Genomic DNA, 144,179 nt, shown 5'->3' with positions numbered 1-144,179 from the left:
GATATTAACTAACCAGGCAGTTTTCATATACTTACGAGTATGAATCAGGATTACTGAAAGTGCATATAGACAGGTACCTACCTACCTACTGGACTTTGGAAATTTATACCTAAACATATACCAGAACAACAACATAGAGGTGATTTGGCGTTTGTCAATGTACGATTGTCATCTTGGCTAGGCCCGGCCGCCGGAGGGCCTACCGCCAACATCTAAAAATCGAAACTGCCCTTCTATCGCTCAAATATACTTTTTTGGCGGTGGTAGGCCCTCTGTTTTAACACGTAGTATGTCTAGTATGAACACTGGTTAAGTATGGTGGTGACTGAGGGCCTACCGCGAAGCACGTTCGTCGTGTTGCCTCCCTGTCACACTTACGTACGAATTTACAAGTGGAACAGAGAGGCAACACGTCGAACGTGGTTCGCGGTAGGCCCTCTGGTGACATGCGCACCCACAGCTCACAGCCTACGTGTTGTTGTCGAGTATCGATAGTATCGCATGATCGATGCGACACGACTTTAATGTCGATACTCTTATACGATTAGCTTATAGATTCGGCAGTTTTTTCGATATTGGCGGTAGGCCCTCTGTTTAACATGTAGTGAAAATACTGGTTGAGTATGATTATTTATGTGTGGTGGCTGGTGACATGCGCACCCGCAGCCTACGTGTCGTTGTCGAGTGTCGATGGTATCGCGGGATCGATGCGACACGACTTTATGTCCATTACTCTTATAGAATATGTTATAGATTCGGCAGTTCATTTTGGGAATAACCACACTAACCCTTACGCATGTAACCTTGACGCGTTTTTGTAAATGGCGCTACGCATATATAAAATGTAAGAGCATATGTAGTACTTACCAATGGTAAATAAGTATGTAAATAATGTCATTTTACTGCGATTTTAACTTCGTAGCGTATAATTTATCAAATTTCGTATTTTCGTATTGCTGGCCTGGGCAAAGGCCTTACCTGTCTTCCGCGACTCGTCACCGCTTTATCCTGCCGGTGTATCATGGATGGTTTTATTCACGTAATAAAATAACTGTCACTTTTTAACACCGCGGGATAGCAAGTGACGGACATCGTTTTGTCACGCTGTCACATAGACAAGAACGACCATCATATCCGTACAGATCTTTTCGCCATCTCCATTTTAGTCTACCTCTGCCTCGGTCGATCTGGGGTGCCCATTCGATCGTTATGTACATACCTAGGTCCATCTTTCCGAATGCATCTTCTTCTTCTAAGTCGGTCCTTCACTGCTGAGGATCGTGACTCCGCTTGCTAATTTTTCCTATGGCAGCTCTCCACTTCTCCCTGTCGGTTGTTTGTGGAAGGCGTTGCTTAGTGTGATGTCCATCTGGGCGGATATTTGGTCACACCATCTCATTGGACTTGGTCTTCTAGGCCGTCTGCCGTCCACCTTTCCCATCACCACAAGTCTCTCCAAGTTGTCACGGTCTCTGCGAGCTATGTGATCGAAGTATCTTAGTACTCGTTGAAAACAGATGGTGAATAGTCTAGGTTCTGAATGCATAGCAGACGTGTGAAATAAATATCCTAAAAATGTATTAGTTGATAAAAAAAGTTTCCTATCCATAATTTTTAATTAATCTACGTTTATTGCTTCATTTTTCGTTCACATCGCCTTCATACGTCCATCAACGATGGCAAGTACGGCAACTCATCCAAACATCTGTCCAATACTTGTCACCTATACAACGGTTCAAACACAAGTTTATTAAAGCAGCAATGCATTCCAAATTCAACATAAACCCGAAATCGTTACGATTTTGATACACGGTGATCAGTTTTTTGGTAAAGTCTCAATTTCACACTTAATTTCAAAATTGAACTTTATTTATCAATCCAAAAGCTTGATTATCAAGTGCAGTGACTGTCGAAGCCACTTATTCCCATTAGTTGCATCAGCGCGGACGAGTCTGCTTCTCGAAAGAAACATTTTAATTTGACCTCAAGACCCTTAGCGCCACTTGCACCATCCCACTAACCCGGGGTTATCCGGTTAACCCTTTACCAGGCTGACAGTTCAGAAATGACAATCGAATGTCAGTCTTACTGATCGAAAATAGAATACATGTTTGAAGTGCCACATGTGGGAAATATATATCCTACAGCCTGGTAAAGGGTTAACCCAGTGTCGAATTGTAACTGGTAACCATGGTAACCCCGTTAGTTGGATGGCCCTTAGAGGCTAACCGTAATCGGAATGAGTATAAATACTACCTACTGTACTACACTGTATTATACTGGTTCTCAATAGTCTCCAAGTTGCTCTTGCTCTTTAGGCAGTTGGAACGAAGCAAGGAGTCATGTATGGGAACATTTGTCTGCGGCCCGTAGCCATATATCAGCCGATAGCATCTGTGACAGTCTGTTTGTTTATTAATATTTTTATGGTGGCCCAATGACAGTCTGTGGAATGTCGTTAAGGATGTTTTTATTGATTGTGCTCGGTTACCAATTTTTAATTTTTGTCGTAAATTGATACTACAGGTGCTTAATTAAGTATCTTATACGGATGCGACTTTTTTATGTGGCAAGTGAGCACATAATATTACGGTGACTGCAGGTTCTACATAGTTAGGTAAAGTACCTTATATATTTCTTAAGTATTGAAACAAAGATCGAACACAATGTATATTTTTTAAACCTGAATATTTGTCCGTGGTCTACCCCGACAATAAACTTACTATTTTGGTTCAGGTCCTAATCCTAATATATTTGTTTACCAGTTAATTGGTAAAAAGTTATAATGGTTAATTAGGGACGGGTTGAGGGTCTGGCTGCGTGCCACTGATTTGTATTCGATTAAGTGACATAAAATTAAATACTTCACCTAGATTCAGTTTTCACTTAAAATAAATATTCAATGTATGTACTAGAAAACTACTAAAGCTTAAATTACTAAAAATAAAGTCTTAAAAATCCAAAAGCTTAACTTGAACAAATACTTTGTAATAATAGGAGTACGGAGCGATGCTCGACTGGCTAAGTAGTCCTACTCAGCCTAGGATGGCTAGAATATTTAAAACCACTTCAGAAAAGTTGGGCCGATTGGAAACCTTTCTATTTAATTTGCAATGTTATCCGAAAGTAATAAGTTCGAGGTACTAGTTTCAGAGGTACGTTTTAGTACCTAATTTACTAGCTTTTCTCAAGGATTTCTGTTTTTTCTAGTCGAATTGCAGTAATCTTGGAAGTTTAAATGGATAGTTGCATTATATGCATTACAGAGTGACAAACAAAGCCACATAATTTGCATTAAAAAGTCTCAATTACCAATTACAGTATACATAGTTTTTGGCAAACCCTAGAGAAAACTGGTCGTGTATAAGTTGGAAATTAATTAGATTCAGACTCACCTATTACCGTCCTCTCCTCAGGCAAGATCGTAACGAGCATATCTAGGAAAAGGCTTTCTCTTACCAAAAATTAGAGCACTTATGACTTTTAAAACCAAGCTTAAAATAGGCTACCTTATATAAAAAGGCCTATGTCTTAGAGAACATCTCGAGACTTATGACCTTTTATACCGAGGAACAGGCCAGACGTCTAATTAAGGCATACTCAAGTAAATTAGATCGTCGAATAAGCCCGCCTTAAACTCCTTAAGCTTAGAATTTTATGAAAATGTAGAAAATTGCATGCTTATATGTTTATTTCAAAATGCGAGTACGGTCTGTGAGGACTTCATAAGCTCGGTTCATGTTTTTTTTTGTGGCAGCCAAATATAATAAGATTTATAAGCAATGTATATTCTGCTTATAGGGTTTTAGTTAGGGCTTGATGTTATGATTTATGATTAAGGTATGCCTGATGCCTAAGGCCTAACTAATACTATAAACTTACATTTAATCAAATAACGGCGACATAACGGATAATCAGCGGAGCTTATAAAGTAATTAAAAAGTTAAATTGAAAGAGGTCCGACGAGTTTCGCTTAATTTTGTACATACGAGTATCTCAGTATTTATCAACAATAGAGCAAAGTCATCTTCAATTAGGTACTTATATTAAATCCTTATCAAATAATATCTAGTCATTGTTAGTTCATAATCATTAGGACGGAATACTGAGCAAAGCGAGGGAACTAATATTTATTCTTTAAAATATAGTTTATATAAGTAAGAACAGTAAATTTAAATGCCCATTCCCTTCAATCTAAATAACAAGTTGCCACTTGTTATTTATTTATGAATATTGTAAATATTGCCTATTTACAATATGCGGTAATAACGATAAACTATGCTGAGCTTATCAGTCGCTTTGATCTACAATAAAATAACTATTTACAAATCTCGTGGACTACCACATAAAATACAATCAAAATCAAGGAGCTATTAAAATAATCTCCCTTTCACTTAGTATTCCAGATCGTATCGGAGTCGTATCGTGCCTTAATCTGTACCCTACGTCTAGGCTAGGTGTCAACACCCTGTATATAATTACTTCAACATTTTGTCAAACTGGAATCAACCTTAACTTAATACATACACAGTTCAAATTTGCCTGAGATGTATGAAAGCAGAGACAGGAAATTAATAAGAGATTTTGAGCTTTATAAGCATAGCTTTAGTGTTTGTTTTAGAATGGATGTGTTTATAAAATACGCCTACGGTAAGGTAATGTGTGGTTCGTCGACAAGATTAGTTCCGATCAGTTGATTTAAGGGGCTACCCCACGCCAATGACCTTCGATCTGAATCCCTTAGTTTTCTAATGTTTTTTGTAGCTTATTATATTAACAGCAACGGCTTTAAGCAATATAGTATCCCATATTTACTTCAAAGTTCATTGTCTTCGAGATATTTGGCATCAAAGTTGAACAATTTTAGGCTAAAAAACTGGTTTTCTGGCCATAACTTTTGTGTTAATTAGTTTAAAATTAAAACCCTGGACACGTTTTTTGAGACGTCAAAGACGAACCCAATTATGTAGAATTCGTACATGTAAGATCCTTCACTGCAAACTAGATACGAAAAAAGTGGTTTTTTAGACAATGTTTAAAAAAATCATAAAAAAATAAGTATTCATTTTTTTCACAATCCGGTGGACAAAACCGGAGTTCAAAGATTGAAAAACCGATATCCGTTTGTCTTATAATTCTATCTGTAGTGCAAAAAAAGGAGATACGATTCAAAACTTGTCAAAAATCGATGAAAACCTCGGGTAGCCCCTTAATCGCGAGCTAGATCCTTATTCATATCGCTTACCTGGCCTATGTGAAACCAGTACGAGCGTGGTCTTTGACAACACACAGCTGTTACAGGTCTCGAGGTAATTATTTCCTTGAAGCGAATGCTCGCTTTAAGCAGACTTGATGATGGCAAATCCTGGTCGTTTACTCGTGGCTAAGGGTTTATAATAAGGACGATAAACTGAGCGACCTTCCGATAACGGTATAGTTAATTTATTAACCTTCTCAATATTGGAGTAATAAGGAGAAGATAATACTAGGTACACATTATAATAATGTCACCACAGACCAAGTGCATTCTTGTACAAGTATTCTAGTACATATTATTCGAACGATAGCAACGCATGCATATGTAAGTAGTTAATAAGTACGATGTTCATTTCAATATTCGCCTTGGCCCCGCAGATAGGTACTAACTGCCCGATTCGAACTTTAAGATACGTCAATTAATAGATCAAGAGACGATATGGATTAGATGTGTCAGTGTCAAAAGTGACGCTTTTGTTTGAAGAAACGTCACATTTTACACTGACATATCTCATCCATATAATTTCTAGATCTATTAACTGACGGATCTTAAAGTTCGAATCGGGCCGTAGGGCAAAGCACGAACTCTCGTGCCTTTAAATCCAAACTTCATTTTTGAGGCGCGGCAGCTCAACTCAAATGTGGGTTGTCTTGAATAAAACTCCACTGACATGTCCATAGGTATAACATTCCCTTAAAATAAAGGTTCTTGGCTTGCTGGTTTTCTCCGCGAAATTGCATTAAGCGTGAATTATAAACTATAATCTTCTTCTTCTTTCCATCCTGTTACCCCCTGCTGGGGTGTAGAGCTCGAATTTTTTAATCTTTTAAATTATTTTTTTTTGAACTATAATAAGCTAGAAAAATATCTCATTTGAAAACTACGCAGGAGATATCTTGTAACTTATGTCAGTAACCTCCTTTCAACAGTAGGTTATAAAAACAACGCTATCAACTCGACCTGACCTGCGATAACTCAGAACGAATCGCCTGTGCGGACCTAGACTACCTAAACTTGAACACAACCTTTAATAAACCTTATCTATAAGATATAAGGTTTGAAATTGAGCCGCCGTTGCTGGTACGAGCTGCAGTGCGATAAAGTAGCGTACTATTTACGAGTTACGATTACTGGTTTACTAGAACCAGAGACGTCTGAAGGCGGCTTTTAGATAAGACTTGGTTATTCTTGTACATTTTTGCATTTACAATATCCTGGCTGATAAGCAAAAATCTAATACGCGATAAGTATGGAAAGATGAAATATAGACCGGTACATATGTTAAATACCGATGAAATTAGGTAATTAAAAACAAAATTCCCTTCTCCATCAGTCGGGTAAAAACACGGTAAAAAGTAGCAATAAAGTTTTAACTCGTTGAAACAAAATGAATTGAATCTTCTGTCTCAATCGTGCCCAAGACAACTGCAATCAAAGTGCCCACGAAATGGCTAAAACCGCCCAATACGTTCATTACTCGAACTGCGAAGTGTCGCAGTCTACCATCTCGCCCATTCAAACTTAACCGTTTAACAGTTAAACTTGGACAATTAAGTCATTAATCTGGAAATTCTGTAAAGCTTCGGTCACGCCGGCCATTTCGCCGGGACGCCATTTTATGTACCTACGCCAAGATGGCGGCACGTGCAATTTAAACGTTCCTGGGCCGTATTTAGATGGGCCATGCTTTAATACATATTCAATATGAATATCGTTACGTAGCGCTTGTAATAGAGCGCACCACTTCATTTGGTGATTTGGATAAGTCCAATGCGCTTGACGTTATCTTAGTGGTTGGCTTATCCTAACATTATGCTTTTACAATAAAATTATATATGATAAGATGCAAAGCGATCGCCCGCTCGTTTTCTAAAATGTCGTTAGATATATATTATGAGGGAGACGGACAAATATATAAATCAAATTGATATCGTATTCGGGTTCTGAATATGCCTCCTGAAGCCGTGTTTACTAATAATTTACGCTTTGAATCGACGCACACAAACAGCATTAAGTTAACGTAATTTGCGGCTTGTTTGATTCGTTTTGCATTTCATTTCGCTTACACGTTTACGTCTTCTATTTCGTCTTATTTTAGGCTCGGCTTTACATTTCCGATCGCGAAGGTTCACATTCGTTCAAGTTTTACATAAACCGTATAATTTATTGTCCATTTTGCAGCAGTGACACGAACTCGCGAACCGAGAGGTTTTAAATTTAACTGCATTTACATAATAAATCACGCATTTAATTCTCGTATTTTATTTGAGTCGTTAACGTTAGTAATAAGTATAATAATAGAAATTTGCGCAGGAAGTTTAAGTGTCCCTGGCGTCCCTTCCGAGCTAAATAAGTACAAATGTGTTTCGTTGGTTTGCGTGAATTGATATTTATGATCGAAAAAAACGGCGTCCCGCGGCGTCAGCTGCTGCACAAAAACGTATTTATTTTGTAGTCCTTTTCGATGCAATGCTCTGAAGACCAAATTGAAATAAAGGTACCTCAAAATATACGTCCATTATCATTTATCTGAGATAGTATGTATTATTCTGGTGTAACAGTGCGCAGTGCTTATAGGATTTAAACTTAAGGCTTGTTGTTTTATAAGTGACCAAACAGCTTTAGTGACTTAGGTACTGTTATATTATTGGCCATTGATTCGCTTAACTGAGTTTTGAGATGCATAAGTATAATATTTGCGAATCTAAATAACTAGATATACTTATTATGTTGTTTCAGATAGCGCTGTTGCTCCAAGTTTATTGTTCACGCGATACTAAAAACGTAAGTTTGGTCTTAATTTGCCTTGTAATATACCTAAATATACCCTTACCCTTTATACCTAAATATAGCCTTATATTATACCTAAGAACTGATGTAAAAAGTAATGAAATAAATGCATTTGTATTTGTAATAAGTAAATGTTATGATTAGTGATGTACCGACTATTGATTTGGCCGACTAGCCGACTAGCCGACTAATCGGCGCTCGGATGGCCGATTAGTCGGCCGACTAGTCGGCTAGTCGGCCAGGTCATTAGTTTCGTATAAGTTCGGTTCAAATGCACTTAAAAAAATCGTTTTACCCCTATCGTCGCGTTATTCATCTACCTAAAGGCAAAAAAGGTGGTAAAGCTAAAAAATTAAAAAAACCTAAGGCTATATTTCATACGACAACCGGATAATCGGACATAAGAAAGCGACCTCACTGTCAATAATTCGAACAAAAGTTTTCGTAGGCACCCTAAATAGGAATTTGGGTAAAATAGGTGAAAAGCTTAGGTAAATATTTGCTGTTTATTTCTTTTTGCCCTGTTTTTCTGTCACTTATAAAGTGCCGACTAATCGGCCATTTTTGCCGACTAGTCGCCGACTAATCGCCGACTACAAATGAGGCCGGATAGTCGGCTTTCCCGACTAGTCGGCGACTAGTCGGTACATCCCTAGTTATGATATAACTGTTGGTCTGACTCTACAGTCGGATAGAGATGTGAGATATTATATGTACTATATGAGAAGGTAGATCGAAAACAAACAAAGATATTTAATTTGTATGTAGCTACCTATTCTTATTCTTTGTGGATTTAATATCGCTATCATTCTTAATGCTAAGTACATTATATTAATGATTAAAATAACCTCCAGACGCCATTAGGCGTTACGGTGATTGGTATTTCAACCATTAATAACTTTATGCAGGTTGAGACGGTTCTGGGAATGGATTGGTACAAATACAAATTAATATCTCCAGCAATTTGTATGCAAATGAATTTTTGGCAAAACTACATAATATATAGGTGGGAATGCTACCGGAGGTTTTCGAATAGAACTCGATTTTAGAATAAAGAAGTGTAAAGCATTTTTTAAGCAAAATATGTTAATAGACCTTTTGACTCTTTTAAGGTCAACAAACTATTTAAGATCGACAATGATGCAACATTTATACGAAGTGCCGTGTCTCCGTGGATTACCACGGAGACACGTTGACACTAATGATAGTGGTAGCTAAATCAAATCAGTCCAGAGTCATTCTATTCACTAAGTAATTAACATTTACTACGCGGAATAAAATTTCAAAACATGACTTTAACATTATCATATCTAAATTGATCATTTTGGTTAAAGCTTCCGCGATCAGTGATCTGTTTATTAGGTATTTTAGGTAATATTTTTACATCAGGCTATACTTGTTTTTGCAGGCACTCAGAGAAGCATTAGTCAGTTATTCAAGCACTAGAAATATCCCATCGATACATTAGCTAGAAATTATACAACAACTTCCAACCGTCAGCCCGAAGTACCGGCCACTTTACGACACCCATAATGATTCTATTAGAGCCCCTTTGCAACGAGCCGAAATTTACGACCCGTCGTTTTTGCACCGACTAATTATAATAACAATTTATTACCGATACGCTTATCGAGATTGTAAACGTATAAATGACACATTTTGGTTTCTTGTTTTGTCAAAATACCTTTACTAATAGCTAATTTAATCGACAAAGTGATCCTCGTATTTTAAGATGTTTTAACATAAAAGATATAAAAATTAGAGGCGATTGTTGTCAAAATTGACGTTAAAAATGCTTTTAATTCGGTTAGTAGAGACACCTTGCTGACAGAAGTTAAGGACAAAATTCCGGAACTATACAATTACCTTTTCTTTTGCTATTCAGACTCATCTAAATTAATGTACAAGTCACATGAATTATCTTCCGAGGTTGGCTGTCAGCAGGGTGACCCTCTCGGGCCAGCAATTTTTAGTTTGGCTATAAATCCAATTATCAAAAATTTAAAATCAAAATTCAATGTGTGGTACTTAGATGACGGAACCCTAGGAGGTGACGTGAATACTGTACTCTCTGATTTGTCTTTTATTAAGAGTAGTTTCGAAAATATTGGTTTAGAACTGAATTTCAGTAAATGCGAACTCTTTATTCAAAAATCTTCTTGTACTTTGACCAACTTACAACCCAAATTTGACGATCTGACTCCCAATATCAAATCAGTAGACAAGTATTCTCTTTGCCTCCTGGGTTCTCCTATATTCGAAGAATCTTTTCCCGATTATATTTCTAACTCCATAACTAAATTCAAAAGTCACACGGATCGCTTACTCGAAATTAGCCCTCATTATGCTCTTGTGATTCTTAAATTCTGCCTTTTTGTCCCTAAATTTACGTATGTGCTCCGCTGTTGTCCTTTCTGGAAACATCAAAATTTATTGTCGCCCATAGATGATTTGATCAAAATTAGTTTAGAGACGATTCTAAACATTCAGCTAAGTGAGCCTTCCTGGTCTCAAGCGTCCCTCCCCATTCGGTTTGGAGGTTTAGGAATTCGCAAAATTTCCAGTGTGGCTTCCCCAGCCTTTTTGGCGTCCACTCATAGCACGTCTGGTCTCATAGGAAATATCTTAAGGGCTTTGCCCACAAACTGTGAGATTGCGGGCTTTGAGGACGCCAAAAATGCTTTTAAAATTGCTTGCCCAGGCAAACAATTTCCAGACAACCCAAATTCACAAAGGAGTTGGGATAATGTTTACTGTGATTTAACTTACAATACTCTCCTAAACAACTGTACAGGTCCAGACCGCGCGAGGCTTTTGGCGGTCGGAGCCCGGGAAGCCGGTTACTGGCTACATGCCCATCCTTCGCCCAATACTGGTACTTTCTTGGATCCGGCCTCCCTTAGACTGGCGACTGGTTTGCGACTCGGGGTTTCGGTGTGTACGCCACACATATGCTCTTGTGGCACGGACGTGGACCGACTGGGACACCACGGATTATCTTGTCAAAAAAGTGCAGGCCGTTTTTCGAGACATGCGTCGCTTAATGACATAGTCCGTCGGTCTCTTGCCACCATCAATGTGCCTGCTCTTCTTGAGCCGACTGGCATTATCAGAGATGATGGCAAGAGGCCCGATGGAGTGTCCTTAGTTCCTTGGAGCTTGGGACGGATGTTGGTGTGGGATGCTACCTGCGTAGACACACTGGCACTGTCCCACCTCCAACGGACTACTGTAAAAGCGGGCGGAGCGGCGGAAAGCGCCGAAATTCTAAAACGTAACAAATATAAGAGCCTCGGTAGAGAGTACCATTTTGTACCATTTGGTGTTGAAACTCTAGGTCCATGGGGTCCCAGCGCGCATAAGTTGTTCGCAGAAATCGCGAAGCGTCTGGTTGACGTAACTGGTGACCGAAGAGCTGGCGGCTACCTCGCACAACGTATCAGCATTGCGATACAGCGAGGAAATGCCGCCAGCATCCTTGGTACAATGCCTCAAGGGCCTATTTTAGATTTAAGCTAGTTATTAATTTCGTTTAGTAGTACCACTGTATATATATTGTATGTAAATAAATGTTTTTTTTTAAATTAGAGTAGGTACCCTACCTACATGTTTTCTTACGCTATTTTGTTCATTTAATGGTAAGTACATCCCTTTGCTTGTGGCGATAACAACGCAAATTATTTATAACACAAATTCTTACTATTAAATATTTATTTTTTATAATTTTAGAGTAGGTAGGTACTTAAATAGTAGTACATATTAGTAGTTATTTAAAATGAATAATAGGTAGGTACTTACACTTATTTAATAGGTAATATTTTTGTTAGAGGTAAAATATTTCAGAATTTTGCTTATCGGGAATTCCCATAAAACAATGGTTTCCGCGTTATAGATAAAATAAACCCATATACTACATATTATATTTAGATTACCGCAAGAGTTAGGAAGTTTATATTTTTTTAAGCAAACCTTCTATTTCGAGCGTACACGGACAATATGCCACCCGCGGCAAAACAAACATGTGGCTGGGTGTTTGACTAATAGTTAGTTTAGTTAGGATGTGGGCGACAGCGGACGGTAAAAAACGCCAGATCAGGGATACCAGTGGTATTCGATGGGCACTCACTCGATCATGAGCACTATTGATTTTTTAAATTGATTAAAATTGATAGATAAATTAGGATTTTTTGTAGCCATCTTTATTCTGGAATCATCCGCATCCCTTGTTTGCTGATTTATTGTTTAGCATCCAAAAACGATAATACATAATCTATAGAGTCTGTGCGGAGAGAGAACAGTCGTGGAATGTATGGGGCCCAATACATTAATTCTTTTTACCAACAGACTCTATCTTATTTCCCTACCTAAGGTATTAAATAAATTATACGTAGAGTCGAACTAAGCTATTAACTCTGAATGGCATTTGCAATGACATTGTGTGATAATGGCATTATTAATGTCAATTTTCTATGAAAATATGACGGTTATAATGACAATCCCTCACTTCTGTTCAAGCCAGCGCAAAGTTAGCATATACGGACTCTACGTATATTTCTAAAAGTGAAGATAAGAAATCATTAAAATATGTAATTTATAAATATGTAATTTTACTTAGGTATACTGAATAAATAAAGTGTGAATTAAGAAACCCTAAACTAAATAAAAATGTTTTAAGTGGGTCCAGTCGTCTTAGATCTCGACGAATTAAGAACCTCCTCCTTCGAAATCATGAAGTCGCTTAAAAATAGTCCGCACTTCGGAAGCACATGTTCAGTACTTCAATAGGTATGTATAAAAACGTAACCAATGCACATCCTTTGTCACATAAATTGCATGTAAATTCAGTTAATAAAACAGCACGCCATGGAGAACAATGGAACGACCAAAAAGTTGATGCGGAAATTTTTGCAGCACATTTTTCAACAAAAACTTCAGTGGAGGTGAGATCATTTTTCACGGTGCATTTACGTCACACTCGTGCGAGATACTTGTACAATTTATTATTTGCGGGGTATTTTTACGGTTTTAGCGTTTGCATGCAGTTGCAAACTAACATTTGTAGTTTAAATAGTTAAAATAGTTAATATTTGTAGTATCAGTTGTGGTTGGAAAGTTGGTCAAATAAAGAAATGTTCATTATGGTAACATTCCATTTCTGACCGCAGCAGCACTACTGGTACTGAACGCGTCGGTGTTATTGTCAATTTCCATAGTAAAATGAACGGTAGTGCAGCTGTCGTTGGAAATGGACTGTCACCTTAATTTTCTTGATATTTATGGTAATATTGGAGCCAAAAATAGGTAATGCTTTTGTAGTGCCCTGGCCTAGAAGAAAGGTGTCACTACTAGTCGCTGGCCCAAATATTACAGGGTTCTATGTTTCACTTTTATCGAACAGAAATTTGAACATTGTCATAGTGACATTAAGTCGAATTTTAACTATCTTGAAAATGTAACATAGAACCCTGTAATATTGGGCCAGCGTAGTGTCATCGATTTTATCAGCCCGAAAATGTCGCACCAATGCAAGTGACAAGTATGCTAAAGTTAGACCAAGAAAAGTCTGCAACGGTTTTGATGATAGCTAATACAGAGCAACTGTTATTTTAAACGTCAAAATTCTATGAAATTATAACGTATCAAATAACTCTAGCTAGGGGTCTTGCAAGCCTAACTCCGTACGAAGCACAGGGTCCTCGTGGATTCTCCGCAGACTCTTATTTTATTTTCGGAATTCGGTGTTGGTCCCATAGGAAAAGTTGCTTAGTATAATCCCAAAACCTCCCTGGAAACGCGAATGCAGTTATTTTTTAGCCACCGTGTATAATATTAATATACCTACATAACGTAGCTTAGTCTGATTTGATATTATTTACATACATATTTGGATTTGACATGGATTTCAAATTACTTTGTACACTATCAAACTGCACAACGGGACTTAATCGCGTATTTAAGTTTTAAGTTTGATAATGTTTAATAATCGTGAAAGTTTAAATCAGTACTTTGTACACAACTACAGCTAGAGATACATAAATAGCATATCGTGTGTTTTTCACTTTTTCCCCTATAATAAATGACGACAAACCCGAATTCTGGAAACAATAAACATATTGCGCTGTGCTTGATACAAAGGCCCATACAGACAACAACTCGAACGCACAAATAACTCGACTTAACCCACAAGTGACGACTTCGTAGTTGCCCACCGCAAGCTCAAGAATGACAATCACATTTCAACTGCTTATTTTATTAACCTCACTTCTGTATAATACTTGCTCTGAAATTTATGCCATAAATTAAGAACACTAAGGTTGATTTTACATTAGATTTTTTAAATAAGATGCGATGTTACAAAAAATACTAAATGTCGAGGAGGAGTGCGACAGCGTTTTCTCAAGATGTTTAAATTTCAGGAATAACTGATTGCCACCCACAAGCCTTTTTTGACAAGATCTACCTCTCATTCGCCTTTAGTACATTGGACAAGGACAGGTGTAGGTATAATTTTTGAGGTTTTGGATGACTCTACTGCCGGCGTGACTGGACGAATGTAAAACAAATGTCATTGTATCGCTGAGGCTTGTCAATATCATAAGTTGTTACATTAGAGAGACTTCTAGAGATATTGCCATATTAAAATACATATGTAGAAATCGTTTTGTATAGGTATTTGTACAGTCAACGTTAATAGTAACACATGACACAACGCTCTAAAAGTATCTGACACCGTGGAATACTTTTCCAAATAGAGGTATATTATTACAGTTCACGTTCAAAAGTATCTGTAACGATGTAAATCTTCTACTTCTACTATGTTAGGGTATAAGAAAATAGTATTTAATTTTGAAAATGAGTAGTCTGATCCTCTTGATGGCTGTACTACGTAGAGGCCCCCCCTCTCTCCCTCTTTTAATGTGCCCCTACACTTATAAAACTTTTATGAACTTCAAATTTAACATACGACACAATTCTACATACGTCTTTCAAATAAAATCTTAATCTTAATCAACTCCGTCTCCAATATTTACAGCTGCAATCGAAATTAGAATCGCTACAACCTCCATAGTCCATAGCCACCAAATAGTCAAAACTTTGTTGAAGATCCATAATAAAATACATCCTTTTGTATTCGAATGGCAAAAACGCCATAAAACGGCGAGCAAGGTGGCTGCGCATCGCACGCATGCACCCGATGCCTACGCGCATCCATTGTCGCACCACCCACTCCGGCAAACTTAACCATAAAATCTTTGCTAAAACATATTCAACCTTACTTACAACAACTTAAGGCTATCATGTCCACACGCTTATCTTTGTCAAGTTGGGAATTGACAGTTTTGTAAAATATGCTAGTTTGAATCTTACTGCTTACAAGATGAGGTTGAAAGTGTAAGCGCGTTAAATTGTGTACTTGGTCCTGTGGGAGTCGAAATATAAACATTGTGTAAAATAAATCATTGGAGACGCTCTGGTATCATTACTGACACATACCGAGAGCATAGCCTCAAAGGAGACTGGTAAAAGTATTGAGCTCTGTGTGGGAACTGTCTAGAATAGAGATGGAGATAATACCCATGCAGATCCTCATCCTCAACATTGTCTTTACCTAATACACAGCTCTGATCTGAGCCACAAATATCATATTACTTATTTCCGGACAAAGTTTTCTTCAAAATAGGCCTGAAGCTCTTTGAAGTCTCGGGACTAGACCATTTTGTGGAGGTGGCGGTCACAATAGGTCAGCAATAATCGCAGTCCACTGACACGGAGTGATACAACAGCATCAATTGATACGTCTTTGTTGCCATATAAACAAGGATTTGTGTAAACGATATAAAATTTGGCCACTTTCCATTTGGCCGTGACTATCTATATGATGCTGACTGTATAAATAATACTGGCCTAAAATAAACCTTAACTAAGAAATAAATATAAGCTTGAGAATCGTTATAATTTTCGAATTTAAACTGTTGTGAGACATACTAACATTGAATTATTTTACGGTTTAGACTCACTTGTTTTTAGTCGGCGAGTGACTAAAAACAAGTGAGTCTAAACCGTAAAATTATTCAATCGTTATAATTTATTCAGGGATCAAAATCATACTGGTTTCGAAGAGGTATAGCAATGTGAACAACAGTTCAGTTATGAAGTATTGTTGTTATCGCGAGAGTTATGCGTGGTGCCCTCTCGAAGGGACTTTAACTTTAAAGTCCTTTGAAAAAGGAAGATTCGTGAACTTTGATAAGACAAGTGAATAATATATGTCATGCGTGGATATTTTTACGACGGTTTGTTTTTATGGAACCTAAATAATAATGTACCTAACCATGTAACCATAAGGTTGTTAACAAAATTAATTTAGCGTTGAGTTTGATGTTAGGTGTAAGTATGCTTTTTAAGCACCGCTTTTATTAAAAATATTAATGTAGTTCCATTTGTCTCAATTTAATTAAGAAAATTCCTTTACTTTTGCACAAGGACGAAATGGTCGCTTAAAACTCATTTAAGCATTACAATTCCACGTTTATTACGTAAAAATGTATCTTTTCCGAGCTTATCCACAAAACCAGTCGTGAAAAAGAAAACCACGATAGTAGAGTACCTACGTGTTAAAAATGTAAACTTTTTATACATAGCGTTTTGAAAAAAAACAATAATTTTACGAGTAACTGCGTTTTGGCTATCATTGTGGCTAGTCCACCAATATTAGATATGTATAAAAAAGGACCTTACTACAGAGCAAAAAAAAATATATAATAAGTTACCAACTGAAATAAAAAATACAGAAATCATTTCTTTATAAACAAACTGAAGTCCATTCTATTAAAAAAACCGGTCAAGTGCGAGTCGAACTCGCGTCCCAAGGGTTCCGTACTGCACACATTTTTGAACGAGCGAGCAAAGCGAAGTTCTTAAGTACATACATTCAATTGTTCCACATACGGCTGGCTAGGGGCACGCCCCAGCTTTTTCGTGTTTTTTACGCAATATTTTTTTTTTAATTTTGTTCAAGTATTGTGTTAAGCATAGTGCCTACATTTTTTGCATTGGTTAGGCGTATCGCTGTTATTTCAAGATAACAGGGCTACAACCGCGAAAATCGAAGTTCGCAAATTGCTAGCATTTCTCTCTGTCACTCTAATTACGGTTTCATTGGAGTAAAAGAGAAATCTCCGCAATTTGCGAACTTCGGTGTTTGCGGTAGACCCTCTGAATCTCTGATATACGGCAGTTCAGCCTTCGCATTTAGCTACTCGTACTTAAACCAATTATTTGTTATTATTATTTGTTCTGTTTGAGCACTAACCTCCTACAGCTCATCCTTCGACCTTACGTGGAGGCGCACCTCTCTCGGATGCTTCAGGCCTTCGGCCCAACGCAGAGCTTGGCCTTGGACCTTCGCACTAGCTGTCCACACCACGTTTCACGTAAACAATTGCGGTTGTGGCCCTGATAGAGCTTATCCGTAATTCTTATTCTTAAGTCCGGCTCACGCTTAATTGCAGACTTCTTATACGTTTTTCCAGTAATCTATAGGTATCGGGCCCAATCGCTTAGCAAAAGATAGAACAAAATCGACGATCTCCTTTGCAGGAAGCATGCACATGGCTTCGGGGCTTCAGGGCCTTCGATCTTCGCATTCAGACACTTGTACTATAATTGTTCTGTGTTTGAGCACTAGCCTTCGGCCGTGCGTTTCAGAAAGTCTCTGGGGGACGCTTCGGGCCTTCGGCCCCACGTGTAGCTCAGCCTTCGGCCTTCGCAAAAGCTGTCCACACCACGTTTCACGTAAACCATTACGGCTGTGTCCCTAAAACAGCCCAACCGCGTTTTTTTTCTTAAGTCCGACTCACGCTTGACTGCAGATTTCTAGTAGGTTTTCCTATCATCTAGAGGTGAAGAACTATTATGTGTATTTTTTTCAAAATTTTAGACCCAGTAGTATCGGAGTTAAGGGGGGGGGGGGGTCATTTTTTGCCTATTTTCTTAAATAACTTCTAAAGTATTTCATACAAAATTATAAAAAAAAATATATTTGAGATCCTCAAAGTAAGCCCTTTCATTTAATATGTAACACGATATGGTTTGCAAAACTTTGTTTTTTAATTCTCTCATACTCTCCCTAAAAGTGCCCCTATGCTTAAAATTCACTTGTTTTTATTACATGTCCGTCTTTGGGTCACAGACTTCCATATGTGTACCAAATTTCAACTTCATTGGTCCAGTAGTTTTTGAGCAAATAGGCTGTGACAGACGGACAGACGGACAGACAGACGCACGAGTGATCCTATAAGGGTTCCGTTTTTTCCTTTTGAGTTACGGAACCCTAAAAATCATACTATACCATCGAAGAATTTATGCAGGATGATCCTATTATAATTGAAACAAAGTTCCTATACTTACTTAGAAAGTAATATAGTAAATATGTAGTAATAAATAAGTCTATTTATCTGTACTAAATATTATATTTAGTAAATGTATTTAGTTTTAAGGATAATTGCCATACCCTACCAGGGTGCCATGCGACCCTTTTCCATTGTAACATATATTGTATTATACCATGGTTTGCAATAAACGATACTATACTATAGTCTATGCACTTTTTGGTTATTCTTCTGTCATGATCGATTATTCAAACCATCTACGTAATTGTAAAGCATAGTACCTACATTCCCTAAAAACAAGCGATCATATATCGACAGGATTAACCATCAAACCTCGCTAGATAGGTATTCAAAATACATTCGAAGTCCAAGCGGATGGCTTTCGAGTTGTCACACGCTGCAAAAAACAAACTAGAACCACTCCAGGGTAACGAAGAGATGAGCACAAAAGCGTAAGCTACAACATTACCGTACGAAGATACGTCCTATTTTGTATAAAATGAGAAAGTCGCAAGTTAAACAGCCGCAGACCGGCTGCCATACGGCACTGATTTTTTTGTCTAGACGACCCTTTGCGTTTTTATGTTTCAAGTGTCTTTTTAGCTGCTGGCGCCCGATGGGGCCGTGGATAGGACGAGACTCCGTTTTTGACCCATCTTTTCTACCCATGAAACCTGTCTATATACTTTTATGCTTAATATGCCTAGACTACTTTTGAATCTATTTACTTCTGTTTTCTACCTAGGTATTTATTACTAGTATCATGTCAATAAACTACCTATATACTTTAAATAATTCTGACACTGAAAGAAAGCGAAAGTAACTTCTGTCTGTCATTCTCTTATATACCCTTTTGCGCTTACAGCTGGAATGATTTACTTATTATCTAGATGAAGTAGGGTAAGGAGATTGTTTGGGGTCCGGGGAAGCACATAGGGACGTTTTTTTTATTATCAATCATCATCATCGCACGCAGACGACATCGCATTCAGAAACTAGTTAACATAACTTGAAAGTTTATCCAATTTTTATTATAGTTATAACAAAATTAACCACAGTAAGTACCTATTGGTCAACGGTCAATGTCCTTACGAAAACGGAAGTAAATATTTGTCCACAGGAAATATTGGTTGAAACTGGAAAACTACGATATGCAAACGATTGATATTGCTGGGACATTTATAGCTCAGAGTTATGGCCGTCGGGAAAGTCTGCCTTAAAACTATTTTATTGGCACCCCTCCAGGCCTGCCACGGAGGCTTTAACTCATTCATTGCTCAGCTGAAAAACATCATATTTCTTCGGTAATGGCATATGTTGGTGCCAGGACGCGTCTATTGCCCGCATGCATAAGTTTAGTACGTAACGCAAATTCAACGAGTTTGAAACTTTAACGTTATTTTTAAATCATTGATACCCGTTGTTTTAAAGAATTAAAAGTTTTTAATAATGTTATCTAATAGTGCTGACAGCCTAGCGGTAAGAGCAAACGACTTTCAGCCCAAAAAGTCGCGGGTTTTGACACCGTTACTGACTCATGGTACGGATACTATAACGATCTATCAATAAACATCATGAATACGACCCTTTAAAAATCCGTTTGCGCAATAAAGCAAAACTGTCACATTTAGAAAAACATCTTTCACTACGCAGAATTGATATTTCAAAGGCCACGATGTGAGCGATTCATCACAATTGGCAGGTAAATTGTTTACTTAAAGCCTATTTGAGTTAAAAGCCCATGCCAAATTCCATCATAAGGCGTTCGCATGCCGGGCGACCCAAGCCGTGAAATTGACTTTGTCACTACCAATCATAGATTACATACAATCTAGATAGAGCATTTCATTATTAGAACGCAATTCAAAAGTAGGTAGAGTTAGACCAAGAAAACTCTGCAACGATTTTGATAGCACACGCAGTGCAAGCGTCATTTATACGTCATAATTAGGGTTCCGTACCCAAAGGGTAAAACGGGACCCTATTACTAAGACTCCGCTGTCCGTCCGTCCGTCCGTCCGTCCGTCCGTCAGCTGAAATTTTCACAGATGATGTATTTCTGTTGCCGCTATAACAACAACTAAAAACAGAATAAAATAAAGATTTAAGTGGGGCTCCCATACATCAAACGTGATTTTTGACCGAAGTTTAGCAAAGTCGGGCGGGGTCAGTACTTGGATGGGTGACGGTTTTTATAGATAATGGTACGGAACCCTTCGTGTGCGAGTCCGACTCGCACTTGGCCGGTTTTTTCATTGAACTTTGACGTATAAAATAACACTTGCACTGCGTATGCTATCAAAATCGTTGCAGACTTTTCTTGGTCTAACTCTAGATAGAGAATATCAATACTTCGAGGTTTGTGGGTGTATTTAAAGCGAACACCGCGTTTTAATATCATCGTATAGGTACTGATTTTGATTTAATACTCTAACTTATTCTGTTTACAGTTGCGTCCAACTTTACGATTAGTACTGTGCAAATAGAAAAAAAATTAGCTCCAGGCCCATTGAAATTCTTGTAGTATACAATTTATAAACTGGTGGGAATGTAGGTACCCACTGTACATTTTTGGAGAAAGAAATTTACAAGTATTATGTACCTCTAACTAGTCGTCACATACGTTTCATGATGCGAAATCTAGAAAAGGTAGTCAATGCTTCGTCACGACCAATAAATCTCCCGCCAACGCAAAAAACAACAATATGGCGTCCGGGCGTTCGGATTCCACTCGGATGTTTACACACGGCCCTCACAATAATGGATAGACTTTTTTGTGATTTCCTAAGAAACGCAACGGTTATCGAATTGGCTACGTTTCCGTTATTGTTTTCGTTTGTTTTGTTTACGCGTTCGATGAAGCTGTCAAATTGCGTGAAACGAAACAACGTTCCATTATAAAAAATGGTTTAATTTGCAAATTAGGCCGGTAACTTGAAAAAAGAAGCTTAAGAAGTAAGCTTTTTTAAATTACCTGTGTAGCTTTTTTAATTCTCGATGCCTACTTTATGCTATCTATGGTAACCTATGTAGGTCATCGAGAATAGTATATATTAATAGAGTGTGCAGTCTTTCTCTACATGAGTCAAACACATTTTAGAAAAAAAAATCAACAAAATACATACACCCCGAGTACAAATACACCAAATATACGTTTTTCTTATTTGAGTCTAAAATACAATTAAAAAAATGTATCCCGTCTGTAAGCTGTAGCTTTTGATCCTCTTAACTTTGCGATGTCGACAGAAAAGACGTGAACAAGCTAACCATACTACTATAAAATGTGTATGACCCATATACGTAACTATAACAAACAGTTGAATCCCTGTGAGCATCCCCGCCAGTAGAAACTATTCCCCGATTCTGGCCCCACCTCTCAGTGGTCACCGATCCTGACCCCAGGGCCGATCCACCGCCCCCGCTGAACCTAAAAAAAAAAAAAAAAAAAAAAAAAAAAAAAAAGCCCCCCATTTGAATTGATTGCGCTAGGTCTCAGCAGTGCCCGGCGCCTCCTTCAGGTACTTACGAAATACGCTAATTAAACAATACACCTTGCTCACCACGGTAACAATAGGCTTATCGACCCTTTTCTATTGTTCGATCTCGACTCGGGCGCGTTATTGTGTTACCGAGTATACTACCTGGATGGACCCTTCACCCACCGACGTCTTCATTCATGCCTTCTTTATGTGTGTATTATACTGTAGGTGTTTGTGATAGGTATTAGCGATAGGTATTTGCAATAGGTATTACCGATAGGTATTTGCAAAAGGTACTTATTTGCGATTCATTATCTTATTATCTTACAACCTCTTGGAACTATTTCGATTTATAAGGAATACAGTTCTAACCTAACCTAACCTAATTAGAATTTACACAAGTAATCCGTCGGTAGCCTAAACTAACCTAAACCTTCTTTTACCAAACCTAACTTGACCAAACCTAACTAAAATCAACCTAACTTCTCATTTCAAACTAACCTGCTTTCACCTAGTCTTCGTTCAAGTTATGTTTTAACCTAAATACCTAAACTTCTTACCTATCCAAACTAAAGCATCCTACATATCGTATACATACTTACCTATATTGTGCATATTGTATTGTGTTATTTTATTTAGTTTTACCTATTTCTAACTCATTATTTTTGTCTGCGATAAATGCAATTCTACCTAATGTAGCCTTTTTTATTCTTAAACTTAGTATGTAAGTATGTCTCATTATCTAATACTATATGTTTATTTTCACATACATTTTTATGTTCTTTGTAACACGATAGAAAGTAAACTCGTAGCTACTTGTTTCTTTGTATTATTAAAATAATAACTAGGCGTGTGAGGCATTTCTTGTGCACTTGTTTTCATTGTTATAACAGCTTAATTGCTTTATTGATAGACGTCTATTATATTTTATGCTGACAATGGATTATTATGTGGATATAATTTGGGTTTGAGTACAGGGAGCGTCTGTTTAGATGAACTTGTTGAGACATGTTACTTTGTATGATTTTAAAAAAATAACGAGACGTGTCAACTGGTTTCAACATGATTTAGTCTAATACGTCGGCATTTCTTGTGTGTTGGTATTCATTGTTATAACAGCATAATTGCTTTATTGGTAGACATCTATTATATTTTATACTGACAATGGATTTATTGTTTCCTATTATGCTTTTGAATTTGGGTTTTAGTAAAGAGAGCGTCTGTATTAGATGAACCTGTTGAGACATGATTTGAACGATACTGTATCCTGCTCACTATCACAGTATAAAAGCCGAAGAGAAATGGCTTTGAGTAAGTATTACTGTCGTGGCAGTCCTCTGTATCAGAGCTCCTTGTATCTACTGCAGTATATAGAAATATAGTGTTAATTCAACAGTGAAGTGTTTAAGTGTTTATAGAAAGACCCAACAATGGATGTAAGTATGTCTTTTATTACCGTAACTTACTTTGTTTTGTTTTCACTTGTGTTCTTTGTGTTTTAATTATCAAGATTGTAGACAGTGTGTAAATTATTGTTTTATATTGTTTCAGTTCACTGAAAATACTTTCAAGAACTATTACTACCCGGATGATAATAAAGACGAATCAAGCGATGAAGAGGGTACGCTTGGTCTCAAAGTTAAACAAGCCATCGCAAAGAAACGTTCAGGAAACAATATCGATAGCTTCTTTGAACGACCTAAAAAGCAGTCTAAAGTTGTGAAACGGTCTTCAAATGTGAGCAAAAGTTCACCAGACGGTGTTGCAAACTTGTCATCCGGACAAGACGACGGGGCCTATGCATCACATTTGATTAAAATCGAGATATATGATATGCATAAAATCAAAAACGTCCCACCCATGGAACACTGGAAGCATGCGGACTTCAGATTGAAATATTTTGCGTTGGAAGACGATTTGGAGCTACAAAATACGCGAAATATTATTTATAACATAACAAAGCAATTAGCTTCTAAGGACAGTAGTGTGAAATATTTTATAGATAATAAGAAACAGTGATAGTTATAATTATTAATGATAGTAGTAGCTTAATGATTGTGTTAACGTATTTCTCATTTTTTACCTCTCCTTAAGTACATTTTCCATGTAACAGATTTTTTTGTGTCGTCTCGTTTTTTAAGTAACAAAGAATGTCAAGAAATATTTTGTAAATAATAAAATTAAAAAAAAAATGTGTGGTTTAAAAGGTCTTTGTATTATATGAAAAAATAAAAAATCTTATTCAAGTACACGTATTATTTTATTTCACAAAAAATGTTTTAAACATATTCCTTAATATAAGGTCATTACATACAGAATTATCAGAAAACAAACTTAGCATATCTGTCATAGTTTTTCCATGATATTTAAAATACAAATAAACTAGACAATATTCACCACAAACTGAAGTAAAATGGTTTTGAAGAGGTTTATTGTTATAAAACCACTGTCTGGTGTTTCTTTTTAAAAATAAGTTATGGTAACCTGAAGGTTTCCGTCCGAAGGAATCAAAATATTCTCCTATACCAGTAACATCAATGTGTATGGCAACCCAGTGAGAGCCTGGTTTCGTGTCAGGGTCCAAATTACTAACAATAAAGACAGGTAGATCGACCCAAATAGGTATTTTGTTAGCAGCAAAAACATTTGATTCAAAAAGTGGGTTTAATTTCTTCATACAAAATTGAATCTCATTAGTATCCATAATTACTTAATTAATAACAATTTATGTCTTGATGATGCTGCAAACAATGACTACAACAAAATAAAGTAAACGAAAGAAAACATTGTATTTATATAATTATGTTATTCAACTATTATAATCTACAGACACATCACGGTTTTTGTTTATTTCAATAATGTTGTCAAATTCTGCATACACGATACAATTAATGGTGCTAGTTAGAGCCGAATCAAAGCGTACTTCTATCCGAACACTTCCATGTCTAACAAGATTCCAGTGTGAAGTTGAACTAGCAGATAAATCAGGGGTTAAATCAAAACATAACAAACAATATCCTCCACCATAATCTGTTCTACTTATTCCATTACCTTCGTTGTGAAAATGAATACCAGTTCCAGAAAATAAGGTGTGATATGCCGCCGCTATTAAACCAGAACTAAATGACGGTTGTAATGTTTTAGAAGGAATTTCATGACCATCTACAAACAAACTAAATGAATTCATATTATAATTTTGAAAATTAAATGGATTCAAAGCTAAATTTCCATTAAAACCTGAATTTGATACAAATCCAATAATACAGCGTTTAGGAATTTGCCCGAGAAATATATTATCCAATGTTTTACCCTGGACCCCTGTTGGTATTGTGAGAACCTTAACTTCTGCTCTCGTAATGGGGTACTTCGCAGTCGTTGTTGCCAATACTTTTTGATGGGCTAACAAAACGCTAGGATTGATTTTTGTTCTTCTAACAATGAGACTAGCATCTGTTATTTGTACTTTAAGTTTTTTATCTTGATGACAAATTAAATTAAATGATTCTTTTGATCGGACTAACTTAATACGCAATTCAACACCATTTATCAAGAATTTCTCTTGGTTAAATATATCGCCATGCAAATGTCCAATCATTTCCACTTCCTTACTCTCTTTGATAAATTCTAGTCTTTTCTGAAATCCTTTGTTGTTGGCGTCAACGGTATCCATAAAACCTGGGGTATCCTCATACCATAACCCACAAGTAAGATGGGTTTTTTTGGCTGCCGGTCCATAGTTGAGAAGATTTTCCATATAAGCACGGTAAGCATATGTATTGTTTGGGGGTGATATGAGTTTTTGATTTAAATATACATCAAGTTGGTTGAAAAGGGAATGTAGCCAGTTATTGGTGGGTCCAACTCCGGCATCTGCTTTTAATTTTGTCCCATCTTGATTCAATACTTTAGCAGTAATATGTAACATTGTGTGTGATAGATCAATGTAGTCATCTCCTGATCCAGGTACTTGAAATTCAATGGGGCCATCATCACTTAAAGATGAAATTGGTTTGTAATGAATCCAATGTCCGCTTTCAATACTTGTTTGAGTTGATGGAAGGGCAAATATATCTAATTCAGATTTTGCACATTCACATGAATGACTGTGTAGAAATGACATTATTTAACTTGAAAATATATCGTTATTTTTATTATTATTTCTACTTCCTCTTCGTCGCGATGCTTTTCGAGTAATGAGTGGTTCTCTTCTTTTATTCGACATTTTATACCCAGATCCTGACATGAGAGAATCAATTTTTTCATCAGCCTTTCTTTTTAGGTTAGCGCTCGCTTCCTTAAATCGTGATCGAATGGAACTATCCATAGGACGAGAATTTACCATATCAGTTAACAAACCAACCCCTGCCCCTAAGGTTTCTTTTCCAATGGTTTTTAAACCGCTAGATAACAAAGGGAGCACTGATCTAAATAGTCCACCCAAAAAACTGCCTATACCATGTCCTCGTTGATATGGAACTCCCTTATAGACAATACCTATCCCAGAGCCGGCTTGGTGTGAATAATAATGTTCGTAAGGACAAGAGACTGACGATCTGTTGTAAATCATTTTACTCGTTGAAAGTGTAGCTTCACGCAAGAAGATCCAAATTGAAATGGTACTCTGACACCAGTCGTTGTTCTTATATCTATTTCAATGGTATCGAACTCTCTTCGTAAAACTGGTACATAATGAGCGGGTGAGAAGATGTGAGTTTTATAAGCTCCATAAATGAACTTAGTTGGATCTAAAGGTATTATTCTGAGTAATGAAGTAATAACATCTCCGACTACTTGTGGGTGTATTATATCAGTATAAACAAATATTTGAGATGGTAAACCTAAATATAAATTTGCAGGGCTTTTTCCTAATGTATTTTGTTTTAAATTTGTTTTCGGTTTAAAACCCAATTGCAGACTTAGTATCGGAGTTGTAATGATAGATGTTATTTCTTTATTTGTTGTTGCTATTCCAACCAGTTTTGTTAATCCATCATATCGAAATTTCACGTTATTTTTTAACTGTGGGTTTTCATTAAACGCTTGAAGAAAATGATCTATATTATCATATGTAGTGGCTGGTATATGAGTTTTTATATCTACTATTTTTGTAGTTTTGTCGGTGGGTGATAACACCTTTTTCTTTAAATAAATGATGTTTTCGTGCTCTTGAACATTATACATGGAACAAGGATATTGAAATTCCACCAACCCAACTACCCATTCTCCATCCAATTTAATGGTCTTTGGTAATTTAGTTAAGAAATGTGCAGTCGTGTTATCCGTGTAGTAATCTGATGAACTATTACTTAACAAAGTTAGATAAAAACTATTTTCACTCATATTTTCTTTAAGTTTGATTCAGGTATCCAAGAATTAAATTTATTAGGATAACCTTGCCACTTAACTAGTATTTCCTTTCTGCCAGCAACTCGACGCGAGCGTATTATTTTATCAATTTTATACTCGTTGGAGGGGAGGTAAGTTACCTTTTGTAATTCTTTAGAATAAAATGTACCAATGATGGGTTCACCTTCTAAATCCTTTATTGTATAAACAACTCGTGGCGATCTGTTAATAATCGAATCAATAATAAATATTTCATCACTCCAATTACTTTCATAACCTTTTTGAAACACATGCTTATATTTAGTGATTCTAACATGATCACCTACATTTAGTTTTTTAGTTTCTAATGAAATTTGCCTATCTTTTTTGCGATCATATAAATTACACCAAACAGTCATAATATTATTAGAGCTAACATCAACTGGGCGCATTTTAATGCTAGAATGATAGCTATGGTTGTAAGAATGTAGAAGATCTTGTAATATATTTGTGTAGTTATATGTATTCTTATGAGTGAAGTAACGCCACATTTTCATTTTAAGTGTTCTTTGAAACCTTTCTACTATACTTGCTTTAATGTCGGGGTTATTAGTGGTATAATAATTAATATTTTTGCTCTTAAAGTAATCTCTAACCGCCTTTGAAACAAATTCTGTACCTTTATCAGATTGGATGTGACGGGGAACAGAGCTGGCTTCAGTAAATATGCTTTCAAAACATTGTTTAACAGTTGCTGAATCCTTCTTCTTCATGGCTCTTGCAAAAGCATATTTACTGAACACATCAATAACACAAAGAATATATTTATACCCATCATTATATTGACTATAAGTACTCATATCACTTAAATCAGCTTGCCAAAGTTCATTAAAGTTCGAGAGAATGTATTTATTTCTAGTAAATCGTCTATGAATAGGTTTATGCAGCGTGTGCGTATCTTGAGATTGTAACCATTTTTTCACTTCCTCTTTGTTCATTTGACCTTTCATTTCCTTTGATAAATTATTTAAACTGCTATAGCCAGCTGGATTAGAGACGTCATAATAGATTCTGTTAATATCTAATAAGGAGTCCATCTTTCCCACTCTATTTTCTTTCCGGATCGCTTTTGCTCCCGTGTAGCAAGAGGCGTAGAAGTATTATTATCTTTATCTGTTGAGGCTCTCGTCTTCACAGATGTGGAGGGGGTAAAGGGTTCAATCAAAGGAGTACCATTAATAAATGCTAAATTTGTAGGATTACCTATGCATGACCTAGGAACTTCGATATCTTTTAAAAGTAAAGCAAACACTTCCCATCCAATTGGCTTAGGACGTTTAAGACATCTAACGGTGTCGCTTACCAAATCAGTAATATTACTATTTTGAATGGTTTGGTTATTTATAACAACTTCACCAGTCTGTTTCCACCAAATTTTCGGTTTACTTGAAACAATGTAATCTAACAACGTTCGAGCTTTTTTTTCATAAGATTTAGGTAATATGTTTATAATTTTTGACGGACTAATTGGCATTAGTTCTTGATTTATTTCGCCAGGTGGTGTATTAAACGATGACGGTGTGGCTGCTTCAGTTACATTATCTGTAACTGACTCATTATTTTCAATCTCCTCCTTTTTGTTCACTTTTGTTTTTATAATATCATTACTTTCGTTGATGACTTGATCTACCCCCTCCATCACGATGGGTATTCTAAACGGTTTTCGATCTGTTTCAATAAAATGTAGAAATCTTTGTAATGCTTGAGAATATAACGTCCACTTTTCGCGATCATTCATTTTACTTTTAAGGATTTTTTGCATTTCTCCATCTAGCCGAGATGAGGAATTTTCGGGTGGACTCTCATTCCTTTTCAGCCTTTCAATAAAATCTGATTCAACTAATAACATTTTTTTTGTGTTTTCCATTTTGTTTATGATAAAGAGTTCACTAAAGCACTTAAAACTGCACCTAAAATAATAGGTAGAAATGCACCTCCTTTTTGAACTATAACAGTTTTTCTTATTTTATGTTTCCCTTTCGAAACTAATTTTCTTAAAATATCTTTATATTTTTTTAGTTTCGTCTTTTCTTTTTTTTCTAATGGAATTTTCCCATTTAGGACGTTATAAATGCACTCACAAATAATGTTGATCTCTTCATCGTCACAAGATTTAAGTAATGCAGTACGATATTTGGGTTTAAGCAACTGCAATGCTTCAAGTAAATGTTTATATGTGTTTACTCTTGCATGCATCATGTAGAACTGACTAAAATATGGTGATTTTTATCATATTTAAACCCCTTTTTAGGTACATACACTGTGCAATGCCCATCAAACGGAAATATTTTTGTTTTAAAACGGCATATGTCATTTGTATTTTGTTTCAGGTCAATCATGAGGTAACCATGAGCCTCCTTTGTAGCATCTTTGTAGGCTTCGTCCACAAACTTTGAGTTTTCTGGGTAAACTTGTCGTGACAGGTAGCGTATTTGAGTTTTATCCCTGGGATTTTTAAAAAATACAATGTAGCTTGTATTCAATGAAATATCACGTTGACCTCTACCTTGATGAAATACGTTTTGTGTAATATAAAAAACACTTAAGTTTCTATGATGACTACCTTTCGTAAAAATGTCAACGATTCGTCCATCTGATTCTCTCATCAAATCATCTATAATAAGAAGTTTAGGTTTCTTCCCATCAAACATTGAAAAATCTGGTATTCCTTGACTATAATTTACATTTTCCAGATTGTAGAGAGGTTGCATTTCATCATAACACCAAATAATTTCATCAAATTCAACATTACATATCTCTTTGGAGTTATTCAAAAAGTTTGTAACAAATTGCGTTTTACCACACCCACTAGGACCTGCGACAATGGTGGTGAAAGGATGATAAAAGTGAATCATTATTAAATATCGTAATCTATGTGTATGTGTGTATGTGTGTGGGTGAGTGTTGATATGTTAACGGATGGACTTTAAATGGTAATATTCAGAAAGATGATTACTATTTAAACAACTCAGATATAGTAGACAAAAAAACAAAACAAAATGATTACGTAATTTTTTTTTATTATTTATGATCACACTTTTAACATTATTTTTTTTGTTTCGTATTTACAAAAATACCTTAAAAGATACAATAAAATAAAATTCATACATTTTTTTACATGTTTACAAGTAATACCTTAAAAAATATACAATGTACAAACAATAATTTGGAATTCGAATGTTCTGTGTGATTATATTACAACTTTGAAACTTTTTCATTATTGCGGTATTTTATAATGACCCCACGCTAGAGTGTCAGAAGAGTTTTCTAATAAGTACCGTTTTGTATCTTCATGCGATAATGATATTTTATTTATTTTTTGAGTGAATATTATATGTTTTATAGACTTAAATCTTAGCATTTGAGCGCGTTGCAAATTTTTATTAAATAAACACGTTTTGTAATTGTCAAGAGTAAATTTTTTTGTAACACATTTATTGACTCCTTTGGCTTTTGATAAAACACCGTATTTTTCGGTTTTCTCATCATTCTCGTCATATTTTTCAACATCTAAGGTATACATTTTAGATCTCAGACCTACAAACTCTTTTAAAATTCTACCATTATTTTCATCTTTGAAAAACCCTAATCGCTTTTTATTTATTAACGGCAAATCATATTTATTGTTAGGAGGATAGTCAGATGTATCAAAATATAAATTAAGATCTGATTTTATATCTGCGTAATAATTTTCCGTGAAAATTTGATATACTAAGCTATCAGTATCTGTATAAAGAAGCTTAAGATTGTCTGGATATTTGGTTTTCATGTAGCTGTAGTGAAAGTCATACATCAAAGTTTTCGATATATCTAATACGCAAAATCCCAGATAAATCGGTTTATTATAAAATATTTTAGTTTTATTCAATTGAACGACCACTAAATTTTCAGAGAATATGGATAAACTATGGAACTCAGGTTTCGCTATCAAAGATTGAACCCCCTGCGTTTTTCCTCGATTTTCCCAGTGATTTAATAATTTGACATTTACGCGTTTTGCAACATTTTCCATGGTTTTACCGAACACTGAATTATTCATTAGTTTAAAGAAATCTTTTTCAAAATCGGATGATGCCTGTGATCGCATGTGGGTGTTCAAATCTATGTAACTTTTTAACCACATAGACTGCTGAAATTTAAGAATGCGATGGATTTTACTCAATTTCAAACCATTCTTCAAACACTGTTTTAGATTTCTATAATGAATGACATAATTCGTTTTTTTATTTAAATTAGGAATTAATTTTTTTTCTTTGGAATTACCCAAACAAACGTTTTCAGGACAAAATGGCAAATCTGAATGAGAGTCATGCAACTCGTTAGGGTATTCGAGATCAACTTCTAAAATTAAACCATGATCAGCGTCATCAGATATATTAAAGTCAGTATCTGTATTAACCCATTCAAATTTACCGGTAGGAAGACATTGAGACATAGCCCACCCGTAAAGGTTATTTGCATCAAAGTACATAAGAAATGACGATGGGATATTTTGATTATAATCTTCCAAAAAAATATTATTAGCCTTCGCGTATCTATTACTACATTGTGATATGCCACCTCGAATATTTTTTGATATAAAAGCTATTTTATCGATATCAGTTTGGAGTTCTAGTTTTATTTTTGTAGTTCTTAACATTGCATCCCAACTTAATCCCGGAGCAGTATAATAATGAGCGGGGTCTAATCCATACGTCTTAAGACAAAGGTTTCTAAAATTTTCAAATATATCAGTTAGTAATAAAACATCAGTTTTTAAATATAAATCAGAATAATCACCCATATTTTTGCATTGAAAATGAGACCAAACATCTTTTGCGTGATCATAATCCTCTTCTGAGATGTGACTATCAGACAAGGAACTAAAGAAATCATCTTTAGAGGGAAGAGCTGTTAAGTTTAAAGAATCGTATGATGACATGTGTTCATAGGGATAGACACCCTTTCGTAATAAGCGTTTAAAATCCTCCTCGCATGAAAAATTCAATTTTAATTCATGAAATTGTTCAGGCAACAAGTTTTTTGCCAATTTGTCAAGACTACTGGACATAAATTTAAGTGAATCGACAAATCTCAATTTAATTGTGCGATTATTTATTTGTAAGCTCTTAGAAAATGAAATGTATTTCTCTTTGTTCTCTGGAATCAGTTCAATGTCGCCTTCCGCCAAACCAAGCCCATGCACTATAAAATGACTATCATAGTTACACAAATTATGGAAAAATACAGGTACAAAATTAGGTGCCCTGTATTTTTCAGAACAAAATGTATGTGCCACTCCTTCATAAAGACCAGTATGGTAATTATAGGAAATGACTGAATCCTCGTTTAAATTTTTATCACAAATATAACATGTACTACTCTGAGCAATATGCACATTATTTGCATTAGATAAAGGCAATGGAGTTTTTACAAAAGTATTTCTCCTACAAATGGCCTTTAAGTCTTGTTCCATATGCTTCATAAATTCCTGGGTGCAATTTTTGCCTTTATATGTTCTGTACACTGACAATTTATCATTATAAGAACATTTAATGTAGTATCCAAAACTATATACCTCATGTTTTTGTACATTTGTTGTTGAGGATGTAGTAGGATTAATTGTACCTGTTTGAATCGGGTTTAGAAAGGCCTCGAAATCAGCATAAATAACAAAAGGTACCCTTAATTTACGTTCATAATTATCGAAAGTAAGTATATTGGAGGAAACGTTTTCATTGAACCAGTTTTTCTTTTTATCCTGTTCTGAAGGTAAATGTGTACAAACATGGAAACAATCGTTTCTTTGATGATTCATTAAATTGTTGCGAGTTGTAAAGTTCGACAAACAACCATCACAAATATGTGCAGCATGCTGTGTATTTGATAATTGTTTAGATACTAACCTAGATAAATTTTTGATATAGCAATAATGCCCCTTACTGTCTTTGGATATGTACAATAAATTCAAGTGGGTAGCTTTTTTGCACTTTGTTAAGTGTAATGGGCCTACTACGTCATGTTTTTTACTTTTCGAATTGTATTCAAGACCAAAAACGTTTATACTTATATCATTCATTTTTTCAAATTTTTGAATATCTCCAACCTTAAGTGGGAAAGTTAAATTTCTAAAATTTAATTTATTTTTATGCGCTATATACGATTTCGCAGTGTTTGAACGATGACTTGTAGGTGGATACAAGCCTGACAATACAGCCCATCTAAAACATTCATGATCATTATTTTTTACATTAATAACTGCTTTTCTGTTCTGAATATCACGTGGTAATTCGATATAGGAAGAACCACGCAATGGATTAAATTTGTTTACATTGACATCTAGATAGTTAAATTTTACTAAACTCCATCCACTGTCTTTTCTCTCAAAGTTAAATAATTTTGTTAATATATCTTTAACAACTGACTCGAAAATATCATCTTTGTCGCTGCTAACATCAACTACATTGTTACATAATTGGAAATCAAATGTATTATTTACTTGTTTGCTCTCTTGAGTAAAATCCGCATTCAAAATAAAGTTTACTTTTAAAGCATGGTGATCAGTGAGGGAACGATCCAATAATGCAAAGATTTTCTCTTTATTTCCTAGTAAAATGGATTCGGGAGTAAATGGTTGGTGAACATTTTCATTTAATAGTATTCTGTAAGTGGCCACCCTATTCTTAAAAGCATTTTCAATTAACTGAACATTAACCCATTCAATGTCAGCCCTTAAAACATTATTTTTGTGAAGATTACTATTTAAATGATTTTTAAAATATCTTTTAGAAACAAACTTATTACACACAGAACATTCAATTTCATGATTATTATTTGTACTCACAATGACATCGGGAACTGGTTCGGATGATGTTGATGCTACAGGTTCAGCAGCTGCTGAACGGTTTTTCTTCACCAAGAATTCTTCGGTCTCCAAAACTGCAGCTGTCCTTTTTACTCCCCGTCCTATTTGAGAAGATCTATAACAATACATAATAAACATAAATATCTTAATGTCAGATAAAATAAAAATAATTACTAAAACGGTTGGTTGTATATACTAACGTAAGTCTTTTCGACACTGCTGGCAATAGGCCCGCATCATCGAAACTCCATCAATCACATCTGATGACTGAGTATTCCCCTTGGAATTTTTGATATGCCCATCACATGGTGTATAATACGGTATAATATCAGAATCTTCCAGTAACGAGTGAGGTAATTTGTTTGATATATACCACATTCTTATATTTCTATGAAAATATGCTAAAATAAATTCTTTACTTAATTCCTCAATCTTATTACGAGGCAAAGTGAGACCAATATGATAGTAAGTAAACACCATTATGGAAAAGGATATCACAGTACAAGCACGGCACCAAAACACTGAATGATATGAACTCGAGATACCCCGCTTATATAACCAGCACTCTCCCACCCCACGTTTATCCTAACAATAAGTTCTGGTCACAACAAGTTAGGAGGAACCCATCCTTTGTTAAACAGGTACTGGTTAAGAGTTATAAACATGTATGAACAGGAATACTTTTACTTACGCCTCTCGATGTAGTTGGCTCACAAGACGGGCAGCCTCGCATAGATCTTCATTTTCTTCTATTTCTTCACAGAGTCTGATAAGTTCAAGATCGTAGACATCACAACTCAAAGAGTCCATTATGAAATGAGAAATCATACAGTGCTTTCTTTCATTTAAATAGTTGACTACAGGTATAAGATTTCTAAGAGTGGGGACTGTAATCTTTACAAATGAGAAGTATTAAATTAAAACTTGTTGTAATGTGATACAATAAAAATAATCTGTTACATGGAAAATGTACTTAAGGAGAGGTAAAAAATGAGAAATACGTTAACACAATCATTAAGCTACTACTATCATTAATAATTATAACTATCACTGTTTCTTATTATCTATAAAATATTTCACACTACTGTCCTTAGAAGCTAATTGCTTTGTTATGTTATAAATAATATTTCGCGTATTTTGTAGCTCCAAATCGTCTTCCAACGCAAAATATTTCAATCTGAAGTCCGCATGCTTCCAGTGTTCCATGGGTGGGACGTTTTTGATTTTATGCATATCATATATCTCGATTTTAATCAAATGTGATGCATAGGCCCCGTCGTCTTGTCCGGATGACAAGTTTGCAACACCGTCTGGTGAACTTTTGCTCACATTTGAAGACCGTTTCACAACTTTAGACTGCTTTTTAGGTCGTTCAAAGAAGCTATCGATATTGTTTCCTGAACGTTTCTTTGCGATGGCTTGTTTAACTTTGAGACCAAGCGTACCCTCTTCATCGCTTGATTCGTCTTTATTATCATCCGGGTAGTAATAGTTCTTGAAAGTATTTTCAGTGAACTGAAACAATATAAAACAATAATTTACACACTGTCTACAATCTTGATAATTAAAACACAAAGAACACAAGTGAAAACAAAACAAAGTAAGTTACGGTAATAAAAGACATACTTACATCCATTGTTGGGTCTTTCTATAAACACTTAAACACTTCACTGTTGAATTAACACTATATTTCTATATACTGCAGTAGATACAAGGAGCTCTGATACAGAGGACTGCCACGACAGTAATACTTACTCAAAGCCATTTCTCTTCGGCTTTTATACTGTGATAGTGAGCAGGATACAGTATCGTTCAAATCATGTCTCAACAGGTTCATCTAATACAGACGCTCTCTTTACTAAAACCCAAATTCAAAAGCATAATAGGAAACAATAAATCCATTGTCAGTATAAAATATAATAGATGTCTACCAATAAAGCAATTATGCTGTTATAACAATGAATACCAACACACAAGAAATGCCGACGTATTAGACTAAATCATGTTGAAACCAGTTGACACGTCTCGTTATTTTTTTAAAATCATACAAAGTAACATGTCTCAACAAGTTCATCTAAACAGACGCTCCCTGTACTCAAACCCAAATTATATCCACATAATAATCCATTGTCAGCATAAAATATAATAGACGTCTATCAATAAAGCAATTAAGCTGTTATAACAATGAAAACAAGTGCACAAGAAATGCCTCACACGCCTAGTTATTATTTTAATAATACAAAGAAACAAGTAGCTACGAGTTTACTTTCTATCGTGTTACAAAGAACATAAAAATGTATGTGAAAATAAACATATAGTATTAGATAATGAGACATACTTACATACTAAGTTTAAGAATAAAAAAGGCTACATTAGGTAGAATTGCATTTATCGCAGACAAAAATAATGAGTTAGAAATAGGTAAAACTAAATAAAATAACACAATACAATATGCACAATATAGGTAAGTATGTATACGATATGTAGGATGCTTTAGTTTGGATAGGTAAGAAGTTTAGGTATTTAGGTTAAAACATAACTTGAACGAAGACTAGGTGAAAGCAGGTTAGTTTGAAATGAGAAGTTAGGTTGATTTTAGTTAGGTTTGGTCAAGTTAGGTTTGGTAAAAGAAGGTTTAGGTTAGTTTAGGCTACCGACGGATTACTTGTGTAAATTCTAATTAGGTTAGGTTAGGTTAGAACTGTATTCCTTATAAATCGAAATAGTTCCAAGAGGTTGTAAGATAATAAGATAATGAATCGCAAATAAGTACCTTTTGCAAATACCTATCGGTAATACCTATTGCAAATACCTATCGCTAATACCTATCACAAACACCTACAGTATAATACACACATAAAGAAGGCATGAATGAAGACGTCGGTGGGTGAAGGGTCCATCCAGGTAGTATACTCGGTAACACAATAACGCGCCCGAGTCGAGATCGAACAATAGAAAAGGGTCGATAAGCCTATTGTTACCGTGGTGAGCAAGGTGTATTGTTTAATTAGCGTATTTCGTAAGTACCTGAAGGAGGCGCCGGGCACTGCTGAGACCTAGCGCAATCAATTCAAATGGGGGGCTATTTGTTTTTTTTTTTTTTTTTTTTTTTTTTTTTTTTTTTTTTTTTTTTTTTTTTTTTTTTAGGTTCAGCGGGGGCGGTGGATCGGCCCTGGGGTCAGGATCGGTGACCACTGAGAGGTGGGGCCAGAATCGGGGAATAGTTTCTACTCCCGCCACATCCTGTTTTCCCCCAGACGCGCTGAGTTTGCGTCAATACTTTTGACAGTATCTGAGTTACAACTTACTACATACACGGATATAAATACATATGTAGTAAGCACATATAAGTAAGTGTAACACGTATTTACACTTGCGTTATACTAAAGTAAAGCAAATAACATTTCAGCACCCGTTAAACCGCATTATAGAGCTTAGGACAGCTTAAAAGTTTTAACAGTCAAGTTGTCTACTTAATTCACAAAGCGTAATACCAATAAAGTCTCCCAGTTGACCCTCTGAAGCTTAAGGTCGTATGGAATTTACCTACAAGTCATTTACAAATAAATAGGTAGTAATAGGCTAGTAAAAAATAGATATAATCTGACAAAAAAGAGTAGAAATTAATAAGTGGCAATACTGTAGTGTCATCCCGTTTTCTTATATAAATTGATTTGAAAAGGACGACGCTACAATATTGCCACTTTTTATACTCATTTTTGTCAGACTGTAATCTACTTCCATACATTAACCCTCAAAGAGAAGTGATTTGCGTACGTATGTAACTTACATACGATGTAATTAAGTACCTATATTTTGCTTGTGATTTTGGTTCCTTCTCGCATTTTGCTTCCGTTGTTTGGTTTTAAACACGCTTTATCGCTTAACAGGAATGAGATTTGTGGCAATGTACGTTTATAATTCTTCAACATTCAAGCCCTCTTGCTGAATATGTACGCATTTGAGCACGATTCAGTAAGTAGGTACTTTAACAATTTTAACTCGTGTACTTACTATAGCTACCTATTTTTAACCATAGAAATTTGAGTTTCTATTTATACATAGACAGCATAGCATTTATAAACCCATTTACTTAATAACCTATAGGTACAGTCATATTGTTATACCTAGTTTAGTGCTCTGACAGGAACAGTTTGTTGTAAACCATGTGATTACGGACTGATTCTTAAATTGTCTGCTTAGGAAAATCAAAAGACAATCGCTTTGGAAAATAATTTGACTTTAATTATCGCTGTTATTCCTTCGTCCCCTAAAATACATACTCAACCTAAATCAGCACCCTCCCATCCTTTTTTCCTCTCGAAATCCGTGAGTCAAATACAGACGCCGCTCCGAGAAACTCGAAGAGAGACACCTCCGCTTATTAGCGATTAATATGTCAGCGACACGTTTCCGAGAAGCGACGCACTAATATTATCACTACAAATAGGATAAATATCACGTCTCCTAGCCACCGTTTCGAGGAACTTATTTTTTTGTGGCAACCCTGTCCCGTCGCTTCAATAAACATTCGCCTCAAAAAAAGCAGCAAAATATGATCTCCGATCACAAACGTTCTTTACGAATCTCGTGGTAATCTTATACTGGTTCGATTGAACAGCTATGGGAGTAACAAACCTGTCATTTCAAGTTTCCACAGCATTTTTCACTTTTAAGTCCCTGACGCGGTGTTCGGTTACATCGAGCACCTGCTGGTGATAGGAATGAATATGTTTATTTTACGGCGCGAACGTGGCTATACAAATGTGACTTTATATTAATTCCAGTCAGATGCCAGAAAACGGATAATCGTAGGAATAGTGACACTTTTCCCATTAACTTCGACGCGACAACCTTACCATTAAGTGTTTAGATAGGTGGCTAATTGTAAACTTTATTGAGAGTGAGCAACAAAGTAAGCGCCAGCCAGCGAAATTAACCTTGCATTATTTGCTTTGTAGGTACCTATGTTAAGTACTTTCGCTGCTATCTTTCTATGTACTTTACCTTAGCACCTCTTCTTCTTAAACCCTTCAGTGTTACTTGTCTAATGTCTATGTATATAGAACAAGTGACAAAGATGCTGCCGCATCGCGTAACTTATCGGGAAATGTATGAACACGACAAGCAAAGGCACATCTGATTCCATTCGGGCGTCCCGAGACCATAACAGGCCATTATGGATACATACCATCGCCCACACTGTTAACTGTACATCGGTGGACCTTATGCCCTTTGTAATAAGGTCCACCGATGTACAGTTAGGAGTGTTGCTGTAGTTACCTAAAATCCAACATCGCGTCCATATAAAATACATAGAAAACTCAGACGAGAAACGCTGACGCGCACTGATTCGTGTTTGCAGTACGAAATTCAAAAGAAATAAAGATCCCGTCGGAATCACACTGTCGCCAACTTACTTAATAATGGCTCCTGAACATCGGTGCAATAAAACGAGAGTTGAGTCGTGTCGTGGTAACGAGGATCCTGATAGTGACACTACTAACGAAGGTATCTGACAAAGTATATTAACTATAAGTAAAGTGTATACTTGAGAAAGGTGGTTGAGTTGTTACAAAGTTTATTTCATTTTTCCGAAGTATGAATATGCTGTTTTCGCCCACCCTAGTAGCAATGAACTCGTAAAAGGATCTCTTTATTCTTCAAAATATGTAGACAAAGTTGCATTTTATCCACTTTATGATAACATTCTTTTATATGTTTATGGATCCTACTAGGTACTTGACATGTAAATTTGATTTAATAGTAAATTATTAACGAGACTTATTACTTAGAGACTTCACTAATTTCACTAACAGACTAGAAAAGTACCTACTGCACTTGTTCCTCAAAGTTGTAAGCAAATGCGGCTAATATGCAGTGTCAGATAAGTTTAAAGGATGCCTTATCCAAGCCAGTGAACTGATAAAAATGGTAGACAGCCGAAGCCACAAGCAAAGGTAGACGCAGCAAACCAGTCAAAACATATGAATATCGGGCATGTCACTTTTTTATCAGCTACCTACCTATTTTTAATACGCTGACGTTCGTACACGTTTTTATTTGACAAAAAATTTCACGACAGAGAGGCGTGGAAGAAAAATCATGCTGATTGCCCAAGTAAATGAGGTAAGGGTAAGAGACGATTTGAGAAATTTACTGGAAGTCCGTATAAAATGAGACATCGACTCGGTAACGAGAAGCTGATAGTGACGCGGCTTAACGAGCCAGTATTTGCGGTCACTGCGTTGAAAAAGGTTTACGCGGATTCCATATAGGGTGAAAAGTAGGTAAAGTAGCTGAAAATATGCGTTTATTTTGAATTACCGAACCCCTGTCCCTTACATTACAATGACTGCCTCTTGTACCATTTTTTCCCTTTCATTCTTGTTCATTCACTTGGAAATTTGTATGAACTAATATAGAGTCATATACCCCTTATTTGATTGCTTAGTACTATTTAACTAAGCCTTTGCTGTCACGTAGTAAGTTAGTATTTTCTTTTTAATTGGTTCATCGACCGAGATACTTTGGTAATAAGACGGCGATGGTGCAGAATTTACTGAATGGAAACTCCATACTTCACACAGAAAATAATACTTATTGCCCCTTTTTTAAACAAATAAAACAACATTGCATTTATACATTTGGCAAGTACAATGGATGTGTGTGGCAACAGCGCATTGAATAAATACATCAGAACGAACAGATTTCTGACTCCCTGGAGTGTCTGGATGCAGTACATTTTATAGTTTTTGTACTATACTGTGGCCTTAATAATACACGCAAAGGTACTCGCTGTACTATCAATTCCAAAATCTCCTTTTTGTTATCCTGTTCACAGCGTTGGTAGGCATATTACAAGATAGGCTGAATAGGTATTATAAGACTGGTGAAGGTTGCAGAAATTTTCAAGATACTTATATCCAGCATTAAGCCTCGTTTAGCTGATGAAAATGATGAGTACGGTGCTCAAATGTCCAAATTTCACTGCCCAGGGAACTCTACACAATAAACCACAAAGTTAAGCTGGTGAATATTTGTTTTAATCCAATTATAGCGTGCGCCAGCCCAGGCAATCGGACCAATCTGTCACGACTCGCCGCCGCGGAAAAACGACAAACGCACGACATTCGCAAATCTTTTATTTACTATTTTGAGACTGGACCTACTGTGAGCCACATTCCCCAATCAATTATTTTCTTGATTAACGAATAACAGAAAGCGAAAACTAATACCTACTTAGCGTTTTTGAAGACATGACATTGACGCACTGTAAATAAACTGCAGGTAAACAGCATTATTGACATCAAATAATTTGGTGAGAACGGTGAGAAGGTTCTCACACAAGATTCTATCTCTTAAAACCAGCTTAGAATATCGCCAACGTGGTGACATCTCTAAAATTACGTGTATACTCGTACCAAAGTCTCTTTTATCTCCAATTGGCATCAACAAATTCGCTGGTCACCAATTTTTCACAGTATTATCAATTTATCACTTCTTTCTTGTCACATGATGTGTTCACTGGCGAACCCCTGGAGAGCACTCAGCTTTACAGGACTACCTACCTCCTAGTACTTAATTTGAAAACTGATGACTGTGTTTGTTTATGTAGTAAGTTTAGGGCTCAGGAAACTATTCCTAGGCTGTCTAACAATAGAATAGTTACTCCTAAAAATGTAACACCCTTCTACTATGTAATAAGCTGCATTTTTGATACCTAAATTAATCATTTTTCATTTTCATTTTCAAGTACCTACTTCAGCTTAGCACCTACATTTAAAAATTTAAATAACCGAACATTTTGAGAGAATAAAAAGCAAACATTCATTGCAACAATGAGGCCCGTTTGTTCAAGTATTTGCCTTTTACGTTTAACTGTCACTTAAACATTCCAAAAGCAGGCCAACAATGACTAACTTTCCGCCCCGGTGGCCGCATTTTTACACAATAAGTTAATATTTAGTGTAGGTACCTAAGGCCTTGCTATTTAGTCATTTAAAATTGAAGTGTACTAGCTATTATATATCATGAACCGATCTATTTAATCAACGGGGAAGCTCAAAGGGTGTCACTGCCAGACAACGTTAATATATTCCCTGTACAAAACAGGACAAGTTCGGGTCCCACAAACTAAAGAGCTTGAGCAAATTAAGGTAAAGAAAGACACAACTGTAAAGGTACCATTCGTGTCCAGACTGCACCAACGTTACTGCATCAGTATTACCTTATGGGCCAGTTGCACCAAACCATCGGTTACCGTTAAAACGCTCGCTAAATAATGGATGCTGTTAAGCAATAATGTGTCAACCCACATTAATTTTTTTTTGCTTAACACCATCCAATTCTAGTCTACCTATGAAAAGTTTCATAGTTCTCTACTGAGTGACGTTGATCAGTCCGCTAATTGTGGTTGGTGCAACTGGCCCTATGAATGGTACCTACCTATTGACATCCCTAGGTGACATTCGGATGGCATCTGTAGCAGCATTACTTTTGCTACTTTATTGCTGCGGAGTTGTGTCACTTTAAATTTCCTTAATAAAATAAGTGAATGCGGTAAACCTAACTCATTTTATCAAGGAGATTGACAGTGGCAGCTACAAAATTAACGCCGCAGCAGTAACATTGCAACAGTAATATTGCCGCAGTCGTCATTACGTACTGACGTACGAATAAATAGGTCAACCTCCTTAGTGCAGTATCCGAAGCAACACTGCTGTATAAACACTGTGTGTACCTAGTACGTACCCGTTGACGCCAATCAACGCATTTTTAACGTTAATCGGCTCGTTAACGAAGGCGCCATCCGTAATTTACTGTTTTATTGACCGACAAAACGTCTAGCAAGCAACTTTTAACTACTTAGGACGCTCGGCCATAAAACTACTCCATCTCATTCACAGATAGTCGATCTAAGAGGCCTATTCTAACATGATAATTTGTTATAGTTTTGTTTTTGTTATGACACGACCTTGACACGTACGGCTCGCAGTGCATCTCACGCAGTCGCACACCAATCAATGCGAGCGAAATATCAAATAATGACTCGATTCTATAGTTTGTATCTTTAGGTAGGTATTTAAAAATCATCTTCTTCTTCTTATGCCAGTTGAGGGTAGATTTCACATTACATGATCAAATAATGTAGGTTAAAGTCGGGTCGTTCAGTGACAGATCCAAGTGGTCGTGTATTTGGTTGATTAATCAATAAATGTTATAACTACCCGAAAATGTACAAATTATTTGTTTACTTTTATTTAAGTACCCAAAGATACAGAGCATGGTATAATAATATACTCCGCCTGGTACTCTCTTCCCGTCTTTTCGTGGTCACGTGACTGACACAAGCCTACGTCATCATGCGACAGCGCTATATGATAATATGCGATAGCGCTATATAAAGTGGCAATGTTATTGTGACGTAGGCTTGTGTCACTCTGGGAAGAGAAGACCATGTTCTATTAGACTATGATACAGAATATAGGACGCGCGCGCGCGGGGACCAATCACCGTGAGCGATTGTCAATGTATTAATATAAAATATCAAAACCTAAACAAATTGTTGATTCAGAATCGGCATCCGGTATGATTTTTTTTTTTATGGCCTTATTGGCTGGCGCGCCAAATCTAAGTCTATTATTCACTCTTAGTCTAAGTTACGAAGGAGCTCAATAAATAATTCCTTTCAAGAAATATTACCGAATGATAAAGTAGATTATATTATTATTCTAAAAGCTGATATCTCGACAGGCACTGAAATACATTTGAATCTCACGCAATCTGTACTAAAGATAATGTTTTATTCACTTCGCCAGGTATCGGGACACGGGAGAATAACTTTTGTTAAATGTATAATTTCATTTACTAGTATTTATCATACCAATAAGACTGACAAATGTAGGTAGGTACATGTCATGAAATGTTACCCGTCTGGGATTTTAGGCACTCTTCGTTTCAATAAAGTTGTGCATTCGAAAATCACATGACTCTTCGTATAGTGGCAGGATATAGTAGATAATATGGATAACATTATTGTTTACGTCTCAATCAAAATAGACACCCCGTCGATTAGTCCCCTTCCCAGTAGGTGCTTCACCCGGGTGGTCTAGTGTGGCCATCGCTCCCGATTCTCCCGAACTCTCTAATGTCAACATTTCGCTTTGTTGTCACAACACTATTGTCCCCAAGAACTAGACCTCCACCAACGTTTGTAAAAAAAAACGCCAATAAAATTCCGTTTTGGCAAAGATTGGTACAACATTTATTTTACGACTGCATTACCATACGTTACACATAAAATAAATATCACACGTATCTGCATGGAATGAAACGTAATTTTTAAAAATGCTCGTTTAGTGTCACTGGCCGGTCGTAACAAAACGCCCGTTTTCACTTGTTTTAAAACGATTTTATTCGTGTTATTAAATCCGGCATGTTGAGCCGCGCCATTATGCGATTATTTTTATTCATGAGAGTTGTTTGCTTTGGATTTTGAGACTGGAAATTCGGAGAACAATAACTGTTTCAATAAAAATGTGCGCGATTGTTCATTCTACATCACTTTTCCTGTATTATACGATATTCCCATTCGGAATTAATAAAAGAAAAGGAAACATTTTCCAGTTTTTTATAACAACTGGATTCTATATAAAATAGGTACTTAATACTTATGAATTACATTATAATATCTCGCCTAGGTTTCCAAATTGTTTCATTATTTATGTTAATATTTGAAATGAAATAAAAGCCAGATAAGTAAACAATGTGACACTGCAACTTTATATTAAAAGCGTTTTTTATTCGGAAACTGAAGACGCTACCTACGCGTCATTTCGAGGTTTTGTTTGAAAGGGTTTACGATGACATAAACATTTTACTCTCGGATACTTGTTACTTAACGGCGTGGCGCCGCATGGTTTTGACATGTCTGTTAGGTAATGTGGGATTATTTAGTGTCATGATGTTCCAGACGATACTTAATATCATATAGTCTAAAACTTGACTATAGGCAAATATCTAAATATCAAACGGGTAAGTGTGGCTGTGGGATAAGTGTGTCTGGCCTTCCAAAACCTTAACAAACTTCTTGCTAATTCCTCTACTTGCTAATTCTAACTCTACACTCGCACTAAACACTAATCAATGTGTAAACAGGCCCCGATGTTACGGCCAGCCACACTTACCCGCATTGTCGACCTTACTATAAGCTCCTTACGTTAAGTATACGAGTATGTTGATGATCAATGATTGTATTCACAACGAAGATATTATTATTTGTAGGTGTTTTCATTAACTTGCACAGAGCATATCGAACAGTAAAGGATTTTGTTGGCACACAATTGTACCTTTATAAATTATAATAATATATGTTCTGTGAATATACGTTTATAGTACCATGGTATAAACCAATATCATAATAATAAATGCGTATAAAATTGCGTAATATACCTATCAATTCATTTATTTAATAAGTCTCAGTCCCTAAGCAAACATGCTAAGATTGAATTTAAATGGTAATTGTAAGCGTTTTGAATTACGACAAACGTCAGTTCAAGCGAAATTTACGATTCAATAAATTAATACAAGCTTTCAAAAAGGTGTCTCAAACGGTTATCTACTGCGTTAGATAAGTAATAGATCATAAATTAACATTGATTTTATAAGCGACAAATAGCAACTCTGAACTTATGAAATATTTATAAGACTGGTTTATTGACTTGCATCAACTTATATGTAAAATTCATAGACATATTATCTCCGCATATGCCGGATTGCTTATCATATGTTATGTTTTTTATGTTCTGCTCTACGTGCGTAGGCAGCTTATTTCATAGATTCAAAAACATTAGAATTTAATCAATAATTTAATTAGAATTTCGCTGTTTGGCCCTATGGTTGACTGGTAGAGAATGCCATTTGGCATTAAGTCCGCAATTTGTACATTGTTGTATATATTTTGTGCAATAAAGTTTAAATAAATAAATTTAACTCAACTGCCTTCAAGCTAAGCTCAATTAATGTGGATACTTGTATTTTGGCGTTATATGAAGATTTAAGTATCATATTCCCAATAATAGCGGTTTGATTGAATTAATCTTTCCGTTTCCGGTCTAAATTTGAAATTAAATAATATCACAGTACAGAAAATATCACATCGATAAAAACGCCCAAAAACTATCATCGATTTACACGTCTTAATAGGAACTTAGTAAATGTACTAGTAATGACATCACAGCCTAAGCCCACATAATCACTCATAACATAATACATACATAAAGATTTATCTGTCAAGTAAGTATACTTAATAGTTATCAATTGGCGTGCTTGATTTTGAATTCAAATCACGGTAGGTAGGCACTTGCAAATTCTATTTCGATATGTCTGTGGAAAATGCCGTTAATCCCTGTTATTAAATTATTCAAAATCGCTCGAATCGTAAATAATTCAACGACATGTGCCATTCACTTTCGCGTCAAGAAACTTCGTGTAAGTATTTAATAAGTAGATAAATAATAGATAATACCACAGTATTAACAACTTTTGAAACCTTTTGCTACAAGTCTAGGAGAATCTATTTGAAGACATATCTATAAAATTTATAATGATAGTCTGCGACAATCTACGTATAGTACCTGTACATATATCTTTGAACGCTTTTTATTATATTTGTACCCACTTATATTTCGTTGCACCAAATAAAATAAAACAGCTGTTAATGATATTGATCAATTTTGATTAGGCGCATCTCGTTTCAAGACAGTTCAAATTATGAAATGAATTACCTACATAATTATAAACCAAAAAAGTAAAAAACTTATCTTACCTATTACACTTATCAAATACGTGCTTAAGTATTGTATTATTGTGTCATGTAGATAGGTATTGAGTTTTTTTTTTGGACTTCGTGAGTATCATTAGATGATAAAGAGCTTTTCAGTATCGCCAGTCTATGATTAAGGTACGTAGCAATCCAATGAATTATTCAATCGATCGCGACTATTAGTATTCTTTGCGTGCGGTGTACCTACGTGTGCTGTTTGCAATTTTTCCACATTTTAAACGCTGGAGGATTTATGGGAATCGATGATATTTTTCCTTGTGCAAACTTTTAATTCTAACTCCCTTTGTCATAAAACTTAACAAATCTCTGTTAATTTGATCTGTTAGGGCGTCTGCTAGCTGGCGCTGATGCACGGAACGGGCGCACGCATGCGGGTGCCATTTAGCGATAGCGGTACACCCTGAAATTCGGGAATCAGCTGCAAATGGTGTTAAAGGTATGAAAATCGGCACGATTAATCTTTAGGCCATTTGAATCAATTTGACCCGTAGCACCAAAAAAAAACAAACGGTCAAGGAGTTATGACGTCACCTTTTTTTTTGTATGGAAAAAAAATAATTTTGGTTCAGAAACCTATCGTGTGTGGTATTAAATGAAAGGTAATTTTGAGCCGGTTCTAAAAATATATCACATTATTATATTTCCGTCACTTGCATTGAATTAAAATAAAAATAATTTTCAAAATATACCAAGTTTGGGCTCCTCCAGATACGAAACCGTTGCATTATTTTTTGTAAAATATACCTCAAGTAATACCCAATATCCTCATATCTAACCCTAAGAAATTAATTTCGAAAATATTTAGTTTTAGTATTTTTTTTTATTATTTCCTTTATTTATTTTTCGTCTTAAGTTAGGTTTGTTATAATATGAATATAAAAGTAAAATATAAAAACACTTACAAAACAATAAAAAATACATATAAACACATTATAAAAAACCTAACCTAGGGTGCCGCCGGCAGCGGGGCTTGGCCCAAGCTGCCGGTGGTCAGGGCCGCAGAGTGAGGAACCGACGTACTATACGCGCCGTGTCCAATATTACCGCCTTCTGCATCTGACCCTTGATCCAACCACCCAGCGAGAGTCTCTCTAGGTGTTGGTCGAGACTCTTCGCTATGAGACCGTTCGCTGACACAACTATCGGAACAATGATCGTCGAGTCAACATCCCACATGGCGGTAATCTCGTGAGCTAAGTCTAGGTACTTGCTGGACTTGTCCTTCTCGGCCTTCACGAGATTCTCATCATGGGGGATGGTGACGTCGGCGAGCACGGCCCGGCGCTGCGATCGGTCTATCAGCACGATGTCAGGCTTATTGGCGACAATAGTCCTGTCAGTGATGATAGATCGATCCCAATAGAGCGTGGCACGACCATTCTCGAGAACAGGCGCAGGTAAGTACTTGTAGTACGGTACTTCGCGGTCCACAAGGCCGTATAGAAGAGCAAGTTGCTGGTGAATAATCCTGGCTACGAGATTATGTCTGTGCAAGTACTCACCGTTAGCAAGATGAGAACAACCGGAAATGATATGCCTGAGTGACTCTCCGGGACGGCGGCATGCCCGACAAATGTCGACCGTACCGTCCTTCAGGATATATTTCCGATAGTTGTTCGTCATCATCACTTCGTCCGCAATTGCACAGGCAAAACCCTCGGTTTCTCCGAAGAGGTCCCCGAATCGTAACCAGTTCACCGACGCGAGCAGGTCCACATCGGGTCCCGTGAGGGCCTTGTAGAACCGCCCGTGTAGCGCCTTACTCTCCCATGCCGCCTTGCGATCCGCAGTACTTAGTACCACAGGTTTGCGCCAGTTCTCGTTTGCCAAGGAGAGCGGCGTGAGGTTCCTGTCTACTGCCACCATATCACGATGCATCCCACACTCGTTGTTAAGGAAATAATTCCTGAGATTGTACACCTCGCGGTTGTGGAGATCCTTGGCGTTTAGGAAGCCTCGGCCTCCACACTTCCGTGGGATGTACAATCTCATAACTGACGAGCGTGGGTGTAGCATGCGATGTGTGGTGAGCAGTGACCGGACCCTCCGATCCAGGGCGTCCAGCTCGGTCTGAGTCCACCTTAGTATGCCAAAGGAGTATGTGAGAAGAGGCATTACCCAGGCGTTGAAGGCGCGCACTTTGTTGCCTCCTGACAAAAGACTGTTAAGGACTTTTGTGAGCCGACTGAAAAAGCGCTCCTTCACCGACCGTCTAATACCCTCGTCCTCAATACCCAACGACTGTGACATACCAAGGTATTTATAGGTCTCTGATTCAGAGATAGACCTGAAAGACATTGTCTCAGAAAGTTGTAAATTTGTTGAATTTACAACCTTCCCCCGCTGTACATGCATAACCGCACATTTATCGACACCAAACTCCATGTTGATGGCACTACTGAAGACTTCGGTGGTTTTCAGTAGCTCCAACAAGCCTTGGGTATTTGGTGCAAATAATTTGAGGTCATCCATGTACAGAAGGTGAGAAATAACTTCACCCTCTCTCCGAAGCCGGCAACCTAGTCCCAAATCCTTCAGCAAGGTGCTGAGGGGATTCAGAGCTAGGCAGAACCATAGCGGACTCAGACTGTCGCCCTGAAATATTCCTCGCTCAATCCTTATAAAATCCTGTGGGCCAGGTCGGTCATCCCCGCCTCCTGGTTGACGAAGGACTGTGGTCCACTGCCCCATACACGCGCTTAGGAAGGCTCTCAAAGCTGCATCAACTTTGTACAGCTCTAAGACCCTCCCCAGCCATGAATGAGGCACCGAATCATAGGCCTTCTTGTAGTCAATCCAAGCGGCTGAGAGGGCCCCCTTGGTCCGCCGGATTTGTTGGCAGATGGTCATGTCTATGAGGAGGAGCTCTTTAGTACCACGGGACCCAACCCTACATCCATTTTGAGCAGAGGCCAAAATATTGTTTGCGACAATGTGCGCGTTGATTTTTGCTCTCAAAATGGATGTAAGGAGCTTGTAGAGTGTAGGCAAGCATGTGATGGGTCTGTAGTTCTTCGCTTCCGTGGTACTACCGGACTATTATTATTATTATTACAAATTGTGATCTATCAATCTATCAATGAAACGGCCTCCTAGCCTAGTCGATAGTGAAGCCTATGAAGGAGGAGGCAGGTTCGAATCCTGGTAAGGGCATTTATTTGTGCGTTCATCATCATCATGGTTCCCATATACCCATATAACGACGATATATATAATATACATATATATACAAGCCCTGGTAAGGGCATTTATTTGTGTGATGATGATGATGAACACACAAATAAATGCCCTTACCAGGATTCGAACCTGGGACCTCCTGCTTCATAGGCAGGGTCACTATCGACTAGGCTAGGAGGCCGTTTCATTGATAAATTGATAGATCACAATTTGTAATAATAAAAAAATACTAAAACTAAATATTTTCGAAATTAATTTCTTGGGGTTAGATATGAGGATATTGGGTATTACTTGAGGTATATTTTACAAAAAATAATTCAACGGTTTCGTATCTGGAGGAGCCCAAACTTGGTATGTTTTGAAAATTATTTTAATTTTAATTGAATGCAAGTGACGGAAATATAATAATGTGATATATTTTTAAAACCGGCTCAAAATGCCTTTAAATTTAAACCCACACAATATAGATTTCTAAACAAAATTTTTTATCCCATACAAAAAATAGATGACGTCATAACTCCTTTCCGTTTGTTTTTTTTTTGGTGCTTCGGGTCAAATTGATTCAAATGGCCTAAAGATTAATCGTGCCGATTTTCATACCTTTAACACCATTTGCATCAGATTTTGGTCAACCGCTAGTACCTACTAATTGTATTGTAGCCATTGTAGGTAAAGTCCGCAGTCGCACGCGCCACTTAGCGTTGCTCATACATTTTTTCGTTACCCGCTCACCTGCTCCGAGCGCCAGCTAGCGGACGTCCCTTAATATTCAAAATGTAATAAAATCTGGTAACACTCGCCAATATACAATCAAAAATATGACCATTTCTTTGTCGAAAACTCTTCATTTGTGCTTACCTGCAGGGAAACGAACCTGAATGCATGGTGTGCTAGATATATCCGGATTTTATTGTAAGGTGTAATACAAGGCATTTTCTCTAAAAACGACATGTATGTACCCTCAGTACAGTCGTTTTGTTTGTTTAATCAGTTGATGCGGACGCGCTTGCGCAAACAGAACAAACACGAACTAACCTATTCACTAAGCATTTTCTACTCGACTACTTAAACACTTTTACCCGGTGAATCCTGGGTCTGAAATCAAAAACTGTGCGTATAATGTTATGTTATACTATTAGCCTCGAAGCGAGTAAGAGCATGTAACGTTTCAAATGTACCTGCATGTTGTCATCCAAAAGCTACTTATTCTCCCAACTGAACTATCGAGTCAAGCCATAAAGTTACCCCATATTTTATTGACTTTTTTACTACCTACTTACTCCTACAAAGCGCGTAGTTCCAACTCTCAACCAGTTAATTTGTCAAATAAAGGCAGACTTCTTAAATGGCCCCCTGTATCTCCTAGAGAAGAACGCGCTCAGTGCTCATGATGTGGGAGGGATACCTTTATCCACATATCCAGCAGTGAACTGAAATGTGCTAATAATGTAAGTCGGTGCCCTAAGTATCCACTTTACTATACAGCTAGTATGGCGAAGTTGGTAATTAAGTTGTGGCACTTACTGGACTACGCCTTCAGGACTTTTAGAACTCGGAGCTCAATCTTACACCGGTTGCATGATTGTGTCGTGAGCTTTGTGAACAGCGGACGGTAACTGGCCTGTCGAGTTACGTTTGTTCAGCACATACTGGTTACTGGTTACAACAGTTTTGGATAATCGAGGTGGTCTCATGTGAAATATTCGGATGGTAAACTGTATTGGGTAAACAAATAGTGACCGCAATTTTTAGTAGGTTCTTTCTTTATAGGCGCACTTACGAATGGTACATAAAAAGTTATAGTTCTCTTTCTTATATCAGGTGTTTAGCAATATTTTGACCCTAAATTAGAACAAAGAGGTGTAATATTTAAATATAGATAGTTTAAGATGTTAGCTCTACCACACAACTGAGACGGTTTGTGATTTCGGTAAGATATGTATACTTCCGTAGTGGTTACTTAATAAAGCTAAGTCTAGTTTTTAGGTCCCTTCATTTCAGTCGCAAACGACCTAACCTTCAACATACCCTTATGGTGACATTCCATTTCTAACCGCAGCTGCACTACCGGTACTGAACGCGTCGCTGTCATTGTCAATTTCCATAGTAAAATCGACAGTATTGCAGCTGCAGTTGGAAATGGAATGTCACCATTAGCCAACACCATAACTTGTAGATAGATAGACCAGTAGATATTTTGATCAGCTGACACAATATGTGTCATGTAGGTATGTCATGAACATCTTTTACATAATACGTTTGTCATAGCCGAACGTCTGTTAAAGTTAAACTATGGGACACAAAAGCAGTCGAACATTTGTTAGGTAATACGACACGGCTATTATTTAGTTCGAATGCAGATAAATCAATGAATTCCAAACAGACGGCTGCATTCTTGTTGCGTATGCGACGTTACAGGCATGTGGGACGATACACTGGGACATTTGTCTTGGCATACAAATTGGGTATAACTTTACGCTTTATGAAAATATTCATTACTTTGTCGTTATAATGTAATGAAGAATGAAGACGAAAAGGGTGCAAAAAAAGTTTTCTTTTTTATATTGAGACAAGTACTGTGTAGTCATTATCAAACTGCACAACGGGACTTAATCGCGTATTTAAGTTTTAAGATTTACCTCCGACGTTTCGAGGACGGCGTTGTCCCCGTGGTCTCGGAGAAGACTGGCTCAAGTTGACATCAACATCTTCTAGCCGCGCGAGTTTTTCGAACTACCCGCACTTGGTCTTGTTTATCAGTTTGAACGTTTTGCGCACTAGGGATGTCACTCTGTCGACACACAACACTAACGATATTCGATTTATCGACTGTCGATATTCGTTTCCGCTTACATTTACTAATGACTGGATTCCATGTGGATGAGATCTTAAAACCCTCGTCCCGATTAAAATTGCAATGTTTTTTGATTTCAATGGCTTCCCGCACTTTTCTACTGTAGAAATGGCGATCCGTGGAGAGGATTTTAGGGTTATGCAGCTCAATCCAGTGGTTTGGTCCTGACTCCAGCAAATGCTCAGCCACCGCAGACTTGTTGACCTGACCATATCGCAGCTGTCAAAAATCGTCAGGTCAACAAGTCTGCGGTGGCTGAGCATTTGCTGGAGTCAGGACCAAACCACTGGATTGAGCTGCATAACCCTAAAATCCTCTCCACGGATCGCCATTTCTACAGTAGAAAAGTGCGGGAAGCCATTGAAATCAAAAAACATTGCAATTTTAATCGGGACGAGGGTTTTAAGATCTCATCCACATGGAATCCAGTCATTAGTAAATGTAAGCGGAAACGAATATCGACAGTCGATAAATCGAATATCGTTAGTGTTGTGTGTCGACAGAGTGACATCCCTAGTGCGCAAAACGTTCAAACTGATAAACAAGACCAAGTGCGGGTAGTTCGAAAAACTCGCGCGGCTAGAAGATGTTGATGTCAACTTGAGCCAGTCTTCTCCGAGACCACGGGGACAACGCCGTCCTCGAAACGTCGGAGGTAAATCTTAAAACTTAAATACGCGATTAAGTCCCGTTGTGCAGTTTGATAATGTTTAATAATCGTGAAAGTTTAAATCAGTGTACTGTGTAGTCGTTTTATCACTAAATCTTTGCAACTCTGGATATGAACTGGGGACAAATCGAATTGTCAGAGAGACAGGCCGTGGTTATTAATAACCGGTATATAATAATTTACCGTGATTTATACACAAAAGTAGATATATAAATATGGTGTTACGTCACAGTAAAATTATTTAAGTTGGCTAGTGATTCTACCTTAAGAGTCATAGTCATATTGCGAAGGCGTCATGTTAAAAAGTTTAGTATGTATGTAGTTAGAATTAGATGCCTATGCGAATATGACATTAAATAGTCAGAGCATTCGATAATTATGCGACCATGTTTAAATAGACTCATAAAAATAATTCTGCACATAATCGTTATCGTCTTCGGAGCATACATTTTATTTATTTCAATACATTGGATACTTTTTTTCCCTTATCAGACTGTTAAATTCAATAAACTGCACTAATGGTGTAGATAGGACCGACCGTTCATTAGTATTTATCACAACTCATTTTACCATTTCAATTTAATTAACTTCTCGCCTGACTATTTTGTAATAAAATTATGAATATTGATGAATACTTAAGAGCCAACGGGAGTGGTAATTTCTCCATACAAACGTACTCCTCGTTTTCCTCCGTGGTTTTTGAAGCTAGAGCAATGATTTTTTCAACACAGTTTAATATTGTCAATATCTGTGTCGGACCGTTTTGCTTTTTTTGATATTTTTGTTTTTTAAGGCGCTAGAGCCCTTCAAAAATGGCCAAAATGGCCTAATTGACTATGCCGCAATGAGAGGCGTGGCATTCAAAACTGATATCAATTAGCCAAAAAAGCAAAACGGTCCGACACAGATAATTTCATAATCATTTAGATTTTCAAATTTGGTTACTATTGGTTAAGTTTTGGAGGAGGAAACAGAGGAGTACGATACCTCGATTTTTGAGATTTTTACGCAGGATTTTTCGCCTTGTCCTTATCGCACTACTTTTAGGTGCCGCTTACGTTAGCGAGACGGGTATATTTACCTAAAATATTTAAAACTCAGCTCCTGAATGTGCTCTTCTTTTACTTCTTTCACACGGGCTTGCAGGAACGTTTTAATTTTTTTTTATCACATCAGTGTCTCCCGTCTCAAACACGTTAAAATGCATAAAGTGTTATTCATAATAACACCAAGACAAAATATATTCGTTGGAAGACATAAGAGAAGGGATGGAGTATGAGTATCAAATCAGTTATCTTTTTTTAATAAAAATACTGTAATTATGAAAAAAAAAATATGTTTATGTCATAATAATGAATGATACCAATTACATTAAATACACGCCCGATAAAATCATCGTCCTGTATGTAATTATAGTTTTGAATATAGTTTGATACTAAATAACTAACTTAGTGCGCTGGCTCACTGACCTAACTTGACCTCTTGACACATGTTGGCGCCAATGTATCCTTTACAACTCTGACCCTATATTACACATTAGTTGTTATCGCCCTTGTTCATCTTCTAGATCACCTTGTTCCCACTATCGAACACAAACTTTTTAATTGGCAAACTTTTTTTTTGCAATGACAAGAAGAGTGTTATTACTGTTAAACGGGTATTTCCAATATCAGCTTAGTTTAATACTGCAAAATGTACTGTGTTCCACTGTCATCGAAATTTAAATATAATTGTCAGTAGAGTCTGTTCAGAATGAGAAGAGTCGTGGAATGTATTGGGCCCCATACATTCCACGACTCTTCTCTTTCCGCACAGACTCTAATAAAAGTTTTTCTCGAAAAATTTAAAGTGCACAAACATATTTTTTTTTGTGTTGTTTCAGATAGCGCAGCTGCTCCTTTTCACGCAGTTAATTAGAATGTAAGTAATTTTATACCAAATACATATAGACTTTTTTAGTGCTTCGTACAAAACTTTGTTCACGAAGCACTGGGTTCGCTTCGGTTATCGGTCGGATCGGTTAAATGCGTTTTTCTTTGTACAACTAGGAGCGTCAGGTCATCTATTAGGCCATCCATAAACAGTTTAGCTATTTCATTAAATTGTGCGTGCATATTAGACAATCCAAGAACTTTGTAGTCCCCACACCACCATGGCATGTGACAGAGTGAGGAACTGGCACCATAAACGTCAAATTCTTATGAAAACGTGCTTATAGTGACCACAATTGGCCGCTTCAAAGTCGGTGCAGAACTAACTCAGATGGACTTTGTTTCTTCAATGGTGTTAAGTTTTTACATCATCCATAAAACACAAATTAAATAACATATTTCAATATCCGACCTAATAAAACCCCGAGGACATATGCAAAACCGCAATGAAACACCGCCAATTCGCCAACGAGCCGGTAACCGGTAATTACCGATGATTTACCGGTATCCGGTTACAATTACCGATTAATGGGATCAGCGTTACCGGTGAATTATCAGCCAATTGTGAATTGGGACGTAAATTTGCGAGCATGTATTTAAATGTTCATGATTGTAATTGATGGCGAATTTAATTTGATTTATTCGGTAATAAAATTATTGACATTATGTTAAAATATCATACCAATATTTAACTTAATGTAAAATTGGTATCATAATCTACGCAGATTATTAAATATACCCTGAAGTTAAAATGTATAATAATAACTTAGCCTCTCCGCGTTATTGTTTTGTGAATAAAATACTAAATGATCATATATTTTATTTTTTGTCCGGGCCGGATATTTAATGACCCAGTCGGTGTCACAACGGTGTCATTAGGATAAAAAACCCTAGATTACTATATAAAGTGCCCTCTAAACTATCTTACTTTTTATTTTACATCCGGCCGGATATTTAATGAGGCCAGCCGGTGTCACAACCGGCTTAATTGCCGCGTAAATTATCCCGGCCCGGGCGTAATTTGTGGCCCGGTGCTGCAGTTATCGAAATTAAAATTACCATCGTTAATTAGATTTATTAATGAGGGGATTGTCTAGCCTGTTTAAGATGGTGTAATTGCGAGAACGACAACTGTAAACAATAATTTTAAGGCTTATGTTAGAGAAAATTCAGGGCTTTTGTTATGAGATGTTCTTCTTTGGGTTTATTTGCGTAAGTGGATAGACGTGTAAAAGTATATATATTTAAGTACTTAAGCAAAAATGGCAGTATAACACTTAGAAATGAAAATAAACACATAAATACACAAATTTAAAAAATATTGACAAGCCAGACATTCAATAAAAATACACTGTTTTTTTGAAGTGAAAACTTCTTTAGCGGCGCTGGGCACTTTTTGAGGTGGGGAAAAAATGATAAACTCGCGACAGCGTAAGGCGATCACGTGACCGTAAGGTTTAGATGGCCACTCATTTAGATGGCATTTAATTCAATAAAGAAAAACTCAATGAAATTACATGAAAAAGGTTCTAATCTTGTACGGGTTCGAGTGATATAAAGTTAGAATGTAACGAGGCTCTCACAGTTACATTCTAACTTTATATCACTCAAATATAATTCAATAAAGCTACATCTTGATGAAATCGCTAATAAAAGTGAACTCTAGTACTGGTGGATAAAACCCAAAATATAATGACCAAATAAATCTGTGACCAATTATCCTGCTAATAATCCCGAGATGACTCCGAAACCGGCGCGTGCGTCGGTCTCGCCCGATTACACGCGTAACCATGCGTTGAATACCGTGAAATCATCAATCATCGCCCTACTATACTCGCAAGTAGGTACGGTCAAGGAATGTGATTTTTATGCAACTTAAGGCCACTTGCACCATCTCACTAACCCGGGGTTAAGCGGTTAAACCGTTAACCCAGTGTCAAATTGTACTGGTAACCATGGTAACTCCCGGTTTAACCTGTTAACCCCGGGTTAGTGAATGGTGCAAGTGGCCCTTAGTAATAAATAAATAAATATTAAGGACATTTTTACACAAATTGACTAAGCCCCACGGTAAGCTCAAGAAAGCTTGTGTTGGTGGTACTCAGACAACGATATAATATATAATACATATATAAATATACTTACTTAAATACATAGAAAACAACCATGATTCAGGAACAAATATCTGTATCATCATACAAATAAATGCCCTTACCAGGATTCGAACCCGGGACCATCGGCTTCATAGGCAGGGTCACTACCCACTTGGCTTGGCTCTTGGCCGAGTCTGGTCTGGCCGATCAAATGCCTTGACTGTACGGAGTAGGGATATGGCAAGCGGAAGCGTAAATGGATTTTACTGCCTCATTTAAAAGTGGAATGGTATTATTTCAAAAAAATCTAAGCAAAGTTATCATAATCTATTGGTAGCACACGAGGATCTAGTGCTGATGTCACTCGATGAATATAAATATTTCCACAAACCGATTAGTAAATCGACATCCTGTCTGGTTGGCCATACATGCATTATTAGTAGCTTAGTAGGCGCCAGCGTACATGCAAATTTAACTAAGTGTCTTCAATATTGCTTACTATTTATAAAATATTATGTTTATGTCGATATGCTTCCGTTCATGGTCAATATTTGAATATCCTACATATTACTTGGATGTTTTTTTTTGTCAAACGGCAGTGATTAGCCAAACTGTATATGAATCACTTTTACTATGAGGCGAACCCCTAAATTACAATTTTATATGCGCTAGCAACTGATGTTTGAAGTCGGTGCCAAGTAATATACATGTAAGTATGTATGTAGGTATACCGATTCTTCACAGATTTTAAGCATAAATCCATCCGTTTTCATTGTTCCATAGAAATACAATATTCACTGTGTCCATTTGAAAGCCAATATCAACAACTTGCTTGTAAATTCAAAAGCAATGTATTGGCGGGCGTTTAGCGTCCGCATTCAGATCACGCGCGCCCAAATCATGGGCAAATAAATACATGTAGAAGATAATGTGATTCAATACGCGCTCGCATTATTGATGACATGCCTCCGTGGGACGTTTCAATATATACTAGAGGTATGGCAGACTAGACAGACGTTCTGGAGAAAAATTCTATGTTTTTTAGGATTCTCCTGAAACCTGAGAGTCCTGTACGGATATGATGGTCGTTCTTGTCTACGTGACAGCGTGATAAAACAGTGTCCGTCACTTTCCATCCCACGGTGTTAAAAAGTGACAGTTATTTTATCACGTGGATAAAGATGGATAAAGCCATCCTTAATTGATAATATACCGGCTGGGGTAATTTGAAACTCGCTTATTAATATTCATACACTTGGACAACCACCTATCTGCGGCTAAAACTAATAAGAACCAAGTTTGTGTTAACTATTGCACTTTACACTGATTCCAACATAATGGCGTAATACAACAAATCAACAAATTTGTTTGGGATAAAAGTTTCTTAACTAAGTATACTCGTACAACTTGTGTAGATATTCTAATCTAATCAATGCAGATGTGTAAACTCCACGGGTATCGAGCACAACGAAAATTCTATCGCAATATTCATCGTTATTTAAGACCTATCGGAACTATGTATAATCGCTAAAACCAATTGACACGATATACCGATAAAAATTTAAAGTTACAGATAAAATGGATATTTATATTTATAAACCGCCCATACGTATACCAAAAGGTCACTCCATAATTTTTCAAAGCCGTAGGTGAACAGTTATTATTTGCCATATCTCCAAGTGAGCTATAAATATGTAAACGAGAATGAATAGCAAATGTATGTATAAAATTTCAATATTATAATAGCCTACGCTATTTACGAGACATACTGCGTCATGCGGCGATACTCGATAGAGTTTTATTGGTAAAACCGATACAGTAAAAATAAAATGATTAATTTCAAAAATATATAAATAAAATCGGACAAAGTGGAACCTTCGTTATAATACTTATAATATAATATTGCAGGGAATCATTGGATAAGCGTAAAGCAATACCGGTCCGACCCTTGTAAAAATCCTTGGACGAAGGCTTTAGCAACTTTAATTAATAATTGAATCAAATCTTGCATGTCTATTTTAACCTACATAGTCTCTTCGATATTAAATTTTGGAAATATACCTACATAACACATTAAGTAGGTCGTACTTGTCAATGACACCGGCATCTAACATTTTCTATAAGTCTGTACTGTTCACACACATGTTTTTCGTCTATTAGTTTGTCTGCGTTATAAGTCTCTTTATCTAAAAAAAACCGGACATGTGCGAGTTGGACTCGCCCACCGAGGGTTCCTTTTACTAGGGGTACTGTTTAGTATTTGTTGTTATAGCGGCAACAGAAATACATCATCTGTGAAAATTTCAATTGTCTAGCTATCACGGTTCGTGAGATACAGCCTGGTGACAGACGGACGGACGGACGGACAGCGGAGTCTTAGCAATAGGGTCCCGTTTTACCCTTTGGGTACGGAACCCTAAAAGAGCCCTTTGCCACACTACCAGACACTCCTACTCCTAAATTTTGCAAAAATTGGGATTGTACGGGACACACGGTAGACAATTCCATGAAACCATCTAAAGACAGACTTCAATTTGCCATACACCGACGGGTGAACAAACATACATACGAATAGCTCCTTAATCTAGCCGCCGCCATCTGCGATGGGCAGGCCGATAGCGTTCGTTAGCCGAGTATCGATTGACGAGCAATCGACTCGATTGTAAGGCTGGTCTACACGAATAGGTAGTTCACTGCTACCGTAGACAATTCCATGAAACTATCTTAAGACAGACTTCAATTTGACGTGCAAGGACGGGTGTACAAACATACATACGAGTAGCTCCTTAATCTAGCCGCCGCCATCTGCGATGGGCAGGCCGATAGCGTTCGTTAGCCGAGTATCGATTGACGAGCAATCGACTCGATTGTAAGGCTGGTCTACACGAATAGGTAGTTCACTGCTACCGTAGACAATTCCATGAAACTATCTTAAGACAGACTTCAATTTGACGTGCAAGGACGGGTGTACAAACATACATACGAGTAGCTCCTTAATCTAGCCGCCATCTGCAATGGACAGGCCGATAGCGTTCGTTAGCCGAGTATCGATTGACGAGAAATCGACTCGATTGTAAAGCTGGTCTACACGAGTAGGCAGTTCACTGCTACCGTAGACAATTCCACGAAACCATCTAAAGACAGACTTCAATTTGCCATACACCGACGGGTGAACAAACATACACACGACGAGTAGCTCCTTAATCTAGCCGCCGCTATCTGCGATGGGCAGGCCGATAGCGTTCGTTAGCCGAGTATCGATTGACGAGCAATCGACTCGTTTGTGAGGCTGGTCTACATGGGTAGGCAGTTCACTGCTACCGTAGACAATTCCATGAAACCATCTTTAGTTCAATTTGACGTACAAGGACGGGTGAACAAACATACATACGAGTAGCTCCTTAATCTAGCCGCCATCTGCAATGGACAGGCCGATAGCATTCGTTAGACGAGTATCGATTGACGAGCAATCGACTCGAGTAAGGCCATTTTACACGAATAATATTAGGACTACTAGGTCTCGTACTATGGCCACCGAGTCGTTTCACAGAAAAAGGCGTAGTCCGACTCTTACTTGGCCGGGTTTTGTATCCTCGTTACATCACACAGATATAAGCAACAGCTACGAGTAGGTAGGTAAACCGATATACACTAATAGTAGGTAAAGTGGCGCCTGTGTAGGCTTGACTTTATACCGGACTCGATTGACTTTGCCGTTGAGGTGTGAATTTGCATGCAATGAATCGGACGTTCACTTGCGGACGCTGATCGCTAATTTGTTATTTTATGATAAACACATGATAAAATTTAATTAAGTAACTAATAGGGACGCCTGTGCAGGCTTATTTGAATTTAATTGCCGTAAAGCTAAGACCGAGGCTTAGATATAAAATAAAGCATAAATTAATGATATGATGTAGAGAAGATACGTTTGAAGATACATACTGTATAATTTAACAGCTTTGATTCAAATACAATGACTGTTACGAGATATATATAAGGTACCTATTCAATTTACCAATAGACGGATTTAGGTATGTCTGACAAATCAGAGTAAGCTCGATAACTCCATTAATTAAATTCAACCGTTCACTCGAAAAAGTTGACGCGAATCTAATTAAATCCAGCCTTTATGGAATGTTCTAGAACAGAGGTTTCAATTAATTACAAAAAGTCGTAAAACGCAGGAAAACTCAAGACTTATACGTCGTTCTGTAAATGGAAGAGTGGTAGATAGATTGGTAGGTATGTAGGTGTTGTAGGTAGGAAGGCAACAGTCTGAGAGACAGGTTGATTAAATAAGGGTGTCAGACGCTTCCTTCCAATACTTTAATTAAATAGCTGAGCTTTTAAAAGGTGAAAGAGCGATTGCAATAGGTCTAGTGGGATTTATTAGCGAATTGTGTATATTCAGTATATTTCTCTTTAATTATTTTGACACAGTTTTTCAAGGTAATAGAGAGCTTAAACGCCTAATACGTAATAAAAGACTCTACCTACCACATAAAATACTTAGGGACCTATTCGAACATATGTGTAGAAATTCGCAAAAGGCAGGCTTAGCTTTATGCTTAGGTACACTTACACATTTCTTCATACATTCACAAACGTCCAACCTAGCAAAATCTACGCAAATAATCGAAATCGCATTCCTAAGGCGGCCTTCACATTAGGTGCAAAACCCCACGCCGAACCGGTGTGCATGTGGGGGACATCGCTACGCTAACATATGTGCATCAGGCTGTCTCGCTAACACACTGTAGCAAATCAAATGTAATATAATTTTTTTTTCAGGCAACTAAGGTCCACAGACATTAATTTTGGCGACACAACAGTTCTTTGCTGCGTCACGTGTTCTGGTGTAGGATTCGGCATATTCCCACGCAACCGCCGAAATACGGGAAATACCACACCCTTCGGCCAGAAATCCACGCTGAACGAGCTGAAGTGCACGTAATGCAGTGGTGCGCGGGTACGCTTCAGTGTGATAATAGTGTGTACACGCTAGCGTTTCTATCGTGCGTTTTTCGACGTTTCCGTACAAAATCACGCGGCGTGCCGATTAGTATGAAACTGCCAGGAAAACGCGAGCGACCGCCGCTTGTGTGTGAGAGCTCTAACCGGGTATGACTCTCCACATATCCGTAGGTGTGAATCCAACGCAATCGGACCCATCGCTACCAGGCGTGGGCGCACAAAAATAAATGATTATCGGTCGTGAAGTCGTTAGCATCACGCCGGTATATACGAGTATCGATTACTATCGCGTCTCCTGCTGGCGGAGGCTGTTTAGAGTACACGTCGGAGACACTTAAAAATGCAGATTTTAGGCTATAATAGATAAATTTCTTTAAAGATTACAGAATGAACTGTGCTTGCTGTTTTTCGACGAAGCTTTAAGCTAAAAGCGTATAGTCCACCTCCTACAAAATCACTTTCTGTAACAGGCAAACAATAGATAGTTTTAGCTGATTATAAATAATAGCTACCTACATATTACTTATTTATTTATTAATTTATCAAATAAGTAAAACAGCATTACAGTATAAAACCAAGGCACTGTGAAACTACAAAGTAAAAGAAAAGACAAAGAAAAACAATACACATAAAAATTAAATATACTTATATGTCAATAAAATAGGGATGTAGATACATGGCTTTACTTCTAGATATGTCGCCTATATATTACTATATTAAGTATTATCTCAGTATTTCCTCATCTTTTTCTCACGGTAACATATCAATTCCAAGAATAAGTATCCAAAAATGTGCATATACCAATAGGTACCTACTTACAAAACTAATTTATTGTTTTAACATGAACACATAAATATCAAGGATGGCCATACTTACAAGTCCATTTGCATTAAAATACAGTTACAGCTGTCAAGTCAAATGCCATAATATCTGCTACTCATATTTACAAGGAATTATTTTTGACCAGACCAATATCCCAACATATAATGCAACTTCAATATGGCATATGTGTTTTTTTCCTTTGTACGCCATATTTTTAAGTTTTTAGGTACGGGTTGCTCATCTCAGTATTATTAAAAGTCGTAATTCTGACAGAAGACGATTTTTTACATAGGTACCTGTAGGTACCTACATAGTTTTTTAAAATATTTCATCCAGTCAACGAGACGAATCAACATTTCCATTTGCACAGCTGGGGCCGAATGCTGTATCGCCCCGCAGTTACCGCACACTATAAGCAAACCAATTATATAAAACATAAATTATTAATCAAATAAATAAAATTATCCCCCGTGTACCTTTAACTCGTTAAATAATTTAATTTGTCCATTCCGTTTTCCTTCACTACAATATTCACATGAATATCTGCATTCATAAATCTTGTTAATCATAAACTTGTATGCTAAACGGAATGTTATGTCAAGGTTTTTTTTATCTTTACGACGGCCATTGGCAATTAATTTCAAGTTGTTTGTTTATTATGATATTTTAAGCGTATCAAATTAGATCGGCTCGTTTTTAGGCATATTTATATTATGTTGGTAGCCTAAATAATAATATTATGTATGGTTAGGTATTCCCTTTGTAAGTCGTGGTAAAATGCACTAAACTTTTTAAGTACAATTTCAATAGAGTTTTAGACTAGAGTACTTCCCAATAATGTTCCGTACCTTCAAACGACATGAAAAAGCCATACAAGCAAAAGGTTTTTGCTATTTTGGCTACGGAACCCTAAAAACGTATAGGTACGATTATGACCAAAAACTTAATTATATTGCCTTTAAAAAATCAACAGATTCTTTTAACCAAAATTCCTTTCGCAATCAATCTCCTCATTATAATAAGACGTAATCACATAAAATTAACGCAATAAAGGCATTCGACATGCGGACATCTCAACTCAGGCGCATGGAGATGTTTGTCCAACACAATTATTGCTGATTACTTCCATTACCTGAGAACTCGACTGGATGGCATATCTTGAACCCAATATTCGTCTCAACTATTCGTAATTAGGGGCCAAAGGTATACTGGTTCTGTGACGATGTTTTATACCTGTAATCTTTGTGAATGCATTGCGCGGGAGTCAATCGCATTAGCAAGGCGATCTGTCGGAATGCAACAAGATGGCTATAGAACTTAAATGCAATACAAACAAATACTGAATACAAGCAAGTTTCGATCTAATTAGTGGTAGATAGAATTTAGATTAGAATGCTTTCAATTCAGATTCCGATCTCTTTTGTTTTAAACGGGAATGTCAATTCCGAATTCGAATGTGCGTGGTCCGATATTCCCTTGCCGAGCAAGTAGCCTTGGCCTCATGGAAACCAGCAGAAGCGTGATCCTGGAATACACGTAATTGTTACGTATCTCGAGATCACACGAACTGGTGCATCTGCGTCATTGTAGAATGACAACTCTAAGGTCCAAATTCGATATGTTTTTGTTTCAGCTTAGGTCTGAATGCTTTTAGAATAGAATCGATGTGGGTGTCCTGATTGTTTTGATTTGGCGCCACGTAGGTATGTGTTGACATAGTTTAGAGTGATATTGAGGACATGTTGTAACTGTGGGTTTGATTGAGATCTATGAATATTGAATCAGCATTCCATTATTTAAGCGTAGAGGCGATAGGTGACACATAACTATGTAATGTATGTGTTTTTTGAACATAAATGTCATCTGGCTGATAATGATGTTTATTGATGTAGCCTGGTTTTAGCCGTAGTCTAAGAATCCGATATTTAAATATGTATTGATGTAACTACATATTTACGATTCTACATTAGTAAATTCATTTACTTAACAGTCTTAACATTATTCGGGCGTATATTATGAGTTTCAAAAGTATTTTATTTGAAATGTGATCGCTGTTCGTACATACACATTGTATAGTAATGTCAAAGTAGACAAATAATATAAATTCGATTTTATACCGCCATAAAACCGGCAATGGATATACGAAATGATAAACAAAATAAAAATATGCTATGACGATTGTCTTTGACTCAAGAAAAATCTTCCCCCACACACATAAATATCGAATTTTACTCCGTAACATAACCCGCGTTATGGTCAAGTGATTTCGAATCTCTCATAACCTCAAATTGATAGTATACGGTTACCTCAATAAAGGCGCGATACATGTAAGTATGTAACACGCTTAAAAAATCCGGTGTCACATGCGGTAACCGTATACCCGTGTGTGCGGGAGTTGAGCCCGCGAGGAAACCACAGGCTGGGTTGTCGTGCGAATTGAAGAGTCGAGGTCTGGAGACTCTGGACCAGTGTATCGTGACCTCGAGATATGGGTCGGGGTATACCTAACGGAAGGGGACCCAATGTAAAAAATTGATGTCGCAACCACCGCTCCCCACTGCTTGCCACGACCCCCCCATGCGCTTTGGCCTCGTTGCTCGCTGACCTTGAGTCTTCTCCGCAAACCTTCAACCTTGTGTTATCCTCACTATAGTCTTCAAATCTAAAGCTGTACCTAAAATAGTTCAGTAGGAGTTATAAAGCTAATTTCCTCAAATCTTTGAGACAAGACAGGTTAGCGGTTAGGGATAGAGTACTATATAACTATGTACCTAGTAAAATCGCTCTTTATGAACGTCAAAACGACTTGTTAAGATTTTACTATGAAATTAGTATGGGAAATAAAGACGGTGACTTCACAATGAATCCACCTAGGTACTTTTATTGACTGTTTGTTGATTTTAAAATAATTGAAAGTGCATAATGTCTAAGTCGCGCTTAATGTATGAATTCCGCGCGAGTTGTTGCAAGATTTGCTAAACGTACTGGTGAAAAATAGAAATCTACCGAATGTTGGCACCTATAGGTAGAAAAATTTTTGCAGTTCCATTGCTTTCATCTCATTTGGTTCGCAATATTCACATGATCGCCCGTCAACCTATATTGGTAGGTAAACGAATGGAATGGCACCAACACTTGTTACTTGTTGTCATCGCTCCATGGTAGCGCTTCTAAGCTTGAACCAATTTATTTGTAACTCGAAATCTATAAAACTGGTGCGTTATCATAGATCAGGCTTAGTCTGGTTTAGCTAAGGGTTGAGCGATAAGAATTACAACCCATGCCACACTTAAGATTAATTACTGAGATTAGATGCGTTACGTAATGGGTGCATAATTTTTTATGACTTCGTCGATATGCCTGCCATAACACTTAATAATGATGACCTTTGGATTCATGGAAAAGTGTGGGGGGGGGCTAGTAGATATAATAAATCAATGTGTTCGATTAGGTTAAATTTATTAAAATAAAAAGTCTAAAGCGGACGAAAACACAGAACCTTTAAAAAATGTTTACTCGTATGTTATGTAAATAATCCACCAAAAATATCTTCTGCGAGAGGAAGAAAATGTCTTAAATATACTAAATAACCACTTTATAAAAAACATACACGTTTTTTGTCCTTTTTTGGTAGTTGTATAAAACAAAACTTCTTACAATATTTATTTCTCAATCGTATCAAAATTTACTTTAAAACATTTTAATGATGATTATAAGAGCGTTTTCACATTGTCCGAACCGATATCGGATGTAGGATCCAACATCCGATATCGGATCGGACAATGTGAAAACGCTCTAATACTTGGTGTTAATTAAATGTCAACTGAAATTAAAATGTGTTATAATTAATAGCAATAGATGATGATTGATGATATAATAATAAACATATTTATTTATTAACGGGACAATAGGTACATAATACAAAAGAAGACACAAAATTTACACATAAAATCACAAACTAACAAAAATCCTTACATTTTATACTACATATATATTACTTAAAACTACCTAACCTAAAACCCGTTCTGCGTTATGCCCGGTCCATGGTCTAATAAAACATGGTCTTCCATTCCCAGAGTGACACGGGCCTACGTCACAATAACATTGCCACTTTATTTCAACATAACATGTTACATGGGTACATTATACCTATGGTTAATAAGTTAAAATATTTCTTTATAATTTTCATTTATATGTATTTTAGCTTAAATTTTACAATAACACGTCATTTTTAATTACTCGTTAGCAATATCTTCCGATTCACGAAAGAAATTTCAGACTTTCGGGTAATTCTGTTTATACTACTGGCAACACAGGATAGCGCTGTGCACATTTGACAATTCGGATCTAGATAACTTCATGCCCTGACCGTCATCCTTGTCGAACGCGTGTTAATTGTTATTTCCTTCTCGCTCAGTGTCAGTAGTCGCAGTGTTTTCCAAACTTTTCACGTCGTAAGCTTGGTAATTAATGTGTAACTGTGAATTAGTTTTTTAAACGTTTGTCTTGTATAGATAAATAAAGTTTAATTTAATACATTAGATTTGTTTTATTTTACTATGTTTCTACATGAATAACTTAAAATTAATGCCGTTAAAATAATTTTCACCGTTGGTTAAAATTCTCCCACATTTCAAAGTTTGAGAACCTGTAAACAGCATGATGACGTAGGCGCGTGTCAGTTAGGTCATACGCGAATCTCGGAATGGAGTACCAGGCGGAGTATATTATTATACCATGGCCCGGTCCAAAAGTCCCCATCACACTTGCAGCGTTGCCGCGCTGTATGGCGATGGAGACCTGTTGGACCAGCCAAGACCCAGAACTGGGGTCGTTACCCCTCTCCCTAATGATATAATTAATAACACCTTGATAAAGAATTCCTAATCCAGCAATCATCAGTTAGGTTAGGTTAGCATATGTGTTTGTTTATAGCCACTACAGTGATCGAGTTAAGGGTAATTTGGCGCACAATGTGGGCTAGCCTTGGGCCAAATGCGCGCGCGCCGGGCACGCCGCTTACACTAGGGTGACCAGTCATATTTGCTTAGAGAGGCTACTGGAATTCCCAAACCTATGGTCAGGACGTCCCGTGAAATGCGTTGAAAGTTAGTAAAGTGGCGCGAAATACGAGTTCGCTTGTATTTAAAGAAACATGTAGCATAAATATTTGTTTTTCATATTACAAATAAATTTCATATTTCACTCTTCCATAAATGAAATAGAAAAAAAAATAGGATAAAAATATAGGATCCAACATTACCTACATTAATAACAATTGTGGCTTCATTTCATTAGATTAAAATCACGCATCTAAAGTTTTCTTCATAACAAAGATCGAAAAGTAGCATGACCTACATGATGTAGCTATCACTCTGTGAAGATACTATAGGACATGTCAGATCAATTTCAAAGCATCGTCTCTCGAAGCCGACATTTTTTACAAGTTCATATGTGGCCATGTATATCTTACAAGTCGATATTTAACCACTATAACATACGAGTAAACTGAGAAACAAAAAATGGCTATATGCGGTATCTTTCGCAACTCTAACATTACTGTCATCCATGACGTCTCCCATATAACCATTCCAGTCGCAGAATCACAAAGTGGTAACTAAATGTCAGATCTGTCGTAACAGAGTCCACACAATGTGTCTAGAATTGTTTCGAAACAAAGTGTCGTCGCCGTGTCTACACTTTTCCGTAACAAGGTGTCGACACATTTGTGTGCACTTTGCGTGCGGTTTGCGACTAAATCTGACAGCAAATTTGTGACAGCAAATGTCAATATAAAATACCTCTTGAAAACCAAGGTTTGTCAAACTACTATTAGTGTCTCGTGTGCTCGTAATTCTAGTAAGTCATCATGGGCAATGCAAATGATAATAATCGACCGAAACCATATAAACACCCAACACCCGTCAACCTTTTACAGAAAAGTTTTTAAAGAAATTCAATAAGCTACTTAGGTCAGGCAACGAATGCTCCAAAAGTTGTAGAGGGAAATGCTCGGAACACAATTTTTGACTCCGTAACTCGGTTTGACAAGTTAGGAGGCGAACAAATCAAAAGCCCCCGGCCGTAGCCCTTGAGCGGGGGGGAGAGAGGGGGCTTTGAAGGTCCCATTTTCCCGTTTTTCGATTATATCTCGGAAACTATGCATCTCAGCGACATGGCCACTTATACAAAATGAAAGTCAATTTAATTTGTTACAAGTTTATTCAGTCAATTTTTTCGATATGTTGAATAGTTTTTGAGATATCCGCTCTTGAAAGTTTATTTAGGGCTCTCAATTTTATCTTGATATATCTATATCAGTGAAGGTGCTAGGCCGTGTTTGGTATCGTTTTCGTATAAATCTGGGGTGCTGAATCCATTTAAGATATCACATTGACACCATTCCACAAAATAAAAATAAATCTTTTTAGGGTTCCGTACCTCAAAAGGAAAAAACGGAACCCTTATAGGATCACTCGTGCGTCTGTATGTATGTCCGTCTGAATACACAAAATAGTTCTTTACCTATAGATGACAGGAAAACCTATTAGAAATGTGCAGTCAAGCGCGAGTCGGACTTAATGTACGGAACCCTTAATACGCGAGTCCGACTCGCACTTGGCCGGTTTTTTTGAAACTCTTCTTGACGCTTAACCGCTGAACCGATTTCGTTGAAATTTGGTATAGAAATAGTTTGCGTCCCGGAACAGGACATAGGATAGATCTTATAACCAAAATCATCTTTTGAAGGTGTGAAAAGTGGCGTGGAAATTTGTACGGGAAATCAATAACCGCTGAACCGATTTATATGAAATTTGGGATGGTCTACATCTTTGATTTAGTTAAAAATGATGAAAAAACATGACTTCAAACCTAAACTTAAACAGTATTAACTTCAAGAAGTCAATTCTGAATTCCCCCCTACACCTCATTTCACACCTTTAAAGGATGATTTTTGAGATAACTTATTATATCCTGTCTCGGGACTCAAAATATATGTGTACCAAATTTAAATTAAAACTGTTCAGCAGTTTAAGCGTGAAGAGGAGTTTAAAAGAAAGTATTTTAATAAGTTTATATGTTTTTACTTCGGAATGGTGTCAATGTGATACCTTAACTAAATTTGGTACTGCGAATTTATACGAAAACGATACCAAAACATGGCCTCGTAGCTTTACTGTTGTAGAAGTCAAAATAAAATTGAGAGCCCTAAATTCTTATTACTTTGCCAAACTTGTGTAGAAGGAAAAGGTAAAATAAAAGTCTTCGGCAGGAATATAAGACACAAATATATATTTTTTTTGCGTTACTATTTCATTCATCAAATATAAACATACCTTGATTATACTATTCTAGTGAGATCCTCATAGATAAACAAAAACATTTACTTAAAAAATTACAAGGTCGAAATGTCACGGAACTTGTGAGAGTAATATGTGAAAAATATAAACTTTTATGACAAAAAAAATCTGGACACAATTTAAGAATCACCCAATTGCGTCGAGGAATCATCTGTATTTTTGCTTGTTTCATTACCTCCTCGCTTCTTTTTTGTCCTTTGTATTCTGTAGCAATTTGTTAGATCTGAAAATAAAGATAACTTGCGTCGTCACGGATGTCGATTTATAGGTTTTAGGGAGTGCAGAATTCGAAAACGATGATCATTTTATAATCCAAGATGGCGGCTACGTATTTTGTCATAATAGTGGAATCCAAAATAGTCATCATTTTCGAAATCGGGGCCCCCTAAAACTTATAAAACGACATCCATGACGACTTTTATGACATAGTGCATGGCCGCCATCTTGGAATCCAAAATGGTTATCATTTTCGAAATCTGCGCCCCCTAAAACCTATAAAACGACACCCATGACGACTTTTATGGCATAGTGCATGGCCGCCATTTTGGATTCCAAAATGGTCATCATTTTCAAAATTGGGGCCCCCTAAAACGTATAAAACGACATCCATGACGACTTTTATGACACAGTGCATGGCCGCCATTTCGGATTCCAAAATGGTCATTATTTTCGAAATCGGCACTCCCTAAAACCTATATATCGACACCCATCTCGACTTTTATGACAAAGTGTTTTGCTACCATCTGCATGCAAGACATTTCTATTATTTTTACGTACAAAAATGGCCCCCTGTCAACTTTCAATCGAGATTTAATCGATAATTTATTCGATTAATATTCAGATTAATTCAATTTCAATCTATGTTAGGTCGACTAAACTAATCGCGATTAAAATTTGAGAATTAACTTTTTTTATTCCATTAATTAGTCGAATAAACAGTTAATCGATTAATGCCCATCTCTGACCACGGCATTTTTACACTTTGAGAATATCTGAAAACAAATCAACACAAGGAGCCATTTTGCAAATCCAGTAACATACCAGTAACTTTGTTATTACTTTTGACAGCGCGTGTCATGTGTCAACACAGAGTCGACACAAAGTCGAAACATTGCAACTACTTTGTGACTGCAATATTTCTCAGCCTTAAACCATATTTATACATCATAATTAACAAGTTTCGTAGTATGTAAAGCGTTATTTCTGTTATTTAAGTATAGTATACGCATCGAAGTACTAAAAATGCTTCAAATAATATAGTTATGAACACAGGCACTGAGAAGTAAACAATTACATTTCCGGCTAAACTAAAACAATGTGGTGGCGCGTTGATTATATTACACTTAGTTTATCAAATCACTCGAGCAGTTTAATTCCCCATAATAATTTAAGTCATATTGTAATATAAATGCAAACAATATATAATTACGTCTTGTAATCCGTTTTAGAATGTCACTTATTTTTATTTAAGTATTTTTCCATCTGACAGTTTCCATTTGACAGGAACAAAATGAACGAATGAACGAATGATTTTGGCATAAAGTAGTCGCAAACCCGAAACAATGTGTGCACACGGCGACCACACTTTATGTCACTTTGTGTCATGTGTCGACCCTTCCCCATTTCTGGTAACTGTGTCGACACGGCGACGACTCTGCGACTGGAATTGTGACCGAAACAGACGGTGTCGACACAAGATGTGTCAACACCGCGTCGTAACGGCGACTGGAAATGGTTGTATGGGCTGTTTAGACTCTTATAGTATTACAAGCGTAGCACAGAATCCTTGAGGACATTTGCAAGTAAAGTTAAAAGTCGATAAGAAAGATGCATCTGTCCGAAAGCCTGGTTCCCCTACTCAAACGAATAAGGATAGGACACGCGCGTGGCCCTATACGGCGTGTTTCGCAATGACGTACTGTCACCCATAGCGGCTATGTGGAGCATTAGTCACTAGGGTCTCTGGCCAAACTGTTGGGTTTGTCGAGGTTATTTGGGTAAAAGGAACGATAATGTTAGGTGACAGATGGCCAACAGTATACAAATGGATCAAGACTGATAATTAAGCTTAGGATATCAGCCGGGCTAGCGCATGATTGGCGCAACAGTATCACGCTGCGAGATTGACTACCCGTCCCTCTTTAATTAATACAGTTAGAAAAAGACGGGTAGTCTATCTCGCGGCGCGATACTATCGCGCCAATAATGTGCTTGGCCTACAGAGGGCCCAGAGGGGCTACCGCCAAAACCGAAATTCGCAAATTGCGTGGATCTTTCTCTTTTACTCCAATGCAGGCGTAATTAGAGTGACAGAGAAAAATACCCGCAATTTGCCAAATTCGATTTTCGCGGTTATAGCCCAGCCTCCGTATCACTCGAATATGCAAGAGTGATAGAAGATTTGGTGATTTCCCCGTTGCCATAACCAATTTTTTCTTGGATACCTTATATTTTATTTTTATTTTTGTAGGCAATTATACACTTTGCAGATCAGTTCAACGATATTGAAAGATCCGTATGCAAGACATACCTAATTAAAATTATGATGGCTATTTAATTTGCAATTTCTTGTCAAATAAGTGAAATAACTAACAATGGCAATATTAGGTATAGTTGCCAGGCAAGCCCCGCGCAGTCGCGCTATTAGCCAATGCACCATTATATTTACTATACCAGATGTTCCTTAATCCAGCTTAACTCTTTGTTAAAACCCTGGTTAAAAGTAAACGTGGTAACAATTAAACTAACTCCGGTTTATTAGTTCCGGGCACCAGTTAGCTATATTTAGTTAATTTTGATTAGTGGCTGCTTAAACAGCTAGTAATTGCTGGTTTTATTGGAATGGGGGTATTTTTGGGACGCGATGGTAGATTAGCTAACTCGCTGGTCGTTGGAATGTTTATTTTTATTTTATTAACGACTAAATTAAAAAAAAATGTATATACTAACCTTGTTAAAAATGTAAGCGTGAACGGTCGACCACCCATATTACCTTCATTTAATATTTCTTGATTTGACTCATTTTATTAAACTATTGAAAATTTAATGAACATCGTTAGAGCCGCTTTTGAAAACGAAATAAACATGACGGTAATCCACAATTATTATCTGAATAACCTACCTAGAAGAGAACTTCTTAGGCTGGCCATTCCCATATCATTTGGGGTCGGCTCTCCTCGTCATTCTTCGCCAGGCGTACCTGTTCTGGGTCGTCGAGACATCTATTTCTACATATTTTTATCTGAATAACCTACCTATTCAATGAAAATGGATTACATTAGAATATAAGGAGGTTACTAAGCATCAGTCCATTAGTTATAAAGCACAAATCCATTGGTATGTGTGATTTAATATTAATCCGGTGCTCAGTTCCTTTCCTTTATCCGCATTGTCTTAACTTATTCATAGAATTAGTACCTAATAATACATTAATCCAACTAATCTACTTCAATATTTAACTACAGTGCACAGTCCATATATTTTTAACAAAAGACTAACCCATGAGAATACATTGTCAATTTTAATCCCTAAATCGTCTTAAACACCAAAACTGTCGCGAAAAGAACAAGGGTAGGATTATAAACTACGTCCACACGATGGGACCTCTAGATAGTTCACTTGAACGCCATGAACCTTAACACGAAAGATTAAGGGCCATTATTGCTTGTCGAGAGGTCGTATCGTCAATATGTCACGGTGACAGCTAACAGATTACAGCAGGTAGTCGATTGACAGCTCAGCTTTCCGGGAAGCGACGGGTGACAGTGTCGCTTGAGGGTAGGATTGACGATTTAGACAAGATAACAGGTTTTGTGAGTCAGTCATATTGGTATGGCAATTGCATGCGTGTTCACAATAATATAAACATGCTGTTTATGTAAAATTAGAAAAGTGCTCAGTGATCGTCAAAACCATGTTAAAGTAAATAATATTCGAATTGATCAATATCAGCGCATAGAACAGACTATCTGGCAGCTCCTCATAGTTTTATTCTATAGCTGCCCAGAGACCTATAAAAAGGCCTCCTATTCCATTGCACTTTGAATCTTAATTTTGACAAATCAGAATTGCGTTTGCCTTGGCAATTTTTGATTTTTGGGCGGCTGGAGGTTGAGCTATAGTTACTTTTAACTATACTCAGTAAAGGCGAACTAATATTTAAGCACAACGGACAGACACTTAAATATGACAAAGATATTGAACCGACGTAAGGCTTCATAGCTTAAGTCCACTTAAGCTCGGAATTTGTTACCCTCATACGTCAGAAATGTGAAATGGCACGGCTGGTTTGGTTATTGGCTCTCGGTCCCATTACTCAGAGCAAGAATTCTGCTGTGAGGAACGCTATTTGTTAGAGATACACAGGATTTTAATATTATACTAACTTATTTTACGTCATAACTGTGTTAGAAGCAGAATAGCTGGACACAAAAGCACTCATTACGAGAAAAAGATGATTTTACTGTTTTGTGATACCTACCTAAATTAAGTATCAGAAGTTCAAAACATCAGTCTTCTGACTGAAACTTCAAAAACGTTATAAAGGTTACTTTCCGTGAAAATTTGCGTAAAATTGACCCATCGAACTTTGTGGTGAAGGAGATATTTAGGTACCCGAAGGGTACCAAGGGGATCCTATTACTAGACCGTCGCAATCGGTCTTTCTGATAGCGGGCTGGCTGCAAAGGCTTTTTCACACAGAAATACACTCAACAAATGTTCTCATTTAATCCAACTATTTTTACTACGCTGGTAGCCGGTAACAACGGAACCTGCAATGAATGGACCTTAATTCCAATCGTACTTACAAAACCACGAATAGTACTCCCATGCACTAACAGCTAATTAATCGTACACATGTCCTCACACAACGACCCACCTTGTTGAAAGCCTTGTTCGGCCATAATTAATGACCACAGACAACATTAACGCTTGGAATTAGGCCAGAGACTAATCTCTTCATTATTATTGTCTGTGGAAACTATAAACAGTGTCGTAGGAAGACGGGAAAGGCTAATTACTTATCCAATCCAATGTTGTCAGTAGTAAGTAGGCAAATGTGAAAAAGATAGGCGCGAAGGTTCGATACAATATTTCAATTACACAAATTTCAATTTCGCGCCTTTTTCTACTGACATACATACCTATTGGTTTTCCAGGCTGTACCAACGAAAGGTCTTTAAAGCCTTTAAAGGTCGCGTTACCGAACCTTCCTAAATTTAGCACCCCGAATAAGTAATTCAGGAAAGAGTAGCCGCACTTAGCATCCTAATTTAACTTGCTAAACAGGGTTTACATTACCAAAATTCGATCAGCCTGATATGTCCGCGCTTAAAGTTCTAGCCAGCTGCAAGTGCTGCTTTAAGCTGTTTTAGAATAAGTTTTCAACGATCAAGCCTTTACAATTTCATTTCTGGCAAAGAATGAAACTAGTTCAAGCTTCGACGACTCTTCATTTTCGGTTCTACAGTCAGCATCGAGAAGGAGCAGAAGATGAAAATAATATATATTTGTCTTTTTTCTGTACTTGTCGAAACTATATGTATTATTATAATTAAGAGCAATAAGAGCCTTACAAGTTGGAAGTTTAGCCCATTCGCAACTGGGCTGGGCAAGCTAAAGCATATTTAAGTTGGTATGTGGTAGCTTCAAAACAATAAATGTCAAACCATTTTAAAATATCTTTTTAATCACTGTGTAAACCTACCTACCGGATTACGACCGTCGAGGTTGTTTTGATGAATACAAAATACAAAATAATTGATAACAACCTCCGCTAAAGGTTACATTCTGATATTTCGGATGGAAATTGCTACAGCACTGCTGTTGAAGTGGATGATGCTACTGTCAATATTCTTGATCAAGTGACGGATTTAATTTGGTATTGCGACAACAATGCGGCAACGCATATCGACAAATTGGCAGTAAATTTTTCTAATCCCCGCTGCCGCACCGGGGCACCAGCAACGCTGCAACAGTAACGCTATTGTAGTCCTCATTCGAAATTATTCGAATATGACTTATATTCGAATATGTTTTAAAGTAGGTATATATTACTGACCACACTAATATTATTTGGCATTACTGACTACACTGGTAGTCACTTGATCGCCTTCATGGCATAGTGAAGTGGAGCGTGTAGGTAAGCTTTTCTTTTTGATTTTTATGAACCAAGAGCGTGTGTCGAGACTCAATCCATTTTATTTGTATGCTGTCTTAAGATAACCAGAGTTAATATGTAAGTAAGTTAGAAAAAAAAATCCTGAAATTCTCGACCTCGGGATATCTACATATCTATCTACAATACCTAACCACAATACCTATGTGATGAAATGGATAAATACGCGATTAAGTCCCGTTGTGCAGTTTGATAATGAAATGGATCAAGTTACTAAGAGTCACGCGAAATAACCGCCGCCATACAATCGAAATTACGCTCATATTTTAAAACGACTCGCATATCGAAAAATCGATTAGCATATAATCAGTCGCCTAACTATGATTAGTTAATTGCCAACCGATTCCCAACCCTACACTTTATCACTATTGTAACATGTCTATGGAACCACTCGGTAGCCCGCATTGGCATAAATCAATGGTTTCCCACTTGATATTTACAGTTACCGAATCGTTTCACAAAATGGCCGACTCCAGTACAAAAACAGCGTCGCCTACGTCTCTTTAATACATGCATGTTAGAACAATAGACTATGCGGTTTCGTTTGGAGGATTTAAAGGTTGTAAAAGGCTTAAAAGGAAATTTAAATAAAATAAAGAAACGTCCTTTGATATTATTGTGGTCGCCCGCATAGTGCTTTTAATTCAATCGGCAAATTTATTGTAGTTACGATTTACCGATAGTATCTCTTAGCTGAGCGACCGATAATATCTTTGATTTTTAGAATTCATAAATGGTAAGCAAGAAATGACTAAACGTCATAGTAATAATGAAAATTGACACACACTTATAATCATTATTAAATTGATAGAAAGGTGGGACTTATGGGATTACGTCTGTGTCTTACTTCAGAAAAATAAATTATTTCAGGTTATCCGCCTGTTACTGTTCTTATTAAATAATAACAATGTATTAATATTAAATAATATCAACAAGAGACAGTGAGTTTTTTCCACTTTTTCTTTATATATAAGCATTGTCGTATCGTTTGCAGACGTTTCTGCTTAATACGAAATAATTTACATAATAACAAGAGCTCATAATAATTATGTATATATAAGTATAATCTTTCAGAACAAAAGCATTAAAGGTAGAAACAACATACCTACCTCAAAGTTATTAAGTAGGTTTAATAAGTATTACCTTACCTAAAATAAGTCTTACCTAACATATGTTTTCTGCGCCTAAATCGATTAAATTCACTTGCTAGGCTATATAGTATATAAGATCTAGTCTAGACAGGTCTATTTCTAGCTGATTGAAGTAGAGTTTACATAAGTAGGGCCCGCGAATTCAATGAAGCTGAATTGATTATAGTAATGCTTGTAATGGAAATGCCTACAATGGAATGAAGGTATCATTTTATATGTAAATAGGTAATACCTACATTACCTACAATAAAAAGATACTTAACTAAATATTTGCAAAATACCAAAAATTACAACTTTACGTACCTACTTATTCATAGGTAATTAAAACCTCAAATTGACTGGAGATTAATGCTTTTTATTTTACGCCGTAAATATATTTTGACGTTAAAAATAAAAGTACGGAAATTAACAGGTAAGTAATTGTTTTGTGAATAAAAGCTTTAGGTATAGCGAAAAATAAGATTCCATAAAACACACACACTGCAAAAGCTGTAAAAAATCAATTAGCTAAAAGATTAAAGACATCAGTATGTCGTCGTCTTGTTTACATTAACGAGGTGTGACCGATGCATTACCAAAACGAACACCGAATGTGTATGAATGAAATTTATATCATATTGCTTTTAAAATAAGGAACATTTCTCAATGTCGCTTGTTAGGCGCTTTATTGTCAACATTTATAGCGTTATTGGTGGAATGTTGCTGCACCTTTGTATAGCTTCAATGTTAAAAAAAATATGTACATACATATAATAGAAGTTGTGGCAAAGCAAATCCTAACGAGGCTATATGTATTGTAAAACACGAGCAAATGCGAGAGCGGAATTGCCTTCATGCATACTGTAGATCACGGAATATTTTCAATGTATAAATGTATGACCTATTCGGCATTTCGGCTGGCAGCCGGGCCGAATATAATATTAGCTATTCGGCAAAATCACTATTCGAGACATCCCTACTATTTAGATACTTACTACTTGGCACCTACAATTTAATTATTGAAAGGAACTGTAGAGATAATACATGTTTATTTATAGGTAACAGTTCCCTTTCAAACTATTATTAGCAACTTAGCACCTCACATGTATTTCCTATTCTATTTCAGTTGAATCGTCTTAGCTCAAATCGTATAAGCTAAAGTTACTGAACTAGTCAACCGCGAACTTGCTACTTACTAAACAACCAATGTGCCAATAAACCTCATACAGTTACGCTCTTTTACATTTACATAAATGCGTCAGAACTAGAAGGGCTTATGTTTAATACGAAGGCTTGTATGGTTACATCATTACATTATAGTGATCTAGGACTTTATTTCCAATGCTTACATATTCATCGCTTCAAACGAACCGGGTACAAGCGTGAGCTATACGTAATTCGAAGAAAACAGACTGGATGGTGTATACATTCTACATAGCATATGTTGCGTATGCGAAGGGAATGCTAGCTCGACTAGACGTTCCATTGTTATGGCTCCTCGCGCCTCTGGCCGCCTGGTAGCCGCAACTAGGAGTTTGTCTAGTTTGAGCTTAGTTTACTTGTTGTGTTGTCTAGCCATTCAATACTGATTGTGTAGCTTGCTCGTGCGATGATAACGTTTAAAGCAGAACAACTACATGGCTTAGTGAGGAATTTACGCGTGAATAGTCCGGAAAAACTTTAGTTTTTTTTTTGTTAAGCCACATGAACAATTAATAAAATTTAATGTGCACCTACATAGCTAAGGTAAGGCTTGCTAGTTGAATACATATGTGATTTATGCTATGTCTATCTACTAAGCTTCAAAAATATTACAAGCGGTTTCAAAATTACAAAATTACTTACAAATTTACGTTAGGCAGCCGTGAACTACGAGGGGCAAACTGAAAGTTTATTAGAATAGAGAAAAGTGTAGCTATTATTCCGTCACTTCTTTTATTAATGCGTGCTTTAACTCTTTCGGATCACGCGTATAAATTTTAATTAGGATAAAAATTTAATTTAAATTTTAATCCCAAAACCTCCCTGGCACGCAGTTATTTTTTAGCCACTCTGTATGGGAACCCCGGAATTTCATAACAAAAGTTAAAAGTTTAAAAAATCATAATTAGAAAACTCGGCTAACATACATGGGGTATATTCTGAAAGCCCACGACGTTTAACAATATTTTATTTTAACTTCTGTCAGTTTACTATCTATATAGTTCTGTAAAATTAAATAATGTAGATGATTTGGTGCAAACGGCCCTACGTTTAATAGATTTGGTTGGTGGTCATTCCTATCTCGGAAGGTCACTACTATCGCATTTACGAGTATATATATTACAATTTAATTGTCTCTTTAATTTTAATTAGACAATGCTATGCTATCACGTTACTATTATTTTCAATGATATTTATTGTATTATCACTTATCATATATATTCCCTCACAACCCGCGATATTATATCAATAATTATAATGATTTAAATTATAAATTTTATTTATTTATTTCTCCAACTCGTTGTGCAACACCTGTTTTGTATCGCTTGTTTAATTAACAGATCGAAATTCAGCGGGTAAACTTCTGCAATAATTAATTGGGTAAAGTTTATTTGTTATGGATGTGGAGATCGCGCTAGGTAGACTTTCGTTTTCCTGTCACCCCCTTGCCCCATTGGTATAACAGCTTCATAATTTAGTTCAAGCTTTAGACGATTTACCTAGTATCTGATTTAGACCACAGGTCATAGACTTCAAGACTGCGTTATGCCTAGCTCGATGAATAGGTACGTTATTATTATTATCTACCTCTTTTTGTTAGGAAAACCTCTCTCTTGGGTAGTACGGATACCCCATTTTATATACCATGGCAAGATTCTAGTTGAGACAATAATTAGGCGTAAACATACTTAGATTTGCGTAAAGTTATTGACCGAGCGAGAGGGAAGGTCTCTGTTATGCCGGCTACATACGTAACGATAAATCGTTGCGATAAAACTGTGCAGTCCGACTGTGCGATAAATCGAACGTCCCTAATGCCTCCACACGCCTCCGATATCGGAGCCGATCGTCAGTTCTCCGCAAAGCTCATCAGAAACAACATGTCATCCACAATGGCACTGCTTTGGAGTTAGATTTATGATTTCTCTATTATACAGATGTATAATGTAGGTAAAGCCATACGATTAAATAAAATTATAGTATGAGCGTAGGAAAACATGAAAAATCCCGTAAGTACATAAATAAGTTTTTGCCAAAAATTTCATTTTTGGTACAAGCTTTTATTGCTGACTGTACTTTTCTTACAACAGACGACTAATACTCATCAAGACAATTATAAAAACCCCTAACACTATTAGGTTGCGTTGTTTCATCACAGAGTTCCTATGGCCACCTCCTGTCTCCATCCTCAGATCAGCTCAATGGTGCCATAATATTGGATTGTCATCCGATTTATACATGCAAATTACAAATACAATGCAAATACAAAAAAAAATCAGCTCAATCGGAAACCGGGAAGTAGATCAAATTTAACTTGCTAGATTTGATTACAGACCGACAAACAGACAGACAACAGTCAGGTGAAATTAAATAAAAGCTTGTAAAAACAGCGACTACGAACAGAGAACCCTACTATCGGGTCACTGGCACTAAATGCAGTACCGTCTTGACCATAAGGGCACACGGGGCCCGTGCACACAGGGCCCCGTTCCTCAGGGGGCCCCGAAGGATAGACAGTAACAGTATATATATTTGATTACACATAATAAATGTTAGTTTAATTCACTTTCTTTACTTTCCAAATTCTAAAGTTTATTTTTTTCATTAATGTACTTACTTGAATAATAGGTAACCCACGTGCGCACACAAGCGAGCGACGTGAAGTACTGCCGAAATGAACGGTCGCCATCCACACGCAACGATAAAACTGTGCAGTTCGCTTCGACAACGATTTTTCTGATATAATTTGCAACTGCCACCGATCAACGATTTATCGTAACGATTTGTCATACACACGGTTCGATTTATCTGCACAGTCGGACTGCATAGTTTTATCGCAACGATTTATCGTTACGTATGTAGCCGGCATTACTGCGTAGCCAAAAATGCTTTCGTATCGGAGAAAGATGCTGGTCCTGGGAGTTCGCGGAGACTATAATACAATTTTTTCTAACATTAACACTTTATTTAAACTTTCACGATTATTAAACATTATCAAACTGCACAACGGGACTTAATCGCGTATTTAAGTTTTAAGATTTACCTCCGACGTTTCGAGGACGGCGTTGTCCCCGTGGTCTCGGAGAAGACTGGCTCAAGTTGACATCAACTGCTTGGAAGGAAGCTACTTTTTGTATTGTGGAAAGCATTACCTCCAGATTGATGGGGTAGCCATGGGTAGCCCTGTAGCACCGGTTTTGGCAAATATCTGGATGGAGCATATCGAAGCCAGTATAAACTTGCAGCCTTGGGCGGTGAAGTTGTGGAAGCGCTATGTGGATGATGTTTTCTGTATTATGAAGGGTGGGAAGCAGGAGGTGGAGCAACTACTCCGATATCTAAATTCAATTCATCCGAAGACGAAGTTCACGTATGAATTGGAATCACAGCGCAGTTTGCCGTTTTTGGACGTGAAAGTGATTGGTCGAGTGGATGGAACCCTAACTCATACTGTTTATAGGAAACCTACACACACTGACAGGTATTTGAACGCCCTTTCTCACCACCATCCTCGTCACTTACAATCGGTGGTTACCTCGCTAGTAAACAGAGCACATGATCTGTGTGACCCTGAATATTTAGAGAGTGAGATGTCGCATATTCAGGAGGTACTAAGGAGGAACGGGTACAAGGTAAAAAAGTGGCAACCCAGACGAAAGGCAACGCGGAAACGTCCTGATGTCTCCAGACAGCCGGCATTTTTGCCGTATGTAAAAGGGGTAACGGATAAAGTTGGCACAGCACTTGGAAAGTACTCTATAAAGACGGTGTACACACCTTTATCCAAAGTAGCAGGGAGCCTAAGGTCACCGAAGGACGTTATTCCGTTCCAGTCACCTGGCGTTTATAAAATAGATTGCAGTTGTGGTAGTTCCTATATCGGAGAAACTAAGCGCACCATAGCAGAAAGAGTTAAGGAACATATCGCAGCTGTCAAAAATCGTCAGGTCAACAAGTCTGCGGTGGCTGAGCATTTGCTGGAGTCAGGACCAAACCACTGGATTGAGCTGCATAACCCTAAAATCCTCTCCACGGATCGCCATTTCTACAGTAGAAAAGTGCGGGAAGCCATTGAAATCAAAAAACATTGCAATTTTAATCGGGACGAGGGTTTTAAGATCTCATCCACATGGAATCCAGTCATTAGTAAATGTAAGCGGAAACGAATATCGACAGTCGATAAATCGAATATCGTTAGTGTTGTGTGTCGACAGAGTGACATCCCTAGTGCGCAAAACGTTCAAACTGATAAACAAGACCAAGTGCGGGTAGTTCGAAAAACTCGCGCGGCTAGAAGATGTTGATGTCAACTTGAGCCAGTCTTCTCCGAGACCACGGGGACAACGCCGTCCTCGAAACGTCGGAGGTAAATCTTAAAACTTAAATACGCGATTAAGTCCCGTTGTGCAGTTTGATAATTAACACTTTATCCGCGGCGCATCATGCCCTTTGAATCCCTTGATACTCGTGATAGGTATTAGTTATTTGACGCACATCTTTTTGGATACTTTTTAGGGTTCCGTACCCAAAGGGTAAAAACGGGACCCTATAGACTCCGCTGTCCGTCCGTCCGTCCGTCTGTCACCAGGCTGTATCTCACGAACCGTGATAGCTAGACAGTTGAAATTTTCACAGATGATGTATTTCTGTTGCCGCTATAACAACAAATACTAAAAACAGAATAAAATAAAGATTTGAGTGGGGCTCCCATACAACAAACGTGATTTTTGGCCGAAGTTAAGCAACGTCGCGAGGGGTCAGTACTTGGATGGGTGACCGTTTTTTTTTGCCGTTTTTTGCATTATGGTACGGAACCATTCGTGCGCGAGTCCGACTCGCACTTGCCCGGTTTTTTTGCTAACATTACGTTTCAAGCCGTAATAATTGAATACCTAACTCACCTAAGGAAATTAAATGTCAGTACCAATTTATATGTCTAGAAGAGGGATCCCTCTTGCCGTATAGTCTGTGCAAATATTGTCACCATATTTCTGTAAATATATTTATTCTCATCTAGACAATTAGATATATCCACAAGAGTGTGGAACAATCCTTACGGGACACCAACTTAGGAACACACGATCGCGCTTTATCTTGCATATCGACTACTCTATGGGCCGTCATAGTAATTGATTTAAGGCGTTCCAGCGACCATAAATTAGCGGCTATCGCTCCCGTATCGCGGCCACTCTATTGTTTATGGTTCGGGTATCATCTGTCATAGACAAGCCTTGTTTATGCGCCACTAACGCCTTTTATTAATACGTTTTATTCAAGTACATTATAATATCATATCATAGTAGCTCGCAGTAAATAGCTCAATTTTATCTTTCAGGTGCTTTTAATGCGAACAGAAAAACAAAGGAACAACAAAGGGTTTTATTTAGGAACTTTCATGCGTGAACTCTGAATAGGTTGTATTGTATGGGAAACGGACTGTAAAACGTTTGTCATTTTATGTCTCACAGATCCTTTCTTTCTATTAACGTTCATTAAATAGGAACATTTTGCTGATTGATGCTGAAATAGTAATTTCAAGTTAAAGCTTTCGAGAGATAGGAGATCCGAATGTTTTCTTTATTTTCACCCGGAGGGAATGAACCGCCGAAAATGAGTTTCATCCAGATCGACCCTTCAGATAGACGTCCCGGCTTCACCAACTTTAATCGATTTTCATTCTCGATTACCTACTCGTCCTGCCCAATCCTACACTTAATAGAATTTTTACATTACCTACCGGGAAATCGAACAAACCTCCGCAAATGCAATGTACACACTAATTTCCGCTGCGATTATTGACAAAATGAAATTGTTGGCTAACGTGGAATCTTAAAAGCCCCGGGCGTTCGCGCAAATTGATTCCGGACATCGGCGTACGCAGCGACGCCCGTGAATCGGTGAGCAAACGTTAGATGAGAATGAATTTGAAAACGTTTTCGTAATTTGTAAGCGGGCGGTCTCGCCGGCGGAATTATTAAAGCGCAAGAAAAATAGGTATCTCTACCTACTCTCCTAAGCTCTACGCTTGAGCTTCGTGAACACGGGGTGCCGGTACGTTACAAGACGGCTACCGTGAAAATCGAAAATCGTCAATTGCGGGCATTTTTCTCTGTCACTCTAATTACGCCTTCATTGGAGTAAAAGAGAAAGATCCCCGCAATTTGCGAATTTCTGTTTTCGCGGTAGCCCCTCAGTTCTATTGCCACGGTTGGGGAAAAACGACGTCTAACGCCATCTAGCGGATGCCGGGCGGAAACTTACCGCGCCCCGCGTGCGGCCTTTGCCGCCCCGAAGCGCTCCCTCGTTCATTCAATTCATTCGGTCGCTCAGCGCTCAGTCCCTCTCCGCGCGCCGTGGTGCTAATGCGTGTCGTAATTTTTGTCCGTGTTCGCAAACTCTGCTATTATTGTTTGAAACAATCGCTCAGCTGATCCATAACTACAAGTTATTCAAAACAGTGAAACACTATCTTACTAATAAAACCTAACCGTGCTAGTGTGAGTGTTCAACTGGACGACTATCGAAAATATCTCAAGCGAATGTAAAAATATACGCGTCGCTGAGAAACGTACTGCCGCGTGTGACTGATCGATACTTTAATGATAACATGGATTCAATTAGGTGGTCTAAAAGACGGTGAGGTGTAGTGCAAGAAGTGCCCGTTGTGTTTGGACAAGCGGCTTGGCTGACGAGCGGTAGGTGTCCTATCGGATATTGATTCAAAGTCGACGTAATTTACGTGTCTAGTTTTAGATAAGCTGGATTTGTTTTTAAGCGATAAGTGGTCGAGATAATGCCACTGCAGCGGTTTAGTGCACCCTCGAGTGCTGTTGACATAACCTGCAGATGCTAGAACTACCTGTTTGGCCTGACCACTTTATGAAATGGGCTGTTATCACTTTAAGTTGATATTATGCATAGTAAGTGCACTGTAGGTGTTTGTAGTATATTAACCAAGTAGGTACCTTATGGTAGAAGAGCCGGCCGCAAAATTTCTAACCGACTTGATACCACGATGAAATGCACAATGGTTTCCCAGAAAAGTTATGCTAAGTCCGAATTCGATAGTCTGCCACGGCGGAACTTGCCGAAAGTACGAAAAAGAAGGCCACTTCCGGTGCGAAAAAAGGGGCTGATTTAACCCATCTGATACCGAGATAGTAGTTATGGCAGCAGTTAGAAATTTACATGTAGACACAGAAAAGCGAAGTCTGCCACTATTTTTTTTGCCGGAAGTGCTTGGCAGACGCTCTCAAAGGTGACCATCGGGACCCCTAAATTAACCCATCTGATACCACCATGAAACCAATGCCAGTCGGTAGGTATGAACTCTCATGTCAGGAATATATAAGTCTGCCAAGGCTTTTCCTGCCGAAACACCATGGCAGACGAGATTATGTAAGCAAGGTCGCCATCGGTTACCCTACACTAACCCATCTGATACCACCATGAAACCAATTCCATTCGGTAGGTATGAACCCCCATTTTAGGAATATATAAGTCTGCCAAGGTTTTTCCTGCCGAAACACCTTGGCAGACGAGATTATAAGCAAGATGACCATCGGTTACCGTACACTAACCCATCTGATACCGCCATGAAACCAATTCCAGTCGGTAGGTATGAACCCTCATTTCATGAATATATAAGTCTGCCAAGGCTTTTCCTGCCGAAACACCTTGGCAGACGAGATTATGTTAGCAAGGTGTACATCAGTTACCCTACATTAACCCATCTGATACCTCCATGAAACCAATTCCAGTCGGTAGGTATGAACCCTCATTTCGGAAATTTTTAAGTCTGCCAAGGCCTTTCCTGCCGAAACTCCTTGACAGACGAGATTATGTAAGCAACATCCGCATCCGTGGGACCGGTATACGTGATTACTGTAGGCTTATTTATTACTTTATGCTTTTACATATTTGTATATTATTATGTTATTAATGAAATATATTTATAATTTATTAAACCTATACCTAATACATTGGGAATTCATTACCTGCTTACGGCAGTAGTAGGGAGTAGTGGGTGAGTTCTGGCTCACTTAGCCAGGCCAACAGTCCCTCCCCCTTTTTTTCCCTTGTTGAGGCCCTGCAACCTTACCTTGAACCCAACCTAATGTCATTGTAGCTCGAATCTAACCTAATCTATTTTTATTGCTTTTAGAAAATATTCTAATAACAATTATCTACTTTTGCAAAGTTAAATGTTGAATTCTTTATTTCGCAAAATGGAATTTTAATGTGACTATAATGTATGTGCAATCTACTTAGAAACTGGGTTTAGAAATATAAAAGCACACATTTTATATAGGATAATAAGTTTATTCAAGTAATATTCTGAACATATGAGATATAGTAACATCATTACTTATTCTGTGTACAGTGGAGAAAACATGCAAGTTGACATTTTTCGTTTTAAACTAAACAGTATTTGCCACAAACCGATGTAAAAAAAACTTTGCAGTTGTTGATTACAATACCATATCTTAAGGCCCCAGTACACAATGGGCCATCGCCGGCCATTCCAAGGGACGCATTTATGCGTTAGAGGGAGCAAATGATATTGCTATCTCATTCTACCGCATGGCTGCGTCCCTTGGAGTGGCCGGCAATGGCCCATTGTGTACTGGGGCCTTTACAATTTCTCTCCATGAACATTTTATGATACCCAACCAACCTTCCGGTTTTCGCCCGAATGAATTAAAATATTCACCAACACCATTGCCATCAATATAAATGGCTATCCGATGTCAGCCAGGTTTAAAATCCGGATCTAAATTGATAATAAGCAATTTAAACAGGTGAACAGGTAGCTGAACAAACATTGGCATTTTGTTGGCTGCAAATACATTCGATTCCACGCCTATATTCATTTTACTCATATAGTGTTACACAGAACTCATTTGCTGTCAAGAATTACCGACAATTGTCGTGTTTCTTGTGACAATTGTCATTAGCTTCGCAAAATAAGTACTTAGTATTTGGCGATATAATGGAGTTTTTATTTTATTAACATGTTGGTGGCAAACAAGCACACCGCCCGTCTGATGGTAAGCGGTTACCGTAGCCTATGGAGGCCTGTAACGTCAGTACCAACTGTGATGTCGACAAGTGTCGCACCTGCCACCGTAGTGAAATAGAGGCCAGGCCCCAATTTCACATCGGTGACAGGTGCGACGAATTGTAAAATCACTATCGCTGACGTCACAGGCATCCATGGGCTACGATTACCACTTACCATCGGGCGGGCCGTATTCCTGTTTGCCACCATCATTGTATTATTAAAAAAAAACTTTATTATATCGGAAAAAACAGATATTTCTCCTGTGAAGTTTCTGACAATTGTCAAAGATCTAGAAGAATTGTAGGTAATTCTTGACAGGTAATGAGTTATATGTCGGAATTTCGTGACAATTGCAGTGTTTCTGTGACAATTGTCATAAACTTAGCAAGAGAAATATCTGTTTTTTTTCCGATATCATAAAGTTTTTTTTTAATAATACAATGATGGTGGCAAACAGGAATACGGCCCGCCCGATGGTAAGCGGTAACCGTAGTTCATGGATGCCTGTGACGTCAGCAACAGTGATTTTACAATTCGTCGCACCTGTCACGTTGGTGAAACAGGGGCCAGGAGTTAAGTCAAAAGCTAGTAAACAGTAATCTCCTCCATAGTCCTCTCTAACTTTCAGGCAGTTTTATTAACTTCTTATGGTATCAATGTGGAGTATAAATAGTCTACTATACATATATCCCAAAAACTTTAACGTTTACGTTTTTAAATACAGGGTGACCTTAGCCATTGGACAAACCCTGAAATCCCACATAGGGTTACTTCTCAGAAATGCTCTAACGGTAATTTCTTTTTAATTAGAACAAAAGATAAAACATTAAATTATCAAACAAAAGTTAATTCCAATAATCGACAACAAAAAGAAACATACTGTATTAATCATTGGCAGTGCTTTTGACAATTTGTTTGAAAATGTGCGGCAATGATGACATTTGTCAAAAGTCAGAATCTTATTAATGTCATAAATAAAAAAGATAATCCTAAACGGTCGAAGAAAGTTTTAATTAATTTAATTTAATTTAATAATTTAATAATTAATAATTAATCTTATTTAAAGCTGCAACACGACTGATTAATTGACATGATTGTTCTCCCAGAAGGAGGTTCGTGGGGTGTTAGACTTTGGTACGGTCGTATAGAGGGCGGTCTCGTGACTTCAGAAAATTCCGACTTTTGGCCTACCGCTTCCGGTCAGAAAAATGTTCGACGGCCCGGCCAAACGGTGGGAGGTAGGTGGGGGGTGCTCGACCAAATGTCATAGAGGGACCCTGGCAGTTTTTGACGCCGCCATTTTTTTTCAAAATAGCTGACTTTTTTTTTTTTTTTTCAAGTTTGTCCTAGCGCGCTGAAATTTTGGTCACGGAATCTCGGGGTCCTCTAGATTCGTATGGGAAAAAAAATTTCGAAAAAATCCAAGATTTCGGAAAAAATGGCCCCTTTTATTTTGTATGGCAACTTTTAAACGGTGCGAGATAGGTGGGGGGTGCTCGACCAAATGTCATAGAGGGCCCTGAGACAAAATAAACTGCATTTAAAAATTTTCAAACGGGCCGACTTTTTTTTTTTTTTTCAAGTTTGTCCGAGCGCGCTGAGATTTGGCATGGCGAGAGATAGAAGCCTCTAGATTCCTATGAAAAAAAAAATTTTTGGAAAAAATCCAAGATGGCGGAAATAATGGTCATTTTAATTTTGTATGGCAACTTTTAAACGGTGCGAGGTAGGTGGGGGGTGCTCGACCAAATGTCATAGAGGGCCCCGAAACAAATCAAACTGCATTTAAAAAATTTCAAAATGGCCGACTTTTTTTTTTAATTTTTCAAGTTGGTCCGAGTGGGCTGAGATTTGGCATGCGGCGAGCTAGGGGGCCCAGCATTACCATGTAAAAAAATTTTTGGAAAAATCCAAAATGGCGGGCGACAAGGGCAAAATTCAAATTTCCAAGTAGGTTAAGCGAGCCCGAAGGGCGAGCTTCAGGCAGGGAGGCCGAAGGCCGACCCCGCGTAGGGCCGTCAGGCCCGGAGCTTCACCCCGAATATCCAAGCGTGCCCCGCCCCCAGTAATTTTGGGCGAGGCCGAAGGCCGAGCTGCGGGAATGACGAACAAAGCAAAATCCTATACAAAAAGTGTGTTAAGCGAGCCCGAAGGGCGAGCTTCAGGCCGGGAGGCCGAAGGCCGACCCCGGCGGAGGGCCGAAGGCCCGGAGCCTCCACCCCGACTCCCAAAACGCGAGGCCGAAGGCCGAGCTGCGTGAATGCAGTTCCCCCAAGCGTTCTACAAAGTCAACTGTCTTGATAAGCGAAGCAGGCGGGCCGAAGGCCCGACGGCGAAGCGTCGAGGCTCGCGAAGGCCGAAGGCCGAGCTCCGCGTAGGGCCGAAGGCCCGAAGCGTCACACGAGAGGGGGAAGTTGGCCTACGGCCTTCGGCCTTCGGCCCGCCGTTTCGCTTGTCTAAGACACTTTTCCTATTGGGTCGTGTTTAAGCTCCAACTTCCCGCTTAAGCCCCGAAGCAAAACCAACCCTCCCAATTGTTTTAATAAGCGAAGCGGCGGGCCGAAGGCCCGACGCTGAGCTTCGAAACCCAGCGAAGGACGAAGGCCGAGCTCCGCGTAGGGCCGAAGGCCCGGAGCGTCCCTTACGAGTTCCCAAGCACGCGAGGCCAGGCCGAGCTGCGGGAATGTAGTGCTTTCACGCGGATCTTTTCGTCCTAGCAAAAGTACAACTTTATTTCTTTTTCCCTTTGGAAAACAAACTACTACTACTACTACTACAACAAAAACAACAGCACCAACAACAAACTACAAGAAGACCGCGGGGCCCTCGGGCCCCGCGCACAGGGCAAAATCTAGTCATACTATTTATTACCTCAGGAGCTACTAACACATACAGGTTGCTCCAAAGTAAAAAAATCGTAATTTGTTATGATACTTTGTATACTGGTTCTAAATACCATTGACGTGTAAAATTGTATTGATTTTATGAATAAATTATTGAATATTGAATATAAATACCCTAATGCATGGACACCCTGTATATCAACTTGAAAGAAAATGTTCAATATTTCTTTATAGTGCGACTCCTTAGCTCGATTTAGTATGGAGGTAGAGTCTGGCTAATAAAAGATGAACCTGCAAAAATGCGGTCCTGGTCTGACCCATCCTAAATCCTGTCCCATCCGGCAGAAAGCACGAAACTTGGCATGCAAACTTCAAACTTCAACATTTATTCAGCAAATAGGCCGCAAGGGCACTATTACACGCCGCTAAAGAAATTTTCACTTCAAAAAGTTTTGAGATGTAATGTGAAACCAAGTCGGTTATTTTAATCAGTGCCAGGGGGTGTTAAAACAGTATCAATAAGATATCTTTAATTTGTAATTTTTAGCGAGTTTTAGCGGTGGGCAAAGTAATCCGGTGATTTGGCATCCATACCAACATTGCCCACCACCAAAAACGGATTAGGGTTGTCACTTTCATCTAATTTACCCAACTTCGCATGTAAAATAAGGTTATGTTTGTACACTAAAGTAAGTTTATAAATATATACTGTATTTAATTTGTCTTATTATCCTTTACTTAGATGTTTTATCCCGTTAACTAATGAAAAACACAGCAAAAATCATATTTTTGGCCATTAAACTATTGTAACAGATTTTCTCAAAAGTGACAACCCTAGCCTTTGTAAAATGCTTAGGCGAGTCTTATATGGAAATGAGCAAAAACGGGTAGGCAACATTGCCCAGCAAATTTATTTAAAAGTTTTTACACTTATCGCTAAGTTATTAACAGGGAATGGTAGGATTGCCCAAAACCAGTGATCCTTAGACATCATCATCATACGAGCTGTATTTGAATACCAAATTGACGTGGGCAATGTTGGCGAAAACTCCGGATATCTTTGCCCACCCTCTTAAACGCAAAAAAATGGGTAAAAACACGATAAAAATATTTTTTCTTCAAATAAACTGATGCGTTTGATCACAATGGACGTGCTGAGCAAAAAAAGTAATTACGATTTGTTTTTTTTTGAGAAATTCGTGTTTTTTTTTAAATGCGGGCAAAGTTGGTGATAATGACCGGTACCTACTCTTCGAAGGCCGCAAAAATATATGACATGCTCTTATGGTTCTACAAATAAGATCGTGTCAGATATTTTTGCGGCCTTCGTTGTGTGTTGTGTAACATAAATTGCAGGTGACTGTATATTAGGAATAATTATTTTATTTAGTTTCAACGAAAGTTTCAAGTTTAGTACGAAAATACTTCAGATATACAATATGCACAAAATGTAGACCTAATCGAAATAAAACATTGCTTTTTATAGTAATTTTTTTTAAAAACATTCGGTACATAGGTATACATAACAATAACCAGGCCACAGCGGTATTGGCCTGTAAGCTTTATCTCGGTCTCCAAAGCCGCAAAAACTCGCTAGTACTTCGTGCTGGTCTAGCCGTTATTTTTTCTTGAAGATTTTCAGAGAACAGCACGTACACGCATTATACATATAGACGGAACGAACGGCATAATCATAATCATTTATTCGTCGTAATCCATGGTATTACAGATCTAGGTACAAGACTTTCAGGTATTACTTATACGAATTACATAACGCTTCCTGTAAATAGGCAATATTTTAAGATAAAAGTTCTATAATATATTACAAGATTACAATTGTCATCAAAATTAATTGACGTACAGAAGTCAAATACGTTTTTAAAATGACGCAAAATGAAAATTAATCCCAATCAGTAAAGGATGAGTCTTTAAACTTTTTTCATTTTAAGCGAGTTTTGATTTGAAGGAACATAATACTTAAATTCGACTGTAATCGTATTGTTTTAAGATAGTTTACTGAGGTTTTCAACCATTATGACCCGTAAATAACAGCAAATCAAATTTAAAGGAGACGCGAGCTGATATTTATGTACCCTATTTTTTGAAATACAATTTATCTACTGGTATACTTTCTCGTGTGCGTATATGATTTAATGTCAAATCAAGCTGTCATTTATATTTGAAGAATTATACGTGTGCTCCGGTGCTGCCCCAGCGGGCATCTGACTTGAAGAAGAATTTTGAGTGATGTCGTCAATGTATGGAAATTGTTCGAAGGTTTACATTTGAGATTGAATTTCTGTGTTGTCTTTGTGAGTAAAAATATAAATCTTGAATTGTCTAGCTTTCAAAATCACACAATAATTCAATTACTGTCAAAGACAAAATTGTTTTGCTTCTTTCTCAAACGGAACTCCATATTTTGATATTTTGATACTTTTAGTGTCGATTTGTAGAGAATAACAGCAAATTAAAAATATAATGGCATGAAGAGTCGGTACACGGTTTCTTCGTGAACAAATTTACGTGTAATAATAATAATTATAATATGCAAGTACCTAGACTTAGCTCACGAGATTACCGCCATGTGGGATGTTGACTCGACGATCATTGTTCCGATAGTTGTGTCAGCGAACGGTCTCATAGCGAAGAGTCTCGACCAACACCTAGAGAGACTCTCGCTGGGTGGTTGGATCAAGGGTCAGATGCAGAAGGCGGTAATATTGGACACGGCGCGTATAGTACGTCGGTTCCTCACTCTGCGTCCCTGACCACCGGCAGCTTGGGCCAAGCTCCGCTGCCGGCGGCACCCTAGGTTAGGTTTTTTATAATGTGTTTATATGTATTTTTTATTGTTTTGTGAGTGTTTTTATATTTTACTTTTATATTCATATTATAACAAACCTAACTTAAGACGAAAAATAAATAAAGATTATAATATAATATATATTATAGTGGTTTTCGGGGTCAAGGTCCGGGTCCGAGTCCGGGTCCGAGTCTGAGTCCGAGTCCGGGTCCGAATCCGTGTCCGAGTCCGTGTCCGGGTCCGAGTCCGAGTCCGGTTCCGAGTCCGGTTCCGAGTCCGGGTCCGAGTCCGAGTCCGGGTCCTAGTCCGAGTCCGTGTCCGAGTCCGGGTCCGAGTTCGATTCCAAGTCCGGGTCCGAGTCCGGGTCCGAACCGGATCCGGGTATGAGTCCGGTTCTGGGTCCGAGTCCGGGTCGCAGTCCAAGTCAAAATCGAAATTAGAAATCACCAAACGTGTACTATGCGTCGTTGAAGAGTTTTGTTCTGGTCATCATCAGCAGTTCCACTTCATCAAATGCGACAGTTTTTAATGTAAATGCTTGATTTTATGATGAAAATACAAAAAAAATCTATACTTATGCCTTTAATATTTGAGGAGTTCCCTCGATTCCTTATGGATCCCATCATTAGAACTCGAGCTTGACAAAAATGTGGCTTTAAAACTTGACTTGCTTAACAAACATAACGAAGAGGAAAAATCGCCAAACGTGAACTATGCGTGGTTGAAGAGTTCTGTTCTGGTCATCATCAGCAGTTCCACTTCATCAAATGCGCCAGTTTTTAATGAAAATCCTTGATTTTCTGATGAAAATACAAAAATGTCTATACGCATGCCTTTAAGATTTGAGGAGTTCCCTCGATTCTTCATGGATCCCATCATCAGAACTCGAGCTTGACAAAAATGTGGCTTAAAAACTTGACTTGCTTAACAAACATAACGAAGACGACAAATCGCCAAACGTGAACTATGCGTCGTTGAAGAGTTCCGTTCTGATCATCATCAGCAGTTGCACTTCATCAAATGTCACTTTTTTGAATGTGTATGCTTAATTTGATGATAAAAACCCAAAAATCACTATATGTATGCGTTTAAAATTTGAGGAGTTCCCTCGATTCCTCATGGATCCCATCATCAGAACTGGGTTTTGACAAAAACGGAACCAATCTGTATGCATATACATACAATCAAAAAACTAATTTTCAAAATCGGTCCAGGAATGACGGAGATATAGAGTAACAAACATAAAAAAATAAAAAAAACATACAACCGAATTGATAACCTCCTTCTTTGAGATTTGGAAGTCGGTTAACAAACTAATATTAGCCCAAAATCTAAAATAAATGAAGTACCGATCACATAAAAAGTAAAAAATTAAATTAAGTAAATAAAAACAGGAAGGTATCATAAAATGTTAATGAAGAGAAATTGTAAGAGATGGTATTATGCCAACCAACAACTGCAAAGTTTTTTAACATCGGTTTGTGGCAAATACTGTTTAGTTTATCTTTAATTTAAAACGAAAAATGTCAACTTGCATGTTTTCTCCACTGTACACAGAATAAGTAATGATGTTACTATATCTCATATGTTCAGAATATTACTTGAATAAACTTATTATCCTATATAAAATGTGTGTTTTTATATTTCTAAACCCAGTTTCTAAGTAGATTGCACATACATTATAGTCACATTAAAATTCCATTTTGCGAAATAAAGAATTCAACATTTAACTTTGCAAAAGTAGATAATTGTTATTAGAATATTTTCTAAAAGCAATAAAAATAGATTAGGTTAGATTCGAGCTACAATGACATTAGGTTGGGTTCAAGGTAAGGTTGCAGGGCCTCAACAAGGGAAAAAAAGGGGGAGGGACTGTTGGCCTGGCTAAGTGAGCCAGAACTCACCCACTACTCCCTACTACTGCCGTAAGCAGGTAATGAATTCCCAATGTATTAGGTATAGGTTTAATAAATTATAAACATATTTCATTAATAACATAATAATATACAAATATGTAAAAGCATAAAGTAATAAATAAGCCTACAGTAATCACGTATACCGGTCCCACGGATGCGGATGTTGCTTACATAATCTCGTCTGTCAAGGAGTTTCGGCAGGAAAAGCCTTGGCAGACTTATATATTCATGAAATGAGGGCTCATACCTACCGATTGGAATTGGTTTCATGGCGGTATCAGATGGGTTAGTGTACGGTAACCGATGGTCATCTTGCTTATAATCTCGTCTGCCAAGGTGTTTCGGCAGGAAAAACCTTGGCAGACTTATATATTCCTAAAATGGGGATTCATACCTACCGAATGGAATTGGTTTCATGGTGGTATCAGATGGGTTAGTGTAGGGTAACCGATGGCGACCTTGCTTACATAATCTCGTCTGCCATGGTGTTTCGGCAGGAAAAGCCTTGGCAGACTTATATATTCCTGACATGAGAGTTCATACCTACCGACTGGCATTGGTTTCATGGTGGTATCAGATGGGTTAATTTAGGGGTCCCGATGGTCACCTTTGAGAGCGTCTGCCAAGCACTTCCGGCAAAAAAAATAGTGGCAGACTTCGCTTTTCTGTGTCTACATGTAAATTTCTAACTGCTGCCATAACTACTATCTCGGTATCAGATGGGTTAAATCAGCCCCTTTTTTCGCACCGGAAGTGGCCTTCTTTTTCGTACTTTCGGCAAGTTCCGCCGTGGCAGACTATCGAATTCGGACTTAGCATAACTTTTCTGGGAAACCATTGTGCATTTCATCGTGGTATCAAGTCGGTTAAAAATTTTGCGGCCGGCTCTTCTACTATTACCTATTTACACCGCGAGCATTTCAGTTCCAAAAGAGGATATAATATAAATTACCCTCACCAAATAACTTACCCTCTTAACTCATCTTCGACGCTGAATGGGTTATTAGATTCCAGTTACGCATAATCTTTCTTAATTTTCAGTATCTACATAGATATGTTAGCCTACTTTATTACGTAGGTACTTAGGATTGAAAAACTAGACACAGTTCTAAAGGCTTATTGCCTATGCCTACATAGATAACTTCAGCACACCTACACAAAACTGTCCCTACTAGCTAGAATCCGGTGGATGCCTATGTCTGTACCTACAGGTTATTCACTGTCGATGCACTTTCTCATTTGCAAGTCGAAAATAGAGCGAACGCCACTGCTCGGGGACTGACTCACGCCTTTATTTACGATCTTTTACTCTTCAGTACTTTCCTCGCCCATATTCCTGTCGAAGACGATATTAACTGCATGGCGGTGTCCGCGAATTCCCGCCGCTGTTTCGTGTTTCCTTTAAACTATTTTGTCTGTCTATCATGTCTACGGGACATCACACATCCTTGAATTGTACGTCTATGGTTCATGACATCATTAAAATCTGATTGAATTTCTATGGGGTCTGATGGCCTACCGCCCAAAACAAAAATTCGTTACCTATCTGCCTCTCTAATACGTTCCTACACTCTATCGCGAATACCTATGAATAAGCACAGCGGATAGGCACAAAGATAACGAAATTTAGATTTTCGCGGTAGCCCCTCTGATTGACTAATTTGTCAATTTAATAATAGATTTCCTTGGACCTAAGAGGTAGCATAAAAGGTGTCCCTATGCCCAGTGGAAGTGCAAAAAAATCGCTTTTTTTAATTTAGTTAGGACATTAAAAATTACTCTTGTATGAACATACCTTAATCAACCTACTACCGCTAATAAAGCTACGTAATGAATGTCCCGGAAATGTTTATTAAGTATTCTAATGGTTTACAGTAGTCATCATTATGTACAGGTATGGTCTATTAAATGGATTATTCATTAACGCCTATCCGCATGATAAGGGGTCATCCATTAATTACGTCACACGAATTTCTAGGTTTTTTGACCCCTCCCCCCCCCCCTTGTCACATTTGGTCACATTTGGCAAACCCCTCCCCCCTAGTGTGACGTCACATTTTTTCTACGAAATCGCCAAATCGAATTAAGTAAGTACCTAAGTATTATTAATATTTTATCAAAATATTTTTGACGATATAAATATTAGTAATTTTATAACCCAAAACTGCTTAGGAAAGAAAATTAAAAGAATAAAAACGATTATCGTTTTAAAAACTTGTTATTTAAATGTACAGCGAATAAAATAATTAAAAAAAAAAATTCGGTTACTGATGAAGTTAAAGTGACGTCACAAAGTTTGTGTCTCCCCCCTCCCCCATGTCACAATATGTCACATTTTCTTGACCCCCTCCCTCCCCCTAAACGTGTGACGTAATTAATGGATGACCCCTAATGGGGTCGCGTTCATTACGGCATTTACTGCAATGCCGCATAATTTATTCATTAAATCCTAGGTAACTTGTTATAAATGGCAAAGTCTAGGTACCAACCTAGTACTAGCGCTAGTACGTAGTTATTACACTTATTACTTACATAATAGCAATCAAACTGCATCGTTAATTTTAATGAAAATTTACAGAGCTCGATACTCATAATTTTATATCTTGACATGAATTTATACCACAGAAATAAATTGCCAGTTAAACGTTAGTAAGGCCTAATTACCTAATGTAAGTTTATCGTAAAATACTAAACAAACGCTTACAGTGTTTTCATTGAAGTCAAACCACCAGCGAATCAGTAACTGCGGCTGCGCTGTTCAAAAATCCTACTACCCAGTTCGCTACATGCGCACCAGTAAATATTTACAAAATTAGAGGCCAAATTATACTAGAAACAAGCTTCCAATCGATTACAAAGCTTTAGTAAACAGATAGAATAGGTACACTCATGATTTGTACTGTTTTACGCAACACTCCTGTTTACAATAATGATTAGATTCATCCGTGTTTGTATTCAGCACATAAAGCTCTCGCACACGAGTGTTCCACGTACTCTAACACCTCCTAATTACAGGTAAAACGCATTAAATATAATTAGTGCTTATTTGAGCGCGGGTAAAAGCGGGTTCGACGCTCGAGAGGCAAACATTTGGTGCGGACAATGCGCCGTTTGTATGTAACATGCCTAGGGTTACCGACGTTTGTAGTCGCTTTATAAATTATAGTAGTCGTTGTGGATTAAAATATTCACCAGCGAGCATGCCAAACTTAAAAAAAAAACGATTATTTAATTGTCCATTTGATTAACCAGAAAACTCAGCGTTTGTGCAGTCCTCAGTATTTCTTTATTTAAATAGAAAAATACAACAAAAATCTTTATTGATTTAAGCCAAAAACTCTTTATAAATAGACAAAACTAGTAGTAGTAGTTACCAAAACGGTTTACAAAAATGTGGTAACCCTCCAATTACCTTACTTATGACTGGAAATTAGCATGCTTTGCTAATGCGGATGGCCTAGACTCATAAAACCCGCAAATTAACGCAAATATACGCATATTTTTGGGCTGACGCTACTCGCACAATAACCCTATAACTATAGGAAACATTCACCTAAGCGTGTAATTATACGCTTAACAAACCGCAGTTGCAGCACCATTTTAACATCTGGCCAATCTGGATAAAGTTACAATGAAATATAAACAAAACAAAAACATATCAGAAATGTGACAAAATAAAGTGTAATAAAAATTGTTCACTATTCAATACGTAACTAGAATAAACACCGGCTTGCGTGTGCGTGACGTGCGCGTGCGCTAAAATGTTGGAGCCGCACACGTCACGCATGCAGTGTGCCGTCTCTCATAAGAATCTGTAGTGCGCACGTACACGTCACGCACACGCAGCCGCTGTGTGTAAATGTGGCATTCAGACATCCAAAATCGTATTTTTTTAAACACTTATCTACATACATGTACACTGGATAGTCTGGATACCAATCATTTGCCAAGACCGTAGATCCAAATCCAAAGGTGTCTTTAGAATCAAGATTTAATATGGCGTCTATTATTTTAATAGGCAGATGAACATCTAGCAGCGATCCCATGTCGTCAAGGGAGCAACTATTAACTATAACGAGCGTCCGTCGCCCGCTGCGCTACCGTCACCATTTATCAAATTATTTATACAAGCCCCACCGGCCCACCCATTGACTTAACTATGCCCTTTTACGATAGACAAATAAATTTAAAACTATATTCATGGCGAGAGATTATCGCTACCAGCGATAAGAGATCTTCCTCCTCCTTAGTTTTTTCCGGTTGCGCGTCGGGCAGAGACTATTCCGTTGCCTAGAAAAAAAATTGCGTAGGTAGCTGCTAGTTTTTGCAATGTAATCTCATACAGAAGTCAAACTAGCTTATTGGGATTAGGCTAGTGAATGAGCAACATTTGAAACATGACTGATATTAGAAGAACTGAATTTGCCAATGGGTACATCTAATTCAACTTAGCAGAATACGTAATAATAGCTCTTAGCGAATACCTAATCATTAACTGACCTCAGCCGATGAACCTTACGTCTGTAAGATCTCTAATCGATTTTATTAAGTAGGTACCATGTTAAATGTTATCAAATGAAGGACTGTTTGCATAAAGTAAGATAGTCTCCACAGATAAGGGTACTGCAGTCGCTGCAGTGATTATAAAGGAAACGCAACGAGTATCGACCGTACGTAAATAAAGACCCACCCACACGCGCACACAGTTAATTTACTACAGATAACTAAACTAATATTTGTTACGTTCAAAAATAGGAAGATAAAGATAATCTACACGTTCAGACTAAATCATATCTCGACGTACTTATATTGATGTGTTTTAGCGGATTTATTAGAATCTAATCCTCTTATGTTTTTACGTACCTAATGCGAAGATAATGCTGCGGTTTTTTAATTCTTGATATATTATAATCCTTAAAGACAATTTTAGTACTAAATAAGTACCTATAGCGAATTGTACAATAAGCATTTCAGCCAGACACAACTTGTAGTACTTTTAAAAACTTTGCTTTGAATTTAATCGTTTCATCGAGTTCTCGAGTAGTTTGAGAAATAACTCCCATTAAGGCGCGGTGTGCAGTAAAATGCGTTTTTTTGTCACCATATTTACAGACATTTACAAGGATTTCATGCATTATTTTCTGGTATGTATAACTTCAGTCCTTGAACTACGTTATTGCTTGTCAGAAACACGACGGCTCATTATTTTCTCGATAGAATCTTAAGTTGAAAACATGCCTAACACTGTCTTTATTTCCTTATGTTAGAAGTACTACGACGAAAATGTATATGAAACTTACTTCAGTCGATAGCTTTTAAGTAAATCTTCATTATTGCTTGTCCTTTTATCGATACGTTATTTTTTTCATTCATCATTTTATGAATTCAACATTTTGCCTACTAAATTACACCCTACGCGGCAATACCTTGCGCCAATTCCTCACGCCAGTACGCCCGTGACCACTGTCGGCGTCGGACCTATGCTAGTTTAGCGGACGGGTCATAAAATGGGTAATCACAGTATAAATATGCAAATATGTTATACACACAATGTTTTTCAACATACTTACGAAGAAAAGCAAAATAATTCTTAAATACGGTGACATTTCAGACATTCATCCGTCATATTGTCATTTTATAACAAATTGAGCAGCAAAGGCACACACCCATCTAACCAATCCGGAATTCAGTCACGATGGATAAATTGTGTAAACATATTTTAAAAGGCTATTAAATTAATCAATTAATTGATTAATTTTTAAACATAGATATACAGGATTCAAATAGTAGGAGATCCCACATATATGGTCGACCTTCACCAATCTGTCTGACGGATGAAACTATGAAAATATGAAAGAAAATATGTTCCAGAACATAAATAAATAGGGTTGCCTAAAGAAATATGGTCAAGGCTATTTTTAATATTTTTGGAAAAAAAAATTTTTCGGCTAATTTCACCGATTTGTCTGACGAACGAAATAAGTTTCAATGGAAAGTATACAACTTGTACAACATAAATCAACTAGGTTGCCTATCTTTTTCCGGTCACTATTATGTGGTTGCCGTGTTTAAAGAGGTGATTTTATATCGATAATTGCACTCATCTGTCTGACGCTTGAATTATACGTCAAAATGATGGTAATTTTATTACAAGTACAATGGTATAGGGTTGCCTGCGAAAATCCGGTTACAAATAAGGGTTGCCAGGCTTTTAATTAAAATAAGAAGGGAAGACTTTTAGCGATAACTCATAAACGGCTTAATTGATCAAATTTGTTTTAATTTTATTTGATTGAGTTTTATAAGCACTATTTTCATGATTTTTTTCATATTTTTTGAACACATGGTTCAAAAGTTGGAAGGAAAAACTTTTTTTTTCTTTCTAAACGATTATTTCCGAAATGATTCACTTTATCAAGAAATGTTGTTTAAAGACCCCTATTTATAGGCCTATCCAACGACACCCCACACTATAAGGTTGAAGCGATAAAAAAATTGTCACACACATTTTGTTTCTTTCTAAGCGATTATTTCCGAAAATATTCACTTTATCAAAAAATGTTCTTCTAAAACTCCTATTCATTTTAAAAGACCTTATTAAATAAAATAAAATAACCAAATTTGTAGGATTTTTTTTTGCTTAATGGATAAGTTCGCCTTTGTACTAATGATGAATGTTATTTTTCCTGTTTTGTTTTGATTTTTGTACAATAAAGTGTTTTGGGGGGGGGGGGGGGGGGATTTTATGTTAAAACTTTTGTTATTGTTTTGTATGCTATTCGTACAGATATTCGAGATATGAGCAAAAATATGAAAAAGGTACCTTCATCCCCTTCCCCCCTACACCTTCAACACACCCGCTAAGCTCGAGGACTTTAAGTATGTTTATGACACTACAAGGTATAACTGTGCCAATTTTCAAAATTATACGAATTATTTCCGCAGATTTTTTTAATTTTCTTGAGCTATTAACTAACTCGAATGTTGAAGTAGAAGTGTTTTTTGCCATTACAATCTTTAAATGCTTGACTTTTACTCGTCAATTCAAAATTAGAAAAATAGTAAGTAATAACAGTTAGAGTTATAATTCTTTTTTGTGAAGATAGCTAATTTTATCTACTTATTGGAGCTATGCATAACTCAATAGTCCCACAAATTATCTTAGCTTTGCTAGTATTCTTCCTTATTTTCACTACCTACCTACTTGCCCGAAATTGACTGCTAGAGTTAGACCAAATCTGCAACGATTTTGATAGCATAGGCAGTGCAAGTGTTATTCATAATTTCATAGAAGTTTGACGTTTAAAATAACACTTGCACTGCGTGTGCAATGAAAATCGTTGCAGACTTTTCTTGGTCTAACTCTATTACATTTTTAAGGTCTATTAGTAAGTACTAGTTTTTGTCTCATAATAATTTGGCATCATTTGACTAGATTCTCAGTTTGTCGCGGTATACACTCATATTGTTTATAATTAATAATTATTTACACTCCCCGTCTTACCTACCATTTTTAATTTCATTAAGTACTCATCAGAATACGAATTTGCTAATAAATCTTATTATTCAATATTAATTGCCGGAAAAATACCCGGAACTGACAATTCAGAATACCGATGTCGTCAGAATAAGGACGTAAACGTGCTGCGCGGGAATGGTGCGGTGCGCCGCGCGGGGCGCCCGCCTGCCCGTTCTACCACGCGTCTGCTTCACCCCCTTGAAAACGTAAAACTCGAGTATAAGAGCGCCTTAACAATACAAATAGCTAAGTTTCCAACTTCTCAAGTAGCCGCTTTAAATGCCAACACAAAGTTTTCATACACAAAATGAGAATCATTCATCGATTTTCTTTTAAATACTACCAGAGACTGGGTATTTTCATAAAGAAAAGTAAATATTTTTCCTACATTTATTATTATCAATAATTGGTTCGTTTAAAAGTCGATTGGTAAACATTTGGGGTATTTTCGTAAAAAAAAGTAGTTTTCCTAGATTTATTATTATCAAGAATTGGTTCGGTTTAAAAGTCGATTGGTAAACATTTGGGTGTCACCGGCTATCGCGCGATAGGAGCAATATCAATAAATCATCGCGATAAGTAACTAACTTAACTTAATAACTTTTCTGGGAAACCATTGTGCATTTCATCGTGGTATCAAGTCGGTTAAAAATTTTGCGGCCGGCTCTTCTACTATTACCTATTTACACCGCGAGCATTTCAGTTCCAAAAGAGGATATAATATAAATTACCCTCACCAAATAACTTACCCTCTTAACTCATCTTCGACGCTGAATGGGTTATTAGATTCCAGTTACGCATAATCTTTCTTAATTTTCAGTATCTACATAGATATGTTAGCCTACTTTATTACGTAGGTACTTAGGATTGAAAAACTAGACACAGTTCTAAAGGCTTATTGCCTATGCCTACATAGATAACTTCAGCACACCTACACAAAACTGTCCCTACTAGCTAGAATCCGGTGGATGCCTATGTCTGTACCTACAGGTTATTCACTGTCGATGCACTTTCTCATTTGCAAGTCGAAAATAGAGCGAACGCCACTGCTCGGGGACTGACTCACGCCTTTATTTACGATCTTTTACTCTTCAGTACTTTCCTCGCCCATATTCCTGTCGAAGACGATATTAACTGCATGGCGGTGTCCGCGAATTCCCGCCGCTGTTTCGTGTTTCCTTTAAACTATTTTGTCTGTCTATCATGTCTACGGGACATCACACATCCTTGAATTGTACGTCTATGGTTCATGACATCATTAAAATCTGATTGAATTTCTATGGGGTCTGATGGCCTACCGCCCAAAACAAAAATTCGTTACCTATCTGCCTCTCTAATACGTTCCTACACTCTATCGCGAATACCTATGAATAAGCACAGCGGATAGGCACAAAGATAACGAAATTTAGATTTTCGCGGTAGCCCCTCTGATTGACTAATTTGTCAATTTAATAATAGATTTCCTTGGACCTAAGAGGTAGCATAAAAGGTGTCCCTATGCCCAGTGGAAGTGCAAAAAAATCGCTTTTTTTAATTTAGTTAGGACATTAAAAATTACTCTTGTATGAACATACCTTAATCAACCTACTACCGCTAATAAAGCTACGTAATGAATGTCCCGGAAATGTTTATTAAGTATTCTAATGGTTTACAGTAGTCATCATTATGTACAGGTATGGTCTATTAAATGGATTATTCATTAACGCCTATCCGCATGATAAGGGGTCATCCATTAATTACGTCACACGAATTTCTAGGTTTTTTGACCCCTCCCCCCCCCCTTGTCACATTTGGTCACATTTGGCAAACCCCTCCCCCCTAGTGTGACGTCACATTTTTTCTACGAAATCGCCAAATCGAATTAAGTAAGTACCTAAGTATTATTAATATTTTATCAAAATATTTTTGACGATATAAATATTAGTAATTTTATAACCCAAAACTGCTTAGGAAAGAAAATTAAAAGAATAAAAACGATTATCGTTTTAAAAACTTGTTATTTAAATGTACAGCGAATAAAATAATTAAAAAAAAAAATTCGGTTACTGATGAAGTTAAAGTGACGTCACAAAGTTTGTGTCTCCCCCCTCCCCCATGTCACAATATGTCACATTTTCTTGACCCCCTCCCTCCCCCTAAACGTGTGACGTAATTAATGGATGACCCCTAATGGGGTCGCGTTCATTACGGCATTTACTGCAATGCCGCATAATTTATTCATTAAATCCTAGGTAACTTGTTATAAATGGCAAAGTCTAGGTACCAACCTAGTACTAGCGCTAGTACGTAGTTATTACACTTATTACTTACATAATAGCAATCAAACTGCATCGTTAATTTTAATGAAAATTTACAGAGCTCGATACTCATAATTTTATATCTTGACATGAATTTATACCACAGAAATAAATTGCCAGTTAAACGTTAGTAAGGCCTAATTACCTAATGTAAGTTTATCGTAAAATACTAAACAAACGCTTACAGTGTTTTCATTGAAGTCAAACCACCAGCGAATCAGTAACTGCGGCTGCGCTGTTCAAAAATCCTACTACCCAGTTCGCTACATGCGCACCAGTAAATATTTACAAAATTAGAGGCCAAATTATACTAGAAACAAGCTTCCAATCGATTACAAAGCTTTAGTAAACAGATAGAATAGGTACACTCATGATTTGTACTGTTTTACGCAACACTCCTGTTTACAATAATGATTAGATTCATCCGTGTTTGTATTCAGCACATAAAGCTCTCGCACACGAGTGTTCCACGTACTCTAACACCTCCTAATTACAGGTAAAACGCATTAAATATAATTAGTGCTTATTTGAGCGCGGGTAAAAGCGGGTTCGACGCTCGAGAGGCAAACATTTGGTGCGGACAATGCGCCGTTTGTATGTAACATGCCTAGGGTTACCGACGTTTGTAGTCGCTTTATAAATTATAGTAGTCGTTGTGGATTAAAATATTCACCAGCGAGCATGCCAAACTTAAAAAAAAAACGATTATTTAATTGTCCATTTGATTAACCAGAAAACTCAGCGTTTGTGCAGTCCTCAGTATTTCTTTATTTAAATAGAAAAATACAACAAAAATCTTTATTGATTTAAGCCAAAAACTCTTTATAAATAGACAAAACTAGTAGTAGTAGTTACCAAAACGGTTTACAAAAATGTGGTAACCCTCCAATTACCTTACTTATGACTGGAAATTAGCATGCTTTGCTAATGCGGATGGCCTAGACTCATAAAACCCGCAAATTAACGCAAATATACGCATATTTTTGGGCTGACGCTACTCGCACAATAACCCTATAACTATAGGAAACATTCACCTAAGCGTGTAATTATACGCTTAACAAACCGCAGTTGCAGCACCATTTTAACATCTGGCCAATCTGGATAAAGTTACAATGAAATATAAACAAAACAAAAACATATCAGAAATGTGACAAAATAAAGTGTAATAAAAATTGTTCACTATTCAATACGTAACTAGAATAAACACCGGCTTGCGTGTGCGTGACGTGCGCGTGCGCTAAAATGTTGGAGCCGCACACGTCACGCATGCAGTGTGCCGTCTCTCATAAGAATCTGTAGTGCGCACGTACACGTCACGCACACGCAGCCGCTGTGTGTAAATGTGGCATTCAGACATCCAAAATCGTATTTTTTTAAACACTTATCTACATACATGTACACTGGATAGTCTGGATACCAATCATTTGCCAAGACCGTAGATCCAAATCCAAAGGTGTCTTTAGAATCAAGATTTAATATGGCGTCTATTATTTTAATAGGCAGATGAACATCTAGCAGCGATCCCATGTCGTCAAGGGAGCAACTATTAACTATAACGAGCGTCCGTCGCCCGCTGCGCTACCGTCACCATTTATCAAATTATTTATACAAGCCCCACCGGCCCACCCATTGACTTAACTATGCCCTTTTACGATAGACAAATAAATTTAAAACTATATTCATGGCGAGAGATTATCGCTACCAGCGATAAGAGATCTTCCTCCTCCTTAGTTTTTTCCGGTTGCGCGTCGGGCAGAGACTATTCCGTTGCCTAGAAAAAAAATTGCGTAGGTAGCTGCTAGTTTTTGCAATGTAATCTCATACAGAAGTCAAACTAGCTTATTGGGATTAGGCTAGTGAATGAGCAACATTTGAAACATGACTGATATTAGAAGAACTGAATTTGCCAATGGGTACATCTAATTCAACTTAGCAGAATACGTAATAATAGCTCTTAGCGAATACCTAATCATTAACTGACCTCAGCCGATGAACCTTACGTCTGTAAGATCTCTAATCGATTTTATTAAGTAGGTACCATGTTAAATGTTATCAAATGAAGGACTGTTTGCATAAAGTAAGATAGTCTCCACAGATAAGGGTACTGCAGTCGCTGCAGTGATTATAAAGGAAACGCAACGAGTATCGACCGTACGTAAATAAAGACCCACCCACACGCGCACACAGTTAATTTACTACAGATAACTAAACTAATATTTGTTACGTTCAAAAATAGGAAGATAAAGATAATCTACACGTTCAGACTAAATCATATCTCGACGTACTTATATTGATGTGTTTTAGCGGATTTATTAGAATCTAATCCTCTTATGTTTTTACGTACCTAATGCGAAGATAATGCTGCGGTTTTTTAATTCTTGATATATTATAATCCTTAAAGACAATTTTAGTACTAAATAAGTACCTATAGCGAATTGTACAATAAGCATTTCAGCCAGACACAACTTGTAGTACTTTTAAAAACTTTGCTTTGAATTTAATCGTTTCATCGAGTTCTCGAGTAGTTTGAGAAATAACTCCCATTAAGGCGCGGTGTGCAGTAAAATGCGTTTTTTTGTCACCATATTTACAGACATTTACAAGGATTTCATGCATTATTTTCTGGTATGTATAACTTCAGTCCTTGAACTACGTTATTGCTTGTCAGAAACACGACGGCTCATTATTTTCTCGATAGAATCTTAAGTTGAAAACATGCCTAACACTGTCTTTATTTCCTTATGTTAGAAGTACTACGACGAAAATGTATATGAAACTTACTTCAGTCGATAGCTTTTAAGTAAATCTTCATTATTGCTTGTCCTTTTATCGATACGTTATTTTTTTCATTCATCATTTTATGAATTCAACATTTTGCCTACTAAATTACACCCTACGCGGCAATACCTTGCGCCAATTCCTCACGCCAGTACGCCCGTGACCACTGTCGGCGTCGGACCTATGCTAGTTTAGCGGACGGGTCATAAAATGGGTAATCACAGTATAAATATGCAAATATGTTATACACACAATGTTTTTCAACATACTTACGAAGAAAAGCAAAATAATTCTTAAATACGGTGACATTTCAGACATTCATCCGTCATATTGTCATTTTATAACAAATTGAGCAGCAAAGGCACACACCCATCTAACCAATCCGGAATTCAGTCACGATGGATAAATTGTGTAAACATATTTTAAAAGGCTATTAAATTAATCAATTAATTGATTAATTTTTAAACATAGATATACAGGATTCAAATAGTAGGAGATCCCACATATATGGTCGACCTTCACCAATCTGTCTGACGGATGAAACTATGAAAATATGAAAGAAAATATGTTCCAGAACATAAATAAATAGGGTTGCCTAAAGAAATATGGTCAAGGCTATTTTTAATATTTTTGGAAAAAAAAATTTTTCGGCTAATTTCACCGATTTGTCTGACGAACGAAATAAGTTTCAATGGAAAGTATACAACTTGTACAACATAAATCAACTAGGTTGCCTATCTTTTTCCGGTCACTATTATGTGGTTGCCGTGTTTAAAGAGGTGATTTTATATCGATAATTGCACTCATCTGTCTGACGCTTGAATTATACGTCAAAATGATGGTAATTTTATTACAAGTACAATGGTATAGGGTTGCCTGCGAAAATCCGGTTACAAATAAGGGTTGCCAGGCTTTTAATTAAAATAAGAAGGGAAGACTTTTAGCGATAACTCATAAACGGCTTAATTGATCAAATTTGTTTTAATTTTATTTGATTGAGTTTTATAAGCACTATTTTCATGATTTTTTTCATATTTTTTGAACACATGGTTCAAAAGTTGGAAGGAAAAACTTTTTTTTTCTTTCTAAACGATTATTTCCGAAATGATTCACTTTATCAAGAAATGTTGTTTAAAGACCCCTATTTATAGGCCTATCCAACGACACCCCACACTATAAGGTTGAAGCGATAAAAAAATTGTCACACACATTTTGTTTCTTTCTAAGCGATTATTTCCGAAAATATTCACTTTATCAAAAAATGTTCTTCTAAAACTCCTATTCATTTTAAAAGACCTTATTAAATAAAATAAAATAACCAAATTTGTAGGATTTTTTTTTGCTTAATGGATAAGTTCGCCTTTGTACTAATGATGAATGTTATTTTTCCTGTTTTGTTTTGATTTTTGTACAATAAAGTGTTTTGGGGGGGGGGGGGGGGGATTTTATGTTAAAACTTTTGTTATTGTTTTGTATGCTATTCGTACAGATATTCGAGATATGAGCAAAAATATGAAAAAGGTACCTTCATCCCCTTCCCCCCTACACCTTCAACACACCCGCTAAGCTCGAGGACTTTAAGTATGTTTATGACACTACAAGGTATAACTGTGCCAATTTTCAAAATTATACGAATTATTTCCGCAGATTTTTTTAATTTTCTTGAGCTATTAACTAACTCGAATGTTGAAGTAGAAGTGTTTTTTGCCATTACAATCTTTAAATGCTTGACTTTTACTCGTCAATTCAAAATTAGAAAAATAGTAAGTAATAACAGTTAGAGTTATAATTCTTTTTTGTGAAGATAGCTAATTTTATCTACTTATTGGAGCTATGCATAACTCAATAGTCCCACAAATTATCTTAGCTTTGCTAGTATTCTTCCTTATTTTCACTACCTACCTACTTGCCCGAAATTGACTGCTAGAGTTAGACCAAATCTGCAACGATTTTGATAGCATAGGCAGTGCAAGTGTTATTCATAATTTCATAGAAGTTTGACGTTTAAAATAACACTTGCACTGCGTGTGCAATGAAAATCGTTGCAGACTTTTCTTGGTCTAACTCTATTACATTTTTAAGGTCTATTAGTAAGTACTAGTTTTTGTCTCATAATAATTTGGCATCATTTGACTAGATTCTCAGTTTGTCGCGGTATACACTCATATTGTTTATAATTAATAATTATTTACACTCCCCGTCTTACCTACCATTTTTAATTTCATTAAGTACTCATCAGAATACGAATTTGCTAATAAATCTTATTATTCAATATTAATTGCCGGAAAAATACCCGGAACTGACAATTCAGAATACCGATGTCGTCAGAATAAGGACGTAAACGTGCTGCGCGGGAATGGTGCGGTGCGCCGCGCGGGGCGCCCGCCTGCCCGTTCTACCACGCGTCTGCTTCACCCCCTTGAAAACGTAAAACTCGAGTATAAGAGCGCCTTAACAATACAAATAGCTAAGTTTCCAACTTCTCAAGTAGCCGCTTTAAATGCCAACACAAAGTTTTCATACACAAAATGAGAATCATTCATCGATTTTCTTTTAAATACTACCAGAGACTGGGTATTTTCATAAAGAAAAGTAAATATTTTTCCTACATTTATTATTATCAATAATTGGTTCGTTTAAAAGTCGATTGGTAAACATTTGGGGTATTTTCGTAAAAAAAAGTAGTTTTCCTAGATTTATTATTATCAAGAATTGGTTCGGTTTAAAAGTCGATTGGTAAACATTTGGGTGTCACCGGCTATCGCGCGATAGGAGCAATATCAATAAATCATCGCGATAAGCGTAATTAAACATGGCCGTGCTGATCGATCATCGCACGTCACGACCAAGGGCCAGCACCAGCAGGATACCATTCTATACTTAATCTTGAGAGAAAATGTGCAGATCGGCGTCATGAAAAAAGGCAAAATATAATACATACCTATTTGTGGGTCATTCTAAGTTAAGAGGTAATCGCTTATATGAAAAAGTGGCACAACATAAATTTAAAAATGTTGATCTAATTATACTATATTTTTATTGAAACAACTCTTTTATGTATATTTGTAAGCTAATCAGTCATTTTTTACATTATTTACCATTTTAGAAGGCACCAGGGGAGAGACCGTACTTTTTCTATGTAATAAAGAGAGAAGGATCTCTCCCCTGATCTCTTTAAAAACATAAACAGAATCGAAATTCTGACCAGCCGCCTTACAAATTCGAGCAAATTAAAGTGTAATGATTCATTTAAACAAGAATTCATACCTCCACTGTACTGTAAAATTATGCGCCAGGGGAAAGACGCCAGGGGAGTGACTTTTTCATGTCAAATCAGATATAATTGTGAAAATATTTATTGTAAATAATTAAAATAAAGTATTTATATTTATATAATCTATGCATAAACTATAGTAAATATACAAATACAATTAAGTATTTATATCAATAATTTTGAAATAAAACTGACCAGGGGAGATACCACTTTCATAAAACAACATTGTCAAGTAAAGAGGTCAATGATCAAAATGACTGACAATCAGAACCAAAAGATGACTGTCGCAGGGTTGGTCGTTAGTATTGAATGAAATGCATTGCTATTGGGATTAAAATGGCAATAATTAAAATTATAAACCCAATATTTTTACATTTACATAATGGCCAGGGTAGGAGACATAGAATTTGGGGGACAAAATTTAACATAAATATTTTTTATGAAAAAGAAAAGTTTAAAGGATTTTATTAATAACATTACAATCAATATTTGTTTTAATTTATGAAGTATACTAAATTTAACGGATTTATGCGAATTACATCTGTATAAAATTACTGATTAATTGAAAAACCTGCAAAGGGACAGGCCAGGGGAGGGACATTTTGCATGTTTGAGGTGCAATTGTGACAAAACTGAATTAATTAATAAATTGAAATTGACTGTCTATAGAGGAAATGCAATCTTTTAAGGGAAATTACCATAATTTATTTAAATTGTTTAAGAAAAGTATCGATATGTATCATGGACACCATTAATACCTCTTAACTTAGAATGACCCTTGTATAAGTGGGTACGAGTAATTGGGTACCTCATAAGTACTAACATTATACGCCCTACGCCCTACCCGGGTGTCATGTACTGACTACATTCTACTAACATCTTCTGTAATGCACATGACTTTTAATGTTAAATAAATAAATAAATGAAAATAGACATAGTGAAACTTTTTGTCGATCTAATAAGGTACCTTATATCTATCCTTCATTTGTACATACATTTTGAGGATGAAGCACTTAGAACATCGAAGTTTTTGTATGAAGACAAAAGCTAAATAGATCACATTCCCTCTTATGATTATGACCTACACGTATATAACTACTGTAAACGAATATGCTCGTTGACCTGTATGTAATTTTCATTACCAATTACCAATGCGTAGGCTAAATGGTAACAAACGCTTACATTGAATATTAAACTTCATAGTTTCAATTAAACACAACATGTATGCAAGTGTTAAACTTCTTGCTAATTTCCACTACCTAATATTAACCTTCCATAAAGTATGCAGTATATAATGTTAAAATAACACAAGTATTAAAGCATTCCTTCTTTTGATATCATTACCTTATACACACAAAGAATAAGCTACATAAATAATTACTCAATACATATCTAGTGAATTACTATTAGTATTATAAATAGAAGTTAAACAAGAATTTGATTCCGATCTCATAAATACAACAATGGACGATTGTAAAAATATATAAAGATTGTAAAAATCTTATCGACGATAGCGTTAACACATGTAACACAGTTAGATAAACTACCGTTTGATATCTTTCCAATATCTACTACATTTTATAACGCTTACAAGCATTTTTGCGTCAAATATTCTTGTATCTTTTCAAACCAAACACGGTAGACTAATATCTCTGATATTTATTCTTAATGTTTCGTTTTACGTTTTACATTTTCAAGTTCCATGTAGTATGCACAGTATGCACGAATGTTATAAAGTATTTGAACATTTTGAACAGCATCGATAAATCAGCCGAGATAACTCATAACAAACACATGCCGAGAATGGTAGCTGAAGAATTCGTGTTGCGCCTTTTTTGGGCGGCACTTCGCTGCATGTCTTTGTCCGAATACGAGTATATACCTATTGGCCTAAAAGCTTGACGCATGTTGTGGCATTTTAGTAACTTTCTTTTATGCCGGGATTATGTCGCTTGCATATACGTTGACGAGCCTATAAAGGCAATTAAAGTACGGTTTATGCCTATTATGGGATTAGCCTTAGGTTAATTTACATTTTGTTGATTACTGAGGAAACGCAAGTAAGAATACGAAACAACAAATATGGTATAAACTTAGACAAACTTACAACAATAAGCTTAGAAGTTTCTTCCCATACAAAAACAGGTAAATTTTTCACAAAACTTGTCCGTAACTCGATATCAGAATCTTAAAATTCGCAGGTGTTACTTAGCATGTTCGGTCTCACGTTTCTGTTTATCTGTGGCAGTGATTTACGGCCCTCTTAATGTCACATGGTAACCCAACGCGTTTTTACTGAACGTTTCATATTTTTAGCCCGATGCTGCGTTATCTGTCGGCAGGCGCTTACTTAGCAGATTTAAATTGGGAAAATGTGTTTCAATAAAAATAAGCTTGAGGAGAATTTAAGATGTTAGAAGCGCTTTTCCTCGATTTAATTTTATAAGTACGTTGGTGGCACTGCTGACTTTATAGTCCTTCGCCTTGAAAGAAAGGAACCAGGTGACAGAAAATACCATGTTAGTTAGCCATGACTCTTCTCTCTAGCACGCACATAGAGTTAGACCAAGAAAAGTCTGCAGCGATTTTGATAGCCCACTCAGTGCAAGTGTTATTTTAAACGTCAAACTTCTATGAAATTATGACGTATAAATAACACTTGCACCGCGTGGGCTATCAAAATCACAGCAGACTTTTCTTGGTCTGACTCTACCTATTTATATACAAATACATATATGTAACTAGAACTCATATTTTGTAATAAATGTGTATTGCAGACTGCAGTACTTGCATTCAGCGCAGCAATTTTCAATGGCACAACATATTGTATCTCCTACGGCAGAACGCGGAAACGCCCATATATTTATTGTCGAACGTAACAGTCGTGATAAACTACGGTGAAGTGCCATAAAATGATCTCCTAGATAGAGCGACCGTGCGCTATCTCCTATCGCCAATCAGAACACCTTGTAAAGATTATTTATTGCAACTTACAGCATTCGACAACACTATTTCCTGCTATAAGTCCTACCAACATATACATTCATCATATAATAAAACTAAGTTGAGATTGAGGTACCTTGTCATATGAATTATCATAATTATATTTGTACTGCTGTAGGTACACTATAAATATATGAATATGAACCTTAATTGCCAAATACCTAATTGCCATGGCATATCACCATAAACATAAACATGAGAGGAGGTATGTACCTCTACCTAGAAAAATACTGAAATAAAAAATACAAGAGTAAGACATCGTACACTCAATGTACTTATGAACCTAGGTTGTATTCTCGGTGTCTTATGTGAGAGCACAGCTCTCTACGTGCTCTCTCGTCTTTAGTTTCTAAGATATATTGGTGTCTCCACCGCTCTCACAAAAGCTAGGTCTGTGGCTCGCAGTGTCACAGTTACTGTGACATTTTAGAGACATTTTACGAGAACGCCGGGACTCAATAGAAAAGGACGTTGAATAGGGGAGTCTGACCAACAGGGGGACGGTTAAAATGTCTGTCCTGTACCTTTTAAAAAACTTCCCTGTTTTGTTTCTTGTTGCTTTGTAAAGCAGCCTGCGTATTAGGGATGGTTTTATCCACATGATAAAATAACTGTCACCTTTTAACACCGCGGGATAGAAAGTGACGGACACCGTTTTATCACGCTGTCACGCAGACATAGAACGACCATCATATCCATACAGGTGTCCGTAAAACAGACAAAACTTAATAAAACGATGCTACAGAAGCATTTGTACAAAGACTAGATAAAACGAAGAATTTAAATAACCAAATAACCGTATTGTGATATGTGAGAACTTTAATGATAGGTAACTCTTATTTTCATATACATATTCATATTTATTTATTGATAATATGGTCTAAATCTAAATTAAATATGGCTTAGTCGGTATTGTCGGTACATGTTTATATCATGATTGCGAAACTCGTATCGTAACTCTCTCGACGGACCATAAAAATATTAAAAGTGAACGTTTTAAACGTATCTCGTACAGCGTCTGTTTGCAGTCATAATAATTCGCGGCAAATATTTGGATAACGCCTGAATTACCTGTGTTTTAATGTCCGACCCGATGACTCCCCGATTTAGTGCTCTATAAATTCCCATTGAAATTTAGCAAACGCTTATTGTCCAAATATTTCTACTCTACACGCTTTTGAACCATTAACTGGAGATGCGAACCGTTAGCAAACGAAATTCGTCTCTAACCCAGAAAGTTAAAGTTTATTTTCGCGTAATTCAAAGCATTTGGGGAATCGATTATTTGAACCAACAAGCTCAGTAATAAATCATTCCCCGGTTACCTGCGAGGGATCGATACGAAAAAAGCCCCCGTTTTGAAACAAAAGGGACAGCGAATGACATTTCTGAAGTCGCAAGCGTTTCTGGCGTTATTTAAATTAGTACCCAAATTCTACGCCTTTGTTCGGAAAGGGCCAATTAATTTATACAGGCGGGTGGATATTTTCATATTAATAAGCTACACTATTATGATAACAGCACAATGTTGACTAAACAGACCGATACGCATTCGTAGCTATGAATAACATAAATTATTGATACACCGACTGACATCAAAGGAGTTGTGGCCGTAATTAGACCGCGATCGAATAACAAACAAGAACTTCATAACTTGAGTAATTCCTGTTTCGAACAGGAAAAGGATTTCCGACGCTGTCAGATTTTCTTTGATTCTTACGCGTAATTAGTGGTATTACTATTAATCGCTTTGTGATTAGACTTAATAAGTATTATCATTAATCACTTATTTTGAACATAGAAAACATACCTCACATTTTTAACTTCACATAGATCAAGAGTTAAATTAACCACAAGCTATCCTGTAGATACTAAGTACTAAATATGTATATACATTTATGCTGTAGGTACCGTTAAAAGTCTATAACTTATGCATTCAACAAAACATATAGCTCGAATGAACCCCTATATATCATCCGATCTTTTTTTTCTAACAATAAATTTATCATGCCGCTAAACAAATTTATGGTTTTCAACTTGCTGTCCAGTCTGCTTAGTTTTACCCGGGTGTCTGCGAAATGCATTGTCCTGTCCCGGACCGTTAGGCGCCTTTCCCTGTCGCCAGCGCGCAGCGGCCTTCTACTAGAACAATACAGATTGCCAAGCCAATACCAGGTAGCATTATTCGCAAACTCGCAAATTTCAAAACAATAACTTAACAAAGTAGTAAAAGCAGTAAAACAATTTATTTCAAAGATTTCAGCGCACTAAAGCAATTGAAGCTTTAATTATTGTCAGTTTGCATTTTTTTTTTCGATCAGGCAAAGGCAACTAGACATACAAGTCTACCATAAATAAAACATTCAAAGCGAGTCCATAAAGGAATCTGCTCCAGTTTCTTTGAACGATTTACAAATCGAAGGCAACGGCATTCTAAACAGCCAAATATTGTTTCAAGCTGCCGGATATCCGTAAATCTCGTCTCGACTCTACGTCTGGAACGCGTCGAGTGGTATTAACTAGCGCCATCTATGAACAACTCACAGTAATCCTTGTGTGGATTAGTATGACGTTGTAAGTTGTATCAAGTTGTATGATGCTATGCAGACGGTTATAAAGGTAATCCGTTATGGAATGTTATTTACTAAGCTGTACCGCGCAGACATTGGATTCGTTATGCATAACATTTAATCATAATGTAAACACAACATACACATTGCGATTTCAGTAATGTAGTTACTGATATACGCGTAATTTCAAATTCTCTTTGAAGAGATACTTTTTTAATTAAATGCAACATCTAATGAAGCGGGGTAATACGATACGAGCTTTTACTAACATCTAAACACACTTTCTGGGGACCTAATGTTATTATAAGTCTGCTATATTTTTTACTATTTTTATCTTAGTGTGGTAGTTTAAAGTGGTCACATATTTTTATCTTTGATTTATTACAACTATGACCGAATGCAGAAAGGCATCGGTCGCATTTTTAAAAATAAAATTACATTCGCATTCCGACGTATTTTCCGCCGCGTTGATTTCCTTATCTTAGGATAGGGAGGTTTAAATTTAAATAGGTTAGGTTGTTGGAAGAAGACTAATTCTCCAAATTGCGTCAAGAGTCGGCCCGAGTTAACCCAGTTAGCCGGTCAGATGCCCGGGGTGGGGTGGGAAGGATGGAGATTTGGGTAAATACCCTTGATTATTCGCCTTGAGATAGGGATATTATACTTTTCGATTTTTAAACATTATTTCTTGTGCTAAAATTATACGTATACATATAGTGGTTACCAACATAAGTAGTCGCAATGATTTTCAGTCAAATGGATAAAGTTCACGTCTCCTCCTGTCGACATCTCCAATGTTAAGGGCTACGAATCCTGATTTTCTGGTTGAATCCTTATTGAACGGCCCAATTATGGCTTCATCGTTTGACACCGATTATTATAAGTCTTCCCAATTTGCAAGCTACGTTGTGGTTAAATTCAATCCTATTAAGGGTATTTTTTTAACTGAAGCCATCAAATACTATTTATTAAGTTCAATAACATAGGGAAACAATATTGACGCACACAAGACAGTATGTTGGTATGTATCTTTATCTTTATTATACAGAAGATAAAAAGACACAAATATGGCTCTGGGTAGGTACTAAGAACTTACAAATGCGAAGTTATCTCTTTAAGGGATCTCTTCCAGTTAACCTTTGAGTATTAAATGGGAATCGATGAAGAACGGTAGACAAACAAAACAAAAGTAATAGAGGTATCCAGGCTAACGGCTCGGCCACGACATTGAGCGACTTGCGATGGCGGCAGCGACAACTATAGGTGGGAACGAAAGGTCCGATCGCTGTGTCTCGCTCCAACCCATGGTTATCGCTGCCGCCGTCGCAAGTCGCTCAACGTCGTGGCCGAGCCGTAAAGACGCAGGAGAGGATTGTCGATTGCTTTATCGTGTGTCCAATGGAGCTTTATAATACTTAGCTCTCTTGTAGTAGATTTTGTTTTATGGGATATAATAATATAAAGTATAACTAAGTAATCCCTGTCGTAAACAGCTTAGCTGCCCGCTCATCCCCTCGCCTCGGCCACCGGGCGCAAGTTTGATTTGTCGAGCGTGTAATCGTCGAAGAAACGCTGACCCAGTTGGGATGATTGCAAAGGGCGCGAATTAATGACGGCTAACGTGGGGCTGTATTCGGTCTTTAATGGCGATATTGCCGAGTTATTGACCTCTATTCGAGACGAGACAGGTGAGTTATAGCGGCGATCTGTCCAATTTTAGCATCAAAGGTGAATTGAGCCTAACTACCGGGTTCTACAATTAGATACCAATTAGCTAAATCACAGATATACCTACCAATAATATCTTTCCCATCACGGAACTATGGTGATCCGGACATTTGGGAGAACACGTAGTAGAGGCCTTTTTGACACTATAATGAGATGTAAGGGGTACCGTGATCATCAGATGCTACTCCTGCCCGTATCATGGAACGCCCGCAGAGGCAGCACCCGCCAGGGTGTCAGGACTATTGGGAGTTACGGAATGTAAAATGAGCTCTAGCTCAAGTAAATACTACCAATAATTATTATTATAACAACATATATAAGTCCAAAACATACATTTTATCCCACGCACGCGTGGCACTTTTTCACACAACTGAATTAGTAATATCTAAAGACTCTAAACCCATGGCTATTAGTACCAGGATTTTAGTAACATCGCCAAATTACGTCCATTCATAATTGACTTAGTCAAGGTGCATGTCGAATATAGCCCCAATTCGGGCGGCATCGTCAAAATTCGGCAAGGTTCGGCTATCGTTGATTAATTGACACAATATTTGCTGTCATACGCAAATGGGTCTGTTTACTAATGGCAGAAGTTTAACTTAATGAGATCGGGAGTCCCGCAGGGTACGTTGGTAGGTCCGATTGTGCTTAGTTCTGACTAGGGTTTGCAATCCGGATCCGAAATGTATGAAATTATCCGGATCTGGATCCGGATCCGCGGATATTCCCATACATTTCGGATCCGTCGTGCAAACCCTAGTTCTGACGTAATTCGAGAAAGCTATAATTTAGATAAAACTCAGTGAAACGGAAACAAAACCTTTAATCAAACTTTATCGGTTAGTTATTTATTTTATTAGGAAACTTTCTTTGCAAGTATTTTCTTGAACGGTAACGAACCAAGATTTTATAGCCAATCAGTGAGTTTTATAATCAAACGTATAAGTAGAATTATAAGTATTATCTAGCTCAAATATGCATATCTCTGTGCGCTCAGAAAACTCCTCAATATGGTCAGTTAATCTTAGTCGATGTTTTCCAGTGCTATCATGATTCTAATAAGCTAATAAACATTCGATTTAATACAATGATACGCCTGTTTACGCTGTAAACATAATCTCGTTTCAAAGATTGATTGCTATAAGGTATTTAAGGCAATTAGTCGAGAACAGTAACAACACTTCTCGACTCGGACCAACCAGTGTAATATTGATATCCGATTAAGTTTAGTTTTTATAAACTTCGAGTTCAAGATATGACGATCTCGAAACAAACATGTAGTAAATTCTCTAATGCAATGACTCAGTTGTGCAGATAGCGTTAACAATTGGTGTTTTCAATCGTGTTATGTAAATATGGTTCGTATGTTTATAATTATAAAGTTACCTTTCCTTTGTACCAACGTAGTAATTTACGTAGTTAGTTGGCAAGCGAAATGTAAATAAGTTTACCGTCAGTGTTTTGGATTGTTAGACTTTTGAGATGGTAAAGTGCTGATCCCCCTTCATGCGTAGTTTTGAGCGTTTTTCCGTGTTTAATATTTTATATAGTGTAACAAACCTATAATCTTGTTATCGTTTATCGCTGAAGATAAAATTTGTCTACTAACAAATCATATAAGTGTCTTTGACATTGCAATTAGTTTCGCTTTTATTTATATTCCTTTCTTTTATATATTTTACCTTTCTTTTATATTGCTGTGGTTGCTACTTGATACTTATGGTGTTATAGCGCGCGAGATTGGCCATTGTTTCAAGAACAATGCATATAATAACAATGATTAATTCCCTCCTTAAACAGCCTTCCAGCTGCGCTTTATTTACATTAGGTATTAAAAGGATTAAATGGCTGTCTTTACAAGCTTAATACTTACTTACTAGTAGAATAATCAACCAAACTTACACCATTGTTATAACTAGTAGCTCTATGAGCTTGAGCATGGCTCTGCTGGGCATTTCAAAATTTTTCCAATAACTGAATGGATATAAAAATTATTGCAAATTCATATATAATTATCGAACTTACTTACAAAATTTTACGAGAATCAGTTGAGAAATTATTTATTATTATTATTATTTATTTATTCCTTAAATTAACATTTACAGTCAAGCTACACATGTTAAAAGGAGTGACATTATATAAACATTGAGAGTAAGATTTTACTTAAGTGCTAACTATACATTAATTGAGCTCGGCGTCGCTATTGACTCCAGGTATCGGCTACTAACTGACAAAAAACTAGGTTCCGTGCATTGGAATATGTCAAGTTCGCTGTCGCTGTCCAATATATCGTTCAGGAGAGACAATGCGTGGTGCAGCGGTGAGTGGGATAATGCCCGCGTCCGCGCCGCCGGGACTGCAAACAGCGCGCGGCGACGAGGGCGCAGCTGAATACTGCTGTGGACAGGTACTTGAAACGGTACAAGTGCTAGCAACTGAGGGTTATGTATTTGGCCACGGATTAGGAGATAAAAATATCTTACGAGTGCCACATTTCTTCTGGCCTCGAGGGTGGTGTAGTTAACCATTCCGAGAATATATAGACTAGGGTACATGTATGGATAGTAACCATAAGTTTTATTATATAGATGACGAATGAACGATTTCTGGACCCTCTCCAACATAAGTGTGTAGTGTTGTTCATGGGGACTCCAAATTATCGCATTCGTCTCAAGTCGGCTTCGTACATACGCGTTGTACAGTATTCTAAGTGCATTCTGTGTACTGAACGATTTTGATTGGCGGATTACGAAACCTAGGCATTTTCTTGCAACCTTACAGGCGCTGACAATGTGGTCATTGAATGTGAGCTGTTGATCGAATATTGTGCCAAGATCACGAACTGATGCAACTTGCTGCAGAGAATTATTTCCGATCCTGTAATAACATTTTTGAGGATGTCGAGCACGGGTGTATGACATGACCGAACATTTCCCTACGTTTAGAGACAATTTGTTTTGGACACTCCAAGCACAGACACTGTCAATGTCTTGCTGCAACTTTAGACAATCGTCGTGGTCTCCAACCGGTTTGACTAATTTTAGGTCATCAGCAAACATTAAGCAAGTGGAATGCCTAATATTTGCTGGCAGGTCATTAACTAAGACCAGAAAAAGGAGAGGACCCAGGTTACTACCTTGACCAATTCCTGAGTGTACTGGGTACAGATTTGACCTAGATTGGCCATATTGCACATACTGTTGCCTCCCTGATAAGTAAGAGGCTAAGAAGGATAAGAGCTGACAGGAAAAACCAGCTAAAGCCATTTTCCCAAGTAGTATGTCGTTATTTACTGTGTCAAAGGCTTTTCGATAGTCAAAATAGGCAACATCGACCTGTTTTTTATTATCTAGGCTATTGGCAATTATGGTTGTTGCGTTTATAAGGTTCGATGAGGTCGAACGCTTTGATAAGAACCCATGCTGCTCATCACAGAACCAGCCTTTGAGATGCCGATTTATGTGTGAGCAGAGGATACTTTCAAAAATTTTCCCGAATATGGATAACACCGCAATTGGCCTGTAGTTTTGAATGTCCGTTTTTGAACCAGTCTTGTGTATCGGCAGTACTTTTGTTATTTTCCAGGCCGAGGGAAATGTCTTCGAGTCTAGGGCAAGGTTAAGAATTACTCGTAAAGGCTGCACGAATACTTCTCGACAGTCCTTGACTATATACTGAGGAATCCCATCAGGACCTTGAGTGTGTTTAGAGCGTAAGCGTGCTATTGCTTTACGGACATCATCCTCACTAATGTTATCAATAGTTACATGGCGATGGGTTTCTTGGATACCGCGTGCAGTTGCGGACGCTTGTGCGACAGATACATCTAGGGTCGGAGGTGTCTGTAGATAGACATTTCTGAAAAAGTCGGCAAATGAATCGGCAACTTCTTTAGGGGACAAGTTTACAAAAGTTGCTGGTTGGTTAGACATCCTATTTCGTTTAACAAATGACCAGAATGAGGATGGGTCCTTTACTATATTTGATTGGAGGGCTTCAAGAAACGATTTCTGGCATTCTTCAGACTTGGACAATACGAGTACTAGCTTCCTGTAGTATGAAAAGAATGCGTAATGGAGCTGGTTTCCTGTTTGTTTATAAATTTTGTGGTGTTGGTTTTTTAATTGATTTAGTTGGATTAGTTCACTAGTGAACCAATCGGGGTAGGTTTTTCTATTTTTTGCGATCTTTTTTAGTGGGACACATTCTGAAATTATTGCATCCAATATTAAGTAAAAACTTTTAACACATTCATCAACGGTAGTACAAGTAGTCAATGGGGACCAATCAGTGTTAGATAACCTATAATAGAGCAGGAAATGTGATCTGTAAAGAAGAACATTCGGACACAAAGCATTTTTTGCCAAAAGCTCTCGACTCTGTTCTTTTCTTTTCCCCATGATTCGAGTGTAAACAAAGATAGAAATCCGATCATTTGACAAGTAATAATGTAATTTTGTAATCCCTAATACAATTCCCATAGTAAATCAAATGCGGTGTAAAACGCGTAACGATTCGAGGTTTGTTCGTAATATTTACGATTACGACACGACTAGTCGTAAAGCGTTACCCAGCACGCAAAGGGTTAACCACTGTGATTTCGAGGGTCTTTAGAAAGTCCGAGTTTACCTCAATGTGACAGGAAAGAAAGATTTGTAGAGTTTTAGCTATGTGGAGGAGTAAAAAGAAAGTAGGAAAATGCGGGGAATATTATAAAATTGGCTTGTCTGACTGACGTGACTCTGGGCAGAAAGCGAGGCTACTGTGATATACGGTTATCTACTTACTTGATGTGTTGCGAAAGACATAGGCTACCTTTCCACTAAGGCAGAGATGAGCGGAAATGCATGGGAATCAGCCGATAGCATTCGTTGTCTTGTCTGCTTCTCTCATCTCCGCCTCAGTGGATACGCAGCCTTAAACGCAAGTCGTAGTTCATTCATACACACATTCATTGGAAATAATATACTCTAATTATGGTTCAAGGAACATACTTGTAATTGTACTTAAGTCCATAGAGTTAAATTAGACCAAGAAAAGTCTGCAGCGATTTTGATAGCCCACGCAGTGCAAGTGTTATTTTAATCGTCAAAATTCTATGAAATTATGACGTATAAATAACACTTGCACTGCGTGGGCTATCAAAATCGCTGCAGACTTTTCTTGGTCTAACTCTATGAGGTTTTGGGTGATGTCATTAGGCCTTATGACACACGATACAATGACAAAAGCACAGCCGTTGACATTATCTGACATTTGACTCATTGACCTTTCTATTAGCTTCCCAATAAAATAAAGATAGAACCACATTACAAGGAAAAGTTATTTACATACGACTAAACACTATAGAAGCAAACACTTGCAAGATAAGTTAAAAATTAAATTACAATGAGTCATATAAAAATGTATGTGTATAAAAATGTTCGTTACGTACTTATAACAACTTTCTGTAAAACTATTCAACTCTTCGCCACTCCTTCCTCTTGTATTAATGATAGCTTAAAGTGCCTCTAAAATAACCTTTCAATACCTCAGCAACTATATTTTCAATAAGTTTCCTGCTGCAAACAATGTGGCGTTGTCTTCTATTTTGATTCCTACACACCTTATTCCTAAAGCTTCATATTTCGTGGGACCAGTATAACACAGATCCCTGCTTACATATGTTAGTAACAAATCGAAAGGTCTAATTATACTAGTAACTACAGCACTCAAGTTTCAGAATAACGGATAGGACGCCCGTAAACTTGTGGTCTTTGCGGCTTTATTGCGTTTTTACGACATCCGCGCGTGTGCAACCGACCTTAGGCAAGACCTCCCAATGTACTGGCTTTTTGAAATTTAGATAAGCGTATATTTTGGTGGTTTTGGTATTACATTTTATTTTGAAAAGCTAAATCCTCTTATTGGCAATGTATTGTATTTTTAAATGTAGGACATTGACTCTGGTTATACACCTGAACAGTGGTGTAGACTGGTATGCAAGTAGTACAGAAGAACTATTATATATAATCTGTGATACAGGTAGCTACTACAATGCAAACACTCACACTACAATAGTTAATAGCTTAAAAACGGACAGAGATATAAACAAGTTGAAGATACCTTACCTAGGCCACTACTACTCTGCTATTTGCACAGACTATTATTGTACTTACTATTTATGCGCTTTCTTGCGGTTTAGCCATAAAGTTTCACAAACTCTTACGATCTTAGACATTGTTATACACATGCTCACTCCATTATCAAGAAGTTTACTGCTAAATGGTTTCAGGACACCTACTTTTAAAATTTCCCTAGCCTACTTTAGATACATTCAATCCTAAACGATTATTTTACCTGTCGCTGCTAATGTTATAAATAAAATATGAGAATAACTGTCGGTATGTATGTTAAAGGCTTCATCACACAGGCGCGTTTTTCGGGCGGGGCGTGAGCGGGGCGCGCCGCTCTACATATAAAACGCTCACGCCCCGCCCGGAAAACGCGCCTGTGTGACGGAACCTTAAATCTTCACGCTTCAACCTCTGAACCGATTGAGATGAAATTTGAGTCCCGGGGAAGGAGACATAGGAGTCACGGAAATCGTAAATAGGTATCAGACCAAGTCTGGAGAAGATTCGAAGTTATTCTAAAAAGTCCATGCCCAATATGTTTTTTGAACTAATTTGGAAGCCAAGAATTCTCGTTACCGCGCAACATCGTAAATTCATAACTTTCGTAAGAAACTATCACTAAGCATTTCGCGCTTTCACCTCCCGACCGCGGTCACGCCAAACCGTCCCATAGTGGTAAACGCTGTCTCTTTCTCCACCAACTGTTAGAGCAGGTTAGATGCCTTGATGACACTTTGAGTCTAATGTATGGGACAAGTCGTAAACAGAAACCACGTGAGTTAATATGCGATTGGGGCACGCCATTTTAGTTATTTAGCCGGTATAGGACGTAGAATTTTGGCTCAAAATATTTAGGTAAATGTGCGCTTTAGGTGCTACTTAATATGAACAATGGCGTTCATCAAGATTTACGTAAGTATCTTGATATCATCTACTTTAGTTCAGATTAAGTATATCTACTCCAAACTTGTAAAAATTCGCATTGACGTTTACTTCGTAGAACTAATTAAAACAATGGCGGTGACCGTTATATTTTTTTAATTGCCTAGTGCCAGTGCCAAATTTCATCTCAGACTACCATAATTACCTTTTGACACCAACCCATGAAATCTTTTGACAAGTTATGCAGAGCAGCTATTACAAGAACTTCGTTTGCGTAACTTCTGCTGCTGCTGACTGTTAGATGTAAAGGCGGGATTCCACCAGTGCGGCACAAACATTTTTGTACTGTATATGCTCCTGCCGCACAGTAGTGGAATCCTCCTTTAGCATAACATGTTTTAACACGCAAAGATTACGCAAGGCTTCGATAGATTAGTGCAGCCGTCATCGCACGGACGGGCTGTATGGACGTCTGCCAAATCGCCGGACGACGACCCGATCGGCTTATCAGGAGATATTACTGGGAGACAGCGAAAGGTCACTAGGCACGTGATACGGTATAGGATCGAGAGGTAGGTAGTTCGTACACCTAAAGATACATTAGTGTAACCGTCATCGCACGGACGGGGAGTATGGACACTATGGACAGCTGATAAATCGGGATCAGGCGACGACCCGATCGGCTTATAAAGAGATAGTGGTCGACAGCAAAAGGTCACTAGGCACGTGGTACTAACAGCAAAACTATTTATTGACCATCGGTGGATCTTTTGTCTTAGCAATAAGGCATACTTATACCTAAATCGTCAGTTAATAGTGATGACGATGGTACGTTAGAACTGATCCAGACTTGAAGTGATCTTTCCTTACGGGGAGTATTGTACCGTCAATGCGTCAAATGATGGTCCCTATGACATGACACTTCATTTTTATATGGACCGGTTGTCGAGTAAAATATTAGTAATTTAATTTCACTAGCTGATTTTTAACTTTTGACAAAGTGAAAAGTTTTAATTAAATAGGTATACTCGTAGAAAGCTTATATTTCTTACGAAAAAAATGCTGTTCTCTGTCTAATTCTGATTACCACTATAGGTACTTTGTACCCCCTGACCACTCATATTAGCGTAACAAGAAACTTTAATTACGTCTGAGCTAACGCTGAATATTTCTAGCCTTCTCAAACAATGAGCAATTAAACCACGCAGCCGCAATATTAGTCCACTTCGTTTCCCGGAAGGCATAATAACTCAATACTACACTCATAACAGGAACAACAAACCTATTCAACATTTCCATAACCACTTACGCCCTTCTTCCTCTAAATCTTAAAATAGCTTACCCTTAAAGGCGTACAATCCAGGATTTTCATAGGTTCTTGGAACGTTTTTGTTGTAGTGAAATAGCTGGTACGTTTGGCTGTAAGGCGACGTTACTGTTTCCACTGAACCGGAATAAACATGCAGTGCAGGGCCTCTGTTATGGCGGGTTTATAAGGGGTAGCGATAGGTGAGGACAATTAAGGATTGCCTATAAATTGTACGGTAGATTAGCGTTTTCATCGAGCTCGAACTCGTCTAAATATTTGGGTTTTTCATTGGGACACGTGGTGCGCTGTATTATCTACGCATTTCATTAGACATCTAAGTTTCGATTATTTGACCTGTCAAATCAGCAAAAGATTTTGTCTCCAGCAAAATGGACGTGCGCTCCCGACTACAACGAACGCTGACTTTAGGTTTCAACGTCAATTGCCTTGAAATCTCGCTTCACTACCGGGTGCATCAATCTTATTGACCTAAGTTTAATCATTCTTTCGTTTTGAGAGATAAAGCTATTTCAGTTCAGACATACTTTAAATAACGAAAATTTAGAAAAAGTATCTAAAATCGCCCGGGAACAATAGGAAAGATTTCCCGCTCGCACAGCGCCCGCGCGCACCTGACTACGACGAATGCCGGCTGCAGTTTTACGAGGTTTACAAGCCACGCCGGGACCGGCCTGATAACATGCCGTGTGTTAAAGCTAGATTAATATGGAATAGTACAAGTACTAATTAGGATTTAACTTTGCGTGGTTTTGGGAATTTGCTAATGTGTAAGGACATGAAATCTTTACATGAGCATATGGGTATGAATGGTATGTCATTTAAGTATTTACAAAACGTCACGATCTGATCATCCTATTGAAATGGAGCTAAAGAACCACTGTTGGTGAAAAAATGGTCTTGAATAAATATGTCAAAAAAAGTTCATAACGTTCTAAAAATCCTTGTGCCGCATACCAACATCATAGTTTACTTTATGCAACACGAATAACAACCAAAATATCTTAATAAAACATGAAAGCTTGAAACAACACAATATTTCCATTTCCTGAATCCGTTACCACAGACTAGATAAACCCAAGCGTCAATAAAAAATAATTTAAACATTCGAAATTTGAATTGCACCGTACAGTTTTCTTTCAGATATAACAGCCCTTAACCCACAGAGGTAAGGTTTATAATGGCTTGCTTTGACGGTAAAAATAAGTTAGAAGGTTGTAAGGCTGGACATAGACGCACGTGTCGATATCGTGTGTCGTTAAAAGCACATTAAGCCGTGTTCAGACGTCGGCGCTGGCGACGTGCCATAGAGTAGAGTTTAAGGCGGGGTTCTCACTTTCATTGCGTTTGGCAGCCGATGATAGCGTTAAATAGGGTTAAAGACTGTAGTAGTGGAGTGGAGAGTTATTTTGATATTGTGATATAAAACGAACCCACACTGCGTCGAATCAAAAGGAAAATCTTAGATGCAATCCTGTGTTATAGGAACGTGATTGGCTGTCTTTACACATTAAGCAATCTGTTACAAAAAGTACAAATCATGCTGGGTCCATGCTGGGTCAGAAGAAATTCCATTTTGTGTGCCATGCTTCAGACTGATTCTCTGGCGCACACTTTAAACTTTTCAAAAGTTTTCACTTCTATATAAAACCATTTGTTTACATGGTTTAGCCATGGTCCATATTCACCAATAGTCAATCGTCGCGATTGCTCATAAAAAATCCTCAGAGATCTTAACTCCTGTAGGCACAAACTGTCCAACATCTGGCTTTGCCTAATCTACATTAACAGGGCAGGGCACATGTTAGGCCCAAAATAAATACATCTATTCGACTCCGAACTAAATCCGGCGACCTGTCGCTCCCAGTATGGTTTATTTGCTTTCCCGTGTACACGCGGCTCGGAACGGGGTTTTGATTTATTACTGATACTAATCTATGGCTAAAGAGGTTAAAACCTGGCCTATTTATAAATGTTAAGTGATTTAGGGACGACTCGTGTCCTGTAAATAAATCGTTCAACGTGAGCCGTTTTGTGAAATATGATGCATAAAATTGAAATTATGTTTAAATATTTGATTAGGTGGGTTGCTTGTAATTTATATGCCATTACATGGCTTGAAAAACAGTATTTCTCAGTTCTCTGTATTAATCTTTTTGCAAAACAGTCTTAATTTTTTTTGTTGAAATTACGACGAGTATTATAAAAAACACGACGAGTTACCCCTAGCAATGACATCCAAATTTGAATCATCCATCGGTATCTCTACAGTAGTCACAGATACCATATCGCACCGATAATACCCTATCTAGAGACAATAGGTCGGAAGTACCACACATTTCGTGAATACATGTGGCAGTTGGGTTAGAGGTTAACGCGGTAGGCCTTGACTTGGACGATGCATTGGATGCATTCAATACAAGTCATGATGATAACAAGCCGTAAGAAATGTTTAAAAGCCAGTTGCACTAACCACAATTAGCGGAGTTATTAACGTCACTCAGCAGTGAAAGATGCAAGAAACTTTCCATGCAATAAAATTTAGCCAACACTTTATTGGTGAAAGACAGTTTGGTGCAACCGACCCTAGATATAAGTCTTGCATTTGTTAATGTAGAGATTGTAGAGATTGTGAAGCTCAAAGGTATGAACTTTGACCCAAACATGAAAGAAAACCGTAACATCTATTGGAAAATCATTCAATTGTTTAACGTAAATTTAAACCAGTTTTTCAAACTTCTGTTAAGCTTCATTGGAGTGGAACGAGTGGAACAGACTAATCTTCTGTAAACCAAAGCGATTGTCCTAAAGTTACTAAACGAAGGAGTTCAGCTCAATATAAAATAAATTGAACGTAATGTGCCTCTGTTGCACATTATTGTTAACTGTAGACGATGGTTAGACCACCCTAGATGAATGAAACTACATATGATTAATACCAATAAAAATCTATCTATCTATGTTGTTTCTTTCATAACGAAGGTCAACAAAGGAATCAATTACTTACAATAATCTAAGTAGGTATGTAGTGCCTTGATAATGAGGATCACGTCATATGATAAAAGAGACGCATTTAGACGTGATTGATAATATAAGGAATGTACTTGATTTATTTTTGACGTAAAAATACTGTAACAGAGTTACTAAAAAGAATCGTTTATAGTAGCAAATAGTAGCATACACTGTCTACTAGTAGCGAGGCGTCAATTTCTTGGGCTATTTTTTCCTATTTGAAAACTATTGAGTTCATTATATGTATACAGTAACAACCTATGGAGAAAACTTAAGGCTATGTTTGGCGCACGTATCGCCAGTGCTACTTATCGCCTATCCGTAATGCCTGTCCTTCTGTCCATTGTTTTAGGTATATCTCATACACTAAAATAACAGTTCGAATGATCCAATTTGCCTGACCAATCTGAAAATTAAGTACAAAATAGATTCAAATGCAGGCTTAATGATTGAATCTGGCAATCGAACTGTAATTTGTATCAGGGATATACTGATAAAGCTTAAGTCGTTATAAAAGTTCTCTATAATGTGTCAGTTATTCTAAACTGATTTCTTTCCATTCCAGATGCGAGAATAGCACAATGCTGCGCTTGTGGGTCGTGGTGGCGCTGGCGGCGTCGAGCGCGGCGCTGCAGCCCCGCTGCGAGGAGATCTCCATACCCATGTGCCGCGGCATCGGGTACAACCTCACCGCCTTCCCCAACGAGCTGGACCATGACACGCAGGAGGAGGCTGGCCTTGAGGTAGGTTACATGTTACTGGCGCAGTCAGTGGGGATAAAGCCGCCCTGCTACTACCACGACTTTACTGCGTCACGACGATCCGTGTAACTCTCTGTACATATTTTGGGGTCGTGATGCTGTTGATATTCAGCATGCAAACGTGTTAAGATGGTCATTGGTCATACTAATGTACACCTTAAAGGTCCGAAGTAGACGAAACGTATGGGTATTTTTTTTTTTCACAATATTCATATCGGACCCGTGAGAAACTTGTTCAGTATGACCATCTTAATATATTTTTGACATGCAGGATCACGACCCACCAAACACCCAGCAAACACTCGTCTTCTACAAATTGCCCAATGATCGCACGGCTTTTGTTTATAAAGAAAAAGCAAACAGACGAAATTAAGCATTCCGATAAGTACCTCTTTCAAAGACGAGTAGGTACTTTGTTTTGTCTGTGTTACGCGATAAATTCGATCATAAAATGGCAATCAAGAATGTCTGAACTAAAGACACGTTGCATTTATTAGTCTACTTTACCGCTCTAACTCTCGCCACTCACGCTAATAGAAACCGCATCGTAAATAAGTTTATTTTAAACAATTATTCAGATGTGCTCAAAACCACTTTGATGTCCTAACCACAAGATTAGTCATTTAAGAGGCCTGAGTAGTATTCAGCCAAGATCATACTAAAACTATAGCAAATAGAATTCGTGACTAAGGCCGTATTTTTGTCACTGAGTCATGTGGTCATGTTCCAGGTATTTTTACCCAATCTATGTATTCCTTTTTGTGCCTAACTAGATACTAAGATGACGTTGGCTAGATGTTTCGAAACTTAAATGTCTTTTCTTTGTAATTTCAGGTGCACCAGTACTGGCCGCTAGTCGAGATCAAGTGTTCAGCCGATCTCAAGTTCTTCCTCTGCTCAGTATACACCCCAATATGCCTCGAAGACTACCCGAAACCGTTGCCCGCCTGTCGATCGGTGTGCGAGCGGGCGCGGGCCGGCTGCGCTCCTCTGATGCAAAAATACGGCTTCCAGTGGCCCGAGCGTATGGCCTGCGAGAAACTGCCGCGGATGGGAGACCCCGATAAGCTCTGCATGGAGGAGACCAACCGAGCGCAGGAGCCCGAGCCGCCCCGCGCGCCGCCGCCGCCGCGCCGGCCGCACTACAAGTGTAAGGATCCAAATTCAAAAAACTGCGAAAGCGGCCCGGCTGCAAGCCCGGGCGAGGCCGCAAGCGACGAGTGCGCGTGCACGTGCCGGGCGCCGCTGGTGCCCGCGCGCCACAACGGCTCGGCCGCGCTCGCGGCGCTGCTGCCCGGCGAGGGCTGCGCGCTGCCCTGCCGCGGCGCCTTCTTCACCAGGGAGGAGAAGGAGTTCGCGGGCGTGTGGGTCGCGCTCTGGAGCGGCCTCTGCGCCGCCTCCACCCTCATGACGCTCACCACCTTCCTGATCGACTCCCAGCGCTTCAAGTACCCCGAGCGCCCGATCGTGTACCTGTCGGCGTGCTACTTCATGGTGGCCCTCGGGTACCTCGCCCGGCTCGCCATCGGCCATGACGAGATCGCGTGCGACGGGCCTCTGCTCAAAACCTCCGCGGCCGGCCCGAGCGCCTGCACCCTAGTCTTCATCCTCGTATATTTCTTCGGGATGGCGTCCTCGATCTGGTGGGTCATCCTATCGTTCGCCTGGTTTTTGGCGGCGGGGCTCAAATGGGGCAACGAGGCGATCGCCGGGCACGCCCAGTACTACCACCTGGCCGCGTGGCTCATCCCGGCTGCGAAAACCGTGGCCGTCCTCCTGGCCGGGGCCGTCGACGGGGACCCGGTGGCGGGCATCTGCTACGTCGGCAACTCGTCACCTGAGAATTTAAAGAAGTACGTTCTCGCGCCCCTGATCGTGTACTTCGCCCTCGGAGCGACGTTTCTCCTGGCCGGCTTCGTGTCGCTGTTCAGAATCCGCTCGGTCATCAAGCGACAGGGCGGGCTCGGGGCCGGGTCGAAGGCGGACAAGCTCGAGAAGCTGATGATCAGGATCGGGGTGTTCAGCGTGCTGTACGCGGTGCCGGCCGGCGCCGTGCTCGGGTGCCTCGCGTACGAGGCGAGCGGGCACCTGCCGTGGCTGCGGCGCGCGGCGTGCGGCGCGCGCTGCGGGCCGCGGCCGCTGTACGCGGCGCTGATGCTGAAGTACTTCATGGCGCTGGCCGTGGGCATCACGTCGGGGGTGTGGATCTGGTCGGGCAAGACGCTGGAGTCGTGGCGGCGCGTGTGGCGGGGCGGGCGCGCGCCGGGCGGGGCGCAGCGCGCGCTGGTGAAGGGCGGCGTGTGACGCGCGGCGGCGGCGGCGGCGGGGGTGGGGGGGGTGCCGGGGCCGCCGGTACCTGCGCCGTCCGTCCCGCCCCAGGCGCCGTCAGCTCGCTCCGGCCAGCCTCTGTCCGACTATGGACCCGTGTAAAATGTGCCATACGCGAACGAGAACTAATTTTGTGTAGTCTCGGAGCCCGTGCCCGTGTGGACTTATAATTTGGGGCATCTATGTGGCTCCGTGGGTGTTCCGAACTAGAAAACTGACTTCTCGGAAAGAAGTCCGAGTGAACACGATTGAAAGTGTGGACCCGGGTTCGCCTGTGATATCCCATGAACCGAGTGTGGCGGTGCCGCCGCGCGTCTAGTCCTAGTATAACGCGCGCGCGGCGATATACGTAACTAGTTTTAAGAAACTCCGTGCGAAAGGTCCGTTAAAGCGAAACCGACGACGACGGCGACTGTCCTTCTCCGATGTACCATTATTAGTATTGTTTTCTTTCTCTCCCGCAATCTTTTAACTCATTTCGTTGGCCTTTTAAAGACCTTTCGAGCGGGACGGCGGCCGTAACGTCGAGCCTTCACTTGTCACTTTGTATTTTTTTTTATCAAACCGGTGTTCATAAATGTGCTAAAACGAGGTATCTCTAATTTAGTAGCTTAATATTAATATGGACAAGCGAAAGTGCTATCTATATAATGATTCACTCTTAACAGCTTGAAAATGCATAATACACACTTATTCATATTGACACCAGAACTGTATACTCACTCGTACCACTCGCTTTTCACGTTTTAATATTAAGCTTACAACAAATTATGTGAAAAATATATAGGCACAATACTTATCACAAAAGTCAGTAAGTTATTTAATTTTAAAAGCAATAATTTTTGATTTTTATTGTTAAATAAATTTCTGATTTGTGTAGTTCTTGTAAAGGTGTGATCAACTGTCAAAACCTGTGTTATTGCTTTAGTTTTTTTCATAAGGTGCTCCTTCAAGTTCGCTATGTGCACTGTACTAGCAATATTAAACGTAGGTCTTATTATTACCTAATGTAAGTTGAGCACATAACGAAATTTGCAGGCGCATTTAAAACATCTATCAAGAGATTAAACCTCAGAATTAATGCATTTAATATCCAATACTTGAAATGTTTAGGCTCATCATTATGAAATGTGCCTATTTACAATTAGATAATCCAGATACACATCGTATTCACACATCAAAATTAATGTAAATCAATTCCATAAATATTATTTGTCAATCTTATCAATTGATGAGTCTTCATATTTCAATTCCCGCACCTGGACGCCCAAGCCTACATAGATTGCTGATCAAAGTACAAGTTTTATAAAATAAGTGATAATATATTCTTATGTAACGGTTCTACCGGACGTCTTAAATGTTAGATTATTGTAACTTTCAAGACTAAAACGTTTGTACTGACGATGCATTTCCTGCCATATAATAAATAGATTTTAAAACACACATTGCCATCTGTATATTGAATTATAAATAGCGCTTGTAGTAATAAACGTAGGCTGAATGAAACTTTTTTTAATTCTGTATTTAGTTTTGACTCCTTTCATTCAGCCAACGATAATAGCGCCCTCTGTGACTCAGTACATGAAGTGCCATGCTCCGTAGTTCCATATTGCCCCACATTCGACTGAAGCACAGTGCTGCCATTTATTAAAATTAAATAGATGACAATACCACCGCATGGAGAAATTATCCATTTAAAATCATGTTTCACTTGTAATGCTTGTATTTTGAATGGATAGTTTTTACTTGTACATATTTCTTTGCTCTAAGGAAAAAACTCAGTACATGAAGAAATTTTCACATTGTCTTATTTGGCAAATAGCAAAATACATCTCAAGTGTTCTGATTTCTGAACTGGGCATTTCTGTGTAAATCAATCTAAGACCAAATATCGGGCCTGATTATGCCTCTTCTTATTAAGGATTGTGGTTTTTACGACAGGATAGGTTTTATAAAATATAGAATTTCAGATTAGAATGACCACAGACAAATGAAAAGTAACTTTTGTGACTCAGTTTTGACTTAGGGCAGTGTGTTAGCTCATCAAAATTGACCGTATGTGTAATGCTTTATAAATAAACGCTCAAAAGATACTGTTATAGAGTTAGACGTGCAATTGTGTAATTTTGTACATTGTTAATTTATATCACAGCGGTGACTGAGAGATTGTAATTGTATTCGAGGCGCCGCGGTGACGCGGAGATCATTATGTAATTTATTTTATATCTAACTGTAGATAATATTGAATAAAGCGACTTTTTTATGTACAAACAAATGGATTATTCATTTTCTTTTTACGATAACTCCAAGTTTAAAATGGCCCCTGACAGTATTATACTGCACCATCTGGCGAGTTACAATCTATCTAAGATTCATCGCTAACGTATCTCACCCTTCTCATACAGAAAATCGCAACTAATCTAACTCATTTTAGAGATAATTGTGAATATTCATTATAATGCACAACTAAACGTTTTCTTTGTTACTTTTTTTCCTATGGGATTTAAGTATATTAATTATTTTTGAGAATAAAATTGGGTATTAATTCCACTGTGTTCAAAAGAGATAAATAAAATAATCATTCCAGTCTATCAAGTTTATTTTATAGAAGTTCTAAAAGCGCTAGTTACTAGAATATAAAACCATTAGTGCTAATTTGAACGTTGTCTCCTCTTTCCTTCCTCCCAGTAACCAACCAAACGCCCACCATAATAACAAAGTATCATACCATAGTAACAAAACTACCATAGCCACAAAACGGCCAGTAACAAATAATTAATCCCAATTAATACTTATAATGCGTGACAGATTCTAAAGTAATATCAAAGATACATTTCAACATTAGTCCTTAAACGTTTTTCCGTTTTAAACATTTCGAATGCGGTACTTGTTTTAAAGATAAGATATTAATATCACAAAAACCACCACATAAAACATTTAGTTCAAACAAGAAACCCTTCGCTAGATGGCGTTAATGTCAAACATCACGAAGCGCCATCTATACATTTGATTGAGACTAACATAATAACTTTTATAATGAGACTTATTGACTTGTAAATAATAACAATCGTAATCAATAACGTTAACAAGATAATTATAACTAAAATATTAAGTAAATACAAAAGACTGCTGGACATAAGTTTTATTAAGTTACTATAAATATCACATCATTACGTATTAATTTCAAACACTACAGTACTCAAGATGAAATTCAATAATCACATGGACGCAAGGGACTTTTTTGATTCAACTCCTTGCTTTAATTATTTACACTTAAGTAGGTACATTGTATTGGTAGGTGACTAAAAGTAATAAAAGAAAAATGTTACTGAAGTCTTCCTAACAAAAGTTGAATCAAGTAATTTTACTTTAAGTAGATCTTAATCCGGCACTGAGACGACTTATTTAGTCAGCGACACTGTTGGTTTAAACCATAACTATGTCAAAACGTATTGGCTATGTGCGAAATTGGTGGTTGGGGAAATACAAGCGACGCCAACGCACGACGTGTTGAAAATATGAACTTCCGTGGGACAACATCACTGCATCTCCGTAGTATTTGGCAGCTACCAACTGTCAAATAAGCAATATGTCCCACACCCACTAGGGCGGCGCCAAAGTCATGCACGAAGCGAATATTTAAATTACGAATAGTGTTGCAAATACATATAGGGTCAGTTGTTCTACATTGAAACCATCGGACACAGTGTAACTTTGCGATATCTCGGAAACTAGGTGTTACCAGCTAGTGCCGTCTGTCAAGCAAGGGCAGGCTCAGGGACCCCCAGCACCTCCCCAAAACACGAGCGCGCCTCGGAGAAGGAGCACGCTGCTACGAGCATTATTGTGAATTCGTGCAACAATTGCAACAAAAGTAATTTTTTTCATTTAAGTTTCGCAATTTTTTACCAAGATATAGACTCGAGTTTGGCGTTTTTTAAGTTTTTGTTATGTTCTATGTGTATTAAAGTTTATTTGGAGCAAAATATTTTTAAATTTCTTTCACTCTTTGGTGCAGTTTTTATTAATTGATTAAAAAAACACCCCCTAGTCTCACAATGAAACATTTTTATGTAGTATACAATGAAACATGATGTTCACTGAACACCAGTACCAGCACACAATGAAACAAACTCAATATTTTTTTAAATAATTAAAACCTATGTGCTAAATTTGTGAAACTAAAATACCATGAAAATTGGTAATAATTTGTCTATCATATGACAAAATATAAGATACTTAACTTTAGGAATGGCTGAGATAGGATGGCTTATATGTTGAATGTTTCATTGATGGCAAGGTTAAGGACACATGTCTTACATTGAAACAGTCGTGTATAAACACTATGTTGCAAGAAAGTGTATGAAATCAAGCATGGAGATGCTCAAAACCCTCCCGCGTCTACCTAGTTGGCAATCATGCTCCGTGGACATAAAAGGCGCCTTTTTCGCAGCATGCCGTACCTGCCGACCAGATTTTCGATTCACAATGAAACTCAGGTGTGTGTACAATGAAACAAGTCTTTCGCTTTTAGATATTTCAGCAATCTTATAATGATTCCATATGTCGGAAACCTTTTAAATAACTAATTTCAGCCTACCACTATTTTCTCCTTTCCTTTCTCTTTAATTGAGTGAAAGCATATATGTATTAATGTCACTTAAAGCCCTGCTACACGGCAGCCGACAAGCCCCCAAACCGAGTGGCCTTGGTCTGTCCCGGACCGTGTAGACAGTTGTTACCAACAAAATTTCGTTTGACCTCCGGACGCCCTTGGCATGCGAGCGCGCGCCAGCGACCGCGGTCTGAGCGGTCGGTCCGGAACCGTGTAGCCGCCCGACGCCGACCGCACTAGGCCATTTCGCTTGAAGGACGCGCCGTGTGCGCTCGTGTGGTGGCATTTCTAATAATTTATCAAATACTTTCCTCTTCATTCTCAGAAAGTTATGTATGTCCCCGTAGCGTAGTCCAGCGAATTCATTAAGTTGAAATGACTCAACAAATGCCGTTTTTTGAGCCAGCGTTTCATTCATATACCCTTTTCTTTTTTTACAAACTTTTTAGTAACTTGCAATATACCTAATGTAAGTATGTAAATATGTTTTTACGGGTCAAATCTTGCAAGTTAAATTAGACCCACTTTCTAGTTTCCGATGGAGCTGAAAATTTGCATACATATATAAGTCGGGTGACAATGCATTATTATGGTACCATAGAGCTGATCTGATGATGGAGACAGGAGGTGGCCATAGGAACGCTGTGATAGAACAACGCGACCTAATTGTGTTTGGGGTTTTTAGAATTGTCTCGATGAGTATTAGATGCCTCTGGAAAGAAAAGTACAGTCAGCGATAAGGGGTCATCCATTAATTACATCACACGTTTAGGGGGAGGGAGGGGGTCAAGAAAATGTGACATGTTGTGACAAGGGGGAGGGGGGAGTCATAAACTTTGTGACGTCACTTTAACTTCATCAGTAACCGAAAATGTATTTAAATAATTTTATACGCTAATTATCATTTAAATAACAAGGTTTTGAAACGATAATCGTTTTTATTCGTTTAATTTTATTTCTTAATCGGTTTTGGGTTATAAAATTACTAATATTTATTTTGTCAAAAATATTTTGTTAAAATATTAAATAAATATTTGCCGATTTCGTTGAAGAAATGTGACGTCACACCAGGGGGGAGGGGTTTGCCAAATGTGACCAAGTGTGACAAGGAGGGGGGGAGGGGTAAAAAAAACCTAGAAATTCGTGTGACGTAATTAATGGATGACCCTTAAAAGCTTGTACCAAATATTATTTTTTTGCCAAAAACTTATTTTTTTGTCATTGCACTAGTATGAGTAGGTAGGTTATGAAATTTGGCGCCCCGGCTAATAAGTTTTGCCGCCCCAGAAGTGAAGGAAGAAAAACAAAATGCAATCCGCCAGGGGTGGCATACGCCGCCCTTAGGGCCATACGCCACTGAGTAGGTACTAATGCCACGCCAACTTTCTGAAAGGTTAGGGGCCATTTTGTGCGCTTGCAATACGTGTTGTCCGTCCGCGAGTTCTGAACACACTGTGGTTTGCCACCGTCTAGCCAGACAACTCAGACGGACCCACACACCAAGGACAGACCAAGGTCAGACGGTTAGTAGGCTTGTCGGCTGCCGTGTAGCAGGGGCTTTATTTATTACACCCGTGTCTACGACAACAAGACACCGCGCGGGGCGCGGGCGCGCGGGGTACGGACCCCACCACACTCCATTAGCTCCAGCGGCAGCCACAACGCCGCACGCGTCTTACATACTATTTAAATCAACCCTTCAAACCCTTGTATCAGTTTCGGATATTAAATCCCTATTTCATACGTATATCAAGATCTTTTACTTGCACCTTAATCGCCTGCAAGTTTATGGCGACCGTGACAGGACATTTCACCTCAAGACATCTGCGCGTACGCGACTTAGCAACAGGGAAGGCAGAACGTTCGAGAAGCGCGAACAAAGAAACTGCGGAGCGCGACCTTTGGACTGCATGCCACGCGGGTCTCCACGGCGATCTACTTCCAGGGGAGTGCCCAATTCTTATCCTATCTTAACCTATCCTAGTTTTAATTTTTGTGCTTAGTGTACTTTATTCCAAAAGAAAATAAAAACATTTTTTATTAAATTTTTAGATTCCGGTAATCATCTTTCTCATCTTGAGTGCATTCTTCGCCTATGTTGCTACGCGCCTATATAATATTTACAGCATTAAAAACTACTTATAATAGTAAAACATTTCAAGCCTAAAAGCATTTAATCCGTTGGCCTGCTAGAGCTAATCAACCTTATATTATAAGTCATAAAGTGCTATTTGCATTGCATCTTGAATTTGCACTGCTTAAAATTATAATCTGTTGTTTACGTAAAATAAGAAGTGCTTGTGCACCGAACACGCCTTTGTTCACGCTTTCTTTATACAAAGCATTCCTTAACCATTATTTCGCTAAGCCATTTCATAAAAGCAATTATTTTAAGTAACTTTAAATTAGTTTATTTAGGTGTTTACAACTAAATAAATATTTTCTCACACTATTAAAGAGAGTGTTTATTCCTCATAGGTCCAAACCATTAGATACCTTATTTACTTGCATCATAGCTCATTTCGCTTCGGGCCGACATTTCCAGGATAAATCCTTCGGACTGACTGCGCTCGCGTCGGCTGTGCCTAGCAACTCGCCGCAGTGCCGACCTACTTCGCGTCAGCTGTTCGAGCGAGACTTGACCTACTTTCGCGCGGCGTCTACGCGCACCCGGAACTCCTGCCTGGTTTGATGCACAGTTTTCTTATCTTGTTTATTGATTGCCCTTCACTAGATCTTGTTTGTTACCGTTTTTGTGTTGGGTCATTATTTATCCATTTCAACTTTAGTGCCTCGCATATACCTAAATATTAAATATAAATTTACATAATGGCTACACCCACATCATCTCCTCACGGTGGTGTAGACATAGGTGCGCTTGAAAATGAATTAAAGCTTAAAGATTTAATTAAACAGCGCGGTTCGATTAGAGGTAGACTGACACATTTTGAACAATTTATTGAAGAGTTGAAAAGGATAAAACCTGACCAAATTTCCGAAGCGCAATTTAATGAATTGAATTTGCGAAGTGTAAAAATGGAAGCATTATTCTGTGATTTTGAAAAATGTCAAAGTCAAATAGAACTATCTTATCCTAACCCGGATGAACAAATTCGAGAAAGAGAGAAAACTGAAAAACGGTTTTACAGTGATATTGCCAGTGCTCAAACATTATTAAAATTGCGACCCATAAATAATGAGGATAAACAAAGTTCGTACAGTAGTTGCTCACGTCAGGATAACGTAAACGTAAAATTACCCGTTATCAAGTTACCGATATTTGACGGCAATTATTTTTTGTGGTTGGAATTCCGCGATACGTTCGAGTCATTAATACATAACAATGAAACTATCCCTGACATAAACAAATTCCATTATTTACGATCGTCCTTACAAGGGAGCGCGGCACTTGTAATCAAGTCCATTGAATTTTCTTCACAAAATTACAAGGTCGCGTGGGAATTGTTATGTCAGAGGTATAATAACAAGAAAATTCTTATTAATAATCACCTGAAGGCTCTCTTTAAAATAGAACCTTTAACCAGAGAATCACATAAATCATTAAGATACTTAATTGACCTTGTGACCAAAAACTTGAGGGCACTGACTACGCTTGGACAGCCGGTTGACCAATGGGATACGCTGATTATATTCATGGTGTCCAGTAAACTGGACTCGACCACCAGTGGTAAGTGGGAGGAGCACAGAAATAATCTCTCCGACTTGCCACTCTTGGACGAATTTATCGAGTTTCTTCGCAATCGAGCGGACATTTTAGAAACAACGTTAGCTAATAGACATGAAAAAAGCGTCTCTCATATTCCTAAATATAGCCCACCAAAAACTGAACATAACGGCTCATTCACACAAAATGAGCATAAAGGCTCATTCACACATAGTAAATTTTCAAAAAGTTTTCTCACGTCCAGTGGTCCTAAACCAGTAGGTTTATCGTGTCCAATGTGTAGTCAAGGTCACCGAATCCTAGACTGCGAATCATTCAAATCGTTACCGCTCGAAAACAAGTGGAGCGAAGCCTTAAAGTTAAATCTTTGCACCAACTGTTTACGACGCGGACATGAAGCACGTAATTGTAAATTAGGAGAGTGTAGATTATGTCATAAAAAGCATAATACATTACTGCATAAAGAAAATAACGTAACTAAACCCTTGCCTGCGACGACACCCACGGTTGGAACATCAAATGACCTTGAAGTAGTCAACCAATCGCATAGGGCTTTATCAGTCCGATCAGGTAAGCAGATCATGCTTGGTACCGCTTTAGTTAAGGTATCCAATCCCAATACAAAGGTAGAATATGTAGCACGCGCTGTCCTTGATGCAGGCAGCCAACCTTGCTTTATTACTGAAGACCTAAAAAATAAACTTGGATTAGGGAATCCTGAACCCGATTCTTTAGACATATCGGGCATTAAAAACATTAAACTTTCAGTATCCGATCGATGCGACGTAGTTGTCAGCTCCCTGTCCAATCAGTTCCAAGTGACCTTAAACTGCTTAGTCCTTGATGAAATTACAGATCAGTTGCCTAACTTGCCCGTAGACCTTACTCAACTAAACATACCTAAACATATTCAGCTCGCTGATCCTGAATTCCATAAAGTGTCTGATATTGATATCTTGATAGGTGCCGAAATATTTTACGAATTATTAGGTTTCCAAAAGATACGTCTGGGCAAAAATAAGCCCCTTCTTGTAAACACAGAATTCGGCTGGATCGTAGCAGGTCCTTTAAGTCCAACTCATCTTCCTAATTCTAAACCGTCACAAAAACATCATTGTTTTTTCACAAAAGAAATAAGTGAAAAGTTGACCAGGTTCTGGAACCTTGAAGAACTTCCAGAAGCCAAAGCTCCCTTGTCAGCTGACGAGGAGTATTGTGAAGAGCACTTTAAAGCTCATACTTACCGTTTACCAGATGGCAGATTCTCAGTCCAGATGCCACTGAAAGAAAACCCTGAAAAGTCATTAGGCGACTCTTACCGAGGTGCTGCCAAGCGATTTTACACCTTAGAGAAAAAATTAAATAAAAATCCTATTTTGAAAAAACAATATAGTGATTTTATACATGAATACGAGTCTTTAGGTCATCTCACGCGAATCGATAAGCCGAAATTCGGTTATTACCTAGCACATTTCTGCGTTATAAGAGAAAATAGTGAAAGTACGAAATTAAGAGTAGTCTTTGATGGCAGCATGAAAAGCGCCTCTTTAAAAAGCCTAAACGACATACAATATGTAGGCCCTGTGGTGCAAGACGATCTCTTCAATATTTTGATCAGGTTCCGTCAACATAAATACGTTTTTACGGGAGACATAGAAAAATGTTATCGCCAAATCCTAATTCATGATTCGCAACGAAACTTACAGTTAATATTGTGGCGCGAAGATGACACAAAGCCTTTAGAAGTGCTTCAATTAAATACTGTCTCCTACGGCACGGCCTCAGCACCGTTCTTAAGCACACGGTGCCTTTTAGAGCTCGCATTAGAATGCCCGGATCCTTTAGTATCTGAAGTCATAAAAAGTGATTGCTATATAGATGATATCTTAACAGGTGCGGATAGTAAAGAAACTTTGTCTCACATACTCAACGGAGTAGTAGGCACACTTAATTCGGCATGCTTTCCGGTGCATAAATTCCGTAGCAACTGTCCTGAAATATTTAAGGATTCAGCAGAATCTGACAATCTAAACCTAAGTAAACAGTCCAGTGTTCTAGGTGTACAGTGGACACCAAACACTGACAATCTTAGCTTTGCGATAGAACCAATTCCTAAAGATGAAATTGTGACAAAGAGAACAATCTTATCTAACACTTGTAAGATATTTGACCCTCTTGGGCTCTTAAGTGCTTGCACTATAACACTTAAAATCTTACTTCAAAAACTGTGGTCTCTCAAGTTGACTTGGGATGAGGAGGTACC

At 37.7% G+C, this 144,179-nt stretch overlaps 1 protein-coding gene across 1 annotated transcript; it reads left to right on the top strand.

Annotated features, from left to right (window-relative positions):
* Positions 1 to 85,709: 85,709 nt before the first annotated feature.
* LOC134795344 (frizzled-2) lies at positions 85,710 to 135,891 on the top strand. Its single transcript, XM_063767165.1, has 3 exons — positions 85,710 to 86,084; positions 131,093 to 131,270; positions 132,123 to 135,891. The coding sequence occupies exons 2-3, from the start codon at positions 131,109 to 131,111 to the stop codon at positions 133,590 to 133,592; spliced, it is 1,632 nt and encodes a 543-aa protein (XP_063623235.1). The 5' UTR covers positions 85,710 to 86,084; positions 131,093 to 131,108; the 3' UTR covers positions 133,593 to 135,891.
* Positions 135,892 to 144,179: the final 8,288 nt, after the last annotated feature.

Source organism: Cydia splendana, chromosome 12, assembly GCF_910591565.1.
Source record: "Cydia splendana chromosome 12, ilCydSple1.2, whole genome shotgun sequence".
Classification (NCBI taxonomy): Eukaryota; Metazoa; Arthropoda; class Insecta; order Lepidoptera; family Tortricidae; genus Cydia; species Cydia splendana.
Note: the sequence above shows the minus strand (reverse complement) of the source record. Positions and strands in the feature narration are given on the sequence as shown.

Bases quoted from the DNA above. Each gene is read 5' to 3' on its own strand.
- LOC134795344 (XM_063767165.1), top strand. From the start codon at position 131,109: ATGCTGCGCTTGTGGGTCGTGGTGGCGCTGGCGGCGTCGAGCGCGGCG. The intron at 131,271-132,122 runs GTAGGTTACATG...TTGTAATTTCAG, and splicing joins AGGAGGAGGCTGGCCTTGAG to GTGCACCAGTACTGGCCGCT.